Source organism: Manacus vitellinus, unplaced genomic scaffold (genome assembly GCF_001715985.3).
Source record: "Manacus vitellinus isolate BGI_N305 unplaced genomic scaffold, ASM171598v3 scaffold_8_pilon, whole genome shotgun sequence".
Classification (NCBI taxonomy): Eukaryota; Metazoa; Chordata; class Aves; order Passeriformes; family Pipridae; genus Manacus; species Manacus vitellinus.
Genome location: NW_021940864.1, coordinates 5,438,018 through 5,559,944, shown reverse-complemented (window position 1 = coordinate 5,559,944; position 121,927 = coordinate 5,438,018). Strand labels below are relative to the sequence as shown.

General features: G+C 39.0%; 3 protein-coding genes across 3 annotated transcripts in view; 2 read left to right on the top strand and 1 right to left on the bottom strand.

The window, feature by feature from the left end:
* The window catches only part of AIDA (axin interactor, dorsalization associated), a 30,587-nt gene extending 29,834 nt beyond the window's left edge, over positions 1-753 (bottom strand). Inside the window, exon 1 of the mRNA XM_029965088.1 lies at positions 51-753. Coding sequence (XP_029820948.1) covers positions 51-753 — 703 coding nt within the window. The remainder of the gene's footprint in view (positions 1-50) is intronic.
* On the top strand, positions 25-17,419 carry BROX (BRO1 domain and CAAX motif containing). The gene is made up of 13 exons (XM_018085309.2): positions 25-229; positions 1,655-1,785; positions 2,545-2,651; positions 4,132-4,228; positions 5,562-5,657; positions 6,318-6,390; positions 6,732-6,837; positions 7,409-7,498; positions 8,273-8,358; positions 9,673-9,754; positions 10,793-10,943; positions 12,364-12,523; positions 13,010-17,419. The coding sequence occupies exons 2-13, from the start codon at positions 1,685-1,687 to the stop codon at positions 13,094-13,096; spliced, it is 1,236 nt and encodes a 411-aa protein (XP_017940798.1). The 5' UTR covers positions 25-229; positions 1,655-1,684; the 3' UTR covers positions 13,097-17,419.
* A 34,148-nt stretch (positions 17,420-51,567) lies between these two features.
* DISP1 (dispatched RND transporter family member 1) lies at positions 51,568-120,105 on the top strand. Its single transcript, XM_025896383.2, has 9 exons — positions 51,568-51,623; positions 85,452-85,988; positions 95,771-95,851; positions 103,004-103,033; positions 107,077-107,200; positions 108,447-108,574; positions 109,010-109,107; positions 111,153-111,250; positions 116,305-120,105. The coding sequence occupies exons 2-9, from the start codon at positions 85,483-85,485 to the stop codon at positions 119,950-119,952; spliced, it is 4,713 nt and encodes a 1,570-aa protein (XP_025752168.2). The 5' UTR covers positions 51,568-51,623; positions 85,452-85,482; the 3' UTR covers positions 119,953-120,105.
* Positions 120,106-121,927: the final 1,822 nt, after the last annotated feature.

Here is a 121,927-nt window from a genome sequence, read left to right as displayed (position 1 = left end):
GACCCGGAACGGGGGGAACCGGGAGCGCTGTGAGGGACAGACTGACAGACCCGGAACGGGGGTACCGGGAGCGCTGTGAGGGACAGACTGACAGACCCGGAACGGGGGTACCGGGAGCGCTGTGAGGGACAGACTGACAGACCCGGAACGGGGGTCACGGGGCCTCGGAGCCCTGCGAGGGACTGACAGACCGACCCGGAACGGGGGTGACCGACAGACCGCTGCGCAGGTGGGTGGGGTGTCGCGATAGGTGCTGGCAGGAGACGTCGTGATAGGTGCTGACACGATGAACAAGTCTCGATATGTGCTGACGGGAACAAGTCGCAATAGGCACTGAAACCATAAACAAGTCGCGACAGGTACTGGCATGAAGAACAAGCCCCCTGCTCCGTCAGGAGGACCTGCACAGTGCCAGAGGGTCGCTGCTTGGCAGATCTCCTTGGGTTTTTTATTATAGCCAAGCTGCAGAGTGTTTTGTAAGGATGAACTTAGAAGGTTCCAAAAGAGCCGTGAGGTGATGGGGGGTCCCGGGGGTCTCAAGTCCAGCGCCCTGCTCAGAGCAGGGTCAGCTCTGAGGTCACCCCAAGGGCTCAGGACTTTGTCCAGTGGGGACTTTGAGAATGGGAGACCACACAACTTGTTCCTCAGTCCTTCTGTCCTCCTGGTGAAGGGGTTTCTCCTTTGATCCAGTACAGCCTTCCCATGTTTCAGCATCTGCCCATTCTGTTTCATCACCACTGTGGTGAAGCTCATTGCAATGCTTGTGTTATATTCGTTTACTGAAGGTGAGGTGAAAAAAAAGTGATGGTCAGTTTTATCTGTACTTCCAGGTCTGTCACATGTAAGCAAGTAGATCCATGTTTTCAGGCAGGATTACTGTGTGACTGCAGGTTCATCCATACCAATGGCTCTGCAATAAAAGTGACTTGTAGATTGACCAGACACAGTAGAAAAGGAAGCTCAGGGTTGATCTTACCCCTCTCTACAACTGCCTGAAAGGAGGGCGTAGGTAGGTGGGTTTCAGCCTCTTCTCCCAGGCAAATAATGACAGGACAGGAAGAAATGGCCTCAAGCTCTGCCAGGGGAGGTTTAAGTTGGAAATCAGGAGAAATTTCTTCATGTAAAAGGTTGTTAAACATTGAAATGGACTGCCCAGGGAGGTGGTGGAGTCCCTGTCCCTGGAAGTGTTTGAGGAAAGACTGGACGTGGCACTTGGTGCCGTGGTCTAGTTGACAGGGTGGTGTTTGGTCAGAGGTTGGACTCAATGATCTGAAAGGTCTTTTCCAACCTATTTGATTCTGTGATTCTGAGATATTTTTCATGTAATTTACAGGTATGTTCAGCCTTCTGCAGGAGGTAACAACTGAGGGGATTTATTTCTTTACTAGGAAAATATATGCTCACATAGAGCAAAGCAGGTGATAGATTTTTGCCTAACTTAAAATAGTTGCCTCAGAAAGCATCTGTATTTCTCAAACTAATGATGGATGATGAAGACAAGGCATATGGAAACTCAACATTTCAGATGGGGAAAAAAAGAATTCTAACTTCAAATTAATTTCGTGCCTAATTGTTTACATTTGGAATATATTTTTATGTGTAGCACCTCAGTTGTACCTGTTCCTGCAGCTGTTCTTTCCTTTCCACACTTTAGGCTTGGCATAAACAACACTACGGAGAGAAAATGACCCACTGGTTCCACCGCAACCCTTTGAAGGCCACGGCTCCTGTTTCATTTAATTATTATGGGGTAGCCACCACTCCAGCTGCAGCAAAGGTTTGCAAGTAAGTGTTCCTTTGACTAATTTCACTCTGTTTGGAGGACATCCTTAAAAGTAATGGCTACTCTTCAGGTTTTGAGCTGAAGATGACTGGAAGTGTAGGCAGCGAGACAGTAAGACACTGGTAACACTGAACATTTGATTACAAAGAATGAATTCTCCAGTTTTCAAGTCTCTGAGTGCACAGCAAGGCCAGTTATAACAATGCAGCAGCAAAAGATGGAACATTTCATTGTCTTTCTGGTGACTGTGCATTCCTGGGCAAAATATTCCTAATTTCCATAAGTGGATAAGGCCTGACTGTTCTATTGTAGATAGGAATGTAATGGAAAGAGATCTCAGCTTATTTTGCTGATCTGTTCTTATCTCTTCATCTCACCCCATCCTAATGTTGAAGAATGTTCCTGCTTGTTACTTCCCTCCCCCTGCACCCAACCTCTTGGTAGGTAAAGGCATAGTTATTTTAGTTTGTGTTAAAACAATAGATTGAGTACTGATTATTCATTGCTGTCTGTCCAAAGTGGATTGTGCTAAAGAGTCAGTCATGTCCATCCAAGGGAGAAAGGAAGATTTTTCTATATTTATTGGCATCTTCCTCATAAAATCCCTTTCCAGGCCTTCAGGTAGCTAAATGGAATGCTTAGCTTCACCTTCTGAGCCAAAAGGGTGGTGCTATACATGGATGGGTACTTTCTATAGTACATTTTGGAGTAGAACATCCTAGGTTTATTTTTATCTTTTTTTTTTTTTCTCCTCCACGTAGTGATTTGAGATTATCCCGAACACGACTCTTGGAGCTGTTTACAGACTCCAGTTGTAATCCAGAAATGATGAAGAATGCAACTGACCTGTACTTTTCACTCCTGCAAGGTAGGCAGTGCTACTGATACATCAGGAGGTGTATCAGCTGAGTTTTAATGGCACTCCTCAGAATGTGTATTGTGCTGATCTTCTGTAAGGAAGCTTTGCACTTTTTAGGAAGGATAATGTCTGTGTGGGTTCTGTGCTTGATACCAGTGGTGGGTACTCGCCAGGCCCTTTTTCCAAGTTTTGGTGTGTTTCGTGACCCTGCCAGTACTATGTGATGGCAGTCCTGTCCTCCTCCTTTGAACCTTATCCTGCTTCCTGCTGGAGGAGAAAATGATTATTTGTCTCTTAGGTAGTGGTGAGTTGTTCCTTAAGTATAAGTTGAGTCTGTTAATCAGTTGTTAGGATTTGCTCTTCAGCGTAAACTTCTAGTTTGTCTAATACCAGATCCTAGACTTGTTGCAAGTTTATACTTCTGCTGCTTGTCTTAGGTGTACATACAGGTGCTCATTAGCACGGTATCTACGTTTTCAGTAGATGGTCAGCTGTGATCATTCCCTTGAAGTCTCCCTTCTGCCGATATTTTAACGATTCCTTTCAGCCAAGTTTCTTGGGACCGAGTTTTCAGGAGTCAGCTGAGTCATGGAAACTGATCTTTCAGTCTGTGGAAAGTGAAGCAGCTCACGTTGGTTTAGTTTCCTCAGTCCCTGGGAGGGTGTAAGCCAATGCCACATCTAGATAAAGGTGAGATAGGAGTTGATGTTGCTGCAGTCAAGATTTAGAGAGTTGCTTTGGGAAAACATCATGCTTGGCCACTAAAATCTTCTGCATGTGAAAGGAATGAGTATTTTTCATCTTTATAAACATGTGACAGCACCTAAAGTTGTAGCTCCAAAAGCTGCTGTGGCTAATCTTGAGTTCTTAAAGTCTGTAAGACCTGATCAGACCAAGGTGTTTCTTAAGCCTCCCTGAGAAATTCCTTAGGCCTGCGTATGCTGGGATTTGAACGTCTCATAGCGTGAGCTTCATCCCACTAACTGCTGCTTTCTGGGCTGCTGGACATAAAGAGACGATTTCCTGTAGCCCTGGAGACAAAAGAGGTGATGACTGGGTGAGTCAATGCTTACAAGCCCTTTTCCCTCTCCCTTTTGACCAGGAAGCTTTTCCTGGAATTTCCTGATTGCCATTATGGTGAAAGGGACAGCCACTCACCTCAGGCAGCCTCAGCCATCTGTACCTGGGTCAGTCCAACTCCTAATTAGTCACAAACATCTGCAAGGTTTTCCTTGAGCAGTCAAGACTCACAGGGTTGATTTGGTAACCTGCTGGGCAAGGAGTTTCTTGTAGTAGTGAATTTTTTTCTTTTCTAAATTTTGCTCTCAAGATACTGAGGAATAAAAGCCTCAGGAAGTAACACGGATTTTTGGTGCAGAAAGAAACATTCCTTTATCTCTGTCTGTATTCTTATTGATCCCTCTCCTTCATTCCTTGTTTCTGTTTCTTACTTTGAGATTGCCTGTCGGTACCTTTTTTTATTCCATAGGTTTTATCCTTTCACTGGATAACTCTTCCCAAGAGTGCAAGTTGAGATACATTCAGAATTTCAAGTGGACAGACACGTTACAAGGACAAGTCCCAAGGTGCGTGTGCTTCTACTAATACAGGGTATGCAGCTGTTTGCTGCTCTGTTAGAGATGTGCTCATGTGCCAGCACAGGCCTGAAGAAAAGCTGAGAAGTGTAGCAAAGTGCTGGACACAAAGTAGTTTCCAAAAACATGTTTCTGTGTGTTTTTGATAACTGCCGTACTGTGTTGGGTGTTCTGAAGCGTGTGTGGCCTTTATGTAAAGGTGTGGTAATGCACAGTAATGGTGGAAGGATCCATTGAGTCTTAGCTGATCTACAGACTGAATCTGCAGTTGGCTACAGCAGCACAAAGAACCTTGAGGGTGTTGGTAAATTGAGTGTGATAACAAAACTTACTGCAATTTAAAACCTTTTCATTTGGCACTGTTACCTGACCAGCCGCTTCTCCATGTTTTGCCATACCAGTGTTGCTGAAGATCTGACTTTGCTCTTGTCCTCTGAAGCTCCTGGTCCACGTACTCTTGGTTCAAACAAACAAATCTCCTGTTTTAAGTAGGAATATAGATCTGTAACCTGCTGGATTATTCAGCTGTCTCTTGCTATTGTAGGTAATTGTGTGGTATAACCATGCCTACAAATTGGTCAAGCTTTAGCTAGAAGTGCTTGACTTCCTCAAAGCTTTTATTCCCCTTGGAAGAAAATCTGTTGATTAGGACTTTCTTCTGATTTTCTCACGGTCACAGACACTTGTACTTGTGCCAGCTTTATTCTTCCCACTCCCACACCTTTTTTTTTTTTTAGAGGCTTGCTAGTTCTGAAACCATACTGAGCTTGTGATTCCAAGTTCAGTCTTTTCAAAGACCGTGTTTTTAGCTTCTGAAATTTCCTGCTATTTGCACATGCTGTTTGTCTGCAGTTACATAAATAGTTGCAATAACGTGCGTTTGAGAGATATGTAATAGGTTCTGACTTATTAACTTAGCAGTACAACTTTAAAGTAGTCATTCCAGAGCAAGGCTTTCCACAAAATGTGCAATTTAAAAAAAAAAAAAAAAAGAGATGGAAAAATGTCAGCCACACCCAAAGCTAAACAAGTCTCAAGTTACAGTTTTAAAATAAAAGTTCCCAAAAGGGAAGGGTGGGCATCAGAATGTGGGAGATTCTAATTACAAGCTCTTAAAGAGAATAAGTAAAAATATCTAAGTCTTTCTTAGACAGTTCAGCAAGTAGGAGGTTCTGAATTGGAAATCATTGATATCTTAAATTAAATACATTTTATGGAGAGAAATGTCAACTCATGCTACATAAATTATCAGCAGATGCAGTTTGTCAGGGCAAAATTGAAGACATTAAGTTGTTTGGATTTTTTTTTGTCTGTCTTTCTTTAGTGCCCAGCAGGATGCAGTGTTTGAACTGGTTTCTATGGGATTTAATGTAGCTCTGTGGTACACAAAATATGCATCAAGACTTGCTGGAAAAGAAGAGTAAGTGTTTTCCTTCTCTTAGTAATTCTATTGCAGCAATATTCCACCAAAGATTTAGCAGGTTCTGGGTTTTGACTGCTGTAGTGCATGTCCAGCTGAGACAGTAGGAGTTCAAGGAGGTGGTTGGCCTTCACTCACTCACATGCTGTAATGTCCAAGTGCACTTCAGTCCCTTGTTGCATCTGTAAGCCAAGTGCACTAGTACCACGTGACTGTGATACAGAGAAAGTGTCAGTTGTGAATAAACCCTTCATCAGTCCTGCTCTAAATGTCTGAGTACTAAATTGAGATTCTCAGAATCACAGCTCTGCTGATTTCTAGCCCTCTAAATCTTTGGCTTTTAACACTGAGGTTGCCTTTTACTTGAAAGTCATTACAAGGTCTTATGTTTCTTTTTTTCAAGCAAGTTCTATTTGATTATTTAATAATTGGACACTGTAAGAAATTTCTTTACCATAAGGGTGGCACAGCAGCGGGACAGGTCACTTAGAGTATTAGTGGACTCTTGATTCTTGAAGGATTTAAGATTCATCTAGACAAAGCCACAACTGACCTGATCTACTGTTGTTGATAGTTGTGCCCCAAAGCAGGAGGTGGGACTAAATGTCACCTAGAGGCCCTTTCTAAGTCACATTTCCTTGACTCATTCTGTATTCTTAGTATAACAGAAGATGAAGCAAAGGATGTTCACAGAAGCCTGAAGATAGCAGCTGGGATTTTTAAACACCTGAAGGTAGAAAAACTGTCTTTGCTGTTTGTTCTTCAAGGTGTCTCCAAACACTTGACCTTTTGTCTTAGAAAAGCCTTTGCTTTTCTGATGATGTTACAGAATACACAGGTACCTCAGACTACCTGAAAGACAGAGGAAAAAGAAGGGTAGTAATGTGTTGTGCTACCACTCAATCCCTGCTACTCATTCCCAGTGGCAGTGGAGGAGTAATTTGTCTGCTTACCCAGTATCACATTCAACAGTGAGGTACCTTCACTCAGTGCCCCATCCATTTAGGAATGAGGCACTGGTTTTGCACTGACAGCAGTGGTATTAACTAACTCTGAGATTTGCTTTTTGTTTAGGAAAGTCACATTCCAAAATTGATTACACCTGTTGAAAAGGGAAGAGATTTAGAAGCTCGACTTATAGACTCTTACATCATACAGTGCCAAGCTGAAGCTCAAGAAGGTACCTTCAATTATATGTTTGTTGGGTGTGGGAAATGACAGTCTTTGTGGGTCACCTGATGTCTTTTGAACTCTGCTTGGCAGCAAGGTCATGTTTTTTTTTATTCTCTTGAAGTACTGTGGCTTAGTAGGGCAGATTGCTTTTAAAGAAACTTAAGTTACAATTATAGAAGAAAAATCCCAAAAATCAATCTGATATTACAAAGGTAATAAGGAATATCTTCCACTTTGGAAGGACTTGCATGTAACATTCATCCCTTCTCTTTTTCCTTTCATGCAACCTTTTCACCACCATGCTTGCCTAATGTAAATTCTCAGTTCCTTTACTTTAAAATATTTGCAGCTTATGTTTATTAGCTAGTCTTAAGGATGACATTCCTTCAGTTTTTCTATTAAATTGGGATCATTTCATCGAAGAAAAAAAAAATCTGTCTTTATACTGCAGTTTACTTGACTGCACAACATTCATTTTCCGTTTATGCAGGGGTTTTAAAACCCCCAATTCCTCTGCTGATTTGATGTGAAGGGACATTTCAATTAAACTTATACTGTGGTGTGGAACTTTTTTTCAGTGACAATTGCTCGGGCTATTGAGCTGAAACATAATCCAGGACTAATAGCTGCTCTTGCTTATGAAACAGCTAACTTCTACCAAAAAGCTGGTAAGTGTCTTGTTTTGTATCCTTAGTGACTTGGTTTGTGCCTTCCTGCCAGCAGACATACTTTGCCCACCCATAAATTGCAATATTAACAGTTTGTCAGTGGATATGTTTTGTATATTTAGCTTCTATTTAGCACATTTAAGGCTTCAGTTACCAGCATATATTTTGATAAGGCCTTTTGTTTTTGTGGGAATCTTTCTGTAGCTCGTGGTAGGAAATGTTAGTGAGGGCAGGCAGAAGACAGAGTAATATCTTGAGAACATGTGCTGGCAGCAGACAAATGGCCTGATGTAACTGATGTGTGTTCCAGCTGCCCTTGGGCAGCAGATTCTGATACAGATCATGAAGAGTGTAGCAAGTTAATAATGTACATCCTTCCAGATGAGTAAGCTGATCTTGTGCTTACTGGGCGAGTGGGAAGAGTGCAAAAGCATGGGAGTCAGGAGAACATTGTAACACATGTCGCATTATAGGTCGCTACTTGAACTTAAACTAGGAACAAGCTTTGAAATGCTGCCTAAAAATACTTCTGAGAATTAGCCATCCAAACTTAGGGGACAGCAGTTACAGGGATTCTAGGGAAAACTGCATGATAGCTGCATATTTTTTTGGTTTTCTCTCATAGTTTCTCTATGCCTAGTAATTTTTGTCACTTTTTTCTGGCTACTTTATAGTAAGATCTATTGCTAAGTTTAAGAATTCTGGTCTTTGAGTGTATTTGGGATTTTTCTTTTTGGAAATGTCCTAAGAATAACTTCATGTGTGTGTTCACAGATCAGACATTATCCAGTTTGGATCCAACCTATGCAGGAAAATGGAGGAAGTACTTAAACTTGAAGAGCTGCTTCTATATGGCCTATGTAAGTATTTTCATTGACAGCAGTCACAGTTTGTTGTATAAGGGCTGGATAGGGAATGGAGGCTAGGTATTTCCTTGGCTTTCTTTCCATGCTCTGAAGAGAGATTGTGCAGTGTCAGTGGCATTTGAAGTGTTTTTGTTGAGCCAAGTGCAGTTACTGCAGTGTGGAATTTATTGTGATCATGTATCGCTCAGTGAACCAATTCAGGCTGAGCATAATACTCATCTTCCATTATCTGCATCACAATGGAATTCTAGGCATAATTCAGAGCTGATCATCGTTTTGAAAGCCCTGAATGAAACTGAATCAAGTACCACCACTAGGTACCATTCCAAGTGCTGTCCCTGTTTGCCTGACTGATCTCTTGGCAAGTGCAGTGGCACCTTTGGAATCCTCAGCTGCTCAGTTTGCTGTTTGTTTCTTGCTCCAGCCTGTCATCTGGCTTTTTCATACTGTGCAAAAGGCCCAAACTAAGCAGTTAACACAATTGTCTTTCTCTTAGGTTAAACCTGTAGCTAAAAGTTTTGCTTGCCTTATTAGCAAGTTTGAGAGGTGAGGGGGGGTCAGAGTTGTGGTACTTTTCCTTTTTTTTTAATTTGTGTGATATGGGCAATGGTAAATTTTGGTACATCTGTGCTGTGAGAACAGACATTAAAGGACAGGGTGCAAGGTAGGTATTAGTTGGTGGGATTGTTTCTTCACCTGTGGTATTTAGTATTTAAACTCAGCTCCTGATAATAGATAAGAGACAGTTCAGTTCTCACTGGAATACAGTACTATCTTCAAGCATGGGTGTGAAGGAATGAAACTTTTTGGGGTGGAAAAGTTATTTAGACTGTGGCAAAACATCTCAGCCAGCAGAACACCTCATCTCTTCCAGGTTCAGTGGTGTTTGTCACAGATTCTGTTTTTGAGTGTTCTGGTAATTTCAGTTTTTAGTCTTTGCTTTGTAAACTTCACTGGGGTTCATCCTCTTTCTGTGATGAGGATTAGTGCTGCACATTGACACAGTCTCACTGTGAGAGGTGAGGGGACTTGAACTGGAACTGTCTGCCAGTGCTTTTGGTCAAACAGCTTCATGGAGCTCAAAGTTACTCTTGACTAGACTTGAGACAGCCTGGTTCATACCTGCCTCATGATGTTTATGTTGCACTGTTCAGTGAACGCTGCTTTGACTTGCATTCCCAAATTGTCAGCTGTCTGCAGGGAATGGCACCTTCACAGAAATGCATCTCTGATGTAAGGGACAGCACAAGGGAATTGGTTCAGGAAGTGCCCAGTGATGTTGGTAATGATTTTCTTCTCTCCTATCAGGCATACTGTTACCATGGCCAAACATTACTGGCGAGTGATAAATGTGGGGAAGCAATCAGATCTCTGCAGGAATCAGAAAAATGTAAGTGTGGCTGAGACTGGATTACAGTGTGTGCCTGTTCTATTTTGCTGTATCGTGTTTATTTGGTCTCCCATAAACTTAAGATTTTATCTGTCACCTGATCTGAAAATCCAGCACATCTTTGAAGAGAGACAGTGCTTTTTTTTTTTTGTCTTACCAAAGACTGTCTTTGGCAACAGTGCTGCAGAAAATTCCATCTTCACTTCTCAGCCTGCTAAAGACTGGCTTTGGACTGCCTGCAATATACACTGTAAAAAACAATGGTCTTGTTGTCATGTCTTCTGGTCTATATGTTAGGTTACTGCAGCCATTTCTGCTTTGGGGGTTGCTCTACCTTATATTAAATAGTAAATTGAGACCCTGCTTGTTTGCTTTTAAACAGGTTTCAGTAACTTATTTCCTTTCTATTCATTTGAAAGATAGATTATGGCAAGTTTGCAGTAGTTCAAGGTCTTCTGCCCATTCTTCTGTCTTCAAAACTATTGCTATCCCAACAGCCTGCACTGCATAACTTTTCCACAGTGTATAAAAAATGCTCAAATCTTCAGATTGGAAACTTAAAGATTAATTTTAAAAATAAATTAAAAATTTATTAAGAACGAACTAAGTTGGATTACTTGCAGTAAAACAAATACTGTGGTTTTTATTCTGCCTGCTGGTCAGAGGAGAGTGCTTCTTTTCCCACTGCATATTGTTGTTTGGTGTTGGACATCAACTGTGCATGGACATCTTCATGCCCTCTCTTTTTCCCTATCATGTGACACAGTTCTTGGGCTTATTGTTGCATTTTGCCCCACACATAAGACTGCTTTCCTGTGTCTTCCCACCCAAAAAGCTGTCTTTTTTTTTTTTCTGTTCCTAGTCACTTGTTGGATGCAGTATATCTTGGCTGGAAGTACTGCCTTTGAACTAGTTTGTTTTTGTTTCTAAGAAGCCTGAATGGATTCTGGTATCTTCTAAAAGTGAGGCACTGTAGAGCAGAACTGTGATTTAAGAGGTTTGTGTAAATGATTTTTATTTCATTTCTTTCTTTCAAAGTTTTTTCCAAGGCTGAAGCATTGTGCAAAGAATATGGAGAAACCAAAGGGCCTGGGACTACTGCCAAACCTTCTGGACATCTCTTCTTTAGGAAATTAGGAAGTTTGATTAAGACCACACTAGAAAAGTGCCAGAGAGAGAATGGATTTATGTAAGTAATTCATGGTTGGTACAATACTCTGTATAAAGTGTTATTACCTCATTTGCTGTTATTTCAGGATGGGATGGTAAATTTTACTCCCCAGGTGTTACATTCCTTTAGGGCATGGCATGTAACTTAAAGATAAATTTGCAATTCTGTAGTTTTCTCTTAGCAGATTTGCTATGGGTCTGTGCTGTCACACTCTGTGTTCTGTACCAGTTCACCAGGGTAGGTTGGACTGACACCTGGAGAGGTTAAGCAGTTTTCTTCCTTCATTCCTCAGCCCCTTTGTTACGTTTCCCCCAGCAAAAGAGAAAGGCCTGCAGAGGTTGTTGTGTTGCTCTAATGCCCTCTTCCTGGCTGCTGGAATCTAGTAGGCAAAAGAGGACAGAGAGGGTGATTCTGCTTTGCAAGCAGGGAAGTCAAAACATGGTCATGCCTTCAGTGAAGAACATTCTTAGGGTAGTAGGAGCTTTACCCATCTAAATATAATTAGAATTTTGAATAGGGCTTTCTGTTAGTTACTGCCCCTTCCAAAAAGGGTTTGGAAGTGTTTAAGATACCAAGATTAGTTTGACTTTAGAATTCCTTTGTTCATTTGTTTCTCCCCTTCCCTCCTTTTATGATTTAGCATTCCATATTAGGTTTGTTATTTCCCTTTTTATATTTAAAGACCTGCATAATGGGGGAATTGACTAAACACAAATGATTGTCGAGTACATCAAGCAGAGCTGCAAATAAAAAAAGAAATGCTCACCTCTTCTGCTTTGGTTCAAATAACCATTGCCATAACTTACTGCAGCAGCATACAGGAGATTTCAACAAATCCACGTCCCTCTAGAACCAACCTTTGAAAGAGAAAGCAGTGACTGTTTTGGAAGATGTGCCTACCACAGGGCTCTGCTGCAGCACAGCAGTAAGGTAGTGTGTGTCAGTGTTTGTGAGTTTTCAGCTCATTGATCTGCCAAGGGTAGAGTTACACCCTGATTCAGGTTTTGCCTTGTAGCCAAGTCTTTGTGGGTGTTGCAGTGTTGTTGCCATCATGTACTGCGGCACATTAAGACTAATTTAGGAAAAGAACTGTCCTCTTCCTCTTTCTTGGGAAGTATTTTAAATCCCCATTTGTATTTTGAAGGAGTTTTTTGGACAAAAGGTGCTCTTATCATTGAAGCACTGGGAATAGTGGTTATCAAGTAGGAGAAAACCTGCCTCACTGTTAGGGATGAACAGTAATACCAAGAAGGAATTGCTTTTATTCTTTTATTCACACATTCTGACAGAATGTGTGTTAGATGGTGCCTTAATGAAATGGAAGAGAGCAGCAGTGACTGCCACTGTAAAAACCCAGATTGTTTTTCTTTAGAGATGCAAACAAGACTTGCAGAGATGATGCATTGTATTTTCAATACATTTCTGTATTCTTTTACAGCTATTTTCAGAAGGTGCCAGCAGAGGCTCCCCAGCTAGAACTGAAAGCAAACTATGGCTTAGTAGAGCCTGTTCCTTTTGAGTTTCCTGCCTTGAATGCACACTGGACTCCTGAAACACTTGCAGCTTTTGATCTCACCAAGAGGCCGAAGGATGACACTGTAAGATAACCTGGTGTACTGTTCTTTCCTGTTAGCTTTATTCTGTGTATCCTACAGAGTTACCATGTTGCTCTTTTGTAATATTCCCCAGCTCAGGGCAGGATGTAGACACAAGGCTGCAAATTTCTGCTGTGCCAGGGGCAAGTCAATTAACCTCTGCTACACTGTGAGCATCTGGGAATTCAGAAACATTTCTTAACTAAGTCCTGAATAGGAGGAAACCCTTTAATGTGTGTAATATGCTGAAATGGAGTGACAGGAGTGAATGCTATAGAAAGATTCTTTTTTAGAAGAGGACTTGTTTAAGGATGCTGAAACAGAGAATATTTGACTTTTCCCCCTTGCTTGAGGTGTACTCAAAGTCTTCAGCCTTGAAAAGAGAAGGAACTGTTACAATATGTAAAGTTAATCATGTATAAGTACTGTGCAGATACAGTGGCTTGTACTTGTGGTATTTAGTTGGGTTTTTTTTCTTCTTGTTTGCAGGCTAAACCAAAACCAGATGAAGAAGTAAAACCTCTGAAGGAACCAGATATAAAGCCTCAAAAAGACAGTGGATGCCAGATTTCTTAAGTGCCATAAGTGTTTTGAACTCACTTTGAAACTCTATTAATAGGACTCTGGGGCTTTAGTTCTGATCTCCCTTTTTTTTGATTCTCCTTTTTAAACTTAGAAGACTAATTTAATTTACCTTCATTAATATGTGTCTATCTTGCTTGAGAATGTGGTGGATTTCTAGGAGGTTATTTATATCTGACTTATTTTTGGTTTTAGTGGGATATCATAGAATGAGTGGGCTTAAATGTCCCTGTTGTGCCTCTAGAAAGTTTCTTTTTGTGGGTTTAGTTTTACCCACAAATAGCACAGGAAGTATCATGATTGTAATGCTAGAGGATTTTTCCATTACATTATATGCTATATAATGTTAAATTCTGCAAACATAGGTTTGCATGAACAGTTATATTTATTCAAGTTTTGTCATTCAGGCTTAGCACCCTGTCATATTCCAATTCACGTAATTGTAGTGAGCAAAGAAAATCTGGGTTTGTTTTATAACACCCCTGTGGTATTTCAGAGGACTTTCACAGTTCTTGGAAAACCTTAAGTTCTGCATAACTGGAGCACAATTTGTATTCTGAAACTATTAGCCTCTGTTCTTTCCTCTCTAGAATAGGGTTCTTGTATCAGAATTTGTAGTAAGGTACTTTAGCTTGTCTGTCCTTAAATTAAAATCCTTTAATATCCAAGTGTATCTGAAAGTGATGCAGCAAGTAATAGGAAAATGCTTAAAAGTAATGCATCACTGTGTCATTAATTCAAAGTTTTTGAATCCTGAGAGATTTGGTAAGTTTGAAAGCTGCAGACAGTTAAAATCTCTTGGCACTGGAATTCAGGGAGTTGTCATGTGTAAGGTAATGGAATTGTAACTGAGTTGCTGTGCTTCCATCTGGGTAGTGTCTGTAAGAAGCTGTCAGGAGAGCAGGGAGGAAAGATGAGCTGAAGAGTTGATGGCACAACTGGGAAACCAAGCTCTAGATTCCCTTTATGCCCTGTGTCAATAGTGATACTACTCAGCTTTTGCAGTATTGCACTGAAATCAGCTCCTTAGGAAGAAAACTTGCCAAAAGCCAAGCCCAATCAAGACTGAGAAAGAAAGTATTTTGTAGAACTTGCTGCTTCCATTTTTTCCTCCCTGTGGAGCATTCTTTAGTGCTGAGCACTGCAAAACACCCATGACAGCAAAACCATAGCTTTCTGATTTGCTGCAAGGGCAAAGGAATATGATGCATGTGTTGGTGTGAGAGCCTTGCAATCCCTGGTGCCTGTTGCTGCATTTCACTTTACCTGAGAAAGAAACTGAACAGCCTGACAACGTTCACTGTTTCAACAAACATGATGGCATATGCACTCATCACTATGTACACTGGAAACACATTCCTCCCTTTGTTCTCTTTGGATTTGTCTTCCACTGTGGTTTAATTCAGTGCTTTTGCTTGAAGTCTTTCATGGGGCTCAGAGTCACTTAGCTTAGAGGGCTGGTGTGTAGCTCCTTGAAGGCCTGTGGAACAAAAGCTTTTGAGGAGGTTAATAGGAAACTCGAGACTCTTCCTGTGACACTGGACCAAACTATGGAATTTGTTACTGCAAAAGGCAGAGGCTTTTTAATGCTGGCAGTCCTGGGTGAATCAAATGCAGAATTCATTGCTTCCTGTGGTGGATTTTTATTTCTGCCAGTTCTGCACATAAAAATAAGTGTAAAATGAGCTGAATTTCTTTGGAAGAAGTTTCTGTTCTGTACGGGCCTATGTGATTAGAGAATAATGAGTATCAAGAAGCATATTTATCTAAAATTGATCCATTTCTTCTGGTGTTGCACTGGGGCCTGGGGTATGTTTTATGAAGAATTGCTCGGATCTCTTCATAACTTGATCAAGTGACTCATTTGACTTCTTGCATTGTTAAAAGACCAGCATAGGTTTTGCCAGAATGGAACATGGGGCTACTTTGCTTGTACAGATGTTAATTCTAAAAATGTATTACATCTGTAGTCATGCACATTTGCTTATCCTACCGCCTTTCAGGATCAACATGCAGTTAACTCAGTTTGATAACCATGATTTTTTTTAGTTACTGATCCCTGTTTGTGTTAATTTGTACATATCTCAATTACTTTTCTTTCTGTGCAGACTAGATTCCTTTTTCCTTCCTCCCCTCATTTTCCCTTCCATCTGCTACACGCCGTGGCACAGACTTGCCCATGTTTGCTAATGCATGTGTAGGTCCTGGGACTCATTTCTTGTTGAGGCTTTTACCCATGGCTGTATTCCTGTATAGGAATATCTTAAAATTAACAGATCATGACTAAATCATTCCCAAACAACTTGGTAGGAAAGATTATTTTATGGATTGGAATCCTTTGGATGCTTTCTCAAACCGAGTGGTTTGTCTGGATCAAGTTCACTTTAAATAGTTTGAGGCATAACCAAGTGAATTGTGTCAGATGGTGACATTACTTAAGCCTAGCTGTGTAACCTCTTATGCCATAGCTGTTTCAGTAAATATGATGTAGTAGTTTAAAAATAGACTAATGGAACAAACTAATTCACTTAACATGTGTTGCTTTTCAAGACAAACTTTGTTTACTTGTAGCTAAAATCCTATGGCAAACACTGGATGCCCAAAAAATAAGAAACTGGTGACTGTTTAGTTTGCAATGCATAGAGAGCTGTGAGCCAATGAGCAGTTTTCTGTTTTGGTTTTGTTGGGTAGTAGGAAGAATTATTGTAAATAGGATGTAGATTAACTGTCCAATGTGCTTAAGGATAAGGATGAATGGACTGGAAGCTTCAGGTAATCTGGAAACCTAGCAGCCATGTTCCTTCTATTATAGTTCCCTTTAGTAATTTTTAAAAATGAGGTATTTTGAATGGTGACTTTTTAATACTCTAATGCTGCAAGAGCCTGTTTCTGTGGCCTCTCTCTGGTTTTAGAGGCTCTTGTGGCTAAACCTGCAAATCTCTTTGGTGTAAATAGTCTTTAAAAATTTGTGCCCAGTCTGAAGTAGGACAAAACTGCAGCTGAATAAAATACAGAGTGCTGGGCCCTCTGTTTTGTGCTTTAAAAATAAAAAGTGATTGTCTTTAATCTAGTATAAAACAAACCATTAAGCTCTTTGTAAGATTTCTATTTAAATACCTTCCTCCCTGTATTTAAATACATTCCTTCCTTGTTTCGTGTTCCTGGGTTTACAGTAGTTAATCTCCATCCAGCATGTGACACACCTACAACTGAGGGACTAAGCCTGGCCCTTGGATGCTGATGTCTGCCTCCCACTGGATTTGGTAGAGGAATTTTGCCTGTCAGCCTAAGGATGGCATTTGGTCACTTAGATGTTCAGCATGGATATGTGGTGTGTCTGTAATGACGGTAGTGGTTTGTGCTCTGAGCAGGAGAATGGATCCCTGTATCTGTGTAGAATATAGACAACTTTGCACTTTAGAAATTTCTTGTCTTGCAACTTTGGTACAATACAATATGGTTGTAAATACTCCTTCCTGGCATTTTAGTTTTGTTGCACTGATCTCAGTACTGTGCTATCAGTAAGGTTATAATGGGAAGCATTACTAAAATGTATTTTTAATTGTCTATGTTGAAACAAACTCATGAAGCATATCTCTGCCTTAAGAACATGAGAGGAGGGAACACGAGAGGAGGCAGTAGTTCATCTATCTTCCATGGGAGTTCAGAGAAATGAGAAGTTTCTGTCTGTTGGCTGCTGGGTGATACATTTCATCCCATCCCCTTGTCTAGTATCTAAACTGAAGTTTCAGCATTAACATAAATCCTGTTCATGCCTATTAATTATCCCTAGAGACAAAAATCTGTCTCTAAAGTTCATGACTAAATTATCATAGCAGCATAAGCTGCTTTTTTTGTGTGTGGTTTTTTCCTATAACTGGCCCAGTCGAGTGAGGAATAAAGTACAGGCAGTATGACAGACATGGAAAAGCCCCTGCAGTGTGTCCCTGTCTCCCGAGTGTGAGTTCAGTGTAAAGGCGTTTCCACAGTGACTGTTGGTTTCACTCAGACCTTTCTCTGCTGCTGATGCTCCCAAATTCAACCAATGTCTCATGGCAACCAAGGGGACCTTTGATTAGCTTTTTATGTAGGAAGGCCCACCTCCTTTGGTGTTGATGCCTTCATGGATTACAACCTTCCTGAAGCCATCCTGTACTCTTGAGTGATCCCACTTCAACGGAATCAGCTTTGATAATATTGACCTAGCAGCCTTATTTTGTGAAGACAGTCACCATGCAATCTTAAGCTTCATAGTTTGAAAATTTGTACATAACCATGAACTTCAGAATATCATTTAAAATAAACAATCTTAAAGTATCACGTTTTGTTTCATCATTTAAAATTTCAAGTATAGTAGCAAGAAAAAGGCTCTGTCTTGAATGTTACTTTCTCCAATTTTATACAGCTTTATTAATTATAGAAAATACTTCATCCTTGCAGTAGGCTGAAAGGAAGACTTAAATGAGCAAGATACTTGGGTGCATATGGAAGTAGTAGCTACAATGACACACGTGAAGTTGTGGGGCAGGAAGAGAGGAGATGGAATTTCCAAACTTCTGTTTTAAAAAAAAAAAGTAATTAGATAGGATTTCATATGGCTATGCAAAATTCCAGTACTTGCCAGGGTCTATGACATTGTAGGATATTCTATATGTTACATGAAGGAGTTATTTGGGAATAACCCCAGATTGCTGGCCACTTCTCTAAGTTGTCAGCCTGTGACAAGCAGATTTGTGGGGAATGTTTCTTCATTTTCTGAGGCACAGCTTGCTCTGTTCATTTTTAGTGTAAATACACACTAATTCCTTTCAGCCTTTCAGGATTTAGCACAGTTTCTGGAGGAAAAAAAATAATCTTTATTATCACAGTGACGTCTGTCTTTTTGTCTGACATAAGATTTACCCACCCAACCAGGGAGCCAACCAAACAGGTCATTGCGTTTGGAGAGCATCCATAATATTACTGTGTAGTCGCTAGACTGGATATACGTTTTCCTTTCCTCTATAAGGAAAAGGATCTTTTCAGCATGGGAAACACATACCTGTCTTACTGTGTGCTTTTTCTAGTGTCTTGCAAGCTGCTTTTCATGCCTCCACTTCTTAAAAAAAGTCAATTTCCTTGGCTTTCCTTGCTAAAAAAATCGCTGTGGGGAAAAAAAGTGTATTTCCTTGCTTTATTGCTTTCCTTATTTTCTTGCACACTTGAGAAAGAAGTAAATTCACTAGTAATAGTGCTTATAGCTAACACAGCTGCCACCCCCACCAGCATTTGCTCGAGGGAGAAGGCATTTAGAGACCTCTGAACAGCCCAGCTTGGATGGGCTGGGAAGGCAGCAGCCAGCAAGCCAGGACAGCAGACCTTCCGTATCTCCTGGAGCATGGCATCCAGCAGGAGCAGGTCCTCACTGGCTGGGCTCGGCAGGCTGGGGCACATGTAGGTGTCCAGGTCACTGCAGCTCATCCTGCTGGTGGCTGTGATGTGGCCAAAGCGCTGGAGGAGGGACAGCAGCTGCTTAGGGAGGAGGAGGAGGAGGAGGAGGTTAGCCACAGGCAGCTCGCTGATGACCCTGAGGGAACAGCAGCAGCATGTTCAGAAAACAGCTGTTGCCCAGACTTGCCTGAGGCAGGGGGAGCCAGTGGCTGTGCTGTGCCTCTTCCCAGGTGCTCCCAGCCAGCAGTCAGGGCTCCTGCTCAACAGGCAGGTGCTGCCCACGCTCGCTCAGCTCACAGATCTCCTTCGGGCTGACCTTGGCCATCACTGCCATCCACTCCTCGCGGAGCCTGTTCACCAGGAGCTTGGAGGAGGCGCTCCAGAGGAAGTCCTGCGAAGTCAAGGGCTTCAGATGAGCTTTTGAAGGCTAATCCACCCAGGAACTCCTGGTCTCAGGATTCCAGCTAAGGTCTCCTCTCTCAGTAGGTTTCCCAGGTACCTTTGTGGCAGTTCCTGTCAATCTGTAAGTTTGTCTCATAAAATAGGGGTTTGATTCCTTGTCTATGATATTCTAGATGAAGCCTCACTAGCACGTTGTGTTCAGTCTTCCCTATCTGAACCAGACATATATCTGCTGGCGTCACCAAGAAACATCTGTCTCTCAGAACCATGTGGTGGTCTCTAATAATGTTGCTTCGTGCCCCCAGTCTTTCTGTCTGGCTTTCCCAAAGAAGGATTTGCCTTCAGTTTGCGATGTCCATGTTGATGGCCCCTGGATGTAGGGCTGCATTTGCTTTGTGAATTGCTGTCAAATCTGAATGTCTGGTACCTTCTCCTCTGTGATACCCAGGCCCCCTTTGCTGACAGTACTTCCCCAATTTTTGCCACACAACTTAGTCAATACCTTCTCCCCAAACATCATCTAACACAGTGTGTAACAGCACCAGAAGAGCCCTCTTGAATATATAAAAAAAATCCTATAGGACTGTAGTGGAGTGATAGCCACCAAGGGGCAGCAGAGCTTGTCTTTTCCTGCAGTTTTTTCCACACAACTGCCAGCACAGACAGTGTGCACCCAGGAGTGGCACCGCAGCTTTAAAATGGGAACAGGTGTCACAATTTACACCTCCTACATCATTTTATACTGAAAAGAACATCTCTGTAATTACTGATGGGGTGGCATCCAGGAGCCCCTGCATGCTCTGTGACCTACCTCTCCATCAAGGTCACTGCCAAGGCAGTAAACTTCAGACCTCTCCTCCCTGCTACACAGGGTAGGGATACATGTGCAGGCAGGTTTCAAGGAAAAACGATGGATTGTATTGATACCTGCATCGAGACTGCAGGCTTAAATGGTGTTACAAGAGGAAGACTTCCCTAGCATTTCACATGCCCATAAGGTAAATATTTACATAAGGTAAATAATGCATAGTCAGAGTGCAGGAACCACTGATTTTGCAAACTTTTAATAAATAAACACTAATAAAAAGTGGTAAATTTAACAGACTCTCAAATGCAACTGAAAAGCTGTTTTGAACCTAATGCTGGGTATGTATGGAACTTCTGCAAGTACTGGCCTGAAAGAGCTTCTCCCATGTTGCAAAATCCTGCCTTAGCCACGACTGATTTCAATCCAAATGAGGTGGTATAAATAAAGCAGATCTTTTATCTTTCTTCTCTCCTTCCTTACCGTTTTATTTTTCTCACTTACAGTTAGTCCAGAACTCAGATCTTGAAGAGCATGAAAATCTACAGCAGAATGAAAACATGATTTAAATGGAACATTGGATTCTTCCTGGCCTGATTACAGGAATACAAATAAGAAACAATTCCATGGGTATCAATGTGACCGTAGTAATGTAATCTCAGTATAACCACAAAAATATATCAGCTTGCAGATACAAGATTGGCATAAATAAATGTTTGTCTATTCCACCTAAGAGCTGCTCCTTTTTCCCTTCTGCCTCTGGTTACTGTTAGACACGTTATTCCAATCAGCACTTGTTTGCAGCTGGTGTTTTAAAATGTACTGAAGGGGATAAGAGACGATTAATTCCTCAGTCTGTAAACTCAGAGATGGTCTTGCTGTCCTAGTTTTATCTGTTGCTGCACAAGGTTGTTAAAATGTCATTTGGAACCCTTGTCTTTTAGAAATGGATCTTGACCAATGACAACTTCAGTTTATTTACATGCTGAATTTTATGTGAATTTGATTTTGAAGTAACTGGTTTTAATACAAACAAGCCTTTGAACTAAAATAAAGGTTTTGCTTAAAATTAAGTAGTGGTTTTTTTCCCCAATTGATATTGATGTCTGATAAAAATGACATTGGTTTATCTTATTAAGTAGAGGTGCGAGTTTGCTGAAGTTCCTTCTGTACCTGTGGTTGTGGGCTGAGTGTTACAATCTCATGTCTGGTGCTTCCCTTAGCCTGCCTAAGAATTTCAAGGAAAGAAGGTCTCTCCATTTCTCCCTTTTCTTCTGCTCTCTTTGTGCAAAAGCTGACAGATCCACCCTCAGGCTGGGAGCACGACTGTTCCTTGAATCAGCCCTGTCTTCAAACAGCTCCTTTCTCATCTGTCCAGCAAAATGGGCAGGGCTGATGCATCACCACTTTTTATTTTCCCCATCTGTTACTCCAAAAATAAAATTAATTTCAGCTGTAAAAATACAGAATTAACACTCAATTTACCTATATTATATTATGTTGTATTTTTCCCTACAGCTTCCATTAGAAGTCAAAACTAAGCAACAATTCAATGTAATTGTGGGATATGGACTAAGAGTTGGTGCACAGGAATTAAATGTTGTGTTAGTTTGACCTAATGTGAACAAGCCTGTAGTGGAAATAACATACACAGTTAAAGGAACAGGAATGATAGTTTTGCTTACAGAAAGTTACTTACTATAGATAATAAAAATGTTTGCTTAAATTACATTTACCATAGCTTGTGAAAACTTTACCAGAAGCACAGTTCTTGCCTCTTGTTGAGTGAAAGCTGTTTTGGGGAGTGGGTGTAAAACCTCTCTGCTGTGTGGATGGAGAACATATTGCACTGTCTGTACAGAACTGTTTTCTGCTGGGGAAGTTCCCTAAAATTGGAAGAAAATACTTTGATAGAAATTTTGCATTTTTAATATTTCAGAAAGTCTTAACCTATGTCCCTTCTACACACAAATCTTCCCCTGAGCTTGTATATTTGGATCCAGGGCAAATGTTCAGAGAGACAGTAAAAGCTGAACCCGTGACCGTCTCTAGACTCTGAAGCACTCTAGTTCCTCTGTGATTTAAAGCAGTGAAGCAAACAAAGAATTGTTTACACATGGACTAGAAAAAAACCATTATTTTACTCCTATCCATATTTTCAAATATTTGGAAGTCCTTTTCTTCCCCCCGTTGGACAAAATACTCCAGTGCTAATGACACATTATGAGCAACTGAAAAGAAAGGTTTTGATAAATGTCAGTGACCTTTATTACTGTATTGAAATCAGTGTAACCCACAATATGATATATAAGTAGACAGCAAGCAGATTGGTTTTGAGATAAATCTGTTGCAGTTTTGTGAAAAGCAGTTCAGCATCTGAAACTGGACTGGCATAATGAAAGGAAGAGCATGGTGTGAATGTAGTGAGGGTGTTTCTTCAGGGAAGCAGGAGAAACTGGCCCAGAGGCAAGAACTGAGGCTGTGAAGGAAAATGGTCACAGCAACACCTGCTACAAGAACACTGCTTCAGAAATCTGACTGTAGGATTGCCAAGGTTTGGCCAAGGTTTACTCCAGGCAAATGTCTGACATTTTTCCACAGGCAGTGCAGTGCTGGGTCCAAAAAACTGGAGCCTGAAAGCAGTTGCATTGAGTTCATTTTCTTCAGCAACTGCCTAAAATATTAAAATATGTCAGTTCAATTTCTGAACCCCTACACAGAGCAACGTCAGAGTAAGGCAGACGTATGTAAGGAGATGGAAGTGTTAATTGTTCTGAGGTAGCGATGAAGCCATGCAATGAATTAAACAAAGGGGAACTTGTCTAATTGAAACATGACCTAGGAGAATTTTTTTGGACAGGGAATAAAGTGAGATATGGCTGTCCCAGAAATGCTGGTCACATCTTCAGGAAAAGTTGTAAGGGCTAGATTATGAAGGAGGTTTCTCAAACAAGGAGAATATTCTCATTAAGTACATGAACTGTGCTGTGTCATCTCATCTGCTGATCCTTTATGTTCATATGTGCGATTACTTCATAGAATTTTCTGCTATCATGTAAAATGCCTGTTGCAAAAAGGCCTTTAGTAGAAGGAGGATGTTCCAGTTGTTATTTGTATTTTATGTGTTTTCAGTTTGTGAATCCCTTGGACGGACACCAGTCATGCTGTTTGGACTCAATGTACCTGGATGCAATTACACAGTAGGACAACGTAAGAGGACACAGAACCAGGTAAATAAGATCTGAACATTGCTTGGGAAAGTCCAGAGGATGTGCTTCATCAGGCTTTATTTTAGCTCTGCTATTATACTTTATGCCAGAGAAGATGTTAAAAGATGATTTCAGCCCTTAACAATCTACTATCAGACCAAAGTTGTTTCTGGAATACTTTTTTCACTGTTCCACTTAAAGCTATTTGAAAGCTTTAGTAGAGCTTTGAGTGTGATTATTAGTTTATATGTCCTATTACATACACCAGTCCTCCTGTACTGTACCTTCTGAAGTTACTGCACTAAAGATGGATTTTGGTTGAAAATGATATTTGAAAGTGAACAAACAAGTCAGGACAACCCAAACCGATGAGGTGGAGGTTCATGTCAAAGTTGATGTGGATGTGTGGTCAGCTTGTTCACTCCAATATTGGTTCTGGTAGCAGAATCAAAAATCAGTGCTGGTCTAGGCTTTGGAGATAAATACTGGCCCAAGTTTTGGGGCCAAACTCGGGGGGGATTTTAACCTGAGGAAAAATCTCAAGAAACAGAGGAATACCCTAGAAAACTTTGTCTAACCATAAAGGCCTTTGGGGAATGTAGGTGATACAAAACCCCTCTCAAAACCCAAATTCTAAAACATTTTTCTGTCACCAGCTCCCTGAAAGTCTCTGACGTGTGTTGTTCTGTTGCAACACTCCTGGTTTTATTAGTGGTGTTTGCTGTTGGGCAATCCATCTGAATAACATTATGTAACTCCAATTATCCTTTACTAATTCCTGCCAGTAAGAGAATAACCTGCTCTGCTTTGTTATGCTGCAGGACTGGTTATTGACGGTTATTGCAACAATGGTGGTTGTACAGGACATTTACCTGATCAAAGACATATCCCAGGGCCTCTTGAGGAAACACTGTGTGGATGATCAACCCAGTGAAACTTTGTAACTAAGGATGCATGAAAATGGTGGTGGAGTTTTTCTAGCAATAACATTCTACAGAAAAGATGGGATATTTTTAAATGTGAGGTTAGCAGATTATTGACTTCACAATTATAAATTCAGTTTTCGTTGCTGAAGACTGCCTATAAATGAAGGAGTCCCAAAAATTGTTGAAACTTGAAACTGTCTGAATCTGTATTTCAGGTTCTAGTTTGACAGTTTAACTTTAGAGATGAATCACGTATGGGCTCTTGTGATTTAGTACAACACAACTTCCCTGAAGGTCTGAATAACCAGCCTGTGCCTGTTTGTGCTTTAAAGTTAAATGTCTCCTTTGGAAAAGGGATACCTAAAACTGATAGTGTATTTTTCCAAGTTTTAGGCATGATATAACTGAATTTTAAAATATGACCTCAGCCCTGGCATCATATTCTGAAGTCTTCCATTTCAGCTTGATTCTCATCAAATTCTATTCTTATTTCTTTTTAACAGACTTAAATTTGAACTTTTGACACATAAAACTATTTAACAGCATTTATCAGTTGCTTAGGGGAGGGAGTAACTTCAGAGGAAAAGGGTAGCAGAGGAGGCTTTGCAGTTGGGACCACCCTTGAAACATGAACCAGAGGTGAATACAGTTCACTCTCCCTGCTCTAACACTGACTTCTTGCACCTTTTTGCTGCTAAAGCAAAACTGATTCATTTTTAAACCATAGCAGCAGATTTGAGGATTCTAGTTCCACATTGTTGCTTTTAAGACTTACTTTAACTATGTTTTGTGGGCTCTGATACTGCAAATGTCTTGTTACTACTTCACCGCATAAGCCACAGCCATAAATCAACCATATGTGGTGGAGTCTCTGTGCTCAAGGTAAGTAGAAGCACTGGGAAAATTATCATTTTTCAGTTCTTCTAACAGGAGATGCCTACATTAGTTGCCTTTTATATAATTAATATTTTACTGTTTTGTCTTGAGGAATATGGGGATGGTGGAGAGAGCTCTAAGAGATATGATGTGGACTTTTTAGAGTGAAAAAACCACCTTGGGGTACAGGGTGTTGAAGACAGATTAGGTAAGGATACAGTGGGTTTCTCACAAAGTGCTTTTGCAAGTATTAATGAAGTTTCAGAATGTGACCCAAAAAGTGTCTCAATAACTGGTTGTTGCCATTCCCATTTATCTCTGATTAAAGTAACTTAAGTGAGTGAATTATTATCAGCTATGGTATAACACATCTCCTCCCTTTGTCCAGCCAGTAAGATTTTAATGTGTAGTAGAGAAAAAAAGCAACACAATCATGGTCATGGAAGAGAAAAGGGAGTTTTGTGAGGAATAACATGGCCTCTGTGGCATCTACTGCTTTATTTAAGCTACAGAGATAGTTGGAACTTGTAATCTGATTCCCGCTTAACTGAAGCTCTTATTTTCTGATGCATGGATCTTGGCCCTGTCATTAGCTGATCACTTCTGAGTAGGGAAAACTTACTGCTTGGGGCATTACAATGGAATTCAATATCCTGATATACCTAAATCAACCTGCAGAGCCCTCCTCTCTTCTGGCAGATGCAGATTTTTTTTTTCTCACTCATCAAAGTAACCGAATGAAAAAAATAAGAACTTTAGCTGGATAAAAACATGTAAAATTTACCTATATTCAGCAAAGCAAGTGGTCAAACATAAATAATAGCAACTTTATTAATTCTTGCTCTCCATATTCCATTTTTTTTTTGCAAATTAAAATGTCGGTATTCATAAAGAAAGTAGATTTGCTTTATAGATCAACCAAGTTAATAAAAGAAGATCACACTTATCCTAGTTAATATGCTGCTTCAGTTATCTCCTATGAGATACTGAATACTGTCCTAAGCTACTCTTTGTTGCACTTTTTTGGGTACTGGTATGCATGAAGAAAGTCAGGGGAGCTGCTGGAAGAGTCAATTATGTAAATGCAAGACAAGTTTTCTGGACAATGCTTTTGAAGAGACATCTAAGTTATGCTTTTCCCTGACATTTTCATGGTAGTTGAGAAAAAGCACATTCACAATTTGATTTTTCCATGTGCCTATGTGGTTTCTGCCTAGATAAACAGAATAAACAAACCTCTCCAGTTGCTGGGCTCTCAGTTGAAAATGCAAATCAGTGCTACTCTGCTGCATGTCCTAATCTTTCCTCTTTTTTGTCCTTTTTTTTTTTTTTTATAAAAGATCACTCTAATTGTAATGGTTTAAAGCATGAGGATACTTACAAGAGCTTCAAAAAGCTGGGTTTTTTCTAAACTAGAGAAAACCAAGACTCAGAAGTAGAACCACTGAAAGCAGATATTTCATTCATCTACGTGCAAATCACTACTATAAGCCATGCTTGAGTTTCACAGGAAAGACTGGAAGTGACACAACCTCCAAAACAAAATGGGAAGCTCAGTCTATTTCTGCGTAACTCGTGCTGTGAGTGATTGAAAGTTGTGAAATTTTCATCTCTTCCTCACCAGCTGCTGAGTGTCTCATTTCCTTGGCATTTCTGTTTTTTCCTAATTTTAGAACTGAAGAATTGAATTTGTCACCTTTCAGCTCTTGCTGTATAAGCCAGTGGTCAGCCTTAATAAGTGCACACTCCACAGGCCTGTCTGCACTGCTGGATGAAACACTGAAACTTAAATTATTTCCATTACAAAGAACTGTTGTCTTATGATAATCTTGTTGCATATTAAGTGCCAGGACTTGAGAAAGTAATTCTGTGGTCGAAGCAGTGGAATTTATTCCTATTAGTTGATCTCTAATCTGTTTCTTTGCTGCCTCTAGTTTGTACATGTTGGCAAGCTGGGGAGAAAGGTGAGATCTGGATGGAATCTCCCAGTGAAGGGCACTTTCTGGGAACCTACTCTATCAGCTCAGTTGGGTTCCACCTGTTAAAAAATCAGATGGAGTTGTTTGCTTTACCTCTTTTTGGAAGGTAATTTGAAAGGAGCTTTTCCTCTTCCTTTGGCAGAATTTTCTTGTATTTTGTCCTTCACGAACAATTAAGGAAATATGCAAACTACTGCTGATACCTGAAGAATCAGCTCATGGGCTCTCCTCCTAAATGTGCCTCTCTGTCACCCCAGGGCCTGAAGTTGCAGGTGGGAAGCAAATTCCTGGTGCTTATGTTTCTGGTGTCTGATCTCATGTGATGGCAGTTCTATATGTGCCTCGGAAAGAGGCAGCTGAGCTGTGATCCATTCACCTCATTCCTGTGCTCCAGCAGCTCTAATTAGGGATCAAGCTCTGTTTTAACAGCTGTTGCACAAATATGAAATAAAAGATGGTGTTTACCAGCAAGAACCTACTTCTATTTCACAAGAGGATAGATAGGTTGTGTGCTGTACATGAACAGGCAGGGCTCATGCCTCTGTACGAGCTGGCAAGGGCAAAGCAGCTGTGAAACAGAATAGAGTCTTCAGTACCACATGGTTCCTCCAAACCTCGAAGTTCAAAGCCCCCATGACCCATCTGCCTTTGGATTCAGGCAGTCTTCTGCAGCTTAAGGGGGGACAGGTTGTTTCTGGCCACTGCTGAAAGGCAAATATTTTCTAGTTGTTGACAAAAAAGAAAAAAAAAGAAATTCTGGATCCCAGTCCATGTCCTTGTTAATAATTTAAAATGCCTTTTCTGAGGAACACCTAGCTGTTCTTTCATCAAACCTGCAAAGAGAGGTTCTGCAGTGGCATTATAAGAATTCTGTGCTAAATGCTTTGACAAAAAACATGCATGCTCTGAAATGAAATCTTATTTACTGTGATGTTATTAAAGTGCTAAATAAACAGACAAACTCAGAAGGGCTGGTAGGATGTGGGCGGTTGAATAAATAAGCTTTGATGCTTATGTCAGTCAATGCTAATTTCTATCCTTTGAAGAAAGTATGATAAACACAGCTGTCAGAATTGTGATCTGAAATTGCTCTAATTAAATTAGATTTTCACTAGAATGAAAGCAGCTGAGCACCTTGTTTTGTTTCCTCTTTAGCCGGACTAGTTCAGAGAATAATGACTTTCCAATTCTTTCATGGCCAGGTAGGGAGGGTAAGATTTGTTAAATATAAGGATCTGAATATGCACAAGACTACTGTATAAAATTCTGTATTCATATTCCTTTTGTTGTGTTTGCTGTTCAGGATTTGTATCTTGATTTAGAATCTGAGATCTTCAAGAGGGAGTTATCTGTGCTGGCCACTAAATGCTTTCTGTGTAGTAATGGGGGGACATTATGTAAGTCCCTTGTGAGTCTCTTAAATTTGTATGTAGCAGTAAAAGACAGACAAGGGCGTTTCAGTGGTTAAGAACTATTTTACTCATGATCATGGACTGTGGGTGAGAATAATAATTAGCAGTCACTATAAATAAAGACATGAAGGGTTAAATGACAACAACCAAGTCAGATGATCTCTGTATAATCCTTCTTTTTCTGTCTCTTTCTTGTTTCAAAAACCAACTCGTTCCTTGTTGTTGATAGATGGAAAGACATGTTATTCCAAGCCTTGCAGTTTTACTTTACAAATGAAATTTTGATTGGGCTTTGATCTGGATGGCTCCTCCTTTTCAGGAGAGCTGAAAATGAAGCAAAGTGATAAGTTATTTCAGTACTTTCAATTTATTTTTTTTGGTGACCATTACTTTCCAAAGCAATCTAATTAGTTACAGAGAACAGCATATCCAGAAGTAAATAACCAATATATATACATGTATGTTTGATTTGTGAGTGCTATTGATTTTAATTTCATTAATGTAAAAGAGATCTGTGTCAGAATTTAGTGCCATAAAAGAAAAATATGAATTTATATATTGCTAGATTTATATAGAGAAATATTGTATTAATTTACAAATATATCTTCTACTGGTGCCATCTATCAATGTCCAAAATGCGTTAATTATGGCAAATCGATCTGATGAGAAATTCCATTAGTTACAGCATCTCTTCCATGCGTTGGCACTAGATGGCACTGAAAGACAGGAGCTGTGGTGTGGAAACCTGGGTATTTTATATTTCTGGAGGTTAGCGTACTTCAGTGGAGGATCACCGAAGCATAAACGATGTCCTGTAATCCATTTTGTGAGAGAAAAAAAAAAAAGAGGATTCACAGGAATTACAGAAGCTATATTGCATGACTCAGTTGTTGCTTGAGCCTATAGAAGAAATCAGCACAATTAGAAATGAAGTGGCAGAACATGATATTAAGTGATCAGGGCTGACAGCAAAGTCCCTCTGCAGATGAGGGTGCTGGAGCTTTTCCTCTCTCATTTGCTCATGTTGCTTCACAGAAAATCTCCTCTAAAATTCAAATGCTCTCTCCCATTCACCATGGCGCTCCTTGAGTGCGGTTCTAGTCCCAGACTTTCCAGTGTCAAAAACATCAACTTCCACAGCATTTCACACTCTGATTCTGTCCCGGTCTGCCCAAACACAAACCCTTGGGCTGGTGCAGGAGACACACCACTGGCGTTCAGGGTGAGGTCTGAGTCAGATCTAGAGATCATAACGAGTCTTTAATAAAAACCATGTCAAGTGAACCCCAGAGGGAGGATGAGGAGCAAGGGAGGGGATTGGAGTCTGACTCAGTCTGCAAGCTCTGGCTCTCAAACCATCGCCAGCCTGACCCGGGGTGTTTCACGTGCTTCAGAATGGTTTTCAGAGAGCCAATTACCCTTACGATGGGATGAAAGTGTAACAGCTTGTCATGTGCAGGGGATCACTGCAGATTATCCTATGTGTTGTGCTGGTTTTTAAAATTGCAAATACATACTTTTATTCCGACCGCAAAAGGAAGCACTCAAAGGTTAGGAAACTCCACATCCCTGAGTAACAACGCAATCGTATCTCAGCCCATTCTGCGCACTAAATGAGACAGAGGCCCTTTGGGATACAAAGGTACGCAACTGTGTAATTAAAAACTACGGCCTATGCACAAGTTGGCACAATTACAGCTGTTGCAAGCTTTCCCTAGGATTTCAGCACCGGATTTACCCGTGTAGATAACATTGTTTTCTATGCGCAGTTTTATATGCAATATTGACATGTTTTTAAAGACGAAGGGTGGTCCATTGCACGTGCGAGGACTCTGCAGGGGCCGGAGGAGGGATCCGCGCCACAGCCTGGGATAAAACCCTCCTGGGGCCACCGTGACCTTCTTTCAATGAAGGGGAATCTTTTCAACCCCAGACTGGATTTTTCCCACAGTTTAGATATATTTATAAAAGCGCCTGTATCAGACTGCGGCTGTTCGCAGAGTTTCAGACACCCTCCCCTCGAAGCAACCACCGCCGCGGGAGGCGGGCGGGGGAGCGGGGCGGGCGCGTCAGGCGAACCCCGCGCCACGCTCAAAGATGGCGGGCGCCGGGCCGGGCGCCGCGCTCCAAGATGGCGGCTCCGGCCGCCCCGCCCTCCCCGCCCTGCCGGCGGTGACTTCCGAGGGAGAGCGAGAGGGCGTCCCGTCCCATGGTAACTGCGCCACGGTGGGGGACGCCGCGGCCGCCGCTCCTCCCCCGCCGCCCGGCCCGCGACGACGGGCAGCCGCCGCCTCCGGGGCCCCGCCGCCGGCAGCCGCCAGGTCGCGAGTGAGCGCAAGCCCGCCGGGCGGGCGGGCCCGCGGGGCGGGCTCTCCGCGCCGCCGCCGAGTATCAGGTCGGTGGCCGGCGGCTCGGGGGAGAAGGAGGAGGAGGAGGCGGCGGGGGCCCCGTGCTCGTGTAGCGGGGCAGGAACCCCCGGCGCGGCGGAGCCCGCCCGCGCGGGACACCGGCGGCCCCTCCGCGGGGAGAGCCCTGGTGGGAGCGGAGGTGCCCTTGTGTCGCCTGAGCCTTACCTTAAAACGTCATGTAAAAATGAACTGATTTTCTTACCTTCACTTCTGAATTTCTGTGTTTATTGTAGTGGGAGCTGGAGCCTTTTTGGGTTTTGGTGTTTCGTTTTATCTTTTTTTTTTCCTTTATTTAAAGGTGTTCAGGCACATAACTTTTTCCGTTTGTTACCTACTGAGGTATGATCAGCCTTTCATGCACCTCTGGTCTTTGTTCAGACATAGGCTGCTCGTAGTTGCCTTATTTTATTTGCTAGGAGCAAGGACTCGTGTAGAACGTAAGGTCTACAGGCAGTGGTTTCGAAAGGCAGCTCATGTGGCACCCTTTGTCTTGGGAAATAAGGATACGGTGATTCCCGACTTCTGTCTGCAGGACCGATGTTGTCATCAGCTGCTTAAGCATTTCTTCCAATGGTGGTGGGAAATGCTGGAGGTGTACTGGAGAGCCCATTATGGCAGAGGTCTGTCCAGAGGGACGCAGAACCCCTTTAATTTCTGGATTCAGTGCAAGCAACCAGGTTACCAGAGTTATCAGAGATAGCACCTGCAGCCATTGGAACGATCTCCCACTGTACCCCACTTTTGGAATGAGTTACCTTCTGAGTGAGGGACAACTCACCTGCTGGTTTCTTCCCATCTTCCTTCTAGTAGAGGAGGAGAGGATATCAGAAGTTTAATGGAAAATGCTTCTGTGAGGGTGGCAATAGGACACTCCATCTGTTTTTCTCAGCCACTGGAGAAGATGGAAAAACAGAGTTTGGCAGAATGGTCGATGGTACACGTTGTATGTCAGTAAATGAAAGCCAGCTCTTTTTAGGAGGGGGATGAAGAGCTGTAGTTACTCGAAGCATGTATGTGATCTAAATGAGCAAAAAGCCGTCTGATCAGAATTGCAAGTAGCTTGTTATAGAATACCTGGCTTGGACAAACCTGTGAAATAGTAATAGAATGTTTCAGGTGTTCACAGAATATTCTGAGTTGGAAGGGACCCACAAAGATCATTGAGTCTAACTCTTAAGTGAATGGGCTGTGTGGGGATTGAATCCACAACCTTGGCATGATTAGCACCATGCTCTAACCAACTGAGCCAACCCACTCCCCCAAACACTTAGGACAAGGCATCTAAATTGTCAGTGGGCTTATAAATGTGCTCAACTTTATAAGTGTTGACTGGTGGAACTGCAGGCAAATAAATGTGCAAGGAAGCAGTTGGGATGAATTGAGACTGGAAGGAAGAAGGGATTTCTTGATTGGACAAAGGAATAAGAGCCTGAAGCAAGCAGCCTGCAGGGATGGAAGTGAAAGAGGTCTAGTGTGAAACAGCCAAGGGGGGGGACGACATAGCTATTTTTGGAGCAGAGAAATGTGTATTAGAAAAATATATACTTGAAACATTGGCACGGCACCAAGACTGCCAGAGTTCAAGAAGCATTGGGACAATGTTCTCAGACACATTGTGTGATTCTTGGGATTGTCCTCTTCAGAGCTAGGAGTTGAAGTGGATGATCCTTGTGGTTCCCTTCCAGATTGGAATATTGTGTGATTCTATGATTTGTAGACTCTTGTGGCAGATACTTTAGCTTATAATCACTAAACTGTTGACGCTAACATTCTTATAAACGTTCACACTGTATGATAATGTATATAACATGTACAAGTTATATTTATTTTACATTCAGAACAAAACATGAATGTATGTAAAATAAATGACTTGTGCTGCTTCAGTTTTTTAGTAGCTGCCAGAAACTGGTTTCAGTAGCTCTCAGAAACTGCAACTGGTACTGGGATGCTGCTGTGCTGATTGCTGAATGTATGTGTGAACTGAGATACAAATTAAAGAGGCAAACAAACATCCAGGTGTGGGGGTTTGTTTTTTGGGGTTTTTTTTTTGCTTAAATAATTATCTTTAATTGTAAACAAAGTAACAAAACAGCCTTTGACATTTGTATTCTGTTCAGCAGTAGAATGGTTGAACTATACTATGATTGTAGTGTAAGGTATTTTGGCAGTCATTAAATAGTAAGAAAAATGAAATTCTGCAGAAAGATTTATTTCGTCCTTTACAGAGAAGGGAGTAATATCCTGTAGTAATATAATAGCCTAGCTTGAGGACACAGCTATTTTGAGATTAGAAGCTTAAATGTGTATGTTGGTTAAAAGCAGATGGATGTTGAAATTGGGACCTGACACTATAGTGGTGCAAAATAGTGATGACTGTCATAGGATTCAAAACTTTATAGCATGACTCTGGAGGGGTTTTTTCCCTTTTGGGGGGCACAGTCTTCATGTAGGAAATAAAATGCAACAGTTGGGTTTTCCATTTTTTGTAGCCTGCTTTTGAGCTCATTGTAGTGAAGTTAAGCTTTTGGAAAATTATGTGAAATGATAAACAGGGCCACAGCGACGTATGTTTGCCTTCATGGCACCTGGAAGAGGGCAGTGTCAGTGGCTTGGCTCTCCTGTCTGTGGAGCAATACCTTTACTTTAAGGTGATGCCCTTCTCTTGGTCAGTAGTGCATGGGAAACATGACTTCAGGATGAAGCTTGTTCTCTATTTCTTAGCAGACAGGCTTTCAACATTGCTGAGGACATGGGGATTTTCTCTTCAAATGATTTTTTTTTCAGTCCTCCTTTCCAAATCTGCTACAATTGCAGATTCCTGACTCTGTTGGAGAATGCCATGTGAAGCTATTTTTGACTGATCAGAGAATTACTGTAGGAGGAACAAAAGACAGTGCTGGGGGAGAAGTGGTCCCAAGGGGCCTTGAGAAGAAAGAGATGGAATTCAGATTAGTAGCCTCCAAAAAAATCTTGCTGTAGAAGAGGTGAAAAATAAGACTATAAAAGAACAAAGGTAAAAAGAACATGTGAAAACACTTAGTTCTCATAATGTTACCCTTTCCCATGAGGAGGCTTTTTGAATGGCTTTCATAGTAATGCTTCTCATATGTTGACTGTAGATTTAAGCAGTAAGCTTGACTTTTTCTCTAAGCCTTTAACAGAGATGATTGATTTACTAGCTTTGATAGAGGGATAGAATTACTTTCAAACTTTGAAATATATAATAAGCACCTCAGATAATTAGCAAGCCTACAACTATCTCTCTTTAAAGTGATCAATGGCATTAATTTGTTTTGGTAACTATGGCTATTTTCTTGTTCAGCAGCCATATGGTATTTCTGAGTTTAGTGTGATTTCCTGTGAACAGTTTTTACAAAGTCTGCTGGGCTTTGGTGTGAAGTGCAGCAAAAATTAAATACTACAGGAAGGTGTGAAAATGTTCTTATATTAAAAGAAAAAAAAAGCAGGTTGCTTTAACTTTGGTGTAAGAGTAGATTGTAGTCTCTAAATCACACATTCAGTAAGACTGTAATGCTAAAATAGTCAAACCTTGTAACTACTGCTTGTTTGATACTGAAGTTTTTAATGCAAATAACTATCAACAGATTGGTGTTTTGTTGTAAACAAAATACTTTTTAGCTCTACCATAAAAATGAGACCTCTTTTAAAGTAACATACCCTTTTAAGGGGTTTTCTTCTTGAGGTGTGATACATTAATGCTGTTGTTGAATGTCATTAATAGAATAGCCACAGGAAATTTCCATCTGAATTCTGATTTTTGAGGCTTGCATTAGTCAAAAAAAGTGTGAATTTTATCTGCCACATGAGGAATGGCTGAGGGAACTGGGATTGTTTAGTCTGAAGAAAAGGACCCTCAGAGAGACCTTATTGCTTTCTATAACTACCTGAAAGGAGGTTGTAGCCAGGTGGGAGTTGGTCTTTTGCTCCCAGGTAGCAAGTGATAGGACAGGAATAAACAGCCTCAAATTGCTCCAGGGGAGGTTTAGATTGGATATTTGGAAAAATGTCTTCATTGAAAGGGTGGTCAAGCATTGGAACAGGCTGCCCAGGGAAGTGCTGTTGTCACTATCCCTATAAACATTCAAAAATGTGCAGATGTGGTGCTTAGTGATGTGGTTTAGTGGTGGACTTGGCAGTGTTGGGTTAATGGCTGGACTCGATGATCTTAGAGGTCTTTTCCAGCCTAAATGATTCTGTGATTCAAAATCAAGAGACTTTGAGAAATATAGAATATGTTTTGAGGAAGGTAGAATAACAGAGAGGATTCTTTGGTTGGGAAGGTCTGACCTGTATGTGAAGCAATTTTATAGAAGTGAAGCATGCTTATAAATAGCAGCTTAAATTACTCTGGGAGATTCTCCAGCATTCAATATTAACAGAAATAAATCTGTCTGTGAGAGTTATGGGGAAGGGGAACCAGTGTCAGATGGTGATCTGGGAAGAAGATCTGGAAGTGGAAACAATCAGGCCAGGTGAGTGGGGAAAAGAAAAGGAATGAAAGAGGTGTTGGGGAAATGGAGTGGGGCAGAGCCAGGGGTCATGGGAGACTAAAGATGATGCTGATGTAGGGTAGCAAAGACCTTGCAAGAATAAGGTTTTCTGGTTAGTAAAGGTGGCACTGAGGAAGGATGGAGAAATTGTTTGGTATATAGGCAGGAAAGTGCCACTTAAAATTAAGTAGGAATACTCCTGAAAGGAGTGACAGGCACCAGAAGAAGAACTAGTGACTGTAAGGTGTGTGATCTTGGAACATGTGGCTGGAAGTGATAATAGGGGCATGTGAAGCCCATTCCAGTGAGGGGAATCTGAGTTCTGAGGTGGGGAACTGGAGGTCTTGTGGTATGGAGACAGCTGGAGACGTGCATCCCAAAAGAAGAGAAGCTGTATGGGTAACCTCAAGAGGGACATGTTAGTGTGCCATGCTGGATGTCCTCAGTAGTGCAGAGCCCAGAGTGTTGGTCACGGTGTGCTCAGCTTATAGAAGCTGAGAAGGAAACACTCTGCCCTCCCTGTTCTTATTCCTCTCCCCATCTTTATCCTCTAATGGAGATGTGAAAAACTTGCTTTCTGGTGGGTTGATATAGTCAGTATATGACTGGGAATAATATTAGCTTTCTGCATTCAAGTCTCTGAAGAAAGGTCTTGCTGTGTATTTGAATGTATAGCATTGTTGTTTTTGTAGAAACAGACAAACGCAGCATGATAAAAACATTCTTGTGCTGTCTATAGTACAACATAACTCTTGTGCTATGTAACACAAATTAATAAAAATGACTGAATTAAGCCATAACTACTAGCAGATGGATACTGTGGTTTAGTCTTGTGTAGTCTCTCCTTGTTAATGAACTTCACATGCAGATAAAATGGGAGGGAGATAGACTTTAATGGGAGAAAATGTTTGCCTTCTCATCTGAAAACACTTATGTTCCTGGGTGAAGCGTGCGTGGTCGGTAATAGTCCTTTCTTGTGCAGAGCCATAGTGTTTAGAAATTAAACTATTGTTATTCTTGGGTTGACAAGCGTATCTCCCCCTCCTACAACTTCAATTCTTATCTTCTCTCTTTATGTAACTAAGGTTGGTCAGGGGCTGTAAACAGCCTTGTTTTAGACTTCCTGGTATTTCTCTGTGCCATTGCCATCCTTGCACGTGATAAGACCTGCCTGTCCGCGCCGAACCAGGGAGTAAATTTCAAAGGAGGTAAGGTTTATTGCCACAGCTGATACTGTGCTTGTGCCTTGCTTTTCAAAAGTGTTTGCTGTTTACTGAGTGTTTGAACAGAGTCTCAGTGAGAATTGTTTCAGGTTTCAAAGTTTAAGCGCAGCAGCAGCATCATCTTCCTGGGACTTGTACTGTCTGATCAATGAGTCTGCTTAAAAAATATTTTAGATGTGAAGTGACCGACTTAAGAACTGTTTGTTTCAGTGCTTCTCTCTTTAAGGCATCTTTTCCAATGCCATTTTTAATTATAGTTGTAACATAAGAATTTTTCTGTGTTTTGTGTTAGAGGAGATGCATTTGCCAATAATGTGTGTTTGAGCTGCCTTTCGGGAAGTGTTTGTCAGGATTAAATATTTATAGACACAATGGAGCATCAGTAGTGAGATTTGAGAAGACACATTTTGTAAACACAAAATTCATTTTACCTGGAATGTGAGTGGAATGGTACAGCTCAGATTACACTTGTGCTTCAGGGTAGTGATGGAATTAAAACTCAGAGTTTCATTGTTTGTTGTTTTTTGTTGGTTTTCTTTTTGTTGTTGTTTTTTTTGTTTGTTTTTGCAAGGCCTCATTTGTGGTCTTCAGAGTTTTGTACTTTCCTGTTAGTTGTTACAAGATATGGAGGGTACTCGATACTTATAGGCTTGGACTGAAGAAGCTTTTAGACTTGATGTGAACTTAAAAGACTTTCTTAGGTATTTTTTCCCCTTTTGTTTGCTGCAAGTAGTTGCTGTGCTCAGCAATACAGCTGATAGGATCCATTTCTAATAGTAAAACTATTTGATATGGATACACCCCTGTTGGGCAGCACTTCTTGAAGTTGCATAAAAACTGGATGATGTGGAGTTATCTTTAGGTGGGAGGAAGGAAGAGGGGGATTTTGAGAACTACATAATTAATTGAAGATTGCTGCTGTTATGATGTTTTGGGCTTACAAAATCACAGAGTACCATGCCACATAGTTTGAATATGTAAGTAAGCTAAAATATTTTCTTTAATACGTATGCTGTTCAAACTAATTATATAAAGCTGAAGGGAATTTTTGCCTCTTGGAGTAAACTTTACCCTAGTCTTAAACATATGTTCTCACTTATTGTTGATAGCTTCTTTAATACCATAAAAAACTACAGCAGGTATTGCAAGAATTCAGTAACTTAATCTTAACCCTTTGAAGTTAAATCATCTGAAATGCATGTCATGCTGATACCTTTATAAAAACATAATGGAATTAAAACTGAAATCATTATTAAAACCAAGATCATTAATATAGTGTAGAACTTACTTCTGTGGCAGTAAAGATCCTGAATAATCCTAGACACTTTTTAGGTATTTTCTTTGACAGTGAAACTTGTTGAACTGAAAAAGCAAGATTTGTATTAAGGGTTTTGGAAATGTGTCATTGTGTAATAATGTTTCTACATTAAACTGAAGAAAGTAGTGTTGTGGTTGACTGTGAAATGTAACTGGCTTTTTTTATGTGTTGCTGCTTAACTATTGCATCAGTAAACTGATTTTCTCTGCTTTTCTTTGCTGTCAAGCAAAGCCAGTTTGATCTGCTGCAAGCTCAGTACTTTTGCAACTTGTTCTCTGTTAAAAATGGTAGAGATGGCATTAGTGGGAAAACAATTACTTGCTTTGTAAGCAGTGCGAATGAGTTATGACTAAGTATATTGATTTGCCTGGCCAACACAAACTCCAGACAGATTTATTTTTTTTTTTCCATGGCCTTTCCATAAGAGGGTCACATGGCTGGTTGTTATTGCCCTGGATATGGTTGATTTCTACAAACCAAACTGCTTTCTGGGGAAATGGAAGGGTTTTTAAATTATTTTTTTAAATAGATTTTGATCACTGATGTGTGATGTTGAATGGATTGGGGGAGGCTTATCCCTCTCTTAGCTTCTCTTACTTTGCAAAACTCTTTAACTTCTCTTTGATGTGGCTCTGCCAATTGCACACACAATAAAAAAATTACTGACTTTCAAAAATATATGAATTTCTAGGTTTTTTTTTTTTACTATCTAGGCAGGACAAACCACATCTCTTTGCTTGTGCCAAACGTGATTTTGTTTTTTCTTAAATTTCCCACCTTCTTTTCTTTTCCACTAAACCCCCAAAGGTGATTTGAATATGCTGTTCAGAGTTTCTTGCTGCATTTAGAATGTAGGGAGCTAAATCTGTAAATCCCACAAACTGAAGCCCTAGTAATGGGATTATGAGACACTGAGATGACTCCTTACTTTTGCAGTCCAACAGGAATTAACAGAGCTCCCTCTTGTTGGGTACCTTCAGCATTGCCCTTTCCAGCTGAGAGATGGTTCTGGTGGTCAGTGCCCTACTGTCAGAGGTGTTAAGTTAAAATTTAGTAAACTGGTAATAATGGGTCTGAATGATATCCCCAAGTGATTGTACTGCTTTACTCTTCAAATTCTGGATTTGTACTTAAAATTTGGATTTCTTTCCATAGGTTGATTAAGAACATGTATTAGTTGGAAGTTCTGACATTGAGACAAAGTTAAGCAATTTTAGAATAAGGGTTAAATGGTAAATAAGGTTAAATAATGGAAGTGCATGATACAAAGGGATTATACTGTACAATGAACTGCTTACATTAGTATATTCCTGTCTCTAAAGAGGTTTTTCTATAGGCCTATGATCTTTTCAGGCACATTTGATACAAAGGACATCCTTTTATCCTTACTTTAATTAAGACAGTGTACTTATAGAATAGTTTATGGTGAGAAGAAGAATAAGGGCTTGGCCTGCTACTGAGTGAAGAAACATAACGTGATGCTTAGAAAACTGTATGTTCAGTGCACTTGTTGCTTCAGATCTCCTTATTGCAGGTTAAGCTGTAATTATACCTGACCTCAGAAACAGAGGAACTTTTCTTACATAAAGAAGATGATGAAGAACACTTACAAAAGTGGTAATTTGAAAAGCAGGTGAAATTTTACTGAAGGATAGTTTGGTTTGCCTCGTTCCTGGTCGCAGAACCGGTATCAGCTTCCGTGTAGACATATAAAGTTCTTTAAATGGGGAGAGAAGCCAAGCCCAGAACCTGTATCTGCATGGGACAGGTGGAAAAGAAGCACTGGAGATCTGGAGTCCACTTCCTAAAACATTGCAACAAATGTGAACTATTTGATAAGCTTTTTTAGTAACAAGTAATAAAGGTGATAAATAAACATAAATGTGGGTTTTCTCAAACCAAAATTCACAACCTCTCAAGTCTCATTTCATGGCATGATATCCAGTCTTGTTTGGTAGAAACAAATATGTTCTTAGTTTAATTAGTTATTCTAATGGATTTTTCTGTGGGATAAGCAAGGATGTTTCTCTAAATACTGTAAAGCTGGTGAAAAACCTTAGTTTCATGGATCACTGTCAGACCAGAGGATGTCTAGACTGAATGATCTCCGCAGGGTTCTGTCAGTAATTTTGACTTAAGTGAAACGTTAAGGCAATGCAGTATTAACAGCAGATGGTATCAAGCTAGGAATTGCTGCCAGTGCATTGGAAAACATGGTTAGGGTTCAGAATGACTTGAAGGAAGTAGAGAAGCAGTCGGAGAGGGGGGGAAAAAACCCATGCCTTTTGGATAAGGACAAGATTCAAGATCCTCTATTTATTTATCTCTACCAGAAGACTGTGGGGCAGTAGAATGAGCTTGGTGCAAAGTGTCTGGGAGTGTTGCTGTTAAGAAGACAGATGTGATTCTGTTAACACAGATGATGCAAACAGCTCAGGTGTGCTGTGACGTGTATTCAGGTTAAGTTTCTGTACAGCACCTGACAGTCCTCCATGCTAGGCTTAGGCATTTCACCCCAGGAAAAGCTACAGTACTTTGAGAGAGCATAGAGGAAAGTAAAGGATAAAGTCTTGAAAATGTAATTATTTTATTCACAGAGATATAGAACTGTTTCCCTTAAGAACAGAAGACTACAGAGAGAAGGAAGAATTGTTTTCAGGTGAGATATAAACAAGGAGAGTGTTTTTCAGTGTAGACACTGACAACAGAACCACTGATAATGTGTTTAAACTGCAACAAAGATGGTGTAAATGGGCATTAGAAAATAGATTGCTTGGGAAGACTTATGGTATTTCCATTTTTAGAGTGCCTCATAAGGCACAGATTAACTATGTCTAGACCGTGTTTTTCTCTCCCAGTCCTGAGAGGCAGGATTAGCAGATTTATTGAGCTCCTTTCTAACCATTAGAGAATTAGAAAATCCTAGAAGGCTTTCTAGAAAGCAGGGGCATTCGAATTAAAAAGGTATCAAAGTGTTTAATAGCATTGGGCCCATGTTAATCACCTTCTCATTTCATGCTAATGGGTCTTGCTATCAAAATTGCACATCTGTACTCTCTCATTTCCACTCCCTGCTCTTCAAAGAAAAGTAATATTGCATTGGAGGGGAGGGGGAAATACTTTTATAAATCTTCTGGCTCACTTCCATTTCATGTCTGTAAATATCTTCCAGTTGATATAGTAAGTGTATACTGATGGCTACAAACTTCCAGAATCAAACTTTATTCCCCAGCTATATGTAAAATTGCTTTGGGGATGAGGGAGAAATTAGACTCTTACCCCATGGTAAGTTTGATATCAGATTCTTAGATTTCAGACTGCTTTGCTCATTACTCTGAGTCAGAATTAAGATATAATATAAACCATTCCCTCATTAGCAGATACCAGTCTTTATCTTGCATGCCTTTTTTTCTAAACCTGGCAATTAAAATGCATGAATAAGAGGCAATGTACTCTGGTAGCAGGAACTTGGGCCTGGGAGAAAGAACTGTCAGCATCTTAATCTTAGACATGTTGTTGAATTATGATTTGCTGAAGGGCATGTTTAATTCCTGGCCCTCTTTTCCACACACAGAATGTAATGCTGTAAGGATTAATTTTTTTGTCTCTAGCTGCAGAGATGAAAACTCTCAAACATGTCTTTCCACATTAAAACTTAGAATGTAAGCCCATGGTTTTCATTCATGGATTTTTAGGGTCTTTGATTATTCTGATACAGTATCTTCAGGTTAAAGAACAATAATTTAAATTTTGGTAGGTTGAAAAATAGCTATGACTATGGTATTTTCCCTAGTCTTTGTGTATGGAAAATGCAAACTCCTCTTTTCTTCCTTTGCTTTTTTTCCCCCGCTACTATTGAAGAGAGCTCCTTTCTCAAGGAATTCACATGTATGGTCTAGTTGTTGATTTGTTTCATTTATAAGGAAAGCTTGCAGAATTCAAATTTTATTGGAGTCCCAGTTCTTTTCCAAGTGAGAAGGCTGTATCAGTATTAACTGGTTTGACTTGTAGCATTGTTATAGAAATGCAGCTAGCCTAAGGATTTATTTTTTAATTTTAGTTCCATATGAGGCTGAGGGCAATGCTCATATGATGTCATTCTGGTTGGACAAACCAGCAGCGTTGAAGAGTGAGAGGGTGTGTGGGGTCTTTAGGGCAATGATTTACCTTTGTTAAAACTGGTAGCATCAGGATGAAATCCCTGCAGGCTTCTTTCTGCAGGTGCTGTTTTAAGACCTCCACAGACGTTTGCATTTAAATTTATTATTAACGTCACCCCACAGGGTTTATAGTTCGTTCAGTAAATTCTTTGTGAAAGAACTGGCATCATTTTTTAAAAGGTTATGTTCAATTCTTGTTTCCACAGCACAAGTTGCCATGGATATGTCAGGTTCTTAATGTTTGTTTACAGAGGAGTGAGGTAGAGAAGGTTCATGCTAACTATTTACAAATGAATGTTCTGCTTTCAAATGATGCTGTTCTCATTGGGAGTTAACTGGCCAGTGAATGTAAATTCTACTCTCTGCTTTGAGAATGGATTAAATTCACTTTGAAATTACTTAATGCAGAGATGTTCCTGTGTATATCTTTACTCTGCACTAGCTTGTCAGTTGTTGAGGTTGCTTTATTCCCTCTGCAGTAAAATAACCCTGCTGATTTTGTGTGCCCTGTGTAGTGTGTTGGAGTCCTGTCAATCAGCATTTAAATAGGGAGGGCACGTGCCCAGAACTGAGGAATGCAGTATTGCCACTGTAAAACCTACTATATCTCATGGACCTGCATGAGGCAAGAAAAGGTCCTAGACTTGCCATGAATGGTGAAAAGGGGATAGTGATTTTTTTTTTTTTTGCTAAGAACTGACATAACAAGGAAGTTAAGCCATAAAACTCCTGCATGCGTAGATCAAATGCCCAGGAGAGACTACTTACATAATACAACACTTAAAGTATGTTTCTGGTCAGTTCTCTGCCTTCCAAATCCTCTGCTTCGCTCCTTCCTAACTGCTCATTTACTTTTCTCCCCTTCCAAAATAAAGACCACAAAGATAAATGTGTTTATATAACCTCTGAAATCCTGATTCAGAAATACAGACTGCTGACTTTCAAGCCCATGCAAACTACCTGCTCAGCACACCAGACTCTGCTATTAAGTAACCACTAGAAAAAGTATACAGTTAAAACAGAAGTCAAACATTAACTTGTTCCTTTCCCAGGTCACACTGGAAGAGGCTCGGGCAGGCATGTTTGAAAGCTGAAGAAAACGAACCCTGTCTTTGTCATAGTGAAGGTACAAGTAGACTAAGTGCTGCTCATGTCTTGTAAGCTGTGCAGTCCTTAAGGACAAGATAAACAACTGCTGCAGGACACATGGATAGTTTTATTTTTGTCAAATAAGGCAAAAGAGAAGGCAAAAGTCAAGAGGCAACATAGTGGACCTAAGTGAAAAGGTGAACATACTCTTGTGGAAAGTGGAAGATAAGGAAGAAACACCTATTAAAGAAGCAGCTCTGTTGGAGATAGGTGGCTGCTTTTACTGGGGCAAAAGAAACAGCAGCAGTTGTCTTGGTAAAATCGAGCCTCGTTTAGGTGCTGTGATAAACTTAATTGTGAAACTCCACAGCCACAATGACTCTGTCCCCTTCCACTTCATCATCAAAGGCAGGGGGAGAAGCCTGGGCAGGATTGAACTGTACCAGTCGGTTCCCTTACGAGCTCTACTGTCAACCTTTTAAAGTTATCTCACACGTAAAGTTTATTAAAGGTATTTTGATGGAAGTGTGAGAGTCTTATACCTTGTGTGTTCCAAAAATCTGAAATGTCTGTGCAAAGAAATGCCATGTGTATTTTAAAATGTGTAAATGAAATACCCTCAGTGTGCTAATTTTAGTGCAGTATGTCTGAGCTGAGTTTCCAAATGAAGGTAACAAGATGTTCTATGGGTTTAGTATCCATAGCAATAGCCAGAGGTGTCTTTGTGAGGTGATAGGTACAGATACAGCTGTGTTATAGGCTATGCATGTGTAATAGAAGAGCTCTTTCATTGCTTTTATAGGTATAGTGCAAACCTTGAGTGACTTGTTCAAGCTAAATACACCTTCATTTTCCTCTCAGAAACAGGAACATGGAGTCTGTACTTCCTGCACCTCTTTGGAGATACAGTTTGGTTGGTTCCTTCTTTGTAGCCAAACATCTGTTCAGGAGTGTGTGCCAGAGAGAGAACCTTTATCTTGCAGAATAGTGAGGCAAGCTGTAGTCTAGTTTTCTTTGACACAAGTTCAACTTCTTTGGGCAGAAAGTGAGCTTGGATTTCAGGAGGCTAGAATCACATGTCTAGGACTAAATGAAGTTGTGAGAATTTTCACTGGAATCTCCGAGAAAAGGATTTTTAACTTCAAGTTTTGAGGTGTGGCTCCCTGTCCTGCCTCTAATATATAGCCCATGTACCACAAATGTACAAATTCATCAGGATATTACAGCATGACAGTGCTTGGGGATGAATGCCTTTTGCAGTCTATGCTTATTAGGTGTTGTCTTGACAATACCAATCTTTCTCTGCTGATAATCACCAGTTACCAAATGCTCTTGGGGTAGTGTGCTTTTATGGCAGTTCAAGCCTAATTTCCAAGTAGATTTCTAGATAAAAAACCTCTGTGTTTGGTTGTTTTGGGTTTTTTTCAATCATCCCATGTGTTTATTTTCCATACCTGGAAACTGTGCTTGGGCTAGTGACAGGGAAGAAAATCCAAAGTTCTGTATACATCTGTTGGATTACTTCATTTTCCATCAGTCCTCTGGCCTGACCCAACAGCCAGCTTCCAATGCTGACGCTGCCAACCATCAAGATCCTAAATATTCATGGAACACTCTATTAAATGTTTTCAGATTAACACTTATTGCACAGTAGAAAGTGCCTCAGATGCAGAATGTCAGGGGAAAAAATAAGATACCCAGAATTTTGTTCTCTTATTCCAAAAGGGGTGACTGCTCCTATGAGTGTGTTGACATGGAGGAAGCTGAGCAGCCACCTTGTTCTTACACTTGCCTCTGTATTACTCTTCTGGAGCAGCTCATGGGATATGAGGTACATTTGGAACTAAATAGCCACTTAGATGAGGCATTAAAGTGAGAATGCTCATCTGTTAGATTCTGGTTTACTTAATACTTATCTGTTTTTTTCCTCAGTTTTTTCACATAAGATTCCTTATCTAATGCAAGAAATCGAAGCTTGTTCTATGAGCCATAAAAATCAATCTTAATATTCCGAATTCATGAGACTTAATTATTGTCGTTTCTCTGTAATCTGCTTTTGATGTAATTATTTTCCTTCGAGAGAGGAATAAATTTGCGTTACTGTTTAAAAGATTCACATTTGAGAAGTTTGTCCCAAACCACGGGTTAGGTTTAAACCTTGAAATTCCCCTTGTCTGCAGATGGGATGTGGGAGTTTCCTGAGAGTTTGTGATTTGCACTTCTTTGCTGCTTTGTGCAAACAGTACTTGATAGCAGGAGTTTCTCTCCAACTGTATTTTTGCAGAGATTTGTTATTCTTTATTTGATCCACATGCTCTTTATTAATCTTCTGTGCTGAATGCCTGAGAGAAATTATGATAGGTAGGTATGCTGAGTTTAATTAATGAAGGCGTTGTTGTATATGTCTGAAAGTTCTATAGGGGACCTCTTTGCTGGCTAGAACTGTGTATGTGACTGTTCTGTAAGGCTGCCAGGGTTTGAGAAAATTCATACTGAGAAATGGTATTTTTATAGTTTCTTGAAGGGTGTGGTTGAGTTCATACTGTTCTTATCCATGTAAGAGAAATGACTGTCTAAACAGTATGTCTTGATTCTCTCCCAAAGTAGTAGCAAGCAGGTGTGTGGATTTGCAAAGTAAAGGAATAAGAAATTATTCTTACCATATTTTTTCATTCTCATTTAAATAACTGAATTATTTAATCTTCCTACCTGTTACTTTTAGTGATAATTCAGCTGAAAGTTTGAGAATGGATTCTTTGCTTCTGGTGCTCTCGATGTGATGTCCATCACCTATAAAGTCCTGACCAGGGCAGAGACCTAAGGCCTTGGATGCCTTTTATGTTGTGTTATGTTTTTTTATGAAACATTAAGTGTACTAATTTTAGGTATTGTTATTTTCTCCTATTAAAAGCTATTTAGTGCTAGAATTCTATATCCCAATGTCTGTAAAGGAACCTCTTAAGTAGCAAAATTAATAGAATTACTGTGAGGACGTGATTTTTTTGTGAAACTCGGAATTAAGCACATAAAAAGTTACTCTTTTCAGTGTCTTGCTGTGCTAGAAAGAAGGATTTCTACACAGAGAGAGCTCTACATACTTTTGAAGGCATGGCAAGAATGTCAGTGTTCATAAGTAAACTGCACTTTCAAGTAAAGTGGCAATGCACTTAAAATTGATGTTATAAAGCCTACTTATTGGCTGATCAGTGATCTGTAACCTTTAATTTCTTCCTATATATAAGCTTTTACATATCTTAGGGAATAAAAGATTCATAATTTGAGATTCATTTATTTAAAATATATTTTTGGGTTGGCATTTGTGCATTTGGTATCACCTCTCGGGCGGGTTTTTTGCTCTATGTTTCTGGCTAAATACCATGGATGTGCATGTTAGGGATGTGTCCTGGGGACTCTCTGCTGGGGATTTCTTAAGTCTGTAAAACTCTGTTAGTGCACAGAGCACTCGCTCACTCTCCTGTCCTAGAAACAGTTGTTGCCCACAAATGCTGGCATTCCTGTGAACCTTACAGTTATAATGGTGTTGAAGGGAGTCTTTGAAGTGCAAATACACGTTATTAGAGCATTGTATGTATTATACTGACTTATATTTAGCAGAAGACTGTGGCTTGCCTCAATCCTGCAGAGCTGCAGTTAAACTTTTAATTGTTTTCCCTGATATTTTAGACTTTTTAGCAGCTGTCATTAATATGCAGTTGAACAGTTTGAATGCTAGTTGGAAACAGGTGGTGCATGCTCCGGATATCTTGAGATACAAATGATGAACAACAATGTTGTTACTGAAAATGTAGATATTTGTGTCAGCTTGTGTTGGTTTTGTTTTAGCAGAACTTTGATATTCTGTGCTGTGGAGGAGTATGTACAAAGTGTTCAAAAATGAATTTAGGGATAAAATGTTGCTGAAACATTAGTTCATTGTAGATGGCTAAGGCTGTACAAAACCAGCATAGAATTTGCTGACTTGATTGTAGAGGGTATGGATTAAACCAGCAGCAGAATGTCATAGCTTGCAGCTGAAAGACAGCTTTGTATGAAGCATTTCGTTTAGCATGCTATGATTCCCACCAGAATATTCCCATGTTCACTGAATGTGGCATGTGTACAACTGAGAGATACACTTGCAGAACACAGTGGTATCTTTTACAAGCAGACACTTTGGGATGGCTTAAACTTCAGGCAGGGGCTGTTATTTTGTACCTTGTTTGGATAGTAGAAACATAGTTTGGAGTAGCCTATACCCTGTAGCCGTAGCATTAGTTTTGTGTCTTAAATCTGTTGGCAAATTGAGCCTTTTAAACTTGCAGCTGAATGTGCATCATGTCGGGTGCACTGTAATTGAAGACTTCAGAGAAGAAGAATAAAATTGAGGCAATTAATTGGGCCTCCTTAATTGAATCTGTGGCTGAAACACTCTTATTAAATCTTTTAAAAATATTATCCATATCTTTCTACAATGTTGTTGTGCTAATCTGTTCAGTCAAGTAAATGAGGGTTGATTCAGACCTTTCTTTTAAGTGAAATCCCCAGACCATTAAGCCAGCTAAAATAAATGTAGACATTTGGTTTTCATTAGTGTTGTAACTGAAACAAAAACATTTTAATGACTGATCCCAGAGTGTTTTGAAGTTTTTGCAACTTTGCTAGGAAGGTATTTAAACTGTAGTATCAGTTGCAAGTTGGCCATAAGCCAGGTTTTCAAAGCTGTTTCAAAGCAAGATGTTGGGTTGCCAGAGTGTTATGAAACAAGAAAAGTTTGGGAGGAGAGAAGCAGTAGAAGGTAGTTACAATAAAATTTGCACTGGTGAAATGAAATTACCTGCTAAAAGGACACAGTGACAATATCTGTGCTGTATTAAATTTGCTACTTTGTTAAAGAGCTGTTTCAGTTATTTGGGAAGAAACACAATTTTGAGCTCTAATACTTACATGAATAAAGAATCAACTACCCCAGAATCAGTGTACTTATTAGATAGTTTTCAGTATCTTAAGCTTGCGCAAAATGAGAGCCTCTTCTAAGTAAAGAACTTGTATGTTGCTTACAAGATCTAATTTAAAAAATGCTTTTGGGGAAGATATTTAAGTTGGTTTTGATAGATGATGGCAGTGAAATCTGATAAAAATTAGCATGTGGACTTGGTCTTTGACAAATAAAATAATCTGTAGCTCTACATTCATGGAGATTATTAAAGTGCAGTAAGAGGAAGATTCCTTATTCTGAGTCATGCTGTAGTCACAATAATGTCTCATGGAAAACTTGCTGAAGTTGTTGAAACCTTCTGGGTGATCAGGGGTCAGCTGGGGAGCCAGGGGGGCTGGATATCAAGAGCTTCATGGTGTCCAAACTGCATTCTTGTGGTTGTTGCTTGGCCTGGGTATGCAGAGTCCCAGTAGTGGTGTTTACCAGAGTAATCTTAGGTCTTGGTGTTTGTATTTTATTTTTTTTTGGTCCTGATGGGTGATTTGGGTTTAAGTGGCAATTAGGAAAAGACCAGATTACTTCATTTAGGCTATAGAAATGCACAGCTGTGCATTTCCCTATAGCTAGGGAAAACCAGCACTGCTAGGAGAAAAAAAAAAAAACCAAAGAAAAAACAAAACTACCAACAAAAACAAACAACCCCAAAAAAACCCTGCTCAGATGGAATTACTGAACTGTCTATCTGAATAAGTTTGAATTTTGATGGGTTCAGCTTCACAGTTGTAACCTTAGTGAAGTGATTTAGTTTAGAAGTTTAATTGACAAAAATCAGGTGTTCCTAAAAAAATCCCTCTATCATAAGCAGGAAGCAGTGATCTGAGAGTGGCTGAAGGTCTGGGTAGCTTCTGAGGGTTTCATCCCAATACTTGATTTTATATATTCACCTTTTAGGAATAATGTTGTTATGTAGAAGGTGTATAGCCAAGCTGAACTTAAGTAAATTGTTTTATCTTTTGCAAGTATTATGTTGCTGTGTATCTGTTCTATTATTTCAATGTATGGTATCTCATGTACAATATATACTCTTTTCACTGACTTTATAAGGATTCTGTAACTTTCTTTAAGCTTTGAACAGAAATATAACGTTTTACAACATCAGTTTTGTATGCCATGAAATTTTTATTTGAATGCTTGAATTAAAGGTTACAAATGTCAGATCATGAAAAGTTGAGATATGATAATGAAGCTGCCCTTCTGGGAAGGGTTTGAAAGGCAGTCTGCCTTTCCTCTTCTCCCATATTCTGTCTCTGAAATATTTCTTTTGTGGTTTCATTACTGGGATGTTTTAGCTGATTTGTCTCATGTACTAAAGCATATGGAGAATGGCTACAATTCTGAGACTGAATTAAAGGAATGGCTTATTTCTCACATGCATGCAGGTGAAGAAAACATAGTGTATTTATACCTTCACGTTCTGCAAATGGAAATAATGGAACAGATGCAGATGCATGTTTGCTTTGGTACCTTTAGCTACAGGTTAGAAATACATTCATATTTATTTAAGCTTTTTTTGCTAGGCCATGTAATAGTTACCTGACCACAAGATTGTAATAGGGAAAAAGATTTTTGCCCTTTCTTATGGTTAAACTCAAGATACCTTGCCTCAGCTGAAGATTTTTTGGTAGTACTGGTTGTATATTTTTCAACCATGAAAAGAAACAGTTCGTCACAATTCAGTGTAAGGAAGAACTTCATTTCATGATCATGAAATGCTAGAAACTCATATATAATTATACTGTGCTTTGAAACTGCTTTCGTCATATTTATTTTTTTTTAAATATTTTCTCCCGTTCTAATAGACATTAGAGATTTTAAAAAATGTTATTTTTGTCTAATTTTAGAACTTAAATTTCTTGAGAGCGTTTAGTTGGGACTTATGACTATGTGGTAGCACCATAATCTTGATACTGAATACTAAATATTAAGTTGGTGCTAGTACAAACACGTAAAGAAACATCTGATCTAGCCTAGGGCAAGGAAAAGCTTACTAATAAGGGGAGAGCTGATCAGTACCCCTTTTTTGTACCAATTTATTCACTACTTTGTTTTAATACTCTGGTAGAGATGAGATAGAGATGGCAGAGGACTGAATAGCAGCGAGAAGGCCGAAAGAAGCCAAGTCCTTACTTGTACAAGGCCTGTCAGAATGCTGGGTATGTACAGGGGGAACGATGCTTTTGCAAGTGCAGAGGAACAGGAACAGAATAAGCAGGAAGAAAAGAGAGTGCACCTTTATTAAGCTGGAGAAAAGGCAAGCTTAGTAAGAACGTGCAGAAAGTGCTGTCATAGGTAGTTGAAAGAATCTGTTTGCTGGGGGAATCTTGGTCTAATTGTTTAGGAGAGAGCTTATCATGGATAAGTTCAAATGGTCAAGGACTAGCCAATGGCAGTCACTCAGGCTCCCTTTAGAATAAATGGAGAGAGACTCACACCTTTCAAATGTCATTTTCAAAGAGAATATTAAGACAAATGTTTCAGCAAGCAGGTAATCGCTTCCAGTCCTGGGGCTGAAGTTGCACATTGCAGCTGAGCCAGTGCAGTGGCCTTGTCTTTGCACCAGCTCTGGCCTGTGTCAAGTCCACCTTTGAGGCAGCTTGGCTTGCTGGGAAGGGGGGGAATATAACTCAGTATGAGGGGCTCTGAGGGAGAATGGTTTTCTGTGATCTTTGCCAACAGAAGGAGCTCGGTTTGGGGGCTGAAGAACACCAATCAGGTCTAGTGGGGCAGGGATGGGACTGGAATCCTATCATAAGGAATCTTACCTCAGAGAGTGTCAAGCTATTTGCTATGGTTTGAGCCAGAGGCGTGAAAAGCTTAACACCTTACACAGAGGATGTTTACCTCTCTTCCAATAGTCTTTCTGTTGGCATTAATAGTATGAGCAGCTAGAAGTTCTTGTCCATAAAAATTTACAGTGCACTAAACCTTGCTGTATTCCACGGATAGCATCATGTGGCAGTGAATTCTAAAGGCTGATTGATTTCAAAGACATCAAGATGCCAGATTTAGATTTTTATTGAATGTTCTCTTGTTCAGGAGCAGAGAGCTTGCCTTGTTTCTGTTGTATTTCTCTCCACTGTTAGGCTGCAACTGGGAACAATATTCCTTCTAATGAGACTCCTGAGCATGGAGCTCCAGTAAGAGCAACAACATCTGTCTGTAATAAGGCTTTACTCTTTCTCCTGCTTTGTTATTTCCATATGCCAAATGCTTGGTGGCTTCCTCCAGCTCAATCTTGCTCAAAGCACAGGAGGTGCAGGGAAGAAAATGAAGGTGCTGTATGCAAATGCATGAGAAGGAGGCAGCTGGGGGGGAAACAACATGAGGTGGGACTATAACATGCAAGTCTCATGAATGTGTGAGACTGCCTAAGTCTTTGAGGCAATGAGGACAGAATTTCCCAGTTCTGGCTGACTTCTCTGTGCAGTTATTCCCCATAGAATTTTCAGTATAGTGTACTCCTTTTCCTTGCAAGGGGAATACCTTGTGTAACTTCAGTGTCTTTTTGTATAGATGGGCAGGTTTTCCCTCACCTTCTGGGAAAGCGTTAAAAGCCAGAATGACAAGTGTGTTATTATGCTAGAGAGAGTTAAGATGGAGGTTAGATGGAAATTCTGTGACTGGGAATTGGTTTCTGGATACTGGTAGAGAAGAAGAAAAGCGAGGACTTAGAGAAAGATGCTGCAGCACGGACAAGCACTTTACTTTTGAGAGAAGGACCTGAGGAATCCATGAAGAACAACAGTGAAGAGATCTCGGATGGCAGTTGCATTAAAGGTAAATTTTACTAGTAAAGTAATTGACTCTCTAAATAAGAGCCAATCAAATGAGCCATTGCTACCTCTGAAGAACTGGAAGCAGAAAAGTTGAATTTATCAGATTTAAAAGGCAATTAAGTAAACGAGGATTCTTTTTACTGAATCTTTTTATTATTTTCATTGTTCTTTTAATTATTGTTATATCTGATTTGACTCTGTTACAAAGCAGGTAGAACAATTAAATGATTTAAAATATAGTGCAAATATATTTATATTTGCACCCTAATGACTGTCCTTGGGTGGGATGGAAGTTAGACACAAACTGTGGAGGGTGAGGTCTTGCAGTAGAGGAGGGTGTGCCTTAAGATTACATCAATGCTTAACTTAAACGTTGATCATGTCAGTGGAAGCAAAACAATTTCTATGTGATTCATGGAATTGCTGATTTGGTTGGTTTTTTTCCTCCTGTTTGCTTCATTGCTTGGATAAGTAGTGAAGTCTGGAGATGACTGTAGGAACACTTACTTGAAATTTAGAATTAACCCTTTTCCATTTGATGAAAGAAAAAGTACAGCCATCTGGGTGAAGATACTGGCACAGTTTCTTTCTAGAAATGGAAAATGTATGGGGGTTTTAGGTGATAGAACATGGAGTGAAGCTTGCAAATTGAAGCTTGCATGTGTGTGCTTTCCTGTTCCCATGTTCACATTACCCCATCAACATCTCTAAAGGGACAGTGGCTGAATAGCAGACTGGAAATATTTACCTTCTACATTTCTGAGTAGAACTACACAATAGTACCTAAAGATCAGAGATATACTGTGTGTTCTTCCTGTGAGCCATGGAAGTTCTAATCATTTAATTGCAAAGTAGTTATGAAAAAGCAGTGTCCAGCACTAACTACTTCTACAAAGCAAATAAACTTATAGAAATGCAAAAATTGCAATTCTTGGATTATAAGAAGCATAGAAAATTTGACCATATTTTTGCAGAATTGATGTTATAGAGATAGGGCCTCTGCCATATCTGAAACTCACCTGAAAATAATGGACTCCATTATACAAAGAGTAAAAAAAAACCTTTCATAGTTATGAACTTATGGCTTAAATAACTTCCAGGGAAAGCACTGTCCATCTTGTGACAGTCATACTTTTCTCTGAAGAATCATATTTTGTTGGTTTTGAGGCTTGAGAAATTCTGATCTTGTGAATTGATTCAGCACAATCATTCCTCTATTTCAATCACAGAAATGTAAATACTTGCAGTTATAGAGGCAGCAGTGTGTAGCATTATAGCTACTTTCTACAGGAGACATGATTTCATGAGCTGCAGAAAGCAGTAATGCCTTTGCTAATGCATAAATACAGATGCTTCAGCACCACTGCTAATGGCTTCTCATAACTTGGTAAATGTTGGAGAGAACTGTGTAATTTCTGTACTGATTTACATGTAGTTTCTGCTACTGTATGAAACCAACCTGCCTCTAAAGTAATCAAGAAAAGGGACTTCTGGCTCACTTTCATCCAGCAAGAAGAATCCTAGCTTTCTGTTTCTTACTGAACGTTCACTTTCGATGTTCCACTACTGCCATTGATGACATTAAAGATTCTAGAAGCAAAATTTTAACATGATTAACCTGAGACATTAAACAGAGATTACTTTAGAATTTCTTAAGCATTTTTGGTTCATGAAAAGTAGAGCAAATCAGCAGACTGTGAAATAGCTATCAGTCTGCCTTGAAGTTTTAAGCTGGGAGTGGGAGTGCTGGAATGCCAGATTTCTGCCTCCTCCCTGGCTTCTACTTTTTGAGACTTTGTACTGCACTTTTTCAAAGAAAGGTCATGAGTAGGAATATAGTCCTCTGCTGTTCCTGAGTGCTCGAAGTCCTCTGTGAGGAGAGAGTGAGAGGAGTGATAAACTGCTTTTTCTCTTTCCATTACCTCATCCTTCCACCTCCTTGTTTTTTCAGTATAAGCTGGTGTTGCAGACACTACTTTTTTTTTCCTCCTCTTACACTGACCTGATGGGCAAATTGCATGTTTTAATGGTTTGGTGCAAAAAACCCTAGCTTTTGGTTGTGCTGTGCTGTAAAATGGAAGCATGTACATACTGTGTTTCTGCTTAGCTTAACAATTACAGGAGAGAATAGCATTTGTATTACTCTTTTCATTTCTCAAAGCTAGATGAGTATCTTTTCATAGATCATTTCATGACCTGGGGAGGGAATGACAAACCACCTCACTACTTCCATTTACTCTCTATCCCATACAGCTCTTCACAAGAGCACGTCCTGGCTGGGGAATGGAGCAGAGTTTCTCAGACACATTTTAGCTCTGTGAGTTATTTAGTGGCAGCAGCTGCTTCCATCTGTGTACATGTGCAGGAAGAGATGTTCAGCTGAGCAGGCGGCTGTGCTTTTTGTTGTGGTGTGCATAATGCTCACATATGGTCTCAGTTTGCAAATCTGCAGAATATGGCATTTTTTTATGAAGCTCATTGAGCAAAATATGGCTGAAAAGCAGTGTATATGTTTATATTTTAAAAACAAACAAACAACCTCCAAAACCCACTCTGAATCTTGTTGTGGTAATTTGAAGGCATAGCCTGTTTGGTCATCTATCAAAATTATTTTCTGTTGTAAAAGACAGGTATATTATTTTTCTTTGTGTATTCCATCCTACAAGTGAAATATTGCTTTCTGTCGTAGTCTTCAGAGAGTGAGCCAGGGCTTTTAGCCTGTACTCCCAGTTCTGACAGTGCACCTAGAATCTATTTGCAACTGGCTGAGATAATCTCAAGCAAAGTTTCAGTTCACTTGGTCTGTGAACCTCAGTCCACAAAATATATTCTCGATGCAAATACATCTGTTTGGGCATTGTGATATTAGTTGTTATAAATGAAGAATTTCAGATTGATTTGTAAAAAACTCCCTGAAAACAGCAAACTCAAAAGCATAAATTCTATTTTAGGATAAAGACAACTGAATTTTCCCTTTTCCTTCTAAAATAATCTGGATATGATATAACACATGTAACTCTTTTTTGCCAAAATAGTGGCCACTTGCCCTACTGCTTGTGTTATTGAAGCTCAGCAGCCAATTATTTTCTCTAATACTGTGATTAAACACTTGTTTCACTTGTGCTTGCAGACTGAAAGGAAGGAATGGTCTAAGTCCCACTTCTGCACCAGATAGATTAATATATTGACATCTTAGCTTTTCTGAAGAGGAATTGTGACTTGAAAATCTTATGAGGGAGTCAGTGAATATGAAGGAAGAGTTTATTAGAAACAATAAACCTTCAGGGCAATTTGGACAATGTGTGGCAGAATCTAGGCAATATGTGCAATGTATGTATGGCACAGAACAGTGTTTTCACTTAATTGACACAAAAACTTGGAGTTTGAGAGCAGAAAATGAGCAGACAGACTAAGGAAGCTGATATATTGGCACACATATCTTAAAAAGGTAGTATCATGTGTGACATGGAAGAGGGACTTCTGACACATACCTGTGAGTTCAAACAGGACAAGTTCAGGTGTGGTGCTACTGAAGGTCAACTGGAGAGAAAGCAAGCTGGATTTGCAGTGCCCTACAATCTGCACAGAAAGATTAGAAACCATGGCATAACTAGTGTTTAAAACCATCTAATTACTTTAAGGTATTTGGAGCCAACAGCTAAGTTCTGGTGCTTCCAAAGAAACTTTTGTATATGGGCATAAATAATGTGAGCTAAAAAAATGAGAAGCAGAGCTGCTCAAGTATTCTGTCAATCTATTCTTGTGCTTCTTGTGGAGTACAATGTTTTTTTTAAAAAAAAATCTATATTTTTTCAAATGTTGTTGGAAATACTGACTCCCATTCTGCAATGCTGTATCTACCAGTGATCAGTATAGACATGGCCCACTTTGAAGTGGTCTGTACTTAATTACCTTGTTGAAATTCCAAGCAGAACTCCACTTAAGACATTTACATTGAGATTCCCTTGTGAGAATGATCCGTTCAAACTCTGTTTCTTTTCAGTCCAGGTATAACTACTTTTTAACTCTTCTAAACTTTAAGAAAAATTGGATTTCATGGAAAAAACCTATATAGAAAATGTGAAGTGGTATGGTATTCTGATACTGATAATGAGAAACTTTGTTCTGATCTCTCTCTCCTGATTATCCTTTGCAGACATGTGATCTTCATAAATGAGTACAAGTAGTTTGTACTAGTTTATTTTCCACCTCAAATAAAGAATATAGAAACATGAGATCATATGCCTGATGTAAATCAAGTGTTAAGAGTATTAGAAATCTCCCGTCGTTTGCACAAAAATATTTACCTTTGGATTACTTGAATTATACAGGTTTGATTACATTTTGGGTACTGAGTAAGGTACTTTATATTCATGTAGCAGGCGAGATCAGCATGATGCTTACAATTTCTTGGACTGATAATTCATGTAGCTTTGTGCACCCAGCTCAAACTGCGTCATGAAGGCCTTGACTGGAATATCCTTGGGGGTCTTCTGGCCTGGTGGTAATCTCTGAGGTATGCTGAGATAACTTCAGGCCATTTTTGAAGGCAAGTCTGCTCCCCTCTCATCAGTCCCGAGTTTTCTAATGAGTAAAGCTTTTTGCTGGGTAGAAATGAGCTTTCTATTTAAAAAAAAAAAAAAGTCATCTTGGTGGTTTAATGCAATGGAAACAGACCTCTCTGTGCCTAGAAATTCTTGACTCATTGAACCTGTTAGTACTGAAATCAAACCATCCATTCAATTTACATGAGCAGTGAAAAAGTTGCCTGATAACTTTTTTTATTGGATACTGCCTGAAGCTGATTATCAACTAGCATGTTGGAGATCTTCGTTTCTTATTCCTAATATCTAAGCTTTATAGTTACTTTCGAAACCATTTTGCGTGCATATGTTTAGTGTTTTGGTATCTTTGCAAGTGCCTTGGTTTGAGGTTAAGAAACCATTTAAAATTTCCTCGGTTTTTAATACTCAGTTTTATAAATATTTAAAAAGCTACTTGTTGATAATTGCCTTGTTTTGTTGGTAATATCTAAACTTAAATACAGAGGGTAGATTTTGTTCTCTTCTGCTGTGTTGTTTCAGACTTGAAAATTTTTGCTCAAAGATACTGCAGATGAAATAATAATAATCCATTCCAGAGAAAATGGAAATGCAATGATAATTCCTAATAATTTTGTGAGGTAAAAATTGCATCTTGGTCTAAAAGTGCCAAGTTAAACATAGTTCTGACAAGAAGTCATCTTACACAAAATGTGGAAGTCAGATTTTAATTGTATTATACAAACTAAAAGACGGGGCTGCTGGTCAAGCGGTGTGAAAGGGGGGGAAATCAATGTTAACCTATTTGATAGAGGGATTTGCAGGGGAATTTTAAGGAGTTGTACAGATGTTGGGCTAGTAGTTGCTGGACTCTCTGGATAATGGTAGGGTGAAGTTATGGCTATAACTCTATGGTTGGCTCAAAAACAGCAAGAGGATGGGAGGTCCCTGTTGAAACTCCATTGGTATGACTGGTTTGGGTGAATAATCAGCAAAGTATGGGAAGAGAATGACTACAACCCTAAACTCTCCTTTAAGAGAAAAGCTGTGCCAATTCTAGGCACCCAGGAGCCACTGCTCAAAAACAATTCAAGTCTACAAAAAAAGTGTAAGAAAGCTAAGGGATGCCTCCAGATACTACCAGCCATGAGGCTTTTGGGAAAGGAAAACGTCCATTTCTAACTTAAACTTCTGTGATGCCAGTCCCAGTAGCTCCAAGACAGACACATATTTTTCATAGTTTAAAACTTTCTGTCTTTTTTTTTAAGGTTGAGAGATGAGGAGATTGATGTGACTATCATTTTCAAGTGATGGAAATTATCCTTGCATCTTATCGCTGTGACTTCTCCAGGACAGTTTTCTTTCATAGCCTACGAGATTTACAAGCAATTCTTTGTCTACTTCATCCCTGTGCCATGGGTGTCACCAGCCAGTGTATGTGTGTCCCATTTGTGAAGTGTTCCTGCTGACACTGTGCTGCTCAAACTCACAAAGCATCCTTCAGATATAAGGATGTCTGTACTGAGCAGCTGCCAGAAGTTGAAGGCAGCTGAAGGCAGCACAGCTCTGCAGGCAGGTGAGCTGCTGTTTCCAGCCTGTTCAGATGACAAATTTGGTTCATGTTACTGCTGATGGAGAGAAGGTGTTAAAAAAGGAAGAGTGAGGCCAAGAGCTGCTGTTGGGATTGGACTGAAGTCAGTGAGTCCAAGGCAGGACATGCACCTCTCCTATTTGGGTGGTGTAGCAGTACTGGGGAAGCAACAGATACCCTTTGTTTTTGGTGGTTTTTTTTGACAAAATGTCTAGCTAGCTGGTAATTTGATGTATCAAAATTATATGTACTAATGTTTTTCTGTTCTAAGAGTTTATTAAAAGCATTGCTTGTCTTCTCTTCTCTTCCTTCCTTTCTGTCCCCCAACACAGATTGGAGAGAGGAGGAGAGAGAGAGAATCTGCCCTGATAAAGGAATTTCTAAACCTTATCTTAAGCTTTTACTGTGCAAAAAGCATTGTCAGTCCAGAGTGGGCAAAAGTTCATGTCAGGACAAACAAGATGCTGCATTCAGATGCAGAAGGTTGCATGGGACAGCAGTTTTTGCAGCATGTGAATGCAAATAGTGAATCAGCAGTGCCCAGATAGCAGACAACAGTGGGGTCATGGGGTTTCTTAAAACAGCACACAGTAAGATTTATGACTTAGAATATCACAGACAGTGCATTAAGGCTATTTCTAATGTGCAGAAATACCCATGCATAGGTTTGCATGTTGAAGTGGTCAATAAGTTTGCCCTGTTAACCCTTCTCAGGACAGTGAACTTCCACGTACAGCAGCTGAGACACAACCTCACTCCATATCCCAACTTAACTTTTTGTTCTGGAAACTAAGTGTATGTGTCTCTGCATGTATGTCTGTGCTCCCTCTGCCTCGTGATGCATTGGATTTGTGCTGCTTATAACTTTTTTCAAGTAAAACAGATGTGACTGGCTAAAGAACCTTATTTTTTCCTCTTGCTTGGAATCTATTTTAGATTGCCTGGGATGTAAGAGGGGAAGTCAAATATTGCAAAACGTTGTTCTAAGCTGTGACAGTGAATGCCTGATTATCTTAAGTCTCCAAAGAGTGTGCTGATTGAACCAGCACAATCCCTCCACAAATACTGGTTTCTCTCAAACTGATAAAAACTTAAGTCATCTTCTTACCTGTGACAAGGTGCTTCAGGAATTTTTGCCTCTTTTTGACTTTTAGGGAGGGAAGTAAGTTTTAAGGGTTTTATTATTATACCCAGCTCTTATCTAAGGCAGATCCTTGGGTTCTAACCTGATGATATAATACATTCAGTATTTGCTCTTCTGTAATGTTATTCTGGCTCCCAGACTTATTCACCCTCTTCGAGTCCTTTCATTTTCTTCTCAGAAAGTTTGTCCAAAAGATAAGATTTACTTTCAGATGTGTAGCACTTTCAAATGCAGACTTCCAGCAGTACTGGGTTTTTGACTTCACATTTAGGGTAAGTTGAAGTCTTACTTTACCATGTGTATTGTCATTTTTATTTGTCTCATCTCTGCCTGGTTCAGCTTATTCTTGTGGCCATATTGTGAAGGTGTCCTGTAGTGGGGATACCAGTTTTGGTTGTTCTCTTGCTGACCTCCCATCACAAATTCACAGTGGATGTCCGAGCTTCTGTCTGTCAAGCCATGTTCTTGATGCTGTGATATCCACCTTGGCATCTGTTTTGTGGGGAACTTCATTGAGCCAGGTGCTCAGCATATGAGATAGTTGTGCACAAACAGTGGCTGGCAGTGGTTGGGCTAAAATCCTCAAAGTGCCTAAACTGGGTGTAGTAAAGACGTGCCTGTGCCTAAAACCCTACAAGAATCTGTTGGTAGCATATTCTCCATTTAGTTCCGTTGATATTTAGGATTTTTTGTGTGTCAAAACAGCAGTGCTCAATTCAGCTACAGAACTCTCACTGTTTGTATTGTTTCTACCTGCCTGAGGCCTATTGCTTTAAAAAATATTTCCAAAAGGAACACATTGTATGGTATTTTAAAGCAATGTTCTGTTTGATTATGTACTGAATAATTAAGATAATTTGCTTTTATTGGCAGTAATAATATTGGTATATAAGCTTTGACATTTATTTTTCAGGGGTGAATACATTCTAAAAAAGATATTTTAGAACCATTTAATGGAAAACTTCTAAAGACCTATCATTTCATTTTTTTTTTTGCTATTGGAAACACAAAATACATAGGTAGCCAAATTACTTTCCAGCACAACCTACTAGCAGGCAAGGGGATTTCTGCCCCAGTGCTGCAGTTCATTAAAGAGCTGTAAGCAGAAATGCTGGAAAAGTTTGCTGTAGGCATGTGACAAGAGATTCCTGATAACCTCAAGGCTGCCTCCCAAATGATCTTATTAATTCTGTGAGTAATCCGGGGAAAACCAGTAGGGTTTCTTTGACTTTTGCCCTCCAAGGTTGCAGTTTTTACAGCTTGGAGCAGCTATTAGTAACAATAGCTCTTGAAGTGTAATTTAAAAAACCCCGGGAAGTGTGTTCCTGTTTTTCTTTCTGATGCAGTTACAGCTGACAACTCCTCTTCCTGTAGCCCCTGGTTCAGTGTGCTGCTGTTCCTGGAAACCCCTTTGGAATGTCCTAATGAAGACTTTCACTTGCCTGAAGTACATCAAATGTAACACATGAGCCTGGTTTCCAGCAGAGACTTCATTGTGCGTGCAGTCAGCTGTTTCTCAAGAGTCACACTGTTGGCTGGGTAAGGAAGGAAAGGGTTGCTTTGTGCAGGCTCTGGGAGGTTTTAATTCTTCTGTACTGGGAAGACTGCTGTTAACAGTTGTCAGCTCATTTGTGTTCGAGGTAACTAACCCAGAACCAGGAAGTGATATCTTTTCTAGCTTTTAGTGAGGAGCATTGATTAAAATTTAGATTGTGTTCTGCACTGATGGATGGAAGAAAGTGCAAAAAGTATTTGCATCTCTTCTTGTGAACACGTTCTCTTTTTTACCTAGCTTGAAGTGGGATTTTTTTTCAGTTTCCCTTTCAGAATTGTTTTCATTATCATTAAAATCTTCTATTGAAGAGTAACACAAAGAGCTATTTCAAATTGCCCTTTTCCTTATGCAGCACCTTTCAGAGTGGTATCATCCCACCTAGAACTGGACTACTTCTTTCCAGGTGCCTTTTCTCATTCTGTTTCATTTTGCCTTTGCTTTCCAGAGTTGACATAATATATTCTTGCATTGGAGAGTATCTTGCATTCCTGAGAGTATCAGACACTAACTGTTCTGAAAGGCTTGTATCTGTGGCCTGTTGTCTGGATGTTACTTACCATATATACATGACTGTTATGTCTCTCTTTAAATATTTCCCCTTTTTAAGACTGTTTATTACTGTGCAAATTAACCTTGGCCGTTCTTTAAAACTGCTTTTCCAGCTGAAGGTAGGAATTCTTACCTTGCTAGTCAGTCTTAGCAATGTATTTCTTTGCTGTATACCCACATAATTTTGGGGCTGTTACAGGTTTTCAGTTTGGCTGGCTGCCTTATCTCTCTGCTTTTAATTTAGATTTGGTGAAAGCATACCTTTTAAACCACATAAGTGGGAAAGCACATAATTGGATGGAATAAAGAGTTTTAAAGAGTTTGGTCCTGTCCTCAGGAGTGTTTAACCTTTGGTTACCGCAGTTAGGAGACTATGAAAAGTTCAGACTTTTTTTCAGCTTTTTAAAATTTTATTATAATTACTGGTTTTGAAGCCAGCAGATGTGTTGCTCAATGCACCGAACAAGTAGATCATTTTATTGTGATTACACTTATCTTTGGAAATATTTTCCATTTTTTGATAGGTGTTAAGCCTGAAGTCACATTATGATCCTGAAAAGTTATAATATTCAATATAACTGGTTAGTATTATTTCCATTATTAGCTTAGAAAAGTCACAAAATCCAGTAATGCTATTTGGAAACGTGCTTTTTTTCCTCCATATAGTTTTGATAAGAAAACCTACCTTCTGTAGCTTGCTCATGAACTAGATAAAACGAGAGTTCGTATTTCTTTTTATGCTTATCTGTCATTGTTCTTCAGAGACAGCAAAAGTGTCTTAATTTCTGATTTGAGAAATATTTACATCCCAGGACCAGGCCATAGAAACATCTCTCTCCCTGTTAGGTATAATATATGTGGCTGTTGGTGGCATTCAAGCATGTTCTCCTTTTTGCTTCTCACTTTTTCTGGTTAAAGTCTATAAGGTCAATCTTGTAAAACAGTTTCTTAAATACTGTTAGAGACATATTGACCTATGTGGGAAATATTTCCAAATTGTAGTTAGTGACATACATCACGCCTTGGCTTCCCTGCTTTGTAAACCAGATTTGTGATACTTGGTGAGTTTAGATAGTCAGAGGAGATACAGCATTTAAAGTGTTTCAGGCATTTTGATTTCTGGTACTCACAACTGATCTCAGATCCCATTGCAGATGGGGTTGAATAATGTGTCTTTATCCTTCCAGAAAGCATATAGGACAGGCTTCTAACTGTTCATCCCACAGCAACTTCTTTGTTATATGTTGAACCTGTCCTGCACATCTGAACTTCTTGCCATGATAAGCAGTGTTTGTGCAGGCAGGTATTCTGCACGCTGAGGCTGCCTACAGGACAGGTGCAGACATTTACCCTGCCCTATCTAGACTGTTGCTTCTAGAAAGTAGTCTTTCAAGTTTCTGGCTCTGCTGATTTAGATGATTTTGTTATTAGGAGAATTCAGGAAAAGAGGAGATAGAAGGAGGAGATGAGAAGGAAGGAGGGAAGAAAAGTAATAAATAAGAGAAATGGTGCTGTGGCTGGAGTATAAGGAGAGATGGTCATTGATAGACTGGCAGAAGAACTGTGTGAAATGGGTTTGGTACTAACAACCATAGCTTTGAAGTATTTTTGTCCTTGTTTTATAAAAGTTATGTCTTGTCCATAATTGTTTTGCTACCTTAGACTGAAAAGCAGAGTTTGACAACCTCTGTTTTCTTCCCTCTTTCCTGATTTGCACATGTAGCGTTCTGAGTTGGATATTGAGAAACTGTAGCTCCCCACTGTGCAGAAAAGCAGTTTTAAGTTTCTTTATGTTCTTCTGTGGATTACTACATACTTGTACAGATTCTTAAGGAATTCTTTAATATATAGGACTGATGATCTCATTTAGATTCTTATCCACCAAGTTTTCAGCATCCATGAGGGGGGAAAATCCAACTTTATCAGATGGAATAGACACACAAAGAAATGTTTGCTTTGATAACAAAAGAGGCTCAGTGCTCAAAAAGACTTTTCTGGAAGGATTTTCTTCTAGTTAGAGTGCATAATTTGACAACTTCAAAATAATACTATAATATATTTGATAGTTTTATTCACTGCTTCAGCTAAGATTGCACAATCAGTGGCTTTAGTAAGTTTTAAGTAGCCTCCTGTATGTCCTTAGCGATTTCTGTTAAGTAGCAGAATTTAACTCAGTGTGTGCTTACAAAAATAAGAAAAGGAAAACTGTTTTTGTCTCAGATTACTCAATAGTATCTTGTATGTTTACATCTCCTTTACATTTACTGTATCTTAATAGATTACGGGTTTGATTTAATGAATAAATAGGTTATGGAGTATTTCTCTTTTAAATCATTATGCTGAATGCATGACGCCAGCAAAGACCAAGCTGACTTCCTCGTTCAATAGCAATGACTAAGATGTCCCTGCAGAGACTCCAAAAGATTCAATAGGCATAAAAATGGCACTTAGTTTTCTTTTTCATGCTGTTTATGCTTGCATTTTGTTTGTGTTGCCTTAGAATTTTTTATTAAGCTTTTCTTGAATCCTTATCTATAATGACAGTTTGATTTTTCAGAAGATAATTGAAGTGGCGTATACAGTAAAATAACTTTTCTGCAGCTTAGTACTAAATGTTTCCAGCTTTGGGTGCAGTTTAATCGCATCTGTGCTTTATGAAAAATGTAAATCTACAGTTCTCTAAGGAATGTTTATTAATACCTTTAGTGTTTATCATTGTGCATGAGGAAGGTATACATAATCCCTCTGTGTTAGAAAGACCCTTCAGTTTAAATTTATTAAAGATTACTTTACCCTGTCAGGAGCAAAGTGTCCCCTAAATCCAGTTCCCTCCCATGAAAGCGTGAGAATTTCTCCACTGCTTGGGGTCTGTGCAAATCATCTGCACTACAAAAGAGCCCCGGCTTCTTCCATTTTAGGAATCTGGGAAGTGTAAATATTTAGAAGTGCTGGCATAACAATAGCAGAAGTAGAAGAAAATTAAAGTTTGGGATCCAGTGCTGAGACACATTTGGCTTAAACCGTGGGTGAAAAAAAGAAAAGCTTTTTGGTAAATTGGTGAAAGTTTACAGTTTTCATTTTTAGATTAAGGGAAAAGCAGAACTGTTTTATGTAGAATACACTACCCAGTTTTGAAAAGGTGGCCTTTTTAGTTCTTGTGTAGGATTTTTTGCTTTTTCTGTTGGACCAGAGTATGTTGTTGTTCAGTTCCTTTCTGACGGGTTGCTGGAACTAATATTTCACTGAGCAAATACCAGCACTGTTAAGTGAACAGAACTTTTTGTGGAAGACTGCAGCTGCCATGAGAACTTCTTGAGTGTAAAGCTTAGAGGCTGTAGGTTGAGCGAATATATGAAGTAGACTGAAATTAAGACCATGGCATAGAAATTGGTTTCATTACAGGAACTCTGGTGTTTGGGTTGCAAAGTATTTTGCTCTATGAAAGATTTTTTTTGTAGAATCTCTGAGATAATTTTCAGCATCCGTTGTTTTCAACAGCTGTTCAATATTGAGCAGAAATGTTCATCTGTCCTTGGAATAGCAAGAAAAATGTATTCCTTATCTTGATAAATTCAGTTCAGCTTGAATAACTCTTCGGATATTAAAACCAGTTTTCTTGGTGCATTTCACTTATCTTTGGGAGATTTTTGGCACTATATTCAAATTCCTAAACGTGTCTAAAGATTGAAGTCTGTTTCTGCCAAAATTTGCTGTGTGACTTATGAGCCTTTATAAAGATCATTATAGTAACTTAAGCTGATACTTGGCTTGTGTTTATACAAGACAACTCCAAATAATCCTTTAACTTTATTTTGAACAGTGCTATGTTTTTCAGAATGAGACCATGTAGAGTTGGCTGAAAAAAGGAAACTGTACTTTTGCAAAGAACTTTAGTGTTTTGAAATGTGATTTTTTTTTCCTTTTCATCCAATTAAAAAAATAAACCAAAAAAATTTGGCATTTCATTGTAGAAGAAAATAGAGTTTGATCTCCACAGGTAGGAGACCCTGCTGGGTAGCCATATCTGATATCTTAGGGCTCTTAACTCTCACTCAACTTGCTCTAAGTTCTGTAGGTCTTCAGAAAAAGCAGGTTTCCAGTTTGTCCTGTTGGAAAGTCATCAAACTTCACCATCACCGTCATGTTATTTTTCGTTCCCCTTCATATAATTTTGGTTTTTACGGTTTCCAGGTGGTAGATAATTCAGCACAGCCCCTGATAGAGTTTGTTGAATTTCAGATCACCTCGTGTCTTGAAGGCTGGCAGAAGTTACTCTGCAAGAGGAGCTAGATCCCTGAAATACAGTGTCATAGTATTTGGAGACAGAGTTGTCCAGATCACTTCAAGACTTCAGTGTCTGAATTTCCGTATAAATTTCTCAGCATTTTGGTTACTTACTTGTATGGATATTTGTTATTCAAAGTTTCATTTGCAGGATGACAAACACTTCAGTATTTAAGTGCCTGTCCTTTCGTATCTTAATCTTACTGAGGGTGCTTGCAAAATTCTGTGAAGTGGAACAATTCAAAGAAATTGTTATTTCAGTAAGGTCAGTTGTTCAACCTAGACAACCTAAAGAGTGTGGTCATTTTTTCAGCCTTGACACCCAGTGCCAAGAGGTAATTGAGCAATGAGGTCTTTCTCTCTACCACAAAGTTACATAAACTAGTACAGCACAAATGATGTTTGCCTGCCTTGTTCAAAATCAGATGTGCCCTGGGCAAAAGGTGATACTGAATCTCACAGCTGATTAATCAATCACTTTTTCAGCCTTTTGCATCATTGTCTGTTATGGGTATGTCTGGTTGTTGCATGAGATACATTAGTTAGTAAAACAAAACCCCTTAAAAGATTTAACAGAAAAAAGAAATTACAAAAGGAACTGAATTTATAGTAAACTGAATTAAGACCATGAAACCTGCACTTTATGGTAGTATAGAGTCTTAATTGCAAATTAGTGTCAATCTACTTCAGATTCAGGGTCTTTGGCAACTGTGGAATTTTGCTCATAGTTCCAGGGAACTTGTGCCCAGGGTCAGTGGGATTCTATGATCTTTGCACAATAACATTCAACTGGTAAAATAAATCATAACAGAGCATGTTTTAAATCTATTTAAGGCTTGTGAGACTGAGAACTTTATTAGGTTCCTCTTCAATACTAGTGAACATGCCTAAGTTGTGACAGATGACCCTCATTTTAGCGTAAGATTTACCGTGACCGTTCATGGGGTGTTCCATTTCTTCCCCAGTAATTCACCTATAGCACCATTTTTCCTTATGAACCATCAGAATTCAAGTTGTTTATTTTATCCTGTGTAGAAATAGGGATTTCAAAATGGTTTTGGCTAGAATGGAATCTCATTACTGCTAGGAGTTCTTGAAGTAACCTCTGACAAAGCAGATCAGCACTTAGGAGGGACAGCAGGGAAGAAGGTTCTCCTTGTGCATGGGAGGAGCTGAGAGCTTGGTCTAAGCAAATGTAATGCTCCAGTCCCTTGAGGTCCCAACAGCAAGAGGGGAGCAGAGGCTGTGCCCAGTGCTGCTTCTACCAGTGCCCCAGTGTCCAAGTTCCGCTGGGACAGTAGGACACAAGTGTCTCCAAATGCCTTGCAAAGTTTGGATGTAGTTGCCAGGCAGTTGTATCAGAGCTCTGCAAAAAGGAAGACTTGGATTTAACGCCAAAATCCATCTGAAGGATTTCAAGCTGAGCTTTCTCACTGAGTAGTGGACTCTTAACTACTCAGCTGTTTATTAGATTGGGATCAAGGGCATCCTTCATACGACTAGGAATGCAAAATTTACAGGACCAGAGCAAGGGAGAGTGCAAGTAGGAGAAACAGGACTTTATAATCCAGTGATGAGGTCACTTCCCTGGGAGGGGGAAACACAGGCTGTACTTCAAGGCCTGTGTGTGTATTTTACAGGAAACAGTACACAGAGTTTATTAACTGTCTTGGAAGCTTAAGCAGAACTAAGCATAGCCAATAAAGTGGTAGATTGAACAATTTCTGTCTAAGGTCCTTGAGTGAAACTTTAAAGTGGCAGTAATAAACACAGAATGAAAGTAAGATTTTTGTACATATGGGGGTTTTTTGTTTTCTTTTTTTTTTTTTCAGATATTGCAAAACTGATTCATTTCATAACAGAATTTTGCACGGTGAAAGCTTTTGTTTGATCTTATTGTAAACCTCTGTCTAATCTTACTTTAAATGTGCTGATCAAGCTACAGTTTGTATACTTGCCAAAAAAATTATTCTTGATTTGTGTTATAGTTTTAAGAGAAATGAGCATATTTAAAATCAATAGAAATTGTACATCCACATCTGTGGATATAAAATGTTGATGTAATAGCGGTGCATGCCAGAACTCGTATATTCCTCAGTTTATAACTTCAAAGTGAAAACAATGAAAATGTATTATGCATGATTAAATTAGGGTATTAAGACAGGTTCTTTATTTATTGTGTTTACCTCTAATTTAGATGGTTTAAAAAACTCAATTGCTATTAGCTAAATTTACAGTGGCAGTTTTAGGTTTCTAGGAAGCTCCTGTGACCTCTGTAAAGAGGTAATTCAGTGAACCTGTCACTAATAATTTCATTCTGCAGCTAATAGTAATGGGTTTAATCCAGAAATTATGAACTGGGCCCCGCTTCCCTGAGGGAAGTATTTCTTTCCACCTTTAAATGTAAGGAGGCGGGCGTGAGCACAGTAAATTTAACAGGACCTGGCTGTTCTTCTTTTTTTTTTTTTTTGAAGTCGTGAGGCTTTTGTGAAGTACTATGCAGAATCCAGTAATGCACAGCACAATTTTCCTTGAATTTACCTCCCTCTGAAAGCAGACACATGTGTTTCACCCATGCCATTTTAATGGAATACAACTTTATTTGCTGTCACTCGTGTGTTTGCCTGCAGCCCTGCAAAGTGGCTCATCGTGGCTGGTATGTTTTAGATGTGTTCTGTGCACGTGAAGGCTGACTGTTCTCAGTCATCCTCTGGCTGATAATCTGAAGGGTATGGATGCTCCTGCTCAGTGTTTACAGTAGCCATGCAAGTAGCTCAGAAATGCAGCACTTGTGAAGAAAGTCACAGAAGATAATGATGTCGTTGAACTGTTGACTTGTTTTCTCCCAAAGAAAAAGTGCAGTCATTCAAGAAGAAACCTGGGAAAATGCCTTCAGTGGCTTTACCAGTTGTACCCCGCTATGTTTTAGTATTGAATTAGAATGCTAATTACTGAGTTCTTTTCCATCTTGTCCTAATGAAAGAAATTCCTGTATGTAGGGGACTGGAATTTCAGTTTGTAAGCGTTTCAAACACAGCCCTTTGTTTCTGCTTTGTTATTTTGTGAGAATTCAAAACTAGTTCAGAAATAACTTGTTTTACAGAAAACCTACTGCCAGAAATCGTGCCGTGCTTATCACTGCAATTTACAGCTCTACCTTTTAGTTACGTTCTGTGTACTGCATGCTTTTCCTTTAGCAATTTTTGAAAGTTTCTCTTTAGTCCTTAGGATCAACTATGAAGCCTATTGCTTTTACAGAATGTACTGTTGTATACACATTATAGGCGTATGTTCTCCTAAGCAGACCTAAATCGTCAGTGCCACTGAAAGAAGTGCATCTCCCCACTCCAGCTGGTTATCCTTGCCTGTTATGGTCACTACCCTTACACCAACAAACAAACTTGTGCAAGTATGTGGTGAGTTGAATTTAGAAAATTTATTGGGATTAAAACTAATCCCTGAAGAGGAAGTGTGTGGATGAGCATGATGAGCACATGTTCATGTGATAGGCACTTGCCTCTTAAAATTACCACTTAGCTTTGAAATTCCTTGTCCTCTGACCTCAGGCCAAGCATTCCAGGTTCCTTTTTCTCCCTTTTTCCCAGCCCACTTCCCCTTGAAATGTGCAGCTTGCTCTTACCCCTGGTTTATAATATGCCAGTAATCAAGGAGCTCAGGGTCACCTGTTCCTGCTTGCCATGCACAAATACTGTTGGTCCTGCCTGGCATCTCACACTCAGTTGTATTGGAAAGGCAGAAAGAACACTGGTGGATATTACAGTCTCTTCTAATGCCTAGCAATAACTTTGTGTGCCTTTGCCTTTGAGTAATATGACCAGATCCATGTGATGCTTTTTTGTTCACCACAAGGAAAAAAAAATGTAGTAGATATGTTATGCAAGCATGAAGAACAAGTCATCCAAAACTGATTGGGATGCTTCCCTCAAGGTTAGATTATTTTTTTATTTTGCCCCTAAAGCAAACTCTTTGGGAAAGCCTTTTTTTGCTGATAGATTTATGCATATGCTGTTTTTGAAAGGGCATATGTAAAGATTAATATCATCTGACAAATGGAGCAATCTTTTTGTGGCTACTCTTTTTTCAATAGCTGATTGGGCTGGGAGTTCTTGCTGGGAAGGTAAGTATCTTATGCATGCATTGCTCATACTAAAATCGTATCTGGCTGGTGACTGTTAAGCACAATAGACTAAACAAGGCTGTTCTGTAAAATAAGATTTAAAATTATGAAAAGAATATTCAGGTTTTAATATCTGAACACTCGTTATAAAGGCTCAGTGGCTTGGTAGTAAACTGATTTCTTAGCTTTATTAAAATCAGCAGTGCCTGTGCCCTGGAACAGGTACTGGCCCAATTAAGTGAGCTGAAAGCAGGGTAGCTGCAAGGGGGCCAAGCTTTTCTCCCAGCCATGGACTGGCCGTGCAGCTGCTGCTGCCCCAGGGCTGCCAGAAGGCTTGGACAGCTGCTGTTCCCTTGTCTCCATGTCTGGTATGGAGGTGGTTTGCTGGTGTTGACTTTGTACAGCTGTGGTACTGCAAGCATGTACCCAGTCACTCTTCTTTGCCAGGATATAAAAAAAAAATCTCCAGTTTTAGTCTGTAATGACCAGAAGTGACTAGTGTTCTCGCAATTCCCATACCCCGGTTTCTTCTGCAGACTGGTGTCAGTCCTGCTGCTTCAGAGTCCTGATCCTCAGAGCCTGGGTACAGAAAGAAACTGTACTCCTAAATACATTTCAGCACCTGATCCTCTTTAGATTCCTTAATTCTTACGATCTGATACTAGAGTTCATGTAACCAGTAGAGAAGCGAATCCTATTGCAGTGACTCTGGTGGAAACTGAGCGTGTTTAGCCTGTAGTAATTGGAAAAAACCAGTATTGTCCAACTGAATTTCTGCATACATCAGACTGTAATAAAAGTAATCTAATTGAAGTCTGTTCTTGAATTCCATCTTTAAGTAGGTATCCAACTGTATTTATTGACTGTAAATCTCAAGAGGTACTATCAGGTTTGAAAAGCATTCAGGAACATCATCTTAGACATTTGGTCAATACTGGACATCTTCAACATAAAAATCTGGTTTGTTAAATGGACTTCGTGCAGAGAAGTAATATATCTGGGTTTGTAATGCTACAGTAATGCAATTTTTGTGTACCCTGTGCTTTTCCAGAGGATTTATTTGAGAATTGATCAGGAAGGTATACAATTGCAATTTTGTACTGACAACACAGGTTTTGTACCGTACACTCAAGAACTGTGTGGCTCCAAGGAACCTGTGCACTGCAGAAAATGCCATAGTAGTTTTTTGAGAAGACATGCCTCCCTACCCCCAGGCATAGTACAAAAGAAAGAGAGATAGCATAAAAACAAAGTAGGGGAATGTTACGTGGGTGTTTCATAGTTTAGACTTGTCTCAAAGTTTTTGCCTTAGAGTAGCAGGTGAAACAGCCATGGATCAAACTCAGTGAACAGCTTTGGAAATTATGTGACTTGCATATGATAGCCAGTATTTTAGTCTAAACAGTGAACTCAGAGGGTCCCAGAGAAATCTGACATCTCCTTCTAAAGCTGTGGAGGTTGGTGCTCTGAAAGGTCTGGTTCTTGATTTATCTGAATGTATGAGGAATTCCCAGGCTCACATCTGTTTGCTAAGAGACAGCCAGAGAAGACTGACTTCCCATTTCAGGGGCTGTGTTTGAGTAAGCCTGTGGCAGGCAAGCAGCCTAGTGAGCAAACATTGAGTCTGTGCTCAAATAGCATTTTCTCTTGCCTTGTCTGTCAGGCCTTCGTTAGTGTGTCAGAAAAGCTCACATCAAATAAGAGGTCCTCTGTGGGCTCTAGCAATGCTTGTTTACTCCAAACACTTAGATCTTTTTTTTTCCTGAAGAAAGAGATTAGCTTTGATGCTTATTTCACTTTCCTAATGAGGAAAGGTGAAGGTACAATGTTGGTTATGCACAAAAAGAGAGGGAACTCTTTCATGCATTGTTTGAAGGTTTAGGCAGTTAATTTTGAAAATCTTTTAGAAGAGAAAGTAAGTAAGAAGTTGGTAGGGGTTTCCACTTCTGTTTTACTAAGCCAAGGGAACAGCATGGTGGGTTGAATGTTGAACTTGCAATAGGTAGGAGTGTTTCAGAACTACAGTTGTCACCTAGTTTGCTCTTAAATGAATAGCAAGAACCTTCTACTTAGCTGTGTAAGTGAATGAAATGAACAACAAAATGAATAATTTTCTGATACCTGCAACATAAAAGTTTATTTCACACATAGCTGTTTATATTGCATAAACGTTATATGGCAATACTTATGCAGTTGTAATAAATATTGGTGTTACACTTTTAGTTCCCCTAAATTAAGTTCAAAACAAGCCTCTGTCTTAAAAATAATTGATACCTTAGTGTTCTAAAAGAATCCCTTGCATTGCAAGACTGTTTCCTGAGCTAAGAATATGAATTTGACAAAAGCGACTTCTCCTTCCTTTGCTTTCCTAACTCAAATAGAAATAGTGGTATTTGTGGTTTCTGGACTGTTGCTATATGAATTTCTCCAAATGATGAGAGAAAGGCAGCTCTTTGTTATTTCTTTGATTATAGACAAGTTAACCTTAATGTGGTGGTAACTGTAACAATATTAGTAAGGCACATTTCTCCTGTAGTGGAAAAAATTTATACTGCAGTAGTTGCTTTTACTAACATCAGGCTGGTGGTTGTAATTTAAGTACTGGTGTTGTAGAAGTGGTAGAATTACTGCTTTTTATGTCACTTGTTTATTTTATGTTCAGATAAAGCATTCTGTTAGTTTTTCCCTCTGGTCAGTCTGGACTATTTTACAAGTGACATTATACATGTTTGCACTTACATAAGATACACTCACATTTAGTTACTTCATAGTGGAAAAGGTACACCTGTGAGAAAGGAATGTGAATGAGAAAATGTAACTGTGTGTAAACATGTTTATGCAGCTGCATTTTAATGTAACTTATTATTGGAGCACTCTGCTTAGAGAATGAAACTTTTATAGCTGAAGACAAGCTATTAAAAATTCCTTCAAAACATTGTAAGCTGTAGATAAATCAAGTATAGATATTCAGTTCTGCTTCCAAATTTATTTGTATTTTTAACAAGTTTTCTTGATATTAGTATTTGAAGACTATTTGAGATGCTAATAAAACTGTCTTATAAACTTTCCTTATTAAAGCATTTTTGCAGATTATTAAATCTGATATTTTCTTCTGTTTTTCATGATTAATACACAACTTCGGTTTTTATTTTAGTAATGTAAATAATTTCATCCAATATGGGGAATTTTAAAACTTAATAGCTTTTTAAGACTTTTGTGTGATGCGGGACTTGAGTTACTGTGGAGCCTCAGATACGCGTTTCAATTCAGAGTACATGTGGTTTGGAAACATGGAAGATAAAAGGTTTATGTCTATTAGATCTCCACTGAAAAAATCATTAAATTTAGGTATTTATACTCTGTAAGTAGATAAAACAAGACAGTCTTATATGTTATAAAAATGTTATATGATTAAAATCTCAGGATCTCAGTGAAAAAAGTTAGAGAAATGCTGCTAGTGCCTTGTTGCAGTTGGGGAGGTGGGGGGAAGGCTGTTAAATGTCATTATCATACTTCGAGAGCTTTTTAAAGAAATCAATAAAGGAAATAGTTTAGAATCAGGCTGTATTTGTTTGCAGATTCATACTGAACTGACTCTTTAATTACACTAGGGACTGAGAGCACATTGTTCTAGGCACCTCATGAACAATGGAAGACCCTCTTTTATCCCCAGAAATTTATTTCTGTGCTTCAACTTTTAGTGTTATCTAAGATGATATGACTTTAAATGTCCAGTTTCCAGAATATGAAAAAGAATATGTTGGTATCTGTTTTATTTAATGTCATGTGTAGAGTTTAAATTTTCCAAATCCAAGCCAGAAGTTATTTGCTTATCTTAAAAAAAACAAAGCAGAAAACCAAAAAAAGAACCAACAAAAAAACCCCAAAATACCACCACCAAAAAAAAAAAAAAAGAAAGAAAAGGAAAAAAAAAACAAGCAAAGAAAAAAACTACCCCCAAAACCCCCCAAAATGCCAAAGAAACTAAACAACAAAAACAACAATGAAAAACCCCACCTGAATAGAGCATGATCAGTGAGCATGTCTTAACATTTCCACTGTCGCTAGTGCTGGAAAAAAACTGCTTTGCAAGGCTTAAAGATTTTTCAGCCTGTAAAGTCACTTAATTCTCAGCCTTTCTCGAGGTTATCAATTATGAAAGATTTTGTGATGAAGTCTGGATGAGCGAAAGCTGGAGAAGGACAGTCAATTCACTTCACGTCATCTATTGATCAGACAGTATTTCATCCTTGTGGAATCTGAAAATGGAGGATTCAATACTTAAGGCTTCTGCCTTAGGCATATGATGATGCTGAATCAGTTTTGCTCATATTACAACCCATGTTTATAAGAAGGTCTGTCTTCTCCACTTCAAGGGGAAGAAAAAAGAGTGTGTAGAAGAATGCCAGTGTAAGAGGATGCTAGTTTTTATAGCTAATATCTTGTATTTAATTCACTTCCTTTTCTTCATCCCGTATCTCAAATAAATAAACCCACAGATCTAAGTACCAGTTTTTCATTGGTGGGTGCTTTTGGTTTTATATTTTACAATATTCTCTTTCATCTCTGGATGGGTAACTTAGATTGTGAATTAACTCCAATGCTCAGAGGCTCCCCGATGCCAATTTTGAAAGTTTCCAACTCCATTTCCTTACAAACACAGCAGTTCTCTTTTCAGGCTCAGTTTATGTCTGGGAGAAGACAACTCCAATCTGTGTGGCTGCAGTCTCAGATAAGCCAGTTCGTGTCTTCACCTCACATTTCTGGATGGAAGAGCACGTGGGAGCCCCATGTAGGCACTTTTGGATACCTCTGCAAAATTGTCAGGTGTGACAATCTGTGGCAGTCTAATAATCTCTGATGATAGACCTAATAATCTCTGATGGATTAAGCTGACTCAGCCCAAATCACTTTCTCAATACTGTGCTGGCACATCCCATGTGCTGCTAGAATCTGGAAGATCACAGCATGTGCCCTCTGTGCCTCTAAATAATTAAAATAGATGCTGTTGTCTTAGTAATACTTCAAGTGCTGCACAAAAATATACTTTTGTATAAAAAGTAGTAAATGAATGGTTGGTCCCTACCATATTTCTCCTGCTACATTGTTTATTTTAAATGGCATTTGGTAAATTGCCTGCTGCAAGTACTGGGCTGTAGCATGTAAGAGGCAACAGAGAATATTGCGTCCAAGAAAAAAAACACCAGCCAGGAAATTCTGTAGGTGGATAGGAATTGTAATAAAAATTCAGTGTAGCTATAATAAAATACATGCAGAGTATATGTGCCACGTGCAGAACTCATTTTGTCATTTTAACCTCTAATTGGCTCTTTTATTCCATACTCCCTTACTCTCCCCAGTTCATTAGCAATTCAACAGAATTCCTACAGCACCTCTGGTCCCCTCTGTCTGGCCTTCAAGGATTTCAGAAGCCTCTGGGCTTCTTCCCTGAGCATTTGCTTAGTCCTTCACATGAATTTGTCCCCAGAAAACCCCAGACTTCCTCCAGCTCTTATTAACATCCAACACTGTCAAAGTCTTTCAACTTCTTCTGAATCTCTCTTTTAATCTTTAAGAGAGTGACACTGTGATGAGAAGAAGCCATGGTTAATGTCATATTAAACTCAGAAGGGCAGATGAAGGCATCCAACTAAGAGAAAGTACAGGGCACAGCTGCACCTACAGCGGTGCAAGGGTGGCAGCTCTTGATCATGGGCAGCCAAAGGTGGGAGACGAAGTGGCTGACACTGGCATTGCCTGGTGTCTTCAGTTTAGGAGAGGCTATGAAAGGGTCATGGCCAAGTATTGCAGCTCTTTGGGTCTTGTTGGAAGAGAGTGGTTAAACTTGATGCATTAGAACACAGTGTGTCGGCCCTGCTCTGTAAATACAAGCTTTGGGGTTTTTTTGGACTCATCTTCTTACATATTATACAGGCTACAGTTCATTTGAATATCCAACATGGTTATCATCATAACGCTATTTACTGTTTTCCTAAGGGTTGCATATAGAGTTCTGGGAACTCTATTAGTATTTTTACTACTACTTGATTTTTTTTGTTAAGCATACCATGAAAAATATTATTTTAAAATCTCAATTAAAAAAACCCCAAACACTATGATAGAAAAATGGACAAACCATCTCTTATGATAACTAACTTTAAAGAATTTTCTCTGATCAGAACATGAAAAGTACTTTTGTTTACCCAGAGCAGTATGTCTTTCTTCAAGGGGTTGAAGTTAAAATCACAAATTTTTAAGTGATCCACAAAATCTAAAAACTAATAGTTTTAAAGATGGCATAATAGTAAAATTTTATTCTGCTAATTTTCTCTTTACTGAGTAGTGAAACTTTGGGTAGTGAAACTTTACAAGTTTGTTTTATGATAGAAATTGTGTCACTTGTAAAATGTCTTGGTAGATCCATAGGTAGGTGGAACTTCCTGATTCATGGAGCATCATATTGACTTAAACCAGGGCTGAATTAGTAATGCAGATATCCTGCAGATTCTCTGTGTAGATGCATTTCCAGTGAATAGAGCAGAGTGTTATTTCTCTTCTACAGGCTTCCATGATCAAATTTGACATCCCTGGTCTGCCTTGAATCAGTCAAAATTCTTCCATCCTTTCCCACCTTCCCCCAGTTTTCCTGTACCTGCACTCCATATGGTGCAGAGCCCAATTTATTTCCTAATCACTTGCAAATAAAGAAGTCAGCATTTGTCTGATATTGCATTTAAGTATGATGCAGAAGGGGATGTTAAAGGATGTATGATGGAAGTGTCCATACTAGGAATGTGCTGGTGGGACACTGCACAACTGCATCTCTGCAAGGCTAGAGTGTAGCATGGGGGAAAGGTTTCTTAGCTCTTGGTGTTGAGCTTGGTTTTCAGATACTGTAGAGGCAATAATCAACCATGAGTCTGTAATTCAAATATATGATACACTATTTAAATCCCATTTGGACGGGAATAATTTTATTAAGCATAACCTATGAACATACATTATACATTCATTTTAATGTTGTTCTTTGGAACAAAGTATCTGCAGTAAATTTATGTAATAAGAAATTATTTTCTGCAGTGCATATAATCAAAGAGTAGACTAATCCTTTAGATTTTTATAGTATTTTTCCTTATAGATATAAAAGCAGTGAGCAAATATTGTATGCCTCTTGTCACTTCACTGTATTGTAGTGCTATGTTCATTTTGAATTATGGTTAAGAGTTACCTGCTTTGTGGTGGTGCTGGTTTGCTCAATAAATATATTTGAGTTTCTTTTATAGGAACTGACCTGGATCATTGGCACTGAATGGCTCTACCTTAGAATAAAAGCAAGTTTTCTGTTAAAGAATCCATTAATGTTAGAAAAATGTTTTAAATAGGATGGAGAGTGTGGGGGAGATGAGACAAGGCAGCTGATGCCAGTGAAATTTTCCAGTTGAAGCTCAATGAGAAAGTCAAGGAAGACTGGTTTAAAAAAAAACAAAGTTTCCCCTTAAAAGTGGGGAAGCAGCACAGTTTCTCACGACCTGCTAAAGACCAGATCCAATGACCAGGAAGAGCTGCCATGTGTAAAAACGTGGACCAGAATTGGGATGCATAATTCTAAGGTCACACTAAGGGAAACTGAGCCTCAGTGTTTCCTTTGCTTAGATTTATTTGCTTTACAAAGAGTAAAGATGCTTACAGATGAGAAATTCCTTTTGCTCCAGCCACTTTAACTTGATCCTGAAATCGGAGCTCCTTTCAGCAGAGGGGAAGGAGAGCATTTCTAAAAGCCTGTCAGCTTTTTGAATTGTGACCATGGAGTTTTCAGGGTTTTGCATCGTCTTTAATAATTAAGTTTGTATTTATTAAGTCTTATAAAAAATGTATCTGAGAAGTATGTGGAGATGGTTACTTTTGAACTACCAGGTCTTCAAGTGCTCAGATGTGGAAGATGCTTTATTAGGTACAAATACCATGCAATCTGGTGGGGTAAAAACACCTTTATCCTGTCGTGGTTTTTTTTATTGTTGGAGATCTGTTAGAGATTTGTAGCCACAGAGCAACATTTTGTAAGAAATGCCTGATGAAGGAAAATCTTGGGGCTGGGGGACAAGGCATTGCCGGGAGGTAGTGAGTGCTGCAATGAGTTTGAAAAGCGCTCCAAATGACCCTCGGTGCTGTTTTCGGTCTCCCGCTTTCCTCAGCTCTTTCCCCTTCCAAATGTATTGGTGGCAAGGTGATGCCACTTGTGCTTTCCACGTAGGCGTGTGCTCGGAGGCCTGGCGAGGAGCCCGCGGGTCGCACCGCCGCGGTGGGGGCCGGCAGGTGAAGCTGCAGCGCTTGGGTCTCGGGATCACCCCGTCACCAGCCGAGGGGGCTGGGACCGAGGGCGGGAGCAGGCCCCGGGGCCCCGCGGGCAGCAGGAGCGGCGACAGGTAGGAGCCCGGCGGTGCTGCCGACGCCGTGCACTAGCGGCCGCGGGGGAGGGGCGGCCCGGCCCTGGCTCCGGCACGAGGCCCCGACCTGGAGCTCTGGGCCCGAGCTGCGCTCGATATAAGCCCGTCCGCGGCACTGTGGGGCGAGCGCGGCGGAGCGGGTCCGGCTGCGGAGAGCGGAGAGCGTAGCACGGGGGAATACCTGGATCGAGAGGGGGACGTTGCTAGCCATCCTCCTTACCTGCCCAGAATCGCATCCGGCGAGCGCTGGTGGAAGTGTCGAGAGGTGCGTCCCGTCCGGTCGCTTCGGACTGGCCGAGTCGCGCTCCGCGAGCGTAGAGGATGGTGGGTTAACGCTTAGTGGGCGCAGGTTGAACTTAGTGCGTGCCTTCGGTTTATTTACGCTGCCAGTGCTACTTAGTAGGGCAAGTAGACTCCTGGGCTTGTGAAAGACTGCAGCCGGGTAGAAGTGCCGGAGAGCTTAGCACAGGACCGTGCCAGCGCTGAAGAGCGCGGTGAGAAAAGTAAAGCGCCCCCCCCGACTCCAGATCCGGCTCTTTGAACAGATGCGCCGTGATAAAAGTGGTATATGAGGTTTATCGTTTGACCTTCGGAGCGCGGCTCAGCAAATGGGAGACTTAAAACCAATTAACTCATGCTTGGGAAATGAAGCGGGAAACAAAAAAAAGTTCTCCTATGTTTAGCTTTCGAAGAAAATTATTGCTGGACTGCCAATGTAAAACTGCTTTGCTGTGTTTTCTGTCGCTAAATGCAAAGAATGCCCTGTATTTATCAAATAGGTGTGACTGCTGATGTGTACCTGCCTGATGTGCCCTGACGTTCTCACTGAGTCTCTGCTTTCTTTAATATATAGTAATTGTGGAATTATGTTAGTATTTCTGTTAAAATGTGAAGAAAAGTGCTATTATTAGTAACAATTCTTTAAAGATATTCAAACATAGCTTTTAAGTTTGGATAGAAAACAAAAAATCTGATTCTAAGCAGATGGTCGAGAGGTTTCTTAACCTTTTCTGTAATGCTAATATAGTCGTGGTGATGGTAGGTAGAGCTGGGGCTGTATCCTAAAGAGTGTTTGTTGCTTTTGTGTCCCTTTACAGCTGTAATAATTTAAATGTTAATCCCACAGCATGATGAAGTAAGAACCTGTGGAACGTTCAATGCAAGTAACTCTTCTTACATCCAGAAGGAGACATATTTTAGTCTCCTTCCCCCTCTGTGTAAGCAGGATTAGAGCTATTTTTGATCAGAATATTCGCAATTACAAAAATTTAAATGTCTTTCATATGGTAATGGAAAGTCAGTAAATTGTGTAAATAAGATTTGGTGCGATGACAGTGTGGCAGTTATAAGCAGTGTTATTTTAACAGCTTTCTGTGCTCCTAAACTGTGCTGAGATATACCTGTTTTCCAGAACTATGCACATTTTTTCTTGAAGTAGTATGGTTCCAATAATTTCTGCTTGTAGCTGTATCTCATTCCAAAACTCAGAGTATTTGAAGCTTTTTTGGATTTTCTTAATACATTTTTTTTTCGTTTTCCCTACACAGATGTGCTTCGGGGGTCTTTTTGGTTTTTTTGTTTGGGTTTTTTTTTTAGTAAAACTTTAGGATCATACAAAAATTCTGGAAAAGAATTCAGGGCTTCTTGTTGTTGCATCTACCTATAGTTTAATTATATTTATTGTAAATTTTGATTTTGGAAAGGTTTTGTAGGTAAAGCACTGCAGTCGATTTCTTTAGTCAAAGCCCTGCAAATGATTTTTAGAAATGGTCTGCTGTTGTTTTGCTGCCTGTGCCAGGAAAAGTAACTTTAGCTTAAAAGAAAAGCAAAATCTATTTCTGAAGGACTGAAGAATACTGGTTTTCCCACCCTTTGCAGTCTCTCCCAGCTCTCTCACCCCACAGCTGTCGCTGGTGGGTCAGTTCATGTGCCAGCTTGGCAATGCTGGTTTGCCAATGCCCAGCTGTACATGAGCTGTGGTCCTGGCATGGTGACATCTGGAAACTCCCTGTCACAGGAATTGCAGTTCCCAAGCCAGCCTGCGACAGAGGAAATGAGCTCATGGTGTCTCAGGTTCGGGAAGGGACAGCTTCTCAGCCTCACAGGCTGTGGAGGCAGATGGCAGGGATAGCTGGCTCTCAAAACACTTGGAGGTGGGGAAATTCCCCTTCTACAAACCTCTTCTGCTTCGTAATTGGCTTCTAACCTTATGGTACAAGTACTTAGATTGCTGAAAATCTGCTTGTTAATAGGACAACATTAGTTGATAAAGTGGGTATTTATAGACTGTGCAGAAAATAAACCGACCATAATGGAATTTCTCAAAAATAGGAGCTACATTGTATCAATCCTCAAAGTGAAATGGCTGCATTAATAAATGTATCAGGTTAACTTGTGTGCTAACAAGAATTCAGGACTCTTCTAGAAGCTGAAATACATATATTTCATATACTTAAAATACCTGGGGGGGGGAAAGGAAAAGACAGGCTTGGCTTGTTCTGGGAAGCGTCTGTGTTTTGTACAGTGAAAGCTTTTCAGAGAAGACCTGGTGGTTAACAGCTGAAATGGAAAAGCAAGAATTGGGGTATTGAGAGAAACCAAGCACCGCATATGATAGCACTAGAGTAAGAGCTGGAGAATTTGAAAAATGTCTAGCTGAGAGCCAAAATGGAGATCAACAACCATAAAACATTAAAAAGCTGTTTGACTTGCTAAAGACCATTGCCATGATAGATAACTAGACATCTCCCATAAAGCCCAGTATCAAACACCAGGCACCACCTGTTACTCCTGAGACCACTGAGAAAAAGCAAAGATACAAAGAATTTTGGTTATGTGAAGGAGGAGAAAACCCTCCTTGAGAGTTGCTGTGCACTGGCTGGCACAGGAAGCAAAGTCTGGAGAGGATTTAACTGAATTTACAGATTGTGAGACCATGTAACCCATTTCCCACATTTAAAAACTTTAGCATCTTAAGGGACTACAAGGCCACTATAATATTTCATCTAGGATCAGACTGACAGGTAGTGCTGGGATTGTTAAATGTTTCTTATTTCAAAAATGCACTGCTTCTAGAATCCGGCTGGTTTAGATGAAATTCTAACTTAAAAAGATGTTTTTGTTACTTCACATATCATGTTCATCTCAGAACCACGGTGCTTTGTAGCTGACAGGTCTGCAAAGTCCATAAAGCTTGGACTGGTCCAGCTGGCTGAGTAGTGCAATGCTGACTACAGATGAAAGGCTTTAGATAACTTTTAAATGAAATTTGAGTTTTGTCCTACCTTAAATGAAAAATTTAAAGTTTTATAACAGGTTACTTTTGGTTTTGTGCAAGGTACAGATTTTGGTTTTTGGTTTTTTTCCTGTATGGTTAAAGCAACCCTCAGCACTTGGCTGTTTGTCATCTTCTAAAGATCTATAAATTATCTGTACTAGTATACTAGGTTTCCACTACGTCATTCCCTCTTGGATTTGCACTTCTATCATTCCCAATTGCAGGCATTATGAGTCCAGATGGGATTTGTTGAACCAATGTTGTTTTAAGTCTGGCATTTTGGTTTTTTTTTTAAAGAAACTTAAATCAAAGAAAAATTCTTTCAGTTGCAGCCAAAGGAACAGGTGAACTTAATCCAACTCTAAAAAGAACATGCTAGCTGGGCAGCAGCGAATCCTACGTAGTTTCAGTGTGGCACAGCATTACTTTATTTCCTCAAGGGCTTGCAATGCAGTTGGCAGATGTCTGCTGGGTAAGCTGCGTTCATTGTTAACTCCACAAATAATAGATGGATTACTCCATAAAACCGTCACGAAGTAACGTTGCCTTCGCAGACCATGGTACTTTCCAGATACAACGCTCTTCCAAGCTGTTGTTTTGAACTGCGTGGCTGAAGTGCTTTCTGAGCACTTACTCTTCTCAAGCACAGAGTAATTAAAGATGATTCTAGTTTTCTTCCCTTAGCAGTCCAGCTGGCATAATTTCTAAAGAGATGATCATGTTTAAAATACCTTGTGTCCATCCAGAGAGGTGGGTACCTAAGTGGGATGCATTAAACACGTAGGTTAACACTTTTTCTGATTGTATTTAGTTCTTCTATTAAGTAGGGCCGCCTGCATTAAAAGCTGTGTTTTCTACAACCTCATTATTCAGAATACCTGCCCAACTGCTCCAGAGCTTTCAGGTATAAATTCTTATAAGTGAAAACCCCACCTTACTGGAGAATACCAGATCCTAAAGCAGTCTGAGGAATGCAGCAAAAATAAACATTGAAAGAATACAAACTTCCCAAAGACTGCATTATCAAAGATTCTTATTTTTAGGTTTTTTTCATTATGAACATGTTCTTTGATTTCCCATGCCCACTTCTTATTAAAATCTGACCGTGCTTTTAGTTGTTGCATTTTAACTGGCTTATTTGCTCATCCTCTAAAGGAAAGATTCTCGGTTAACTGTTTCCTTGGGTCATTGTTAAATCTCTCAGGAAGTTCCCAGTCACTGCAGTTGTGGCAGAGGAGGCAAAATACGACAGAGAGATAAAAATGTAATCTAAGAATATATTTTAGTGTGACAGCTGCAGGTGAAGTTTTGCTGTCAGTGGATTTGCAGTCACTTCTATAGAGCGTGACACAAATGAAGTACCACTCTACAGAATTTTTAATACCCTTAAACACGAATGAAACCAAACTCAGATGACATTAGACTTGTCAAATTATATGACTGTCTTGCATTTCTTTAAAAAAAGAAAAGCTGCTGAACCAAATGAAAATGTACAGCCCAGCTCACATTCTAGATAACTGAGTCCCAGTTCTTCTTAGCTATGACTGAGTGAAATACTTAATCAGATGGCTACCTTAGCATGCAAAGTAGTCTGTCTTACTTTAGTATTGAAAAGGTGCTTCCGTTGCTTTGCTCAGAAACTCCGCGGAAGTGGACAGAACTCAGTAGTTTCTCAGGGCTTAGGAATAAAGGAAGAATCAGCTTGATCTGTTAAAATTTTTATAGCTTGAAATGGTTCATGAATAGCTTGTTCAAAAGGAGAACAAAGGTAGAATTGTGTGTTGTGGTACTGATGGCGATCTTTTCTTTGAATTTACTAGTTCTAAAAAGTCTTTCTGAAGACAGTGTTTAAAACAAAAGGTATGTGGGTAGATATTACATCCGTTGAAAATAAAGCATTTTATCTTTGATCATATTAAATGGAAGCTGCTGGACTGTCTGGAACAAAAGTTATTAATTCCCATGTCAGTGTTCACAAGGGGCACAGATACACCAAAGGGCCCAAGCCTGTGTGTCTGTGTTGGGATTGCCCAGCTACTGTGGGCACAAGTCAGCTTGCATCTCTGTTTGGAACGTGTCTACCTTGTGCATAAATGTGTGGTTTCCTTTATAAAGTGATTTGAAACAGCTACTAAAAATTACGTGTTGGTATCTCAATTGCTGCAGGTGTTATGGGCCTAAAGCCGAGGGATGGTGGGTCTGTCTTTTTGAAGGGCTAGATGTTTGCAGTATCTCCATGCTTTATTTTCAGTAATTCCAGGAGACAGTAACTTTGATCAGTGTACAGCATTTCAAGTGGTGATTTGGATGTGTGAAACTAATTTAGAAACAGAAATGTAACAGCATTGCCGGGCAGCCTATCTCTTACGTGAGTGAATGTGAAAATAAGCAGCCAGAAATTCCTAAAATGCTGCCAGACACCTCGAGAGGAGCTTCCTCTGCCTTGATGTCCAGCTCTCTCTCTGTCCACTGAGGTCTGAAGTTGCCTACAGCGCAAGGAAAAAACAGACTGTTCAAACACAGCGGTATTTCATGTAACTAATATGTCTCTTCAGACCAAAATGACGTTCAGCCAGCCACTTGAATTTACTCTCTGTGCTCAGCAGAAAGTTCTCCATGGGCTTGACTTGCCTGGGCCAGGGGAGGGGGTACCCATCAGGAATGTATGGAATTGGAGGCTGGAAAAATATGCTTGTCAAGCAGCATATTCTCCTGTTCTGAGTGGTTATCTAAATGTAAGTGATTTCCCAGGGCATCTGGCTCGGCACATGATCTAGAACAAATAGCAGAGGATTAATTTTCATCTCACAAGTGAAGGATTTAGCTCTGTCTAGGGGAGATGCTGTGCAGGGGGCTGCCAGGGGTAGCATTCCTGTCATCAAAGCACTTTCTGCTCAGAATTAGCATTCAGGCAATTAAATGGCTCAGCTGGCTGGGCAGGCTTAGAGCTTTAAGCACTCAGCAAAGGTATGAGGGAAGAAAATGGGTTAGAAACTTCCTTGTTTATCTGCCTTAATCTGTGTGTTGTGTCTTTCCACAAAGTTCAGTGTCTCTAATGCAAACCTTGCAATTTGGACTTGGAATGTTGTTGACTAAATTTGGTATTAAAAAGGTGACATTAAGTTAGCCAAAAAGCTGTTGTGATCAACTGTTTCTGGTTTTTAAGGAAGTGTTGATTTATTCTTATAAGTAGTACCTAATTAGTGTTCTTTCTTCCTCTTCCTCTTTCTCCTCCTTCCTCACCCAGCCCCTCTAAGTTGGGTAACAAACTCCTGTCTGAGTGTGATGTTTGACTTTTCATGTTATTTAGCAAAATAATGATCTCCAAGTAATTTTAATATTTTACTAAAATAAGATTATAGTTAAGACGGGAGAAATTGGCTGCTGTGAGGACCTCACACAAGTTTTCATCTTGAGCCACGGTCACTTTTCCAGTGTTAATAGTTCTCATTTATTTACATTTTGCTTGAAAAAGATGAAACTTTAGAAGAAAATCTTTTAATATCCTTTATTTACAGCACAGTACGTTTCTTTGCTGCCTTTAGAATACATGTCTCTCGGAAGCAAGAGCTTCTGCATCATTAGTAATTCAATCTTGGGATTATTTTTTTGTAAACTTGGGAAAAACATGTGGTTGTATCCTATCTTTTTGGTATTCATAACGCTCCTGCTAAAGGCCTAGTCTAGTATTCAGAAATTCTGGTATGTCTGCTGAAGTGGCTTGATTTATTTAAATAAGGTCTTTCAAAAGAATGTCTTTGAAAACATGAATATACCTCATTTTCAATAGAAATTGGAGATAGGAAAGAAGGTTATTGAAGCCAGCACATAAATTATTATTAAACAATCTCTGCTGTGTGGTCCTGTCTCCTGCAGGTTTTCAAAGCACACAGGCAAATTGCAGTGCAAGGTGTGGATGATTACACAGTTCATACCAAAATCTCTTTTTATAAATAGTGGCTATAACTTAGTCTTGTGCAAAATGATCTTGTTCCTGTGCATCTCAACCATTACTTGTTAGCTGTGTCACAGCTGTGACACTGTCAAATTCATAGACTGTCTATTCATTTGACTTACAGTTTGGTTTAAGCACTGAGAAATTTACATAACCTCACCCTTAACATTTTGTTGGACAAATTTAGGTCCTTCAAAACATCTCTGTCAATGTGGGTGTGACTCCTTTCTATTTCCCTGTGTTGTGAAAGACGAAGATGAGAGCAGAGCTTTACTCACTTTATTCTAAAGTTATTTCTGAGCATCTGAAAACCCTGCAGCTCTGTAAATGTGACTTTTTTTGTTTCATCAGGAACATCGCAGATCCCTCGAGGACTCGGAGCATGGCCATGAGCAACGTCAGTGACTCTGTGGTTCTGAGCAATGGCAGCATCTTGTCCAATGCCACTGGCACAGGTATTGTTGCAGCCAATGACGGAGACGCCACGGTCCAACAACTCCCATCCAAGGAAACACCAAGAACAAAACCAAGTCCAAATGGCTGCCTGCAGCTTAATGGTACAATCAAACCGTCCTTTCTGCCTTTAGACAACCAAAGAACTCAGCAGATGTTGTCGCAATGCTGCCACCCTTGTCCGTACCATCATTCTTTAAGTAGCCATAACAGCAAGCAAGAATGTAATTCAGTGGTTGGCAGCTCAGCACCATCTCCCATGACTTCGTGCTGCATGCAGCCACACACTGAGTATTCAGCATCTCTTTGCCAAAAACACCCCCCCGTGTATCAGCCTGCCTGTTGTCTTCAGCCCTCCCCGTCCTTCTGCCTTCACCATCAGTGGCCTGACCATTTTCAGCATCACCCTGTGCAGCAGCACATAGCCAGGATAAGGTAAGCAGATTGCAGCGTTTTTTAGTTCTCAGTGTGGGTAACCTTTCCCATAATTGTTTAATTTTCTTACAAAAGTAGAGGATCTAAAAGGAAGATGAACCAAATTTCTTCCCCAGTGGTTTTTACAGGTTAGTCTTTGATGCATTACCAACTTTTTTTTTTCCCGAAGAAATCAAGTTGGGAGACTAGTGTTGCAGGGCTGCGTGAATATTCCTGAAGTGAATTAATTCTTTCTGTGGCTGTTTTTTCTTTTTCTTGGGGATTGTTTGAAAGCTCATTAGCTCTTTTACAAGACACAGTGTACACCTATATTGTGTGAAACAAACCAATACAGGAATAGCTAAGAATACACCAAAAGAACTGGTATGTTTGCACAGTCTAATCAAAACACACATTTTCTTAAAAAGTTGCATGTAAAAACACATTCTACAATTCTAGTCATAATTGTACTGGGTGTTTTTTCTTTGTCAGGTCAGCAGGTTAAGTGTGTTGCCCCCATGCCTTTTTTTAATGTATGTTACCTGCTAAACTTTGAAGTTGTGCTTGGATTGAGAAATTTTGGATTGTTCCAGGTTTTACCCCTTTCTATTCTACACTTCCTACAAACTTGCCTCTTTATACTTGATAACTGTGGGGTTCCAGTGACAGTAGTCCCAGCTACAAGGAGCAGCAAACACAAGGAAAATCTTCTACAGCCTCCTGGTCCTGGGCAAAATCAGTCAATCCAAGGGGCAGTTTGTGAAAACCAAATTCCCTGTTGAAGAAAGACACTTCGAAGCTTTTAAGCAAGGTTATTTTTTTCTGAGTTGCAATTGGGCCAAAATGGGTGAATTTTCCTTGGATTACTAAAAGCTAAACTTCTCCCTGTTCTCTAACGTCTGCATCCTTGTTTGAAACTTTGAGCTACAAGTATTTCTCAGTCAGTTATAATGATTCTGTCTTGATGAAATATATGAACTAATTTTAAACTTCTGAAAATATCAGACTGGGAAAAATATGTAATGTGAAAAAAGTCAAAGTGAATAAACCTTTTTTTCCTTAAGGTGAAAGCAGATGAAAATAAGGATGATAATACAAAGTGCAAATCAGCTTTCTTCTGCCAGTTATTCCACTTACAAATGGAAAAAATCTTAGTTGTCGGAACTGCTTGCAATCAGACATGTTTTTTCCACCCCATGCTTGTTTAAATGTCAAGTAAAGATGAAAACTCTCATATAATTTTGTATGCAAAGGTATGCAGAAGGTTGAGCCATTACAGAATCAGTCAGTCATACTTTTCAAACTGTCAGAATGGATGCACTGATTTCACTGTTTTACTCCCTGTGCTGCAGGACTGTTAAACTTCATCTATGTTCCACAGTCTTGAGGAAGGGAAAAAATGCAATCCATAATCTGGGGTTTTGTTCTTAGCCTATAAATAAGGACAGTAAAAATTTCTTCTGGATATAGTAAAATAACGTCTTCTGTAACATTTCACAAATACAAAGATTACTTGAATGTCTCTGATTGGGCTCTTGAGCTGAGATGTTTTGTTTTTTTTCTTCTTGCACTTCCTTGCCATAGTACACATTTCTACATGAATGTATGTAAATTATAGATGATGATTTGTTGTAAATGGTTTGTCTTACTGTTAGCAGTCAAAACAAGATGCTATCTGACCTTTAAGGCACCTATACTTATTTAACCAGCTATATGTGTTAACATACTCTGCATATCCCTATCAAATGATTGCTGTTTCATTTCTGGACTTCCTTCTAGCTAAGGTAATGGAGTGCTAAAAAGAATAGGTGATAAATGTGTATTCGTTTTTTACATGCTCAGGTAACTTTCTGTACACAGAAGAGTAACACTTAGATGTATGATATTTTTATGTAATCTTTGTTCCACACTCCAATTTTATTTATAATCTGCACAACAGCTTATTCTCCACATATTTTTATTACAAGGCTCACTGGAAATTATCCAGCTTTGTAATGTGCACATTTTAGCAGGGTTGTTTAAAATACACATTCTCATACAATACTTTAATTAAATTCAGTGTGTCATCAAATTTAATTAATAATATAATAATATAATAATAGATTTAATTTTGGTTTTCTGTATTTTTAAAAAATGCATTCAAATATCGTTATAATTTTAAGAATGGGGGAAAGATGTGGTTAGATAGAGAGGGATGAACACTCCTTGCAAACTGTATCTCTGACACTTACGGTTCCAGGCAGGTAACCAATTGTTTCAGCACGACAGGTTTTGTCAGGTTTTGAAGCCCAAGGCTTAACATTTGTCAGTGACCTAATATTAAAGGAATGTGGCTCTTGTATATCATTGCAGATTGGAGTGTGTAAAGACAGATTGAAAAAATGCCACAATTGTCCTATCCTATTAAAGCTGGCTGATCTGGAATTTTGTAGTTGGGTTCAGCTTTGAAGATGAAACTAAATTATATGGAAACCTCATCTATACACCCTAACTTGAAAGTCTGGGCAGCTGGTAATCTTTTAGATTGGTGAAAAAGTCTTGCAGCATGAAAGAAAATATTTTTATTGGTTTGCAACATGATTGTGGCAAAAAAATCTACTGTTAAAGTAAGTAAAATATGCCAACTGTTAAGTTGTAATGATTCTGATTATTTTTATATATTTTTCTGAGGTTAGAAGACCTTGAGTAAAGTTTTTTGTGTTATTTTGTAGTAGTTCATGAAAACATGTTCATACCTCTCTTTTTAGTGGGCATGTTATCTTGACCACAAAAACACTCTCTGGGAAGTTCTCACCATCTCTCCCTAACAGAATACAGTTGTCTGGGAATTTGGTTTGCTTTCTAACAAATAATTTCTAAACTTACCAGTTTGGAGCATTGTATGATTAGTGCTTTTCAGTACTGTTGGAAGATTTTTTTTTTCTACCCTGCTCCTTTGGAGGACTCATGCTGAAGTAACCCTTTTTGCCAGAACACATTTGTGTATCTCAGGAAACCTGTGAAGCTTAGAGCCACTGGAAGGTGGGTAGTTATTTCCCCTCCTTTGCTGCCACCTGCTTCTGTAGTCATCATCAGCCTTCAAGGTGGAGCAGAAATGAGGAAAACAACCAAGTAAGGCTGTCAATCTTAAGAAGTGGATAAAGCATGAAGACTGATTCATGACAACTGGAAGCACTGAGTTAGGAGCCACCAGAGAAGTGTAAAACTATGCAGCCCAGCAGCATGTTTAGTGGGATGAAAGAAAGATAAAATAAATAATGAAGGGTTGCACACTTTAGGAGAACTAAACACTACCATAAAAAAAATAAACCCAGAAAATTCTTACAATCTTTCCTGGTATTTTCTGAAATCTATTGTTTGTATAGGAGTGTATGCATGTAAATAGGAGTGGAAGAGGAAGAACGTGCAGAGATTGTTCAGTAAGTTGTCTCAGGATTGTGGCAGGCATGGGATAACAGTGGTGTTGTCTCTGGTACCAAATTGGGTTGCTTCTCTCAGACTTTTATGGGAAATTTTTAATAGGAAAATGCCAGTTAAAAGCTACTTGTATCCTTCCTAATCTTGATATTCTTTTGGAATCTCTCTTTGATGATAAAATTTAGAAAGCTCAGGTCTGTGGACTCAGAGACAAAAGGTAGGGGAGAAGAGGTCGGGAAGCTGTGAAAGAACTGCTGGTGCTGCTGATAAGGAAAATGCTCCAGACTGCCAGTGTGTGTGGTGCTTGCACTTTTGCAGCATCAAACCAATAAATTCATACAAGTACTTTTTGCTCAGGGCAGATCTGCTTTGTATCACCTACTGTTATTTACATTTCAAGACTATACTGTTAATGCTTTTGACTAAAGCAGATAAGTAAAGAGAACTGTTCGGAAAAACATCTGAATTATCTGTGGTAGAAAAGACAGGATAAAAGGACATATGGGATGATCTCTCCACAATCACACAGTCATCTCTAGCGAGAACACGAAAAAAAAATCTGTTTAAAACCTCACAGAGTCATTAGTTTGGCTAAAATTTAAGACTTCGGGATATATGTAAATTGCTCCTCATCCCCCACCAGCCTAGTTTGGACTGTTTAGCTCCCAAAGCTTAGTTAGTTTAAATTACTGTTTAGTTTTCGCTTGCTAGACTAATTTATATTCTAAAGAAGGCAAAAACCAGCGTCAGGAAACTGGTAAAGCATTCATACCTCCAGACTTACAGTACAGCTTTCTTTCAGTTAGATTTAAACCTTCTTTTGAACTGTTTTGGCATTGTGGATTTATGTGATGGTTCTGGGATTCTAGGTTCTGGTGTGTCTCAGAGTTCTGTGCCACACACTGTTTAAACAGCACTGCAGATATACTTGAATACTTACACTTCATTTAGTACTTTAAAAAGAAGATCTATAAAAATGAAAAAGCTATGAAGTGAGGGTAGAACACTACAACTCCCTCTTACCCATTTTATATTTTCCTTCTAGTTGTTTCACATAAAGATTAGAACCAGAAAAAAAAAATCTCTTGTTTTTTCAAAAAGCAAGGGAATGTTTTCCAAATACCAATCTTAATAACAAGACTTTGTTATGAAACAGTTCCCTGCTTGATTCCAGGAAAAGGATAATTGTTATCTAGTACATTCTGCATGGCTTGCAGAGCTGATTATATGTATACATGTGTACAAAATATTTTCAAATATTCTCATTTCAGCAACATTAACTGTTCACAACTCCTATATGGAGTTTTTTAAACAACCTATCCTATCTTAATATTTTCCATTTTGAAAATTGTTAGCTTCTGCTTTATTTGATGCATTAAAAGATATTTTTGTTTTCACTTGTTATATGGAATTGGTACTAATGTCATTTGTACAAAATACGTATGCATATACTGTGTTAAAATGTTAATAAGAGAGACTTTCTGCCTTCCTTTAGGAAAATTAAAGATAGGTATCTTTAAAAAAGCCCTTTAGGTCAGGTTTCTGAAGATCAGATTTCTGAAACGTTTTATCAAGCTTTAGCAAGTAAAAGGCACAAGCTGTTACCATCATTTCATTCAGTGTTCAGGATGTTGCAAATCTCTTGGTTCGTGCTGTAGATCTGGAGTTCCTGTATATTGCTAATTTGTACAGAAACAATACTAACTCTGGCTATATTCTCATTTAAGCCATTTATTTTATGCCAAAATAGGAGTTCTTCCCATAATGAGGAGACTGGAGGCATATGGGAACCACAAACTGGATGCTTCCTTTTTCTGTCACAGCATTAATAGCCCAGTGGCTTATTTAGGGATTTTGATGTAGCTGAGAAAAAGGAAAGGGAATGTGAAGCCATCTCATGCATCTGAGTCCAAATGTGGGATTCTTTGTTGTGCACATGTGGAGAAAGAGCTCTCCCTGTGACCAAATGAACTGATTCTTTTTCTTTCTTGAAAATTATTTTTCATATCCATCCCATTTGAGCTGTGCTTTCTCATTTTCACACATTTTTATTTTAGTCTTTCATTATCTCATTATCATTATTAAGGGGTTTATTCTGTTTTTATTAATTCATTTACTTTTCCCATGATAACTAGTGTGCATTGCTGGCTGTGTAAACAACATGCTGCACTTTGTAGTGCTGGAAGCAAAGGGCTGACACACAGAGACCAGAATACAAATAAAAATGCCATTTGTGTTTCAGTGGCTGAACAAATTAAAAATAGCATGCCAAGAAAAATATTAAGTGCGCTTAAAAAAACCAACCCTCATTCGTTGGGCTGTCCAGGGGATCTTTGCAGGCTTTTAATTTTACTAATTAGGCGTTAGTATTTGTCTAGACTTCAGATTGCTTTGAATCAAGTATTTTTGCCATAGGAAAAAGATACTTAGAAGGTTCCTGCTCTGGTCTGAGTGCAGCTGAGTACCAGCCTGGCCATGTTTTGCTCTGCAGGCCCTGCTATTTACAGGCTCCAGGTTCCATGTGTGGTTGAAGATGAATTTCCTGTGCCCTGTATCCTTCACCTTTCCTTGAACAAAAGAAGACCTCGCACATAACCAGCAATCTGCTGGGCCTTTGAACTGGTCTTCAGAAGATGTAAAGCTGATAATATGAGGGAAACCATAAAAAGCATGGGGCCTTTCTTTTGTACTAAATTGACTGGAAAACCAGCATCAGCTGTGTTCACTCTTGAAAAGAGCTAATAGGTGGAAATTTTGAGATTACTTTTAAAACTGAGCATTTGCATACATTTATTTAGAAAAAAAAAAACAACCATGGCAGAACAAACAAAATTATGGCAGTTTGTTGGAATGTTTTGACCATGTTTAGTTGTTCTCAAATACTTTTAATTCAGTTGGAGGTTGTAGTAAGGTTCAGATGTGAATGAAGACAACAGTAGACAACAAAGAGCAAAAGTCTAAACTATGTTTGGCCAGTGACCTGATTTTCAGCACTTAAAGAGATGGGCTTTGAAAGATTTGGGTATTTCTACTTAAAAGTTTTCAATCTTCATTATGATGGGGGAAGGAGCAGAATGAGAAGCATTGACTTAGAAAAGCTCTTTATGAGTTGCCATAATTGTCTCTGTCTCTAACTCCTTCCAAAATCACTTGTCCTTCCTCTCTGATATGTCGGTGTTGTCTTCATCTCCTAGTAAATAATAATAATTGATGTGAATGCTTTTAATTAGTCAGTGGTGCTTGAACAGCAAAAACAAAAACAAAATAAAAACCCAAACACAATGCAAGAGGGAAATACAGAGAGTGCCTGAGCAATTTGGCATTAATTTTGCTACACTAAGATTGCTGTGAGATTTCTTTGCAGGATATCTGCTGAATAAAGGAATCTGTAAAGCCTGGACTATCAATGCAAAATAGAAATGCAGTGGTACCACAAACAGATCAGCGAAGGTGAGGGAAGTTATAGGTAGAAATCCTGATGATATTTCAGAGAGCCTGGCCCTTCTATTTGCAAATTAGGGTGTATTTTGTTTTTTTTTCTAATAAAATCATAAATAGATGAATGTACTGGACTAGAAGAGCTTACATGCATCACTTCTCCCACTTCTCCCATATTTTCTGTCATGTTAATGGGATACCTTTCCACAAAATTCATGCTTTACACTTCCAGTTTGTAGGCTGTTTAGTTTGTTCCATCAAATGGCTGAACTTTTGCTAACTTTTTGCTGAATAGTTTTGATTACATTAAATCTCTTCTATAGCCTGTTTAATCTTGCAGTGCTTTTTTGTTGTCTCAGCTGCAATACTGGAAACCTTAAACGTTCAGTGAATATTCCCTTTTTTTGCTTGCTTCTTACTAAGCATACAAAACAAATTTAATGTCAGGAGATATAGACGATAATGTCTCATTATATATGTACAGGTTTTCATCAGTGCCAGTGTAAGCTGAAGAGCCTTCTTTGTGTAATTGCATACTAAAACCTTTTAAATCTTTTAATTGAGTTGAATATACACTTGTTTTATATCACTTAGAAGTTATGACATTCTAAGTGACTAAATTCACAGATGTTGGAACAGCAGTTCAACACTGAAATATATGTTTGAGGTGAAATACTTTACTAAATTTAGAACAAAGATGCTTAAGTAACAGTGTTTTCATTTGCTGCAAGAGATAACATATGCAGAAAGATAAAAACTATTGTTTGTACCCATAGTAAAGTGAATAATTTGGAGAAATTTTAAGTGCTTTTAGTCTATCTTCAAGCACGCTCTCTGGTCAAAAGAGGTTTTCTGAGAACAAAAATGAACCCCATGGTGACTTACATGCACAAATTCTTACATCTGCACAGGAAGGAAGACTAAAGCATGTACCAGTTGAGGTGTGATTTATGACAGTCTGAAGTCTTCCTACGCCAGAGTCAAACTTACATGTGCTTAATGTCAGTCATTACTGCCTATAAGAGCATTCGTTTCAGCCTTTGTGGAGAAGTACTGTGATAAAAATAGGCACCCTTGTACATCTCTTTCATTCTTCTTGGTATCATGGGATGGAGTTTTTCTTCTGTGTATATTGTGATTTCTTGGGTCACGTTAATTTCCTGTCTGTCAGAGAAATACAAGATGGGACCATGACCTCGTGTTGCTCCATTCAACTGGGAAGTGTAATAAAAACAGCTTTGAAATAAAATATTTCGAAGGAAGGAACTTTTTGCCAGTAAAAATGCTGAAAACTACTCTAGTCATCATTTAAAGCCCAGAACATATCTATTAATTTCACTGTAATTACCATGAAAAGAAAAAAGACTAATGATTTTATAGTTGTGAAGGATCTTGAAATAATATTAGTCTGCTCCAAATTAGCTGTTGGCTTGTTTTCAAATAATGATTCATGGTGGTATTTTACTAAGCTTTTTTTAATTGTCTTAAATAGTTCAGAACTTTTGTTTAATTTGCCAGGCAGTGCTATATGTGGTTCTGCCCTTAGTGTTTCAGAAGTTAAAGGAATATATGTATATAGCTTCAATTAAACCTTTTGAAGAAGTATATACTTTAAATTGTGTATAAACTATGCCATTTGAAGCTGGGACAATCCAGCTTAAGTATGTTTGATGGCAATTTTCTTATTGACAGTTTTGGAGAAGTGTTTAAAAGTGGCTACACTCATTGGAGAAAAGTTTAGGGAAAGAAGAATAAAAGAAAAGTGTTTATAGGATCTGTATTACTTGGCTCCTTGATATGCTGTCAGATTTTCCTACAGAGATGATGATTTAATTCCTATTCAAGATCAAGTAGATGCTATTAAGGAAAAGAGCCAGCTTTCCTAGTAATTAATAATATTTACTCAGTTTTTGAAGATGAAAGAGGGAATATGTTAAAAGTCAGTATTGCAAACATGAGTTTGTAAGGAATCTTGAACTGAAGACTTGGTAAGTAAATCCTGGGCTCCTGCATCTATATCTTCCATATGGAGCAGCAAGGAAAGGGAGAGGGGAAAAAACCAACAACCCCCCCAGCTTTGGAGATGATTATAGGAGCATTTCAATTTCAAGTCACCTGTATAATATAAATTTATAGCAGTTTTAATTTTAGCATGTAATAAATCATGCAGGGATAGAATAGAATAGAATAGACTGTTTCATTTGGAAGAGACCTACAGGGATCATCTAAGCCAGCTGCCTAAGCCAGTCAGGTCTCACTGAGTTAAAGCATGTTATTGAGGCCATTGTCCAAATGCCTCTTGAGCACTGACAGGTCTGGGACACCGACCACCTCTCTGGGAAGTCTGTTCCAGTGTTTGTCCACCTTCTCAGTAAAGAAATGTCCGATCTAAACCTCCCCTGGCTCATCTTTGAACCATTCCCACACATCCCATCACGGATCCTAGGGAGAAGAGATCCTCAAGAAGCTGGAGAGAGCAGTGAGGTCACTGCTCAGCCTCCTTTTCTCCAAACTAGACAAGCCCAAAGTCCTCAACCGCTCGTCATAGGACATCACTCCCAGCCCTGTTGCTTGACTTCCAAATGAAAATACACACATATAGGATGTCAATATGATTGCATTGGCCTTTTGCCATCTCTGATGACTTGATGGAAACGTATTATCCTGTTGTAATGTGGCATGAGAAGTTTGTGAATGGGAGATAGCAAAACTACCTGTTACTTTTTCAGAGTAGGTTCATAAAGTTTAATATTGATTTCATAGCAGAGAGGAAATTAAGGAAATGTTGGCTTAGTTAAGTATGTAGGGTCTGCCACACTCTGTAGGGTTTTACCCAGTGTGCATGCTGTAGGTCAGAAAGCATACACGTTTATGCTTAAATTTAAATCAGAAATAGAGCAAGGATCACTCAGACAATGATTTTATTGTTTTTAACATCTTCCTTACAGCTGCTTTCCTTGCAGAAAGGCAATGTTATTTGCTCATACTTGCTGTGAACATAGAACAGATGCTCAGTTGGAACTGAAGAGGTAGGTAAGAACACAAGAAAAGGAGACAAGAACCTTTATAAAGCTTGATATCTCAACTATAAAAATGTGAATTCACATCTGTAATACAGTTCCCAAATAGCATATTGATTTTTGGTCTGCATAGTTTCATTTTGCTTGATTTTATGCAAAAGAATAGTCTTAGCAGAATAATTCATGTGTACAACATTAAGCAAAGCTGCAACATTGACATTTCATGCATTTTAATGGGATGAAATAGCAGTTAGTTTCAGATCATTTCACCCAGATAATCTAGAGATTAAAAAAACAAAATCCTTTTGGATTATTTTATGTGGAGAAAAAAAACCCTGAAAATTTGTTACATTTCTCCTGCTTTCAGTAAAACCTTAAAAAAGCAACCTTTCAGAAAAATAAATTTTCTGTCGTCTTTGCAACATCCTTCTGCAATGGGTTGTCCTATTCTTCCTTTAAAAATCTAAACAAGTAAAGCTAAGTGCAGGGAAATAAAATGAACACTGCATGTTTAAAAAACAACTAGATAAAGTTCATGGTTAGAATCAAGGAAAACTACGCATCAGAGCAAGAAATTTAATTGGGAGTCTTGTAAAAAACTTTTTTGGCAACTTAATCCATTGGATTTGTTGTCTGAGTGACTGTAGTGATTGTTAAAATGATAAAGCACATAGGTGTTATATCTGATATAGCAGGAAAAGCTGGCTTCATATTTAAGAGCAATTCAGATTGTTCTCATGGGTCAATGACATTCTGAAAACATGCGGATTTTCTTCCTCTGCAGGGATTTAGTTTGTATTGTATGTTCTAATGGAGAATGTACAATATGATGCATATCTTGTTCTATCCTGTAGGGATTTAACTTATCCATGAGTGTAATAATGACAAAACCCTACCTTTTATCACTTCTGGTAACCAGATCTACCAACAAAGGGAATAATTTCCCTCTGGCAAAGTAAAGCATTGAGGTTAAACACCTCATAATCCTTGGACAGGAGAGTCTTTATATTTCTTTTTGGTTGTTTTTTCTTCAGTAAATACAGCTATTTATTGCAACTTAGCATTTTTGACTGAAGTGAATCTTTAAGTGAAAAGCAAGAGTGCAAAATTGGTTTATCTAATATTGGCTTTTTAACGATTTTCTTTTTGTATCAGTATGTTTAGGCACCTGTGGTACACAAGGTGATTCAGAAAGAAGATAGATATAGTTTCCATCCCAAAGAGTACACTGTTTCACAAATATGCTATGTGTTTTTATGGGTGTGATATTATTTGTATCAAGAGAAATAATACATTCCTCTTAGAAATACCTACAGGAGGGAAAGTAGAATTAAGATTATGTGAGACTCTCAGTGTTTGTCTGGATTGCCAGAAACTGAAGGTGTTGCACATTTACTGCAATGTCTGCAATTTTCATTTACTCTGGACCCTGTTTTGCTAGAGCAGTTGTCATGATTGCTTCTGCTGCTGTTGTGTGTCTGCAGTACTGTCAGTGATTGCTTTACATGCCTCTGATGCCTTTATGATAAATAGCTGTAATGTATACATTTATTTTCAAACTTCTGTGCAGCTCAGCACCAAAACGAAGGAGACCAGCCACCTGACCAGTTTTCTTTGAATGATTGTTTGGAAAATTAGGCTTTTCCTAATCTGTCAAGTTGCTGTCAGGAACCATTTCCATACTACCCTTGAGCCTGGGTTTGAGCCCTGAAATTATGGTTGGCTGTCACTGTTCATATCCAAACAACACTGAGCATGGATCTCAGCTGGATTTGCTAAGGGATGGCATTAATCAGCAGTCAGTACTTTCTCCATTAGAGACCAGTTCCTGCAATTAAATGGGAAAAGACTTTGTACCTTGCAAAGGTGTGTATCTTTTTGAGATGGTTCTAGTCCAGCCAGCTGGGGGTTCCTAATAAACTTCTTGATGGCAGGCAGTGCAGTTAGTGCTGGTTCCAGCTGGGAGGGGGTACCAGGGCTGGAAGCTGAGTCAGCTGCAGCAAAGCACCAGAGTCAGCTGGATATTATATATATAATATATGGAGAGCAGCTTTCTGCTTCCCTTAGCTGCCGTCTCCCGGGAATGAAACAGAGGAGAAGCACCCATACTGAGTGTTTTAGATTTATCTGATGCTGTTAGTTGTTTCCTCACACCTTAAAATAGGGCATAGCAATCCCAGGCCATGCCTTTGTGCTGCCCCATGTCAGGGTGGTAACCCCACAGGCATTAATTTCAGCTTAAAGTCTTAAGTGTTTTGTTGTTCCTCCAAGGAAAAATGAGGAAAAATTCTCTATCCACTCTACATCTACCCACTGTGAAAGAGAAATTAATTACATCTAAGTGACATGAAGTAAATCAGAAATCAAATGTTTAGCCAGGTCAATATCCAGAATTGTAATAGGAATTTCAGGAAGGTGTTGTTTGGATAAGTTAGTATGAAGATATTATTTGGAATGTGTTGATGCCTTTTAACTGACTCTTAAAAAAAAAAAAAAAGGTACTATCAGTGTAAGCAGCAATGTTCCTTTTCAAAATCATATTAATATCTCTTTCAACCTGTTAGGCTATTGATAGCTGCTAACACTTTTTAAAAACTATGGTTGCTCCACAACAGCTAGAAAACTCTCTTCAAAGTATGCCTGTTTTCCTAATTTTCTGTTCACGGAAATGAATAGAAACCCTTCTGCAGGGTTTCTTGCACCCACTAAGGAAGCAGGAGGCATTGATTCCTTGTGGTGTGAGGCAAAGGGCTTACTTAAATTGATACCTGTTTCACGACTGAAGTTTGTGAAGAAACTGCAGAAGAATGTCTTGGAATGTCTAGATACTTTTATTGTCCTCTGATGTGTTCAGTCTTGTATTTCCCTGAAATGCATTAGATTAATTAAGCACACTGCAAATGCAGTAAATCATCCATAATGTTAAATTCATTTTTAACAGTCCAGTGTTGAGGAAAATGTTCATGAAACATTGCTCTGTGCTATGTAATGTCCAGGTGACATGAAAGTTATAGAACTATTTTTAATAATACATAGGATTTCCACAATTTTCCACTGTGATTCTTGAAATTAAGACCAAACTCCCCTCTCTGATATACCAATCTATTAACTTCCATGTGAAAACCGATTCAGTGCTGTAACCAAAAGGAGACATTGGCTTCATTGGGAACCTGAAATCAGGATATTGCCCTGTGGCACAGCGTGATCCCCTCTAGGAAGCTGTAGCACTAGTCATCATCTGACCCTATTCAATTTGGTATGTACACAAAGATACAAATGTTTTCTATTACCTCACTGTTCAAAATATTGGTAGAAACACAGAGGCTAAGTGCTAATTTAGTCTGAAAAAGTGAATATTAGAGCTGTAGCAGTCCAGTCCAAACCAGTGCCCTGATCCATCCCCCCGATACTCTGTTATTTTCTACAGTAAACTTGCTTATATTACAGCAACCCTTTTTAAAGGCACCACTGGTCCTTTTCACCGTGTTGCACAGAAGGATGCTGGTCAACCAAAATACATTTCATATTGAGAAACACTTGGGGGTTTTAACCAATCTGTGTATCTTTTCTTCATGTATTTCTTAACTGTATGATGCTCAGACAAAACTTGCTGTTGGGAAAGAACAGGATGAAGCAAAGCATCTGTTGGGCAGGGGCTGACAGTCGCAGTAAATGATGGTAGAATAGAGCCTGTCCCTTTCTTCCCTTTTCCCTTTGCCCCCCTCGGTGCACAGTGGATTAGGTTTTAATCAGTGACTGCAGTTTATGTCAATAACTTGGTTGTGCTGGTCTGGTCACAAACAACTGTGATTGTCACTTTCTGCTGTCAGGCTTGTGAGAACTGGGTTCAGAGGTAATTTAATACACAGATCAACTTGGCTTTTGTCCCAGCAAAATAATGGAATTCAACATTTCTTTCTCATGAAAACCAATGAGAATTGGTTTTTGTCTGCACTTGTTTTTGGAGGTTAGTGGTGTTATTTAAACTGGCTCAATGAAAGTATAATACTTCAGAAATTAGATACGGCAGCATTAATTAAGTGGGAAAGATCTGGTTTTGCCATGCATTTCTGTATTTTAGAGCATAACTAAAGAATTTTTGGGGCATAGTTTTCAGGGATAACTTTTCCTATCGACCAATATAATAGAGTCATCACAACAGCTGCAAGGAATTGGTTACACTGCTGGAATTCACCCGGGTGTACACAGGTTTTTTCAATGCATGCTTTTCGAAACAAAACAGTTTGATAGCAGGTGTGACCTTTAACCCTCCCTAACTTTGAAGAACTTAATCATCATCATTTGTTCAACACTGAATATATTTTGCAGGTGGAGGAAACAGAGGGGAATGTAGTTTGGTTTTGATGGGAAAGGGGGAGGATAAGGAGTGGTTGTGTTGGTATTTTTACTCCTTTTGTGTAAACCAAATTAGGCAAAGTTATTTTTTGAAAGTTCTGTCTAAAAGAAATTTTATATTCTGTTTACAAAATCTGTTTTTCCAGATCTCAGTTACAGAGATGTATTTGAAAGACAGGGTAAAGCTTGAAAAGAGAGATTTAAAACATGCCTATCCACTAAGAATTTGCATACAGAAAGGGCTGGGAGGGCTGTGTAGAGTGAATATACAAGATACATTGAGAAGATGTCAGCATCCTCCCCGGGGTGTTATCAGTTACGTGTTGATCCTTTCCAATAACTTTGTCTTGCCAGCTTTGCAGGGACCTCAGATGAGATTCTGTGCCTCGCTTTCTGAGCAAAGCCTTGAATGGTCACAGAAACCTTTATACAAGTCAGCATAATTACAAAGCTTGTACTAGCTGTTGTCCTTGGGTGGCTGTTGCATGTGCCACACTGTTGTCTGGCGTTGTTGCTCATGGCAGGGCCCATTATGACACAGATGAAAACAGGACTCACTGTCAGAAGTGACTGAGCATATTTGGAAATTCAGATCTTTACAAATAAAATCTAGAAATTCATGTTTGAACGACAGTAAATATGTCTGTTCATATTTCTCTCTCATCTGTAAACCCAAGAGTCTGTGCTGCAGTTACAAAAATCTGTTATACCCAACTCTGTAGCTTTACCCCCTTTTCCATGGATATGTGGAGGCACACGTTCAGTTTGTGCTCTGCATTGGTGCTGAATTACTGCATGAAAGGGCTTGTCTGTTCAAGCTTTTCTCTTCATACAACATCCTGTTACTGATAACGTCAGATTCAAGTTTAGTGAGTTCTGACTTCAGTACCTAGTTTCTTACAGTCCAGTCTAGCCTTAGTTGAGAAAAGCTGATTTTGTGGTTGAGGCTGTAGGTCAGATGGCAAACAGTCCCTTGAACCTGCCACAACTTCTTTTCAGGCTCAGGCAACTTACTGTTGCAAAACCGTTTCAGAACTCTGTTTGTTTGTGTTTCTGTACATTTTGGCTGCTGCTGAGTCTGTTGTTCTTGTAGTGGTACCAGAAGTTTTTGGCATCAGGTGAGAAACTGGGTATGGTCAGTACCTCTGAAGGTCAGATTTGTGCATCTTGGACTGGCAGTCTGAGGGTTGGTGACATTTCATAAATTTAATCTTCACTTTTGTGGCTGGATTTAACAAAGGATCTTTGTCTGTACCTTTCCCTAATCCTCGAGTTGCTGCAACTGCAGATTGGTTATTCTGCTTTTCTCCTGCTTTTCTCCAGCTTCCACATGGCTGCAAGGAGCAACTCTTACTACTGTGCAGTACCTACAGGCATGTCCCAGTTAACAGCTGCATAGGGTTGGAGCATTTCCAAACAACAGTGAATTACAGCTGATAGAGATTTGCTTTTATAGAATTCTTATTTCGTACAGCAGTTCTCAATTGCATTTCCATCACACTTTTGCTATCCTGTTATTTAGCAGGAATCTGTTTGAATCTGTATCTGAAGTGGCCTGTTGCTGCATAAAGAGCTGGTTTGCGTTGGATTGTACTTTTTGTTTTGTGTAACAGCATTGTGTTTCACAGGTTCAGATTTCTGTGGATTATTTCACCTTCATCTTACAGTTGCTCAGAGTTAGAGATAGATAGAGTCTGAGCAGTCCTCACACCTGGTGTGGGCATGATTATACCAGAGTATTTTGGTTCTCTTGGATGAGGATTTCAACCCAATGTGTTGAATCTTGTGCTTTGAAGGACAGCAAATTTATTTTCTGTGTACTAAATTAAGCTTTTCTGAAAATCTCTGAGGAGCCTGAGGTTTGAACTGTTATTCTGGTGGTGTGAAAGCATACAAATCTGTGCTTTTGGCAACCTCAGTGTAAAATTACTAAGTGATCTGTTTTATGCAATAGCTGTTTCTTTATTCATTGCTTTCTGTACTTTTTTAAAGGAGTAATATTAAATATGTCTTTGGTGGTGAGACAAGTCCATAACTTAACTGAAGGCATAGTATGGTTACCTCTTTGGAGTGGTTGTACATTGCAGTTGTAGACAAGAAGTTCTTGAAAGGACTTGCAAATTCTTCATGGAAGTTTTTTATTTTAAGTGAAATATATGTGAAACTTACTGATCCAATAGCTAACAAAATGAAGTCCTCACTGAGCTGCTAGATAAGAATAATTTTCACTTGGGTTTGCTATCTCCTCATCAAAATAATGTTAGATTTTTAAGAAATAAGAAAAACATGCATAAAAATTATTTTAGAGAGGTACTCTTTGTCATTCTATTTCCTGTATTATGGCAAAACAGAATTTATGGCCAAAATAATTTTTCATAATGGAATTACAAAGGTCAATTAAGAAGGTTTGTGGATTGCAAAGTCAGAGCAGGGTGTTGTGGTTGTCTGTTCCCATCATGTGCAAACTTTGTCACTATTTTCAACGGTACTGAATTTTTACCATGTTACTTTATTTGGTCTCTTGTTGAAAACTGGAAAAGCCTCTGGAATAGTAATGCCAAAAATCAGCTGCATAAAATTCCACTTTTGAAAACCCAGCTGTCTGTAGCAGTAATTATTCTCTGAATTACTTGTTTGCAAAGACTCAATTGAATATGATTGTGGGCCTTTCAAAATAACTTGTATTCCAAAATATCTGATATTTAGCATTTATTTGCTTATCCATGTATGGGAAGAATTAAACAAATTGGTAGATGCACGCATATTTCATATATTTTCAATTACTCTCTTTTTTCCTCCTTCTAGGCCAGCCAGACCATTCAAGTTACCAAAAAGGTAAGGTCCAGTGCTGTCACATGTGAGGTTTGCAGAATGTTATTCCCTGCACAATGCAAGAATAAGGAATATTCAAAGAAAATAATAATCAATCAAATTAAAACAGATTTTAAAAGAAAAAGGTGCTTCTTTATGCAGTGGGTAGTGAATTTCTGAAACTGCCATGGGAGACTGTGGAGGCAGATAGCATCAGCAAGGCTAAACAACATTTAGGAGAATTGATCTACAGTGGGTCCCTAAATAAACACTGGAAGAAAGAGACAGACAAGTTCTTTAACTTCCCTAATTGTAACACATCTGTGAATTCTGGAGGAGCAGGAAGGGGATAGAATGCAGAAGGTGGCCAAACTCATGTGCTCTATTTATGGAGAGACAAGCAGTCTCTTCATTAATACTGGGCCAGAATTTAAAAACCTGTGCAGATTTCAATGCTTCTTTTTTTCATCTATTTAATGGCATTTTTATTCCAATCTGTACCATTCTCTTTGTGTGTATGTACACGAGCATGAAAACTCCATGCCTTGGTACTTTTTTGATTAAGGGCTACTCTGAGAAGTGGCTTGGCTGTATCATCAATAATGATAAATCAACCTGACAGACAAGTTCAGAAAATTTCATCATAATGGTTTTTTCTTCTTCTAAAACCAGAAACCCCATGCAATCAGGAGCACTAGGTTTGGATTGTATATGCTCTGAAGAATGGCAGGGTCATAGAAAATAACAGAGCAACGCATCTAAAGCTGTCAATGCAACAATAATGGCAACAGGAAACCATCTCAAGTGAAAATATATTAAAAACATAATCCCTCTTTAAGATTTGCCTTCAGTAAAGAACAGGGCTGTTTGTTAAGTACCTGGTTTGGGTTACATAAATCTGTGTGTTGCTGTGAATTCAGTCACACAAATATCTGTTGCTCTAGTGACCATTTTACAATACAGACACTTTATATGGTACATTTCTGTCTCTATATGAGGGTGGGTAGTGGTTTAAGTTGAGTACATCTGCATACAGGTGCTGATTTGAAAAGCTGAACATTAGCCATGCATTATACTGTAGCTTAAAATGGGAAGGAAAACTAAACAATATCTTCTGTGCCTTCTCCTTCTGAAGAAACTATCTGAGGTCTTGGATCACCCGGGGGCAAAGTGCTTGAAACCAGTGGTGCTTTTAGTGGTGCTAAATAGCTGAGATAAATACAGATTGAATTACTGTATCTCCTAAGCATTTTGAGTTAATTAAAACATTAAGGAAAAACCAAAACCAAACCAAACCAAACCTTTTTTAAGTGTGTGAAAAACATCAGGAGGCAGTAAATTAATGAAAGCTATATGCATTTTAATGGTATGATAGCTAAAAGTCGTAGTATCATTCTAACAACTAGACTGAAAGAAGGGGCAAAATGGCATAAAGAATGGTCTTTCAGTCAGTGTCAGACTTAAGAGAATTCATCATTCAGTGCTTGAGTAGTTTGGAGGGGGAAAAAAAGAGAATAAGGTATCACTGTGGCTACATGTCTGAGTCATTACAAAACCAAAAAATAGTTTTAATTAGGCATCAAAAAGCAGTAGGTGTTATCTTGATTTAGAAAAGTGCTAAAGGATGTGCTTAGCACTAAGGATATCCTTTCTGAATGTGATTCCTCGACAGAGGAATTGATGTAAGCATTTTCCTCTTGGACTCGGGCATTTTCAGGCAAATTTACGCAGAACCAGGGCAGTGGCTTACTTTTCATGGAGAAAAGAAAAAGTAATTAAGCTCATTTTATGGCTCTTTAATGGGTGAAAAATAACTGCCATCTGTTCAGCCACGTACAGTGGGTTGGGGTTGAAGCTAGTTATAGGCAACTTGGTCGGAACCAGAGCCCTCAGCAGCACCAAACAATGCTCAGACAGGTAAAATTTAGTGTGGCTAATCCTTTTTGTCAGTTCAGGTCAACTTTGCTTATCTGAATTTCAGTTTGTGATACAAGAAATAGGACAAATTTGCAGGAGTAAACAAGCACTTACTGTTTCCAGTTTATGGCTTTATTATCACGTTAAACACTTTACCTAGGACATAGTTTCTTTTACAGCTAGTGACTGAAAGAATTTAACCAAATTAAGAGCTGCTCAGCTGAGAGTAGAAGTGTAGAGACAACATGTCAAAGTGGTAAATCTGGCACTAGTGACGAATAGGAAAATAAATCTTTTGGGTATGACTTTTATGACTGCAGAGCAAATGTCTGTAATAGCTAGTCAGTCTAGCTTGGTGTTTATGAAAACATTTAGTCCTATAAATAGGAAAACTCTCTTAGGTCATTTACTTCCCTTCACTTCTACTTTGTACAATTGCTCATTTGGAAAGCTGCCCCATTGTGATTCACTTTAATAAAAACTTTAACTTCAGATTGCTTTTCAAGCCTTTACTAATTAACCTCTTGTGTGAGAATGTAAGAGTTATTTCATTTTTGCCTAATAGGAAATTGAGATACACCCAGTGCTTTGGACTTCCTTTCTCCTTAAAGCTGCACTTAGAGCCCTATATGTGCCTATTTCCACAAGCTATGGAAAGTCAGCCATAAACTTCCTCACTGCTGTGGATTTTACAGTTAGAATGTTGGGAAAACATTGCTGGAGTGAAGAGATGGCCATTCCCTCCCTCTCAGCAGCAGGACAGAAAAATTCTGTAGAGCTGGTAGTTGTACTGTGATTAGCTAATAAGTTGCTCTTAAAACTGAAAAAGAGCCATGATCTTTTAAGACAATAGAAATAACTAAAGGATAAGTAAAGCTATAAACTTTCATGTTACACTGCTTGTAAGTTGAGGAGGAAGTAAGAGTGTAGGTCTTCTTGATCAATATTTAGTGTGTACAGAGACCATCCGTATAGAATGATTCATAGCCTATAATTATTTTTCTAATGTCTTTTAAACTTTATGGGACTTCCTGTACTCTGTTTACTTTAGACAATGTTGTTTTTGAAACATAAACTCTACGAATTCAAGTCTTTACTGTAAGAAAAATTATTTAGAAATTAAGATTTCTGGGTATCACCTAATTTCTGATACTTTTCTGTGAATTTAACAAAAATAAAAATATTTTACAAAATTAATGAAAGCTAGATTTGCATATAAAAATTCTTGCACTCTTAAAATTTAGAATGAACTAGGTGTTAAAATGGAAGGATGTGTGTTATGCTAGAAGACTAGATAGCTAATGCTGATTAGTGTATGTATTGTGTTGCTGCTCCCTCGCATCTTTGAATTTACAAGAGATTTCATGGATCATTAGTATGTAGGGCTTGAGTATTTTTTTAATGACTGTTGTAAAAATAGGGGAAATGTTTTCTTTTGGGTTCTACTTTAAAAGTGATTTTTTTTTCTCTCTTTGATTTTTTTTTTCTTTAAAATGCTTAAGTTTTCAAAAACGAAATAGTGATGTCTTTCTATCATTAATTTTTTAACAAGGTATCTAGTTTTAGTGATCCCCAATCATGGATAATATCCATGCCAAACATAAAGTTAAGGAAAAAGTATTTATATAAAAAAAAAATGTATTTAATCTTAAGCAACAGTTTTCAATTCACATTTTTTGGGGGGGGCATTTTTTTGTGTAAAAGTATTTTATGTGAATTATTGCTGTGGCAGTTTTAAATACTGAACATGTACTAAACAACAGAAATATCTATTTTAGTCCACAGTTAATCATCTTTGTAGCAGGACGAAGAAGATCTAAGATAAAGCCTGCATTTTTGTCAGAATCCTGAGGGGAAAAAATAATAGTCTGATATGAAAAGCTTTCTGTATAAGAATAGAAAGTTTTAAGGAGATTTGATAGAAAGATGGAGGGGGGTTCTTACTTTAAGAAAAAGGAAAAAAACCCAACAAATGTGTGGAAAAAATGTTTCCAAATGGCTTCTGTCCATTAGTGATAGCCAGCTTAATTTCCTGTAAGAGTAACAAAGAACAGAGGTCAGTGTTTCAACACAGCTCTTTGGAGAAGTGTGGATTAATTTTGTGTATAACTTTCATTTCTGTGACATCTCTCTCTGCCCCTCTCCCGTAGCTATGCCGCGCTAATCGCAGACTGGCCTGTGGTGGTCCTGGGCATGTGCACCGTGTTAATTGTGGTGTGTGCCCTGGTTGGAATATTAGTTCCAGATCTTCCAGATTTCTCTGATCCACTGCTCGTAAGTAAATATTAATCAATAAGTATTTTCTGTTTGCTGTTTTTTCAGTGACGCCAGGAAACGGCAAATGCAAGTACAGTGATTGGTGGGTTCCTCTTGAATTGAGATCTGCCCAGAGAGAAAAACTGAGCCTTAGTATGCCTGAAAAAGTTCCCTGTACTATGAATCTGTTTGGGAAACAATTTACAGGGAGACTCAACTGGTAGTGAGCTTGCAGAAGCAATTTCTGTCTAATGAATCCATGAAAAAAATTAGTTGTTAAAGACCCTTGCAATTCCTCTAGTTACAAAAGAAAAAAGTATGAAATCTTGACATTGGAACAGCAAATGGTGATACAAAGCAGCAGTGACCATCAGAGAGTGCTATCCACTAGTTTAAATTCTCTCTGCATTTTGGTATTGAAAGGTCATATGTCCTTTAGCAGAACTGCTGTAGATTGATAATGTAAATGCATCCCAGTTTTCGATGTACGGCACAGTACAACACAGACCATACGTTCTAAATCAGGTTTCAAAGAGTGGGGGCCAGTATTTAAGGAAAGGGCATTCCAATGGCCTTCTGGGGATGAAATGATATCCGTATTGGAAAACTAAATGAAATTTTTATCAGATTCTATTAAATACTGAGCTCATTTCTTACTTTTCCTGAACTGTCTTACCCAGGAGTAACTTTCAGGACTTTTTATTGAAAATATTACATTTAATTATTAACTTCAAATGAAAATATACTGTTCCAATAAGTTATTGTTATTTATAGGATAGTATGTATATCTGTACATATCCATATGTAATGGATATTTCTTGAAAACAGTCAAGTTGTTAAAATTGTTTCAATGTCACTTTTAAAATTAGGTAAAGATTTGACTTACTCTTGGAGAAATAGAGCAGATATACTTTAGAGTTCTTTAATCATATTTAATCAATAAAGAGTGATAATTGAGATAATGAAGAGGACTTTGTAGAATGCCCTTACTCTGAAAACTAAGTGTTGAACGTTTGGTAGACTAAATCATCTCTTCTCGGGGAGAGAAGTGGTACGTGCGAGAATTCTTAATCCCTCGTCACTCTGTACAGTCAGTCATTATTTTGTCTGACCTGTCATAAAGCATTTTACCTTTAGAAGTAGATGCCTGGAGTAATTATGCTTCATAATGAAAACTATCCATCACTTTGATCATGTTTCCGCTTTCCCATTTGAGCTAAAGAATGAAAACTATTAATGGAATTTTGTGATTTTCTCCTCTTAGGGTTTTGAACCAAGAGGGACAGCCATAGGACAGAGGTTGGTCACATGGAACAATATGGTGAAAAACACAGGGTACAAAGCAACACTTGCAAACTATCCTTTCAAATATGCAGATGAGCAAGCTAAAAGGTAGGAATTTGTATTTTAAATGTATTTTATTTTACTAGTGTTTTTTGTTTGTGCGTAGTACTTGCACTGGTACCCTCAGAAGTTAATATATGTACTTCCACTGATTTCAATAAATTTTGAGTCTGATAATCTGCAATTCTCAAGGCCTTTCAAATCAGGCTAGATATTTCCCATCGCAAACTCTTAAAAGGTGTTTAATTTTAGTTTTCTCTTAGAGTTATGGATGTTTTCAGAATTAGACTCGATGTCATTTCCTTCAAAGTCTCTCAATTTAAAGAAAAAAATTAATGTTTCAGTTTTTGTATATCAAAGGCACATTGGTAAAAATATGTTTTATCATATGTAAGAGCTGTTAAGGTGTGTGATGTGTTTCGATGCTCCTTCTTTTAACAATTTCTTTGCTAAGTTAAGGTAAAACTATTTATTCTGGTTTAGTCATCAAGATGACAGATGGTCAGATGATCACTATGAAAGAGAGAAGAGGCAAGCAGACTGGAACTTCCACAAGGATACCTTTTTCTGTGACATTCCAAGTAAGTGAAGAAATGATGTAAGGAACGTTAAAATCTTCTGTCAGTTGAATGTTTTCTGAACTCTTCTATGCATTCTATGCCATGTAGGAAAATATTTTTTGCTTAGCATATATGCACAATAAGCACTTTCTGTGTGTGGAACTCTTGAGAAAATTGAGCTGAAATGTTCTCTTGGTTCTTCCTCGGAAGCAATTGTATTTACTTAAAGTGCTTCCTTTAAGTGTTTCCATTTCCTGTAAAGAATTTTATTAGTTCTTGGTGATGCTAATCATTGTAAAAGCAGTGCTTTGTGTGTGACTATAGAGGTAGAGCTTAAATCACTTTAGGGAAGAAGTTGTGTTTATCTGTGCCATTAGCTTAGTTCTAGAAAACCTAAATCAAAATACTTTTCCTCTGTATATCTGAAAAGACATCCACTGATCATCTTGTAGAGAATTTGGGGATTTGTTTAGGGAAAAAAAAAATGCACACCAAAAAAAATCCCTAAAAGAAACAAAGATAAAAAATCCCCACCTTAAAACAGTGGGGGCTTATGAAGCTGACCAAGTCAAACTAGAGGACAAAAAAAGACAAAGAAATCTATTGACCTTTTACAGGGCATACTGCAGAACTTTGATAAGTCCTGTTCTGGCAGAGAGCATGCATTAGCAGATGTAGATCTTGCCTTTGTTCATATAACGACTTGAGCTCTTTTGCGGCAACTTCCACATGTGAGGACTGATAACAGAGCACAAAAACATAATTGTGAAATTATTTGTTTATATGACTTGATCTAAGAGAGGGATGACCAGTGAAAACTGGGGTGAAGAACAGATTTTATTATTTTTTTTTTCAATTACAGGATGGTCTTATATTTAAGTGAGAGGCTGTGAGCGAGGTCGTCATTTCTGCTCATGTGAGCAGAACCGAGTTAGACTGAGCATAGCATGAGTAAGGAAGAGGAAATGTACTCGAAACTCTGCTGAGCATTAACTGCAACTTGAAGGAGAATTAACTCCTCTTATCCTGCCTGCTGTTTCTGCACAGTCTCAGTCTCATTCTTTCCACTGCTGTTTCTGTGTAGTCTCAGTTGTGACAGTCATGAAGGAATTGTGCTTCTATGGGAAAATTTGCCAGTCCATTATGTAAAGAAAACAGTTGATTTCCTCTTGACCCATTTTTGTCATTCCTGGTATCTTTCTTTGTCTGCTCCAGGATCTGCAGATTTCACTTCCCTTGATCCTAAAGCATAGTCTGACATCATAAAGCACAACCCCCAAGTCTTTTCATTACAGTCTTGTGGAAGGCAAAAATTCTACAGATTCACAGCAGTGGGAAAAATTCAGCCTTTTGTTCTTTTGGAATATTTTAATTAATGTGATAATGTTTTTTAACCCAAAGTACCATATTGTGTTAGGCAGTACCATATATTTCTGTTTGTATCTGTTTCCCTCGTGAGCTATGCATTCAGATCTCACTGCCACTAAGCAATTATTTCCCTTCCTAAAAACTGTCTTCTGATAAATGCGATTTAATTTGTAATTTAAGCTCTGTGTGTCTAAACTGTGGAATTCTTAAAAATGGCCTCAAGGATATCGCAACAATTTCCACTCCAGTCATTTGCTTCTAAAGCAAAAACATTCTTGTAGAAACAGCTTTATAATTATTATTTATATTCCCAAATGACTTACTAAATCAGCCTTTGATTACTATTATCAGCGTACTGCCATTATGCTGTGCCAAGAATTTCATAGTTTGCTGATTAGATCTTTTGATTTTTATTTGTTTGTCATATTTCAGAAGATAGTTTGCTTGAATAGAAGTCTGTAGAGCTTCTAAGTGGTATATAGTATTGAAGATGCCATATTTACTATAAGCACTTTAAGGAAATAGAAACTTTCATGTGGAGCGAGTCTTAGAGATAAATAGCTCATCTTGAAAAGAAGGTGAATTCCCGTGACCTGACAAAGATTTCATCTGTGTCATTTGAACAGTGGGGTTTTACCTCAGCCTTTGATACCAGGCACACCCAAACAATCAATAAACCCCCCCTGTTGTAATTTCAGGTGATCGCTATTCACGAGTGGTGTTTACATCAACAGAAGGAGAGAATTTATGGAATTTGAATGCAATTAAGTCAATGTGCAATGTAGATAACTTGAGGGTAAGTAAATATGGCATTTAATTTGTTTAACTTGCAGATATGGAGCATGTATTTGAAATTTTGTTTTGCTGCCCGTTGCCATCCAGCGTATGAGAGGACTTCACATTGTTCCCATCCTGTCAAACAGTCAGTCAGCATGCAGGCAGAGTTAAAAAACAATTTTCAGTTTGTAAATCAGAGTACTTAGGGGGATTTCTTTGGTTTTGCTGCTAATAACATCCAGAATGGGGTAGAGGAGGGTTGCTTCAGGAGTTTTTTTGCAGAATATGGACTGTTAACATTCGCTATGTGTTTCCTCATAGAATATAATTCCATGGAGTTTTGTTATTGTTTCCCAGCAAAAAATTAATTTTGCTTGCTTTTTCACCTTCAGGTGAACTGGCTGCATCCTCATAGCATATGCAGTTTTCTCTGACTCCCAGTGGGGTCACTCAATTTCTTTTTCTCTTAGTTTAAATGGAGATCATGTGGATATCAACAGAACATAGATACAGTAGCTAGAAATATAGCCCACTTAATTAGATGTGGATAATGATGCATACAGAGAAATATTAGTTTTCTCTTCAGAACTGAGGAAGTGAAAGACAACGTTTTGTCATTGTCTGTCTGGCCCCGTGTATTTTTACTTGACTTTCCTTGTACTTGGTACCCTGCATAGTCAAAATAACCTTTGGAATAGCCAGGTTCAGAGGCTACTGTACAACCAGCTTCTTTTACATGTGTTACAAAGTAATTTAGCACTCTGATTGAAATCAATGTCCGGTTTTGACTGAAGGAAGTTAACTGACAAAGGCTGAAATAAAACAAGCATCCAAATAGTACATTTGTAAAATATAAGCTTGTCACTTGCTGGAGTGAACTCCTTTGAACTGCTGGGTAGCCATGAACTTTTGCATTGGCAAATTTGCATGGAAATAAAGCAATAAGGTTTTCTTCTGTTAATATTGATCTATTTATTTCCATTTTTTCCTCCTTCAGAACAAAAGTAATCATAAACAAATCCATATTATACCACATTTATTTAATGAGGATATTTTTATTATTAGATTTGTTTATCATTGCCTTTTAGACAACTGTGTTAATTTAGCAAATTCCCAAATATTTTCCCTACAACAGCTGTCATTTGCTTTGTTAAAATGTTGAGCTGTAGTGAAACATTGTGTAATGAATCTCCCTTGCACTCTGCTGACAGGCATTTTGTCCTGGTTGGCCTCACTTGGTGGAAGTCGTTTTCGTCCTCATGTCCTCATGAAGTGTTCCTTATTTCCCCATCAAAGATTATTGCACTGACAGGATGGCTCATGTGCTTGTTCTGTATCTCTTTTGATCAGAATGAGCCAGGTGAGAGCAAAGTACAGTATTTAAACTAACCCAACTCAGTTTTGCATGAACTGAGTTAGGGAGTAATCATACTGCCAGTTCAATCAGGAGATTCAGTGGAGTAATTTACAAGGGTAAAAACTGAGAGTTAGGGATGAGATACTAAACTGTTGAAGTTTAGTAACATAGGCAGCTAATGCAGGTAAATCCCAGGTAGTATAGGTCATTGCAAAGCAATGCAGTCTGAATTAAAAAACCATAATAATTCTATTCAACAGAAGACAGTTAATTACCTCTGAAGAATAATCTCTGTGATGATTGCATTACTCTTGAGGAATTTTTCTTTTGTTCCTCCCTGTATGCACACTTTGATAATAATGTATTATTTCAAACGCTGCTTTGCTTTCTGAGGGAAGGATGAAACTACTTCAAAAAGAAAGCACCACACATCTTATATCCATAAAACCAGCTCTTCCTTTGAAATAAGAACACTTCAGAAAATTAAATTTTGGCTATTTCATCTACATCCACAGTTGTGTAGATATTTATAGAGGAAATTGTTGCAAATAATGTTTCTGTGGATCTTTATTTGTAATTTACTTGTAATTTACTTCAGAATATAGTAATTGAATACCACAGCTGAGCAGAATAACAGTGCCTCATGATAGCATCATTGATTTTTAGCTAGTTAGTTTACAAAACAGAGTTATATGGTTAGGTCTTGCAATCATTGTTGGTCTGTGTATGTAAATTTATAATAAAAATTAGATATTTAGGGCTCAGAAAGGGCTGAGGCTTTTTTCATAATTTCTTTTTTTAAATGCTTGTTACTTACAAATAACATTTTTAAATTATTTAAACACTTTCTAACAGTTTTCAAGGACTTTTAACACTTCTTGGAACTCACAAAGTGCTGTGCTATGCCCCACTTGTGAATGCTGAGCAGCCAGTCCCTAGGGAGGATGCTGACTTGCACAGCAGTGATCGGAAGAAATCTATGACTCCAGTGACCTTCTGGTCTTATGAACTCTCTTGTGGCTCTAGTTATTTTTGCTGTTGAATTCAAGCTTGCCTAGCGCCACGGTTCTGTTGAAATAAGTGGCAGAGCTTTCTCTGCCCAAAGATGGGAAAATCAGACACTATTTTCTGCAAATCCAAACCTTAGAATTTGTATATTTTTCTGATGATAAGCAGGATTTCAGCACCAAGCTTTAGCATGGAACTGACAGTATATCCTCATGTGTTAATTGTATTCCCATCTGCTTGTAGCTATTTTGACTATATGTTTTACTGACACTTAGGGGCTCCATCCTGCAGCTGCTCAGCATATGGTAGTCCTATAATCTTTATGGAAACTCTATATACAAAATAGTTACAGGAGGGGCTCTAACTTTTTACTAGTTGAATAAGAAGAGCCTTTCTTTTTTTCACCTGTTAATTGCAGAATGTTTTCCCTATAAACCATAAACTGTTATTTTATAAGCTTCAAAGACTGTGTGTTATCTCTTCAGACTGCTTCCCCAAAACTGTGTATTCGTGAATGTCTGTTACTGCAGAGATCCATTTGGGCAGATCTGCCCACAGATGCAGCATGTGTGCAGGTTGCACTGCTTGATTTCCTTACTTGTTCCAAAATAAATTAAAATGTTGCCAGTGGCAGACCAGGCCTGGCAACAGCAAAAACGGCCTTTTCAGTTCTTTTGGATCACCAACAAAGCTCAGTGCTACAACCTATTAACATTTTTACGTAGTATTTTAGTGAGCTATCAGGACCTAAATTTTGTATTTTAATTTCTAATTTCCAGCTGCCAGCTCATGTTACTTTACCTTTGGCAGCAGTTACTTCAGCAGTGGATGTTTATGGCCTGCAGCGAGTGTTGAAGAACAGTATATATACCTCATTGTCCCATCTTGAACTTGAATACATAGAGAAGACAATACAAACCTTTCCTCCCAATTTGCCTATTATATCCTCATAGGACTAACCTGGAGATGTGCCATGAAAAACACAGATATGCTATTCCAGTGCTTCCTTTTATTTAGTAGGTTGTTCAGTTTTTCCTGAGTTTGCATGTGTGAGTGTTTTTATCTGGAAACAATCAAATGTGAATTATCCTGTTTTTTGAGAATGCCAGTTTGTTATTGTTCAGAAACTGGTTGACAAAATTTAGTCCATATTAGAGCTTTTATAACTGCCATGAGAATCCCCAAGTGCGTTTTGTGTGTGTTATAAAGGACTGCTAATAATAAACCTGCGCAATTTTGCAGAAGAAAAAAGAAGGGAAAAAAAAGAGACTGTGGTTTACTTCAGTTCACCTAAATTTAAGGCATACATAGATAATGGTTGCAGGGCCCAATCCTGTAAACTGAAGCACATGGCTGTATTAACGTGATTGTACTAATATGTGTAACTAATTCTGTGTAACTTGATGAAGGCTGAACTTTTACATACGTCTATATACATATTAGGCTACATAAGGACTAATTCTACTTTGTCACATATAACAGGCTGCAAGTTCTGTTTTTTAACATTTATGTTTCTTGTGCCCTACCAAGATTGAGTTTTTTCAACTTGAGAAAATTTCCTTTATCTAACCTTGCTACTTAAGAGTTTCACTTCTGTTTTATTGATTCAGTTTTGCATAGAAGTGCCTTACAGTGATTTGGCTAAATCATGCTTTTACTGACTTCAGCTAAGTCTGGAATATTCTTGAAGCAGAAGAATATCCCCATAAGGGATTAACACTCATTCAGTTCAGGAGAGTCCTTAACGAAGATGTTAAAATTGCTATTGTCTCTGTAAAACTCTGGGAGGAGTTCCTGACCTTTGGGCAGTCGCTTGAGTTGGCAACAGCAGTCCTCCCCCATGTCCCAGCTTTCCCCTCTCTGCACTTGCCACTGGTGTCTGCTTGTCCCCATGACTTCTCTGGCCTTGCTGCTGCTGCTGCAGCTTCCTCCACTCCACTCCTGAGTCAACTCTTTGGACTTTGTCCCACCACGGGTGCAGCAGGCAGAGGCATGACTGTTGTCTCTGTGCATCAGGGCTTATTTTGGGGTGCTTCGTGACAGTGGAATTATCTTGTGCTTTGGAAATCCTGCATGACTTAGGGACGTTCAGTGCCTGGGTGGCAGGCTGAGCAGGTCGGGGGCAGAGTCTGTCAGCAGCACAAGAGCTAAAAGAGAGTCATAAAGTCAGGGTTGTAGAGGAGAGGTCAGGTGATGGAAGTCGTCTGTCACATCCTTTCTTTCTGGATGGTAAGTCTCCTAGGAACTTCAGGGTATGATTCCAAGCAGAATGAAACTTCACTGATTTATGGCTGATTGGTTATTTTCAGGAATATAGCATGAGATAACAGAAGAGAATTAACTGTCCTCAGTCTGGAAAGAAACAAAATACCTCAGCGTATCTTCAGACAATAGAAATACAATACTCTTAATGCTTGTGTCAATTCTGTGCCACTGTGATGAGTTACTGCTGGTTTAGTCTGCTGCATGTAAGAGGATACATATCAAAAACAGTGTGTGTGGAAATAAGAATTTAAAATGTTTACACAGAAGGACCGTAAACTGCATTTTCATAATTTTCGGTTGGTTTTGTGGGGGGTTGGGGGAGAAGTAGGGGTTGGATTGGGTTGGTTTTTTTGTTTGTTTGGAGGTTTTTTGTGAGTGAACGTTTCTAATAATTTGGACTGTTACTTTAAACTGGACTGTTTACCCTGCCTGTCTTTATACAGATCAGATCCCATTCCCAGTTTGGTGACCTTTGCCAGAGAGCCACTGCTGCTTCATGCTGTCCCAGCTGGACACTGGGCAACTATATTGCTATTCTGAACAACAGGTCATCGTGTCAAAAAATTGTAGAACGGGACGTCTCTCACACCCTAAAGCTGCTTCGCACATGTGCCAAATACTACTACAATGGAACCCTGGGGCCGGACTGCTGGGATATGAATGCCAAAAGGAAGGACCAACTCAAGTGTACAAACGTACCTCGCAAATGTACCAAGTACAATGCTGTTTACCAGATCCTTCACTACCTAGTGGACAAGGATTTTCTAAGCCCAAAGACAGCTGATTATGTCTTACCAGCTTTAAAATACAGCATGCTCTTCTCCCCGACTGAGAAAGGGGAAAGCATGATGAGTATTTACCTAGATAACTTTGAGAACTGGAACGCTTCTGATGGTGTAACAACCGTCACAGGGATTGAGTTTGGAATAAAACATAGGTTGTTTCAAGATTACCTGTTGATGGATACTGTGTATCCTGCCATAGCCATTGTAATTGTTCTGTTAGTTATGTGTGTGTACACGAAGTCCATGTTTATCACGCTGATGACTATGTTTGCAATAATTAGTTCCTTGATTATTTCTTATTTTCTCTATCGGGTAGTATTTAATTTTGAGTTCTTTCCATTCATGAATCTCACGGCATTAATTATCCTTGTTGGGATTGGAGCAGACGATGCTTTTGTCTTATGTGACGTTTGGAACTACACGAAGTTTGATAAACCTCATGCTGGAACCTCTGAGACAGTGAGCATCACGTTGCAGCACGCTGCTCTTTCCATGTTTGTCACGAGTTTTACAACCGCTGCTGCCTTCTATGCGAATTACGTCAGCAATATCACAGCAATCAGGTGTTTTGGTGTCTATGCTGGCACTGCCATTTTGGTGAATTACGTTTTGATGGTTACATGGCTGCCTGCTGTAGTTGTATTACATGAACGATACCTTCTCAATATTTTCAGTTGCTTTAAGAAACCTCAGCAGAGGGTATACAACAACAAAAACTGCTGGACAGTGTTGTGCCAAATGTTCCACAAGATTATTTTTGCGGTTTCAGAAGCATCCAGGATATTTTTTGAAAAAGTTTTGCCATGCATTGTTATCAAATTTCGATATATTTGGCTCTTCTGGTTCCTTGCCTTAACAATTGGTGGAGCATATATTGTGTGTGTAAATCCAAAGATGAAACTGCCGTCGCTGGAGCTCTCTGAGTTTCAGGTATTTAGGTCTTCCCACCCATTTGAGCGATACGATGCAGAATACAAAAAACTTTTTATGTTTGAACGTGTCCACCATGGAGAGGAGCTCCACATGCCCATTACAGTAATCTGGGGTGTGACACCTGAGGATAATGGTGACCCTTTAAACCCTAAAAGCAAAGGAAAGCTGCAGCTAGATACCAGTTTTAATATTGCTAGCCCAGCTTCACAGGTCTGGATTTTACGTTTCTGTCAGAAGTTAAGAAACCAAACCTTTTTTTATCAGACTGAAGAACAAGATTTCACAAGCTGCTTCATTGAAACATTTAAGCAGTGGATGGAAAATCAAGACTGTGATGAGCCATCTCTTTCCCCCTGCTGCAGCCACTGGAGCTTTCCATACAAACAAGAAGTTTTTGAATTATGTATCAAGAGAGCTATAATGGAGCTAGAAAGAAGCACAGGGTACCATTTAGATAGCAAAACCCCAGGGCCTCGCTTTGACCTTAATGACACCATCAGGGCCGTGGTGTTGGAGTTCCAAAGCACCTACCTCTTCACCCTGGCTTATGAGAAAATGCATCAGTTCTACAAAGAGGTGGACTCATGGATTTCAAATGAACTTAGTTCTGCTCCTGAAGGTCTTAGCAATGGTTGGTTTGTGAGTAACCTTGAATTTTATGATCTTCAGGACAGTCTTTCTGATGGTACTCTGATTGCCATGGGTCTTTCAGTTGCTGTTGCATTTAGTGTAATGCTTCTTACAACTTGGAATATAATCATAAGCCTCTATGCAATAGTTTCAATAGCCGGAACTATTTTCGTCACTGTAGGTTCTCTGGTTCTTCTGGGATGGGAGCTAAATGTGTTAGAATCTGTCACAATTTCAGTGGCCGTTGGCTTATCAGTAGACTTTGCTGTTCATTATGGAGTGGCTTATCGCTTAGCCCCTGACCCTGACCGAGAGGGAAAAGTTATTTTTTCTCTAAGCCGTATGGGTTCTGCTATTGCAATGGCTGCCTTGACTACATTTGTAGCTGGAGCAATGATGATGCCCTCAACAGTGTTGGCGTACACGCAGCTTGGCACTTTTATGATGCTTATAATGTGCATTAGCTGGGCTTTTGCAACGTTCTTCTTTCAGTGCATGTGCCGATGCCTTGGACCCCAGGGCACTTGTGGCCAGATCCCACTACCAAAAAAACTGCGGTGTAATGCCTTCTCTCAGACCTTTTCAGGAGGCCAAGGAGGCAGAGGTCACAATAAATCACATTCTGTTAGCAAGTATCAGCTGGACTCCAGAAGTCAAAAACCAGAAATGGAGCATGAGCACTATGAGCTTGAGCCCCTGGCGTCACAAACCGGTATCTGCAACCCCGCAGAGAAGGTGACATATGAAGAAACTCATATCTGCTCAGAGCTCTTCAGCAGCAGGCCCCAAAACCTGTGTGTGCCAATGCATCCAGCCTATAATAGTGAAGTGAGTAAAAGCATAAAAAATGTTGCTGGTTCAGCTGTGCTGCAGACTTCTATTGACCAACACACCATATGCCCAGTTTTCTCTCAAAACAGGCAGTGCAGCTGTCCTGATGCATATAAGCAAGTGACAGTGAAGTGGAGTCCACACTCATGTCAGCAGTTAAGTGACACCTTCTGTTACCAGTGTTCTCCTTCTCCGGGAACTGTACAGATCCAGAGTTCTGTAGCTCCTATAAATGCTTTACAGCAAGCTGCTGAAGGTTATGTACATCCAGTCCAGCATGTCCTCCACTGCAGTTGCCTTCAAGGAAGGCTCAAAAGAACGATGACGCAGAACTCTCTGCCTAAAAATTTTTTCCTCCAGTCCATGCAACAGTTTCAGGCACATCAAAGAATAAACAGGACAGATACACACGCTCATCAAAACCCAGAGGAAAATGTAAGAACTGTTCCGAAGGTGATGAGCTCCTCACAGTTTCTCTGCCGAAACGCAGGACCTCTAATAGTACGTTGCTCTGAATGTGAGAACAGCATCTCAAATAACCAAAAGGGATTGTGTCAGCAGACAGACAAGTGTGATGAAAAGGGTGGTACAGAAGCGAATGGGGTTGAAAGCAAGAAAGCCTCTCTGTCCAAGCAGAAAAAAGAGAAAGCTGAGAGCAAGGTAGATCAGCATTCTTTGCAGAATGAGCAGGTTTTGAAGGCTGACCAAAATGATAAAAAGCACCTGCTGAGTAGGTCAGTGAGAGAGGCTCACCACGAGGGTTGCCATGAAAGTTCACACTGTTGTGGCAAGGCTATCGCAGTGAAGTGCAATTCTGTTGACTGTCAAATGCCAAACATCGAAGCCAATGTGCCTCCTATGTTAATGCGCCCAGAACTTTCCAATGAAAGTTTGTTAATAAAAACACTATAATAAACCTTTAATTTGGCAATCCTGTGTCTTTCTTCTAAAAGTTAAGTTTAAAACACTAAAAAAAGGAAAGTTCTGAATAAATATGAATTATAATTTGCCTTTTGGAATGAAAAATGTATTTTATAGAACAGTAACATTTATACATTTCATAAAGCCATGACGTGTAGTAAAACCTGATGTTGTCCAGAATGTTTTTTTGCCGTAACTCATAAGATGGATTACGCTTCATTTAGTTTCTTTCCAAGGGATTAGGGTTTGATTTCTCCTTATAAACCATCTCAAGAAACAAAGTGTCACGAAGAAAATCCCTTTTTCTGAAGCCAGGGCTTGTGAGATTGATAATATATGGGTCAGACTGAGATGGCCACATTTCCTGAGTACATTACTTACCTTTATTCTACTGCTGCATTGGCAGGCTTATGCACACCTTGAAACAGTGGCAGAACTATAATTGTTTTCATTCAAGTTTGTCTGAAAGACCAGCTCTTCAGGGCAGGCTATTTTGGAATATTTTTTATCTATTCATGCTGACAAAATCTGAAGAAAGGCTCTTGGAAGCCAACAGCATGTGCACTGCCCTTGTTGCATTTCTGTGTATATTGTGCAGTAAAACATTTTAAACTGCCCTTTCTGGCAGTTACTATAAAGACTTTACCATTAAATACCAGAGAATACAGGTGAAAACAATAGTAAGTGAACGTTATTTACTTCTCAGTAATGACAAGAAAAATACAGTTTCTGTGGATGACAGATGTATGTACATAAAATCAGGGCTTATAAAATTGGGTAGGAAGTGCCTTTCAGTGCTGAACTTTTTCCCACAAAGTTAATCTGCTGTGGAGAAAGGTGTAGTCAATGCAGACTTACTGTCAACAGTATTAGATTAAGTCAATCAAAAGGCTCAAATGCATAAATTAAAATATTGTGTTCTGAGTGTCCCTACCGGGAGAAGTTCCGAGATGAAGTTACAAACACTGGAGTAAACCGTGTAACCAAGATGTTCGACTTCAGATGTTGTATCTGTGTAAGGGTTTAGCCAAATGATAGCTGCGAATAGTCGTGGGGTCTCATAATTCAGGGAGAGTGGATTTGAAAGCTGGAAATGTGTAGTGTGTCATAATTGCTATGTTCCTTAATGACAAATCTCTCTTCCTACAATCATTTGGTTATGCTGGTTATGTTGACTTATTAGACATAGAAGATAGATTTCATAGGTTGGTGTGATATCATGTACTTGGTCTGTAATGAATACCTGGAGGAAAAGCCTGGCTTCTTCTGTCCTGATGTTCATGTTGAAGGGATACAGAAGATTCATATCTTACAACAAACCACTTTGATTTTTCTGGGAGTAGTGATATTGGTGCTTACATATCCCAGTGACTGAAACAGAATAAGAGGTTGAAATCTACAGAAAAAGCTAAAATAATTTTATATGGTTTAAGAAGCGTATCATTCTTTCTTAGTTAGAAAACTCAGTTTTAGCTGCCTGGAAACTTGTCTCTCAATTTAGAGCCCGATTCTTTCTAAACATTTGTAATGAGAGCAATCCAAGGCTTTTCTGTGCACCTCAGAGGCCATTAATTATAAAGAGCTAAGACTTGCAGTGCTAGCAATATGAAGAAATTAAAAGGGATAAGAAATAAACTGGGCTATTGCTGTTGCTATTTTCCAACTATTTTCCTGCCCACTGCACCTGCTTAAGTGCAGTGTGAGTCTGACCTTGCCAAAGCAATGTGTAATGCTTGCATAGTGCCTGTCACCTCAGCTGTCATTCACAACAGTGCCTTTGAGACCTTAGTGGCCTTAGGGGAGGTCCCCAGCTAATGCATCTACAGAACAGAGGACTTTTTGAGCTGATGAGCTTGAAACTGAAATTTTTTTCCTAAGCCAGGTTTCCATCCTGTGTGAGGAAGCCACTTTTGACTGCTTATATTAATAAGTGGTTTAATAATGGTCAGGTAAGTGACAGGGATTA

What these genes read in the sequence shown, in the direction of transcription:
- BROX (XM_018085309.2), top strand. Translation starts at nt 1,685, where the DNA reads ATGACCCACTGGTTCCACCGCAACCCTTTGAAGGCCACGGCTCCTGTT. An exon ending in TTACAAGGACAAGTCCCAAG is followed by an intron (nt 4,229 to 5,561) that starts GTGCGTGTGCTT and finishes GTCTTTCTTTAG; the next exon opens with TGCCCAGCAGGATGCAGTGT. An exon ending in AGACTTGCTGGAAAAGAAGA is followed by an intron (nt 5,658 to 6,317) that starts GTAAGTGTTTTC and finishes CTGTATTCTTAG; the next exon opens with TATAACAGAAGATGAAGCAA.
- DISP1 (XM_025896383.2), top strand. Translation starts at nt 85,483, where the DNA reads ATGGCCATGAGCAACGTCAGTGACTCTGTGGTTCTGAGCAATGGCAGC. An exon ending in ATTTCTCTGATCCACTGCTC is followed by an intron (nt 107,201 to 108,446) that starts GTAAGTAAATAT and finishes TTCTCCTCTTAG; the next exon opens with GGTTTTGAACCAAGAGGGAC. An exon ending in CTTTTTCTGTGACATTCCAA is followed by an intron (nt 109,108 to 111,152) that starts GTAAGTGAAGAA and finishes TTGTAATTTCAG; the next exon opens with GTGATCGCTATTCACGAGTG.